This window comes from Rhyacophila brunnea, unplaced genomic scaffold (assembly GCF_057557595.1).
Source record: "Rhyacophila brunnea isolate RB1 unplaced genomic scaffold, BYU_Rbru_1.0 scaffold_1, whole genome shotgun sequence".
NCBI classification, from domain to species: domain Eukaryota; kingdom Metazoa; phylum Arthropoda; class Insecta; order Trichoptera; family Rhyacophilidae; genus Rhyacophila; species Rhyacophila brunnea.
In genome coordinates, this window is record NW_028232751.1 from 59,738,120 (window position 1) to 59,882,298 (window position 144,179).

Here is a 144,179-nt window from a genome sequence, read left to right on the forward strand (position 1 = left end):
AAATATTGCAAAAAAAAACTTATAAAAGACTTACAACAATTTGTTGGTGGTTAAAAACTAAATACTCTTTAATGTTGGATTTCGTATACTAACAATGTTTATTTGAATAATGATTTTAAAAATTCTTTTTTTTTTAAATTTTGCACCGTCGGCGTAATGCAGCATTGTTGTTTCATGTTTAATTCACAGCCGAGTATTGTTATATATATATAACAAATAATATTGTTATATTATAGGTATATGAGATTATATTATTATACCTGCTAAAAAGATACTATCTACTATATAGATACGATCTAAATCTAGAATACTATTAATTTCTATCTTATTATACCTACGTATTTTTAAAAAGATTTTTCTAGTAGTTATTTATATTATATACCTATTTGTACGGTGTTTTCAAAATTTAAATGTTCTATAAAGAAAGTTAAATTCAAATATTGTGAATAAAAAAATAGTTTATTAAATTATTAACACGTGCAAGTACGTTATAATTAAAATTTGGAGATATCCTGACACAGTTTAGTAATTAACTCATTTAGTGCTAACACCCATTTACTATAGTACTTGGCCATTAGATTTAATTTACGTGTTATTCAAATGTGGTAATTAAAAGGTCAGCAATGATTGTGTTAAGGTAATCGATACTTTTAATTTGAAATATAAAATCCATCTGCCAAAATTAACGTAATTTGTGAAACGCTTCTAAAATATAAATACTAGTAAGTAGTTATTTTTGTCATCTCTGAAGCGTTTTACAAATTGGGCTACTATTGGCGATCGGCTTTTGTATTTTAAATCAAAGTACGTATTACTTTAATTACTAGTCGACGTCACGAATCACTCAAAGATTTTTTGTTGTAACTTACCTGAACTTGATAATAATTTTTAATCAACTATTTTGTTAATTCACATGATTTAAGAATATAACATTCTAATTATTGAACATACATAATTTAATATATAAATATCGGTAACCGGACAAAACAAAACATGACAAAACAGAAAATGACAAAACAGAACATGACAAAACATAACAGCGACAAAACGGAACAGCCAGAGGAAAAATTAAACATTAATCTTTGTGGAATCTATTTAGTTTAAGTTAGGTTAGGTTAGGTCATTATTTCGTTGTACCTAGTCACCCAATCATTTTGAACATATTATATTGATTAAGATGAGATATCCTAAGCTTGCCGGCAATACCGAGTTAAATCCCGTTTATTTGAGGCTTTCTAGCGATTAGGAATGCAGGAATTAGGTATATAATTTTATGTATTATGGCGTATTGAAAATCTGTGCTATTAAAAATCTATATAGAGATAGGACAATTCCAATATTAAATTTATAATTTTCCTGAAAGGTCATAGTTATATTTATCGTTGTTCTGTTTTTTCACTGTTCTGTTTTGTCATGGAACCACAAATATTATATCGTGTAAAGTTAGTGATCAAATTAATTTTATTTTCATTTAAAATTTATCATCTTCACCATAAATTTACTTGGGTTCGTTATCCCATCAGTGCCGCGTTTTATTTTCACTAAAATTTGTTGATGGAAAGCCATTATAGTAAGTACTGTAAAAAACAGAATAAAACAGAAATCGTACAATTTCTATTTATTTTCATTGTGGCTTTCGCGTGGATAGGCATCAAACAACCCAAACGTTTTTTGAAATTGTAGAAATGCCATAGTGTATTTATTTTTCATTAGTTTTATTACAGAAGAGAGCACTTATATTAAATGTACCCTTTATAATATAAATTTATATGTTAAATGAAAGCTTAGGTACTAGCTAGGCAATAAGTCATAAAGAAGTATTAACCTATACTGACGCAGAAGTATCTCTGGTAACATTTATACCACTAAAAGTCTATAATTAAACAAGTGCCGTTCAACCAATTGAAATTCCGAAATCTCAAGCCGGAATAACTTGAAAAACAAAACTTGGGCCGTTTGAAAATTTCGAGTACCATTAGGAACGCGATACTGCTCGAGGTCAACTGCTTTGAGACATAAAAGAATATTCATTGAAATTAAAGTAAACATACCATACAGTTCCATCAAGTTATATTATCATAAGACTAATGCTAAAATGAATACGCTTTTTCATTAAAATAATATTAAAATATAACGGAAATTATCAAATTCACGGAAAATTTACCGCACCAATAATAAATAATTATACTTTAATATCAGGTTATTTTAAGATATTATTTGTTTACTATATTTCTACTGTATTATTTCGTAATGGATAAAAAGAAATATCCACTGTTACAACTCATTTGATTGGCTATAAACTCAAATTATTTAAAATTACATTTTTAAAGGTGACACACTAATCTATGTCGACTGTTGAAGGGCAAATTCGCACCAATATAAAATGTCGGGTATTTTTTTTAGTGGTCTTCTTCATTTTTTCTTGCATGATATGTTTTCAAATTATGTATGTTCAATATAATATAGAATTTCACATTCAAGTATTGTGAATTATTCGTTGAATAAAATAAATAATTTATCAGAGTGTAATTAATATCGTTTGCTTGTACACTTTCATCAGGAAATGCAATACCGAATGAAAATAGCAATTCCGGTATATATGGAAACCACAGAAGTAACTAGAAATAAATAATATGTATATTAAATTATATTTTTCCATCTTGTATAAACTACTCTTAAGTAGACAATCATTAAAAATAATTACAAGATAAAAATAACTTTTTATATACCACGCTTTTAAATTTTCTGTTGAATCATATTATTTAATAATTTAGGACATTTTTTTGCAACAAACAAACAAATATAGAATACTGAAATATCATTTTGATTTCCATAGTAACGCACGTACCTATATATTAATAATTAAGTTGTTAGGACCACCCCATTGGCAACCAATAATAGTGGATTGGATTACGGATTTCTTCTGAAATAACTTTTCATACAAAACAGAATTAACTGAAAATGAATTCAATTCTACTTAAAGATGGCTAAAAGTATTAAAAAAATGCATTGGTATCGTGTCATGATATATTCTAAAAGTTTCAAATGTCTAGCTAGTTGGGAAGTTAGTTAAAAATCGATTTCAAGATTTGTACTGAATAAACAACCACCGGACAAAGAAGAATACGAGCTAAGAAAAACGTGGTTATAAGCATAAACATGTCCATTGTAGTGTATAATTATTATTTCATCATGAAATATTGGCCACCTGAGCCACATTAGCTGAGGTTACTAGAGATTATACAAACAAACAGTATTTAACCGCGATTACAGATACACCTTAAAGTTAACACCTGACAACTTCTTAAATCTGCGGACGACTGGCGAATATATTTGGATAAATTTTAAATTGTAAGTACCTACATAGGTATATTGCGTATTTTGCAAATCTGCACATATCATTGCTGGTCTCTAAAGACTTCGTCGGATAATGGAAGTAAACTAGACATCGCGTTACCCAACAAAAAAATATAGTCCTGTTCGTTTTCTTTTATATTATAAATTCGTTTCCACTTTCTATATTGAATAAATCGGTGTTGACAGATTTTTAAAACCGATATTTCGGTATCGATAATTGAAGCGCCTAGTTTCAAAAGCCCCTAAAAAGGTCTTTGAAAATTTTTGAGTTAGATATGTATTTAGATGGATATTTTTGTTACCTATATGATGGCCAAAGATTGAACTTTAAAAAACATCACAAACAAAAAAATAGGGGAAATTTCAAAACCCGCAATATAGTTGGGTGTGGTTTTCAATTACCCCTGAAATGAAAAGCCAAAATACTCTTTAGAACGTAACAAATTAAAAAATAAATACATAAAGTTCACAGATTTAATAGATATGATTTTTTCTAATTTTTTTCAAAACTACCTAAAATCATTTTTCTCATTTTTCTAAGAACTACTTAAAACCATTTTAGGGGCTTTTGAAACTAGGCGCTTCAATTACTATGATACCTGTTTTTACATACCGGTATTGCAATCCCTAACCTTCACATTACGACGTTCTATTAGTTTGTTGACTCTTTCGGTCGGGTAAACCAGCACATTGAAAAATAACTTCTTTTATTTATTTTTCATATCTTAATCTTAATCAATTTATTAGACGATTTTGTATTGAGAATTTATTATTCTTGCTCTACTAGAAAGTGAGCATAAGTCACTTGTGTAGTTTTGCCTTTTGGCAGAAAAATCAAGATGTCAAACACGATTATTATTTGTTCTGCCATGGTAAGTATTAATTTTCTTTAACATCACCCTATGTAATAGAAAAAAATATAATAACCATGTGAATCTATCCGCATGGCTCATTTTACGGCTAAGTTACATTGCAAATGTTGACGGCGTGTAACGTAATCGATATTTAAATAAGTAGTATAATAAATTGGTACACAAATTTTATGTGTGTTAAAAATAGTATAAACTACCATATCTATCTTTAGGCTGTGTACAACATTAACGTCAGGCATATCATCATCATCGATGACGGTCAATACCGCCGACATGAGATGACTGTTTTTGTGTGCTCTCCTCTTATCTTTAAAATTGACTGAATTTAATTCATTTAAATTTGGAAATGTCGACTATAAACCAAGCAGTTTAGTGTAATGGTGAAGATCTCGTATCTGCTGCACCAAATCGTGTTTTAGTGATTGTGGAATTATTACTAAACAAGGTTGAAAAATTAGAAAAACGTTAAATAAAACATGTACTTATCAGTTGGTGTGCCCCCCTCCGGCCCCGCGCGATGTACCACCCGCCGCTTTACCGAGCAAGCCGAAATCCAATAAATCGGTAATTAGCGGTAATGCACTAATTAAGTAATGGAGTGTCAATGTAAACAAACAGAAATTAACAACAACTGCGACTCTATCTAGTACGACAACGTCCCGAATAACCAGGTCGCAAAAGGTTTTAGATAATATCAACAAAAAGTTTACGACCAAGATCTCGGAAATGCAGAAAAGTACTTCTGATCCAGAGCGTGACGTTATAGACATTTCGGCTGTCGGACGATCTACTGAAGGCGGAAAATGGTCTACAGTAGTGAAGAAGAAGCAACCAGCGGCTGTCCGTGGCATCTTAGGCGGAGGAGTGAAGGGGAGCGAGGTAGTTAAAAACAACCACTTCTACCCCTTTCACCCAGAGACGTCTGCTGCGGATATCTCTGATTATTTAAAAATAACTTGCGAATTGTAGCGCCGAATTTACAATTGCAAGGCTAAAGTCAAAAGGGGACTACGCATCTTTTAAGATAGGCATTCCTGTTAAACTGAGTACGTTGATTCTTAAGCCTGATAATTGGCCACGTTACTCATTCATTAAAGAATGGGTGTCAAAAATTGAAACACCACGGCTGCCAACCAGCTGACTTAACATCAATGAAAATAATAATTTCCCAAGGCAATCTACACGTCTTGCAGATATGATTTTAACGTTAGATTTTTTTATCATATCTATGTTATTTTAAAACTACTTAGAAGAAAATAGATATTTCAATTAATTCATCCTCATTTCTAATACATTCTTAAAACCATAAAAATCGACGTAAAATTCTGTAAATCGTTCAATAAATGTTTGTGTGATTTTAGGATGTTTTGAAATGTAAATGAAATCGTACATCAATATTAAGTATTTTTGTAAGATTTTGACAACGTGTGGACTTAATTCTGTCTGCCAAGTTACCTCATTGCTTTAGCTTCAAGGATGCTTGTCTCTTTTTACATTCTAACCACGGGAGTCTAATTTCCTCAACCTGCCTTTTTACTTTCTGGTATATGGTATATTTAAAAGGAAACTCTTTTGTTGTTGGTGTTTTTCATCCTTATGATATGACCTGTCCAACGGAGAAATCTCACTTATTGTGAGACGATAGCACGATTAAAGTAAAACATATATGGTGCTTGGATTTATCTTCTTCACCATGATTCCGAAAACCTCAGTTTTTCCCCCTTCAATGGTTATCTGTTTCATTGTAACTTTTTTTATAAGGTGAAGACGTGTATTAATTAGGACGCTAAGTACCAAAATACTTACGCCCACGGTGGCCGCGCGGCATAAGCGTTGGACTATCATGCCGTGGGTCCCAGGTTCGAATCCTGGGTCTGGCAAGTACACATATTGTTTTTCAATATGTGTGTAAGTCAGGGTATGGACCTAATAGGTTGAACAAGTGGCTGACATCCATTTTTCGTAAAAAAAAATCTGTTTATACAAACCTCTACTCTATGGAGGTCCATATGATCCTATTAGGATCGGACATGGTCGAAAAAAAAAGGACCAAAATAATAAAAACTGACATTTTTATAGAAAAATGTTCTACATACCAACGCCAATATAGTCTAAGTGTCTAAGTGCCTCAAGCAAGTCAAAAAAATACAGCAAAATAATTAAACCTGTTTAAGTTGTAAGTCCGTTGGCGTGTTTTATTAATAATGGTGTAAGTAGCACTGCAGTGGTCAACGGAATTCAATATAAAATAGCTGACGATGGTGTGTTGACATTTGCGAGTTCTTAATATCTAAAATTATAGAAGCTGCCGTGATTGCTTCACACTGTAAAACTACATTTTTCAAAAGGTCTGCTTCATGAAATTTTACTACAATGACTCGGTATTTTGTAACTACAGGCAATAATACTTTTTGGTACTTATTTAATACACGTATTCAGGTTACATTTCGACCCATGAATCGATTTCAGCCTGATGAGAGTTTTTTATAACTTTATTTTAATTTTCTTTCATATGAGTCCATAGTAGGATTTATTTTTAATTATCTTACTTCTTACTTCTTGGTAATTTTTTAAAGATAGTGCTTAACCATAAATATATGAATTAGTTGACCTTGGCACTCGTGGCCATTGACCGTGGATGGTGAGTGGTGGCTTTATGGGGCTTCACTCGTTGACATGTATTTTATTTTTGAATCATTGACCTGGAACCCCATTTTCTTGACAGTTCTTTCTAGTACGATGGATGTCTCTTTTAGGGCAAGTACTGATCTTGCCACATGTAAACACCCTTGTCAGATAATATTTGTATAGAATACAACAATCAAATCGGAAATCAATCGTTTTCACTAATAGACTATAACTGTCAAATAGTAAATCTATACGGAGTCGAGTCGTGGACCCTGAAGGCAAGGGAATGGAAAGCAATTGATCCGTTTGAGATGTGGTGTTGGCGCCGAATGCTTCGTATTTCTTGGAAGGAGCACAGGACGAACCAGTTAATCATCCAGAGACTGAAGATAAAGGAACGGCTCTCAAAAACATGTATGAGAAAAATTCTGCAGTTTTTTAGACATATTGTCAGGCGCGGACCGGACAACCTTGAAAGATTGGTAGTGTGGGTGGCCTCCAGGGAAGGCGAAGCAAAGGAAGAGCGTCTGCACGCTAGAGCGACCAAGTGAAAGATCTGACTGGGGACACCATCCATTCTGCCCTGAGAGAAGCGGAAGATCGAGAAGATGGAAAATCTTGGTCGCTCAAAGGATGGAGAAATACAAATGTGGTCACGATCCTCAGCCATGAGTGTACAACCAAGAAAAGATACTACAAAAAGAAAAAAATTCTCAAGTGGTAACAGATTATTGTGACTAATTACGTGTAGCACTGATAAAAGAACACTATTATAATAAATAATGAATTCTACACTTTCAAGCCGTTAAATTAATTAAACTAAATAATATTTTGACTGGAGAATAATTATATTTGCATATAATAATATATACCCAGGTTAAATGTTATAATTGTTTAATAAATTAAAAATAATAATATTATTTAGAATTATATATATTATTAATAACATTATATGAGTCGCCTAGATTCATAACTCACATTTTGCAATTTTGTCATTTTTTAGTTAAATATACCAAATTGATTTTATAGGCATTAATATAATATATAAAGAAATATAGTTGGCTATCAAAAGTCACTTTAAACCATGTAAAAATCGTTGATAAAGTTGACTGTTGGTGTCATAACTGACATTTTTCATTGAATAATGTGAGTTCTGTCATCAAGGCCTTTCTAACCAACCAATGAGCTTTATTTCATAGTATGCTGTGTCTGCAGCCTTAGGAGTATTATATATATTTCAGGCAACTCATTAATATGTATACATATTATTTCGAATACGTACCTACATATTAAATAATTATTGAGGCGTTTCATTAATCATCATAAAATTATGAATTTGGTTGTACTTCCATGTGACCAAGAACTTTTTATTTTGTCTTATAAAATTAATTGTTATTCCTGTTTCAATGTGTGGATATATTTTTTTAACCGGGAATATTTTACCAATATAACTAGTTATCCAAATAAAGTTAACTCTGTGATTATTTAAAAAAAATTGTTTTTATTTATTACGGTATTATTACAACGTTTTTATTAGGTCGTATTCTTGTTTGTCCGGTGGATGTTTATCCAGTACAAATCTTGCAATCGATTAACTAACTTTCCGACTAGTTAGACATTTGAAACTTTTAGAATATATCAGAACACGATGTCAATGCATTCTTTTAATACTTTTAGCCATCTTTAAGTAGAATTGAATTCATTTTCAGTTAATTCTGTTTTGTATGAAAAGTTATTTCAGAAGACATCCGTAAAAAGATAAACACTATTATTGGTAACTAGGGGGTCTGGGGTCATAGCAACTAAATTATTAATGCGCGTTACTATGGAAATCAATATGAAATGTCAAAATGACATTTCAATATTCTATATTTATTCAGTATTTCTATTAAGTACAATTTTTTTTGATCGTTTCAGCTAGTCAAGTCAAGTTTATATGATTCAACAGAAAATTTAAAAACGTTGTAAGTATATAAAAAGTTCTTTTTATCTTGTAATTATTTAAATTAGGTGTGTGAAAACAGTTTTCTAATTGTTTGAATATTTTTATTGCTACCTATTAATTTCAACTTATGTAGATTGCGAATAATTTCCTCTCCTCAATTAAATGACTTTCCGCCAAAGATGAATTGTAAAAGAATTATTATAATAATATACTAATTACACGCTTTCCATTATATTATAAATTGGATAACGATTTCAGTAAGCTATTGCATACACATCATATACTTACCGTATATAACATAGATACTAAAAATGGTATCGTTTCAACCCTGGTTTGTGGAGTGTAGAATTTTCACAAGCGAGGTTGCGGAGGTAAAATTTGTAAACAAAATCTGTTTTAATTGCTCGCCAGTGTAGTTTGCCTCGCCATAATGGCTTTTTAGCATACTTCAATGCACTCTGCTTACCTAAGCAAGACAATATTTTTAAACTATTTTCTATGCGCATAAATTAACTTTACTTTTTGTTCTATTTCCAAATAATTAATTTTCAGGATTAATTATGTAACTTATATTAATTAAAATTAAGTTATAAAAGTGAAAAAGGATTTAAATGAATAACCATTTTGTATTAATTAAACATTGTATTACACTCCATAAACTCTTCGTATACAATTTTGTTAATATATTTGTACCTCTTCAAACAAAAATATCGGTTTAAAATCAACATCTTTTTTTTAAATAATAAATAATTACAAGATAAAAAGAACTTTTTATATACAATGTTTTTAAATTTTCTGTTGAATTATTATGATCAATTTATGCGCAAACTTGTACTTGATATGAAGTAAATAAAAAACAAACAAACAAATCGACGTGCCCTAGAAAAACCATTATAAGTCTGAAAATAGTGTATTAAGTTTTATTAGCTTTTTATAATATCATATTTTTTGTGCATGTCCTGTAAAAATTTCAGGTCTCTAGCATAAAAATTGACAAAGTTAGGTTTTCGACGATTGTGCAATATATCAACATATTGCGTCGACTAAATTTGTGTTCACAGAAATTTCCGAAAAGTATAGTCATATCTAAATAAGCAACGTGTCGTGCGCTCTTTCTTTCGAATAAGAGGCTCATAATACTTGCTATTACGCTCTTTCACGGATATCTGAATAGACACCATGTTTTATATTGATGTATCACATAAGACTCGTAATTTGTTTTGGTATATCTTCGAAAAAGATTGATATTTTCAGAATTTATACGCATTAATAATTAAAAACTGGTCAGTAGTATTATATCCGAATGTGAAAATATTATATTACTTAATATAAAATAAATTCCTCGTAGAAAACAAATTAATTTGCATTAAAATTTGTGAAACTATATTATTTCATCACCTGTTTCTATTCACTGTGGTAAAGGCCTCCTCACGCTTTCTCCATTCTTTTTGGTTAATTATTTTTCACGGGCACGTGATTTCATCGAACTTAAATATCTTGTCAATATAGCATTATTATTATAATTCTAATTATCTTACGTTCCTCTAAAACTACTGGATTATTGCATTCATTCAGCGGTCGTTTCATCTGCAATATATTATGTCCGGCCCATCTCAATTTAAGGGTTGGACATACCTAAATACGCCGCAGACTCTTGATTGCTCATTTATTCATTCGATCCTTTTTCTGTATTTGTGTGTGTTCGTCAAAATATACGTCATTATTGCTACAGATTGTAAGAATCTTAATTTTTCGGATTTTCTATTAATTAACAAGACATAAAAATTTGAATGCTTACATTGGAGACTGAAACACACGTTGACTAAACACCCTGCTATTTAAACTCAACACAAGGTTCAGTTCAAACGTTTTATGCACTCTGCCGATAATTTCGATACGTATTATACCACCATGTATCCTAGTAGGAAAACATAATATACACTAATAAAATAAATTGCTCTTGAAATTATTACAAATTCCTACAAAAATAGTCGGTAATGTTATTTCTAATTTTGACAATTTTCATTATTTAATAGAAAACAAATACCTAGTGAAGATACTTAATTTTATTATTTGTGTAATGGAATACATAGTAATTTTGGACTGATATTTATGACACAAACAAGTTAAATAGGTAATCCTTTTTATGACACTTCGAAATAGTGAGTTTTTACAAAAGATCGATAAAATTTTGTGGGAATATTACCTTTTTATAATAATATTATGACTTCGGCTAAGATCAAAATAAATTCAAACATTAAATTATTGAATGTGGGCCTAAGTACAGCACATGTACATAATATTTTTGCAAATATGACAATGTAGCCAGTATTGTTATTATATTATCACTTTAAATATGTCTCGTAGACAAAATCATTAAATTTACTCACTTCTAAGTATCCTGGGAAAATAATTTTATTTGGCGGGATGTCCTAAAAGGATTAGGCGGGCTTTCACAGAGACGCATTTATTGGCCGCAATAAAACATTAACAAAAATATACAAAATGCAGTCAAAGAAGCATTTATTCGTTTCTACATAAATATTGAAGAATTTCTTTTAATTTTAAATTTTTGGGCTTGGTGCCTTATATTATACCTATATATTATTATAATAGAAATTTAGGAAAAGATGAAACAAATAAAACGTCGTGTAGATGGTGAAATGTACACAGAATAATTTCTTCGTTTAACTTTCCCATTGATTAGCGACTGAGAATTTTTATCATTAATTACAAATAAGTATTAAGTACCTACCTATGCAATCTTTGTGTTTATGACTAGTGACCTAATTGGTATTATTTATATGATGTTATGATCAACGGTTTATAATTATCGTTATTTTCTTTAAAATTTAATTAGTACTTATACCATATCTGATCGCGCAAAACATATATTGCATTTAGCATCGGGTGGACTTCAAAATAAATTATCAATTAATTTTGAAAAATCTAGTAGTGGTGAGAGTGGTAAGTACATACATTTACATACTTTTTACTTATTGATTATGATTGTTTTATTATTATGAAAGTTATTAGCTATTTAATCCTAGTAAAATTGGACAGAGTTTACATTTTGTATAATTACCTAAATAAAAAAGAATTAGATATGAATAAAAATTGATATTAAACCCTGTTTCTTTGAAACTTCATAATGAAACGCTTGGATAATGATATCCACTATTTAAAGAAAATACTATTTGATAACCAATTAGCTTATGTTAATATTAAGTTGATTAATTTATAAATTTAATGCATAACGCAATGATTGCTGGTTTGCGCCAACCCTCTAAAATAATTTTATTTTGTACATTTCTTCATTGTAATTCATACTTATCTGTATTTTTATATATTTAACTACTTTACTATTTAAATGAGATATTTTATGAATATCTACCAAATCATGGTATCTAATGTGCTTGTGTATTGATTTAAAGATTATATTTGTATATTGGATGAAGCAAGTGGCGTATTCTGCAATGTGAAAAACATGGTGAATGAAGAATCCCTTGACAACGATGAAGTCATAGGTAAGCATAATATGATATAACCACTATAACAACGTAAGACTATTAAAATATTATTCGATTCTTGGTGAAGAGACTGTGTGTATATTAACCACTTATTAAAATATAATACAATTTATGTAATATTATTTGACATAATTTCACAACAAACCGTTTTTTTATGCTTCAATAGAAGATTTTATTTTTTTAAAGATTTTGTGTTGGTTTATAAGTTTTATAACACTATCCAATCAAAGTAGAAGAAACTAACCCTCATAGGTAGTAAATTATGGGGAATAAGTATTTGAATTATATTGCGTTTTATATTGATAAAACCTATTTTTTTGTTATATATGTAGCAGACGATCTATGTATTTTCTGAATACCACGAAATATTGAGATGTTAGAAAACATTTAAGTTTTAATATTTCTGAAAAATAAGCAATTCTATAAGTTTAGGTACTGTAAACTCATCTTTAGGAATGTTTTTTACTGGTATCACTCTGTTATCTACTTTTTTAATCATAGGGTATATACATTGGAGTATTAAATTTTAATTTTATATTTTGTTTTTACAGATTCTAACGATACGACAGATAAGGATTACAATTCTAGCTATTCAGAATACTGTCCCAGTATAATTTCGTTTACATCAAGTGCTCCAGATATTGACGAATATTTTAAATGCGCATCTCCTGAAGTTTTGGATTACTTAATGGATGAAATATCGAAACCACAAACTGATTCAATACAAACATACCGCAATGATTATCAAGATATTGCGATTCCGTCCACTTCAGTGCATTGTAATGACATAATCGCCATTCCATAAATCATAATGGACAATGATACCTTGACAAATGAAAAATCAAATAATCCCAATTCGACTACACATGATGAAAATGATGTACGATCAACGTATTCTCCATCTAAAGGTGCAGAGAGAAGACGACAAGAAATTAATTGGAAAAAAAATATTTTGAAAACATCAATCAATACTGGCTCCACATATATTTCGAAGGCAGGAAAAATAGTCGATTGGTGTATAAACTATCCAATAAAAGTAATAAAATGTGAGATATTTGTATTAGCATAAAATAATTAATAACATTATGATTGTTCTTTCCATATTTTTAATTTAAATTGTGTTATCAATTATAATCCAATAAAATTAATTAAATGTGATTTATTTGTATTAACATAAAATAATTATGAACAATATGATTGTTCTTTCCATATTTTTAATATAAATTGTGTTATCAATAATCCAATAAAATGTATAAAATGTGATTTATTTGTATTAATATAAAATAATTATTAACATTACGATTGTTCTTTCCATATTTTTAATGTAAATTGTGTTATCAATAATCCAATAAAATGTGATTTATTTGTATTAGCATAAAATAATTATTGACATTATGATTGTTCTTTCCATATTTTTAATATAAATTGTGTTATCAATAATCCAATAAAATGAATAAAATGTGATTTATTTGTATTAACATAAAATATTTATTAAAATAATGATTGTTCTTTCCATATTTTTAATGTAAATTGTGTTATTATGTATAATAAACATTTTTTCTTTCTCGTAGTTACTTGCGTTATATTTTAATTTCTTACATAACTTTTTTTATCCTTCCATAATTACCATTTTCCTGAATAATTTATATTACTTATTGTACATATTAACAATATTTATATAAATAACTAAAATAATTTACATTTTTTTTTTGATTTTTTAAAAATTATCATACTTAGATACTTTTCTGTAATAAAAACTTCGTACAAAAAAACTGTATGTCAATATGTCTCCTTACTCTTTGTCATTATTTTGTATTCACGCTGTCCTATTTCGAGCTAAATAATGCGCTATAATGGTTGTTCCGTACAAGAGCACGATAACTATGGTTGTGTTTAATAAAATCGTATAGAGTAAGAAAAACGCGACGTAAAAAACCGTTCTATGCCAGAATATAAGTCTGCTGTGCGGAGTCAGTGATCTATTTTGTCCGCGCAAAAGCATGTTGAACCGAGTCAAAACATCAAGCGCGTAATATTATTTCAAATAAAAACGATTTTTGGTCATTATCTTAGCTGTTAATCAATTAATCACCATTAAATTTTGATAGAAATATAGACCATAAAATGGTCTATCTGATTTACTTAAATAAGATTAGAAAAAACTCACTCATTTTATATGATGAATTTAATAGCGTAAATATTTTAGTTTTTTCGCTCTCCTGAACATTTGTGATTTTAGACTTACACCGGTTTTTCCTGGGGCCGTCGAAATATAGAATACTGAAATGTCATTTTGACATTTTATATTGATTTCCATAATAACGCACGTATAAATTAATAATTTAGTTGCTAGAACCACCCCCTTAGCAACCAATAATTATAGTAGATTGGATTACGGATTTCTTCCGAAATAACTTTTCATACAAAACAGAATTGACTGAAAATGAATTCAATTCTACTTAAAGATGGCTAAAAGTATTAAAAGATTGCATTGACATCGTGTTCTGATATATTCTAAAAGTTTCAAATGTCTAGCTAGTCGGGAAATTAGTTAAAATCGATTGCAAGATTTGTACTGGACAAACAACCACCGGACAAAGAAGAATACGACCTAATAAAAACATTTTAAAAAAGATCACGATCTCATTTATCAAATTTATCGATTGAAGTATTTTTTTGAAAAAAAAAAAATAAGATTTTTATAATCCCAAAAATTGAACGGGTGGAACTCGAACTCACATCTTTCATTGTCCGGGTTGTTATTTATTGAGCTATATATTCTTACATCTATTCATGTGAATTATCATTAATATTATAATTACAATCACTGATTAAGGTACAATATGATATTACGAATTTAATTATTATATCTGAAGTCTGCTATTAACCAAATTATATTATCGACGTTATTGTGTGTATGTGACGAATATGTCCTTTTTATTCAATATATTATACTTACTGAATATATGGAAGATTGAATGAAGCATAAATTCTTTTTTCGGTATGGTCGCAATAATGAAGCTCAATTTGATATAAATAAAATGAATTTCAAATAAAGTATACTATCGAACAAGAACTTCTTGTCCACTTGTTAAAATGTAAACTAATATTCTCTTCCAGTGCAGGTAATCGCTCTTGAGAAACTCCCCTAAATTTATCAATTCATTTTACGCTCCCGTGATGTACGGAGTAGTGAATTTACGTAATTTGAAGCTTTTTAAAATACAGACATATCTTAAGCGGTCAAGAGTGACGTCAGAATTATTATTAGTAAACGTTTGGTTTATTGCGAAGAAGAAAAAGAGTCGCATCTAAAAGGAGAGCCGATACATTATGTAAGCACGCCTCTAGCACACGTTGCCACCATGACAGGTACGTCGCTGAGTCTTTCTTCTACATGCGACTACAGCGACTTCCTGTTGGTGCCGATTTCTTGTTGTCAGATAATAAGTATATATTACACAAGAACATGACATAACAATAAATATTTTTTTTTACTTTGACTTTTTCCAAATAAAAAAATAAGAAAGTACCTAAATTTTGATTAAGTAATTAAAATGATCAATAAATTGCCTCAAATTATAAACTTCCTATTTTCCCGCTAAGGCCTCTAGTAGTAATGCCGAATATTCTAATCAATAAAAATTAAAACACAAATAATTTGTATTGTTTCATTATTTGGGTAGGTATGCTTAAAACCTTATTTATTGGAGACAGCTAAAAAAACCTCCAAAAGTTAAACTTAGAACTCACAATATTAGTTACATTCCTCGTAAAGTATCTAGCTATACAAATCGTAGAACTACACCAGTTTAGAGAGACAGAAGATAATCATTGAATAATAATTATTAGATATTGTAAGCAATTTTCAATTTTCTGAAACATTAAAGTTCAACCCCTTCAACAAATACCTAATTTTAAATTTACTCGGTACCTAAACTATCTCTCAAAAAATAACCTAATATATTTTAAAAAATGTCCTATGGATTTCAAGGACCTATAAAATATTGAATTTTTAAAAGGCAAAAAATAACGGTCCGAATTTTTTTGAGAATAGAAAATATATTACCCAATAATAATATCGAGGTAGTTAGGTATAAACTTCCTAAAGTAAAGCGAAAGGGGAGAAAAACATCACGTAATGTCCTGGCCTAGAATGAAAACAATACAAAAGGAAAACTTTTTCAGTTATTTTACATGCTTCCGCGTCCTAACTGAAGAAAATGGAAGAAAAAACACTCGCAATTCAAAGGAAACTGTTTATAAATTACTTATTCATTTGAGTAAAACGATTCACTTCGCTCGGAATGTATGTAACGTCATGTTATATCAAACACATTTTGAAAGGTTTATGTTAAATAAAAGACCGAACATCTTTCGGCACACAAAACACCCTTCGGAGGTCTTTCGAGTGGGCATGGGATCGTGTCCGAAATCGGGGGAACTTTTTTTTTCCCGAATTGCCAACTGAAGTGAATAATTTTATAACTACAACTAAACTGCGAGATATCGTATTTTTCCATTTGGTATTCCGATATTAAATGATAGAAAAATATTTCGAAGAAAAATCCATCGTTCAAGTACTCATCTAATAATCAAATACATGAATCAGCTGTTATACAATACTTTTTAAATCACTCATATTTATAATTAACTATTTCTTTTATTCAACAAATAATTCACAAGATTTTAGAATGTACCATTCTGATTATTGAACATACATAATTTTGAAAAACACTTTATATATGTATAAAAAACTCCGTTAATTATAAATTATTAGCAAGTTCAAGTAAGTTACATCATAACAAATATTGGAGAAATCCACGACGTCGGTTAGTAATTGAAGTAATAGGTACTCGTATATACTTTGATTTAATAAAACAAAAACCGATTGTCAAAGTAGCTTGATTTAGAAGAACGCTGATGAGTAGGTATTAAAAAGGCCAATAGTTAAAATTTGTCGCAATTAGTACGTTTCCTTGTAGCATAGAAGTAATTGCAACGGACGAGGCGTAAACCCAGGAGTTGCAGGGTTCGATTCCCTGCCGGAGTGGCTTACTTTTTTCATAATAATTTTTTCTATTGATTGTAATATACGAGGGTGGGTCAATAAGTCCTTAGAAAAGCCGACAGGTGGCGCGACTAGTACTGCAAGCGGTTTGTTTTCATGCAGCGGCACTACCGATTCAGTATGCTGCGAAGTTTCAATCAGATTGGTCGGGTTGTTGTGTGTTTCTCGTACATTTAAAAAAAAAAATTGCTTGTGGAAAATGGAAAAATGGAAAATGGAAAAATGGAAAATGGAGAAAATTGAGCTTAGAGTTGTTATTAAACATTTCAATATAAAAGGGTTAACACCAAAGGAAATAAAAAATGAGTTGGATTTAGTTTACGGCATATCTGCTCCTTCACTTGCAACTATTTATAACTGGTTAAATGAATTTAAACGTGGTCGTACATCAACAAAGGATGAACCACGCTCAGGACGTCCTGTAGAGGTGACTACACCAGAAATGATCAATAAAATCCACGATATGGTGTTAAGTGACCGAAGATTAAAGTTGAGTGAGATAATTGAGGTTACAGGGATCTCAAAATGTAGCGTCATTTCTATTTTACATGACAAATTGGGCATGAAAAATATTTCTGCAAGATGGGTGCCACGTTTGCTCACAGTCGACAATAAACGCAGTAGGGTGGTGGCCTCTAAAGCCCTGTTGTCGCTCATGCAACGCAATCCGGATGAATTTTTTCGTCGCTTTGTGACTGTAGATGAAACATGGATACACCACTATACTCCCGAGACGAAAGAACAGTCAAAGCAGTGGATTGCGAAGGCAAACCATGTCCAAAGAAGGCGAAAACCGTAAAATCAGCTGGTAAGGTTATGGCTGCTGTATTTTGGGATGCACGTGAAATTATTTTCGTTGACTATTTGGAAAAAGGAAAAACAATAACAGGGGATTATTATGCATCTTTATTGGACCAGCTAAAAAACAAAATTGAAGAAAAACGGCCTCATTTAAACAGGAAAAAAATCCTCTTTCATCAGGACAATGCCCGTGTTCACACATGTTTACGATCAATGGCTGAAATTGAAGAATTTAAGTTCGAATTGGTCGACCACCCACCGTATTCGCCAGATTTAGCCCCCAGTGACTTTTTCCTTTTCCCAAACTTAAAAAAATGGCTAAGTGGACAACGTTTTTTTTAAATGAAGAAGTCATCGATCGGACAAATGCTTATTTTGAGGACCTTCCGAAAACTTATTTTTCTGACGGTTTAAAAAAAATTGAGAAACGTCTTACCAAGTGTATTGAGCTCCAAGGAAATTATGTTGAGAAATAAAAAAAAAATACAAAAATAAAACCTGTTTTAATGCTTTTTTCTAAGGAATTATTGACCCACCCTCGTATTTTCTCACAAAGTGTTTTTAAAAATTATGTATGTTCACTCATATTTAATTTAAAGTCTCAAAGAAAGGTCCAGGTATACTTACATCCTATGTCGTAGGTATATTATTTACTTATGTATAGATTCCGATATCTGGCTAATAGTAATTCTGTGGTTGCAGGGTAAAAGTTTCTTAAGTGGCTGGCGTCTTTGCGAAATTAAGATTTTAATTTCAATGTGTGTGAAGAAGTGTGCTGTTTTGATATTATCATAGATTTTGTCACATGTACGCAAAATAAATAGAATATTTAGAAATAAAAAAGATACAGCAATTAATACATTGGACGCTAAAGTCGCGCCGAGCGCGTAACGATTAAGGTGGTCATTCGATATAATTAGCATGATATTTAAATTAATGTGGTAATTAAAAAATATTTGTCTAGTCAGCAGTGTTAAGCAAACTTTCTAAGCAAGAGTATTTTGAAAACTGTGATTTATTTCATAACCAATTATCTCAGCTGCAACCAAACTGACTTAAACACTTTTACCCTAAAACACAGAATTAATATAATTATATTTAGATACCTACGTAACACCAAACATAGTGTTATCGAATAGCTTCACAATGATACCCAACAATCCTACATTGTCATAAAAACGCTACCGGAAAGAAACAATGAAATAAAATGAATAAATCCATTTTATACAATAATTATGACGAGATGAGAGTATTACCAATCGGTTGTTGAAAGTAAACTTAGATAATTAACTACTGTGATTTTTTATATGTATAAATGTAATACTAATCTAAAAGAATATCCTACTTTTTATTTCCACGTTTTTATTAGCTCGTATTCTTGTTTGTCCGGTACAGATATTTTCTTGTGTATCCAGTACATTTTTTTTCTTGTTTGTCCAAGATTTTTAACTAACTTCCCGACTAGCTCTAGACATTTGAAGCTTTTAGAATATATCAGAACATGACGACAATGCATTCTTTTAATACTTTTAGCTATTTTTAAGCAGAATAAGGGGGTCCTAGCAACTAAATTATTAATATATACGTGGGTTACTGTGGAAATCAATGTGAAATGTCAAAATGACATTTCAATATTCTATAATATTTATTCAGTATTTCCATCAAGTACAATAAAAAGTTTTTATTAATTAATACATAGAATAATTCTATGTATTAAATATTAAAAACTTTTTATTGTACCTACTTGATGGAAATACCGAATAAATATTTTAGAATATTGAGAATTGACAATCATTATCAAGTTTATATTATTATAATAATTATGATTCAACAGAAAATTTGAAAACTTGGTACATAAAAAGGTCTTTTTATCTCGTAATTATTTAATTCTTAAAACTGCTTTGTTACTTCAAATCATCAATGGAATAACTGACTGATTATCAATTATTATATTTATAGAAACACTATAATATTTTGATAATCACAGCATTAATATTATTATTAAATAAGGCAATGGCTAGTTTTCTCGATAAACAATGATTTTATTAACGTGAAAAATGCTTCAGACGGGCAAATCAACAGGCGACGATCCTCATTTTTAAGATTCGGATGAAGTAAATACACTTGTATTTTTAATATAAAATTTAATATTTCGTTCTTGAGACCAAAAAAATAATTGTGTTAATTCTGTATAACAATTAAGAATAATAATTCCAATTAGAGGACGTCGCCGCTGTTACACTTTTTCGGTGTACATAATAGAATAAAATTCACCCTACCGGTTATTTTATTAATTCATACATAAAACTTTACTTTAAATTGAGTGAGTATGGCTAGTCTTTTTATACATAAATTAATTAACACGGAAACATTAAACAAAATACCTACATTATCTCGGTTAGACTCAAAGCATCAATATTTTTATCTCTAGTAGATCACTCATTGAGCTATATAATAGGCTCAGACGGACAAAAATATTTCGTTACTATCATTTAAGATATTAATGTTAAAGATAAAGCCATCGATTTCTTTAGACTTTATAAGTGTCACTTTCAACACGCAAACTCTTTATAAATTATTTTTTTAATACATGTAGAATCATCACAATAAAAACCATAATAAAAATACTACCCTACACATCACCCCCACATCTTGAAGCGGGCCGCCAAACCAGATGCACCACTAGGGTTAAAAGCAGTGGGATTCTCTATATTCTATAGTCTATAGAATCATTTTCTAAATGTCGTTTCAGGTAAAATTAAGGGTATGCGTTGTATTTTTAGCAATTTTTCTGTATTTTTGAATACATCTATTTGAATTATGGATTTGTCGACACACAATAATCAAAAATCGTACTAGATATTTTAAAATGCTAATACTCTTCAAGTTAAATAATAGCTCCCATTATAGCAAATTTCTGATGTGTGTTTATCTCACTTATCAGGTCGACCCACCACGCCAGGCGCCCTAGAGTTCGGCCCTCCAAACTAGAGCCCTGTGAGCCCCTCCCTTGCGGAGGCCATGACCTTACCCATTGTATTTCAACTTTATTGTAAACAATATACTTTTTTTTTGTCCAGTTTGAGATCTCAACCCAAATTCACTCTTTCATAGACGTTCTCTCTAACAACTTAGCTACCGTAAATAAAAATAATAAATGCATAATAATATATAAGTGAAATCAATATAAAATAATATCCAATTTGTTTTTGCTTAACAAGGTTGGTTACACTGGTTAAATTTCACGGCCCCTCTAATTTACTTTTATTGGTGCGTTTTTTCCGCTTAAGTGGCAAAGCTTCCCGCCGCTGGTTGGTCCGTTCTATTTCTTTATTGTTTTCTATTTAATCTGGCCACACTAAATATCGGAAGATTACCAGCGATTTTCAAGAAACCTGCAATACCGTAGTGCTCCACAGCATGCCAATTTAAAGTTTCCTTAGAAATTTTGCGATTGAACTATCGTATATTAAAAATTAAATTCACCTAGTGAAATTTCAATTATATTTTTTATTCGTAAATAATATTTAATTTTCAGATTATATACTACATATTGAAACTAGATATGATTAAATATCACGTATTAATTAATGTACTTATGCAGTTTGTCGTATCATAGTTCTCGGTGAGCCATTGTACCGGAAATAGATGGCCTCCGATGAGGGTTTCTGATGCAGCGGTTCTCAGTAAACTGTGATATGAAAAATTTCATACGTGCAAATTTTTGCACGCGGTAATTAAGTAGATACTTACAGTAAAAAATAATCACATCCTCCTACCTAATGAGGATTTTTTAAACTAGTAGGTCTTACATGAAATTCTTATCAAATTGCGTTATTTTTTGACTATCGGTTTTTTTGTTTTAATGCAAGGAATATTAATTACCTTAATTACTAACCGACGCCAGGCTCTCGCCAAATATTTGGTTACAACGTCTACATGAACTTGTTAACAATTTTTAATAAACTATTTCTTTTATTCAACGAATAATTCACAATATTTGAGAATACACCATTCCATATATTGAACATACATTACTTGATAATACCTTAGATATATATCTACTAGAAAAAATCAGATTTGAAAAATATACAACGTCTGATGGGATTTGAAAACATATATCCACTGGTATCGCACCAATATGCTTTAACCAATTAACCTACTTACAGGCGTCGTAAATTTGTCAAATGTGATTTTTAGTAAGTACAGATAATATTATATGGGATGTTTTCAAGTTATGTATGATCAATAATATAAATAAATCGACAACCTATCGTACCAAAATGAAAAAATAGAAGTTCATCAATGAATAACTCTTTGTAACAATCTTTTTCAGATGTTTTTCTAAAGAATTATAATGCTATAAATAACTTATTTTCGACAAAATGTGATATAATAATATGGCCTATTGGCTTAAAAAGATCAATAAAATAGTACGAGTATGCATATTATGTATTTCAATGGTATATAATAATACCAAATCAGTAATAATTATTGTCAATAATGTATTTTTTTTGTTCTCAGGAAAGAGTTCATCCGCGAAACAACATGGGCATCAGCCTTTTGCAATGCTAACGTTGCGAGGGTTCTTGGCGCCTGTTCTGATGAACCAGCTTGCTCCATCATCACGCACTCCGAACTGGGTGACCTCCCAGCATTTCTCAGGAGGCAGACTGACAATAAACAGGCATCTACTCTCAGGTAAATATTAGACATTAAGTTACATAATAAATAAGGTTAATAAATAGGTACATATAATATAATTTATTTATGTCAACTACCTATATAATAAACAAAATATAAATTACACACATACATAAACCTATAATACGTAGGTACTTACATATATAGCGATAAGAATATAGTAACATAATATTAATAGTGAAGATTAACCGATGTCTCGGTAGTATTTGTATCAAAAATTTCTGTAATTATTACCGAAATTGTTTGATATACCTACATATATAAGTATATAACAGTTTTATTTTTTTGCAAAGAATGAGTTGTTTCCCATTTTACTGACCCTTTGGATTCTTAATCTAAATTAAGCAGACATTTATAAAAACAAAATGTGATTTTCGTCAAACACAAAATAATTTATCCACATAAAGAGATATTAAGAGTACATAACTGCAATATAATGTGGAATATATTCCTATTATTTAGCTACGACCACTAGGGTCAAGTATAATTTTATAAAAAATATGTTTAATCCATTCGAAATTAATGACACTTGAACATTTTTATGTAATCGATAAAATATACAGTTTATATGATCACTTACTTACCCACTTACTCACCTACTTGCTTATTAACTAAATAGGTATACTAATATCATTCATTTACATAAATAAATTTTAAAGTTTTAAGTATGCAAGCATAAGAGCTCTACTAACTGGCCTAATTAATAAATTATTATTATGCTCATATTATAAAGAAAAACAACTACCCTAAGTAAAATAACTTAATAATAATATATAACAGTTTTCATTATATGCTGCCATATTTGGATATTGAAACTGTTATAATAATATAATAGTACGTAAACATTTTTCCACATACTCGTGCATTAATCAAAATATTAGATTTACACTTAATCTTTTCAGCTAGAACTAATAAATATACAGACTAATACTGCAAGTTACTCTCAAATTGTAGGAAACCATTTCATATATAAGTTAATAAGTAGCAATAATAACATAATATAGTATGTATATATTATAATAATAATAAATTTAAAATCATATAGTAATATAATCATAATATAGTAGTATATTATAATCATCAAATAGTAACAAATATTATACTATCACAATACTCATATCGAATAGTAAGTTCGCATCTCAAATAGATTTGCGTATACTAAAAATATACAGTGATATATTTTGTGAATTAATCAATTTATTATATTAGTTACATGTAGCAGATATCGACAAATAGATGGCAATAACAAATTGGAAACATGCATTATTAATAAATTTTAAACATTTTTAAATACTTATGTAACTCTTAACAATGTAGGTATGTAAATATAATAAATGACTGAAATCATATTTAACACAAAAATAAATACAATTAGATTATCCTTGCTCAGATGTGCATTTTGAGATACGTATAATAGTGTTTATTATATAATAGATTTCAATTGTACATATTTTAATGTGCTAGCGCAGCCACTCACGTTTTACACTACGCTAGTCTAAATTCACTGACATGAAAATTACTCATCCACATAACATACACACATTATGCTTAAATTATGTAGAATTCTCCATTCTTGGTTCGCTTGGAAACTGTATGTATTCTTCGCAAAGTATACCCTTGTACTGACCCAATTCATCATTCAAGTAAGAAATCTTATACTCTAAGTATCAATTTCCTAAAACCCGGAGGCTTTATAATATGATGCGGTCTTAATCACTGACCGTAATAGTATGTCTTGTATGTTCGTTTTTTTCTAAGGATCAATATTTTTAATTCAAAAAATGGAAATGATATATATGTTATTGGGAACATCAAATCAGGAGTTGTCAATAATTTCTAATAAATCGTAAAGTCAAATAAGTGTGCTTGAGTAATTATTGATATATTATAGTATTTTATTACGTTTTTATTAGCTCGTATTCTTGTTTGTCCGGTACAAATTTTTTCTTGTTTGTCCAATACAAATCTTGTTAAACTGACTTCCCGATTAACTAGACATTTGAAACTTTTAGAATATATCAGAACACGATGACAATGCATTTTTTTAATACTTTTAGCCATCTTTAAGCAGAATTGAAGTCATTTTCAGTTAATTATGTTTTCTATGGACAGTTATTTCGGAAAAAAATCGTAAAAAGTAAAACGCTATTATTGGTTGCAAGGGGTCATAGCAACTAAATTATTAATATATACGTGCGTTACTATGGAAATCAATATGAAATATCTAAATGACATTTCAGCATTCTATATTTATTCAGTATTTCTATCAAATACAAAAAAAAGTATTTATTAATACATAGAATTGTCAAATTTATATGATTCAACAGAAAATTTAAAAACGTGGTATTTAAAAAGTTCTTTTATCTTGTAATTATTCTATTTAAGTGATCTAATTTTTAATAATATAATATACTACTTTATTCGATATTTCAGCTTAATTTACAAAGATATTCACATAATATACTTACACAAAACATGAAAATATAATATATTTCTAAAACATATACATATTAACAAATACAGATACCTTCGAATTATTATAAAATATTGTTTTATATGACAACTATATCGGCACTTTTATAAATAACTCTGATTTGGTAATTATTGGCAAAATAAAATTTAAGCTTTACTTGATTAATATAAATCTAGGCTATAATTATTGTTTAAAATAAAAATGAAAATTAAATAATCTTCAATTGTATGAAAAAATATTGTAGATACCTTTATTATTTTATATATTTAATGCATTTATGATTTTAAAGTTATCTAATATTTTCAAACAAAAAATAATACATTTTCCATTAACTTTTGACTTACATAGTTTTATCATTTTGTAGAGAAAGTAATGTAGAATCATATTCAATAGCTATCTCAAGTGAAAATCAAGTTATCTAGTTGTAGAATTAACCACATAATATCATAACCAAGTCATATAAAACGATATCAATATCTACCTACAATAAAATACTCTCTTTATTAATTTTATATACATTTGTATTTTATCCACTATCGTTTTTTTAAATAACGCATTTATATACGTATGTACAGTGTACATACATTATATCAACTAAGTATTAAATAAATATTTTTGTTTCAGTTACGGGTGTCTCATATACATCGCCACCCAGATAGCATCGGGAATGAAATATCTGGAATCACTGAATTTAGTACATCGGGACCTGGCTGCAAGGTAATTAGCGAAATATATTTAATTCAGATTCTAACTATTGTGTAGATATAGCAATTAGACACAATCGCTTTAACATAACTGACAGTTGGTTAATAAACTGAATAGTTGTATAAATAGCTTTTCATAATTAATTTAAATATTATTACTACGCGACATCTCTTTGAAGCGGAAGTATTTTATAATTTGAAATATTATCTACTGCTTTATTGCAATTTTTGCTATTTGATTTAATATTAGCTAAAAAGATTTTTTTATGAGAATTAGGTACTCACTTATTCGTCGTTTTATTCAATTAATAATTATTCTCAAATTTAGATTTAATATATAGATACTTAGCTTTGTAATACTTACTTATTGTGGTGTAAAAAACGCATTCAACCATACGTCGTATTGTCTTAGACGGCTCTCACATCTAAACTCGCTTCGTGTGCCGCACAGCCATAAATCAAACCTTCCGAAAACAGCGATCCAGTGTTGTTTGTGAAAAACTCGCACATCTACCCGGCAACAATCGCACGTACCCTTCGAAACGTATAGATATTTGAACGTGGCAATCGACGAGCCGGTATAGGAATGACCAATTTGTAGGTATTTGTATGCGTCTTCGACTCGGAACCCGAGAAGCATGCAACTTGTCGATTGTAACAGCAGATGCTTTTTTCAAACGAAACAGTCGCATTCGACCAATCTGCGGAGCTCCATTTGGCAACGTGTGTTTTGTGAATAATGAAAATTCACATCGATGTATTCGACACGTTGTAGGCAAGACGAGTTTTGATGTGAGAGCCGGTTATGATATATAATAACGTCGCTGTAGGATTGGTTTGTCGAATAGACCAAATGTCAAATGTTCAGGAGACGAAAAACAAATTTCATTAACCTATATATAAATACATGGAGGTATTTCAATTATTTACAGCATGCTGTATTCATTACAAAGCAATTTAGAGAAAAGGATGGTTCTGGTCCATTTACGTAGATACAAAAAATCATACTGCATTAAAAGGTCGATTTTGACAACAACGGATATTCGACAAACCAATCATAATCATAACTGAGTTTAGTAAGTATCAAATACTTATAGTTATATTCTCATAAAGCAGTATATATAAAATGAAATGTGTACAAAATATGTTTGAATTAAATGTGATATAATACAAATGTAAATATACATAGGTACATTAATAACAATTTAATAATAATTATGATATTATTGCTAACTTTGCTACGGTATTATGAGCATTCTCCAGGGACTATATCACACGTTCTACCATAAACAAAAATATAACTACATAATATCTAGGTGCATATAGTATACCTAGTATATTTGTTATTAGTCATATTAAGTTTACTGACAACTCTATGTCTAGCTAACAAATAATAAATAAAATAATGACATAATCCCACAAAGGCGCATGAGTCGCGGCCTGGAATAAAGGTAAGCTGGCTTAAAGTAATTAATGATTTTACTTTGGAATAAAATAAAGGTAGGGCTTAAATGAAAAGTATGTTTACGGTTTGTTTAAGTAGGAAAAATTAAAATGTTTCCTGTGTACTCGGGATGGTAAAACATGTTTCTAAATAATGACACACTGAATTAAATATTTTTGGAACATTTTCGAAAATAATCCAGCTTATAAAATGTTTAGAGAGTTTAAAATACCTCAGTGAATAATTTTACGGCAGTCCTACCACCATGACATTATTATGTGTAAATAATTTTATAGAAGTTACAAATGCATCGTTCAACTATAGAAAATAGTACCTTCTTACTATGTATTTATATTGTGCACATAATGTTATTGTCTTACATTGCATACTATAATAAATATACTATAAAATACGCGCGGCTTAAGCGACGGTCTAGCGTGGGTCCCAGGTTCGAATCCTGAGTCTGACAAGTATATATATTGTTTTTCAAATTATGTATGAGTCAGAGTATGGACCTAATATGTTAAGCAAGTGGCTGACAACCATTTCTCGTAAAAATAAAATCTGTTAATACAAACCTCCACTTCGTGGAGGGCCATTAATACGATCTTATTAGGATCGGACATAGGCGATAAGAAAAATTTTGGCTAATATTGTGTATTTATTTCCTTAAATATTTACATATAAATATTGTATATACCTACCTAAATAATAGTATAAATTACTCTTTATTATTTTCATTGGGTAAGTTAAATAATTATAATTAATTAAAACTGTATAATATATTGATTTGACGGATATTTCCATTTTTGCATCATTATCAATACAATTTTTTGGAGAGCCAAAAAAACATAGAGTTTTGGTCAACTTTATATTATGGAAACTTCAATTTCTATCTAAAATCAATTCAATATAGTCTATTTAGCTCATCCCTTATGATAAAGTTATTATTAGCTTATTTACCTGACCATTTTGTTTCAGTTGTTTAGACCGTTCGTTTACAAAAAACAGTGTGTAACTTAATTAATAATTACAAAACTGTAGAATAATTATCAATCATTATAAGTAATCAATAAACTATTTAATCATATAATGCTACCACGCCAATACTAACTGCTTTAATATTATTGATGAAACATTGATAATTCTATACTTATATATGACATACTAGCTATTAAGTATATTATTATTAATATCAGATATTATGTAGGTATACAATTAATTGAAATTATGCATACCTAAAAGAAAGCTAAATATTTTTTTTAAGTATGATAAATATAGAAACGTATTTATTAGGTATTTTTCAAACATTTTCCTTTTATTTATCCCCAAGCCATTATTTAAACTGCATTTTGGATCGAGCATTATTTATTTCTTTGTATTGTTAGATCAAAAGAAGTATTTTCTCAAAAATGTACGTTGTTCGTTCTTTGTGTAATGTTAAAATTGGATTTTTTTGTCTTAGAAAGCAAAGACAATCCTAGACAAGTCTTGATAAGATTTACCTTTTATTGTCTTTGAATGAGTTTTGACTACTTTTTGAACATCGTTCGTCCAAAGCGATTACTATGGAAATACAAAATTTATTTAGTCTGAACACAAACATTAGGTCCATTTACAATTCAATTAACATTCCGAGGCTCGGTGTTAAAAATTTCATCTCTGTTATTTGCACATAATAGATGTTATAAAAAGTGCTCATTTATGTCGTGTAGTTTTAAAACTTATCATACAACACTTGTAAGTTTTTTTTAAATTATTCTGTAGCTTTTTGTAGGTAATGTATTTATATTTTATTTATATAATAGCTAACTCTAATTGAAATACACGTTTTACTATTATGGATATCTTTACATATGTTTTGTTTAAGGAAATAATGCGAACAATTAATTTGCATTTATATAACATAAACATATACTAATTATTTACCATTAATTGTTAACTTATATTCCTCTTTTTGAAACAGACTATTTAAGTTTTAGATATTATAATATTCAGTGCTCGAAATGGAAAATCGTACCGAAAATATTAAGATAGGTAGTTGTTTATCAATGTGTAAGTATACTTATTTTATAAAAATAAGTATGTTCGATTTTTTGTTATATTATGACCTGATGGTCAAATTATTTTTTTCCACGAGTTTTTGGGGTTTCATGAACCGGAGCGGCGCTCCGGTGCGCTCTGATCCATTTCGAGCCCTAATATTATTATTGTTTAGTTGAATGAATGGTTTTGAATGTAATAACTTTGTATAAGTAAATATTTTGGATAGGTACCCGTAGCGAAGGGTGGAGGTAGGCTGTTAAGATCCAACATAAATAGTGCAAATTATACTTTGTCAGTCATACTTATATGTTTTCATTGAACTAAGAATACAAATTACAGATATTATTAGTTAGTTTTTGAATTTAATTAAACCCTACGTAAATCAAGCCATAATAGATATAGATCAAAGAGGTTTGTTCAAAAATCGATGACCCTGGAGAAGTAAGGCGCCCTGAATGATGAATCTCGGTTGTAAAATTTGCATCTCATCACTCGTGATATACTCAATATTATAGAGCTTCTAGTTGCTTAACAAATAAATCGTAGGCTTTAACTGAATAATATATTATGAAATCCTTCGTGTGTTATATCATGTATTTGCTAGAGGAGTTTCCACTATCCAGTAAGCTGATGATAAAAATTCACTGTCATATATTGAGGCTCTACCCACTGCCTCTTTATTGCATTTATACATCATTTGATGTTGTGCTAGTTACATCATCGGGTCCAGCTGGATCCTAGCCATCTAAAGTTTTCTCCAGTCCGGTATATCTTCCGCTCATCCATTCATCATGGGTCACGCCATCAATCCACTGCAATTTCCCAACACTTCCTTACTCAGACGGCTTTGCATCAATAATTTTCTGAAGTGAACTAAAATATGGGTGGTTCACAATAATTATTGATCAAGTTCATTAAAATGGATCCCAAGATATTTGGACCTAAAGTTAAAACTCCTTTTGTAAAATTTTTGAATGTTTTCATTATATATACTTACCATATTTTGATAGTACATGGATCAATTTAAATAAATAGTCGAAACATAAAATATATTCAGGCTTAGCAAATTAATGTTAGCAAATACCTCTTTATACTGCTGAAGGAACTGTCAAAATGGACATAATTCACATTCATTTTGATGTCTTATCAATACTAGTATTGTCATTTATGCAAAAAATTGTGAAGCTACGATTGTGATATTAATACACAATATAGAAATTTGTTTTATCTAGCCACTGAAATAAAATAATTACAAGATAAAAATTACTTTTTATATACCATGTTTTTAAATTGTCTGTTGAATCATATAAACTTGACAATTCTATATATTAATAAATATAGAATACTGAAATGCCATTTTGACATTTCATATTGATTTCTATAGTAACGCACGTATATATTAACAATTAAGTGGCTAGGATCCACTTAGCAACCAATAATAGTGAGTAGTAAATATTACTTTTAACGGTTTTTTTTCCAAAACATACAAAATAGAATTAACTGAAAATTAATTCAATTCTGCTTAAAGATGACCAAAAGTATTAAAAGAATGCATTGTCGTCGTGTTCTGGGTTCTGGGCAGACAAAAAAAAAGAAACATTCTGTACGGGACAGAAAAGAATACGAGCTAATAAAAACATGGTAAAAAATTTAATTTTATGAAAATTGGAATTGATCTATAATTATTTTGAGCCACCTATATATCTCTATCAGGATATTTCATTAGAAAATCAAAAATACAGTTTTAAAGTTGTTGCTTATGACTCAATATTCTAAGGGAATCAGTATTTTGTAAGGATTTGTATCAGGATTTCTGTGTTCCGAGATGGCGCTTTGGATTTCAGATATTTACCATAATGACTATCTTTAGTCGAGTAGGATACAAAACGCATTCTCTGAATCTATGGAAAAGTTCAGTTCAACCAGCTGTTAGGCCTATGGGACCATCCAACTTGGTCACACAAAGGCCAATTTTGTTACATTTAGAAAATTTGCGGCGTTATACTCCCAACTAGAAGATCTCTTCACTTAGGTTCTTCGACAGTTTTGTGATAGTTTTTATTACTAATTCTAATTTTTAATTATACCTATACGTGTTCCTCTTTTACATAGGTTCTCTTAACTTAAAGTAATGTAAACTCAGTTAATGCACAGTTGAGTGCATGGCAACCTCAGTACTTGGATAATTGCTCCTGAGACATTTTCAATCATAAAAAATACTAGTGCTTCACAGCAAACGTAGAATATTGTGATTCGCCTGATTAAGAGTGGATGTGGTACAAGATGGGTGTGGCTTAATTTGGCCATTATCTTCAATATAGTTGTCTTCTGATTTCAGTTTCCATATCGTTGGTAGCGGTTATAATAAAATCCAGATAAGTAAAGTAGTCAGATTTCTTGAATGGTTAGATCCAACCTTCATTATCAGCATACGGCTGTATTGGGATATAGCTTGAAAGATATAATGTATTTTATCTGGTTACCTACTGTCATTAATTAATTTGTGTTTATGTTTTCTAATTAAGTCCTAAGTCGAATAAATAAGGGAATGTAAAAAAATATGCTATTTATTTGTGAGTAGTATTGAATCTAGATGACTCATTAATTCTGATGTAAATAGAGAAGTGCGGCATTTTTTCGGAGGTCATTTTAGAGTAGAACTAAAAATAATTTTGCCACGCCAGGGCCGGGGTCAGGCGGGCGGCCGGGAATGTCGAGGGAATGTTTGCATAATAATTGGGTACATGCCGAAATTAATCCGGGGTATTATTTTAATCAAATGAAAGCGTGACCGGTCGAGATAAATAAACAGGGGCGAATTTCGGAATTTGACGACGGAAAGGGCCATTATTTGGGGCCAACCGCGAAGACCCAGCGGTTATTTAACGCACAAACTTTACCTTTGTAGTACTGCTGCACAGGTTTTTTTTTTCTTTGTTACCTCGCGGCGATTTTTTTCGCCTCGGAAAAATACGGCCGCTTCAATTATTTCGGAGCAAGACTAGTGAAAAAAAAAATCGCCGTATTTAAAAAAAATCGTCTTTTTTGAGCAAATAATAAAGCGTAGGCATAAAAGTTTCGCAGGTGGACGCGCGTTACGCTGAACTCGGTCGGGGACATTTTTTAGTAAAATCTGTTTAAAATTTAATGATTAAATATAAAATAATTTCGCTGTTTCTCTATGTCAATCATTTGTGACAAGGCTGCTTTTTATTGTTGTACTTTCCCGTATAAATATTTAAATTTCAAAATGGATACGGAAAGAGAAGACTTTTTAAATAAAAAAAATCTCTCACAAATTTAACCATTTATTAATTTTTAATATATAATTTCACTCCAACGTACGTAAAATATAAATAAATCTACCAACCTGAGTATTCATATTTATCCTTTTTACAGCCGTTGGAGTTTGTCATAATATAACGACGTCTGTTGGGAGTCAGGTTATATGTATCTGATAGTTGAGGTCACGTATATTCGTTTTGTAGTTACAACCCTCGACGTCAATAGCTTTAGTTATGTAACGTGGATGTTAGCGCGAGCGGCTTAATTTTTACCACGTTTTTCTTAGCTCGTAATCTTGTTTGTCCGGTGGTTGTTTATCCAGTATAAATCTTGCAATCGATATTTAACTAACTTCCCGACTAGCTAGACATTTGAAACTTTTAGAATATATCAGAACACGATGCCAATGCATTCTTTTAATACTTTTAGCCATCTTTAAGTCTAATTGAATACATTTTCAGTAAATTCTGTTTTGTATGAAAAGTTATTTTGGAAGAAATCCGTAAAAAGTAAAACTATTATTGGTTGCCAAAGGGGTGGTCCTAGCAGCTAAATTGTTAATATATACGTGCGTTACTATTGAAATCAAAATGACACTTCAGTATTCTATATTTGTTTGTTTGTTTTCTTTTACTTCATATCAAGTACAAGTTTGAGCATATTGAGCATAATAATTCAACAGAAAATTTAAAAACGTTGTATATAAAAATTTCTTTTTATCTTGTAATTATTTCATTCTTTTTTTCTAAAATCTAAAACGCTTTGCAGAAGTTAGCGACACCTTTTTTATATTCCTTCATCATCATCATCAGGGGCGTGACAACCCGGTGTGGGTTCTGGCCTCCTCCAACAGCTCCTTCCACCTGTCCCTATTCAGTGTGACCGCTTTCCAATTTGGTACACCCAGAATACGACAGTCACTGGCAGCTCCATCTAACCAGCGAATCTTTGGCCTCCCTCTTCTTCTACGTCCTATTGGATTGCTGGACATCACTCTCTTTGCCGGTTCATTGTCATTCATACGGTGCACATGACCTAGCCATCGCAGTCTCCCAATCTTAATTGATTGAACTGCGCTGCAATCTTCGTACAGCCCGTAGAGCTCAGCATTATATTCCTTGCAGTGTGTTATTTATTCACACTTCGGTTAACTATTTTCCATATAACTTTCAATTTTCTTTCGATACCTCACTTGTTATGCTGTAAGGCATGGTACGGGTGCTATGCGCGGTGGTTGTAAGGCGATCGACAACATTCGTGTCCTCAATTGCATAAAATACCCTCCCCTCTTCATTGTATCATTGCCGGAGACGTGTGCATTAGCACGTGATTCTTGTAGTTATTATATTGTAAACTTCTTTTTTTTTTTGACCATGTCCGATCGTAATAGGATCATATGGCACTTCTGTGAGGGTTATATTAACAGATTATTTGTTTTTACGAGAAATAGATGTTAGCCATTTGCTCAACCTATAAGGTCTATACTCTGACTCCAAAAACAAATTTAAAAACAATAAGACTATTTGCTTGACCCAGGATTCGAACCTGGGATCCACGACATTATAAGCCGATGCTTAAGCCACCCGGCAATCGTAGAACACTCATTGCAATATTTTTAATAATAATTTTTAAATTTATTATAAGCGATTAATGCAGCTTTGTCTGTCATTGCACTCTATATATATCACAAAATGATGTAGTTATCCTTCAAAAAGGTGAAAATCTACTTTCGTTCCTTAATGGACCAGTTGCCGAAATAAAGTTACCTTAAAATATGTGATTGCGAGCTATTTACTTAATATATTAATGGATCTGTTCGCTGAATCAAACAGACATCGACAACAGCTAGTAAATTTTCCAAATGCCTGAATCCACGATGCACGATATCGAATACAAGCACTCAGCCAATACCCCACCATCGTCACTGTATGTGTAAAATGTAACTATTTATTAAATATAAATATTGTATTTGAATAAATTTATTATTGAAACAATGGTAGATTATAATAATTTAAGTACGAATATATTATATTCACCGGTGACTAAGTTGAGAAAATTCTTCATTGATGTTTTCAAATTTTTGTAAATGAAGTCTCATTTTCAAAGATACGGTTCTTATTTGTTATAATGATGAAATATAATATATAGCTGATACTTTTGTATATTTTATATTTTTTTTAGTATTTGAAGGAGGATAAATCAACTCATAACATCTAAATTATATACGGTTCCTATGATATGGAAATAATAACAACATTTTATACAGGTACTACGTCCATTGGAATAACATGCTTATAATTTTTCATATAAAGTTTGAATCCTGCTTCATGCATAAGCAGTTAAATTAAATTAATTGTAATTTTATTATATACTCAAATAATAATTTAATGATAAATTAATTACTTTTGGCAATTAATAGGTGGGTGGTTAATAATATTGATAATAATTAATACATACGTTATATTTATAAATTACCTAGATCTTTTAAGATAATATTAAAATCTTTTCACTACAGCTAAAAAGATTACGTAAGGCTTAGAAACATTTTGTATGGGATCTGCGATATTCTACGTTTCAATATGAAAATTTATTAAAGTATGTATATATTCACATCTATTTTCAAAAACTTCTAAATCTGCAATTCAATATTTGTGGTAAATGTTTTTTTCTTGTTTCAAGTGTAAGGACTTGATTTTAACAGTGGTTTGTTTTTTCTATTGTATATTATTTTATATAAGAACATATTAATTAATTTTAAATTTTATATTGCATTAAACATAGCCAACATAAATTTTAATGTGCCTGCATTTATTTTTAGTATTTTTTTAATTGATCTATTAATAACATAATGTTTGGAAACTATTTTTTAAAATGCTATCGGCGCGTTTTAGAGATTATTAATATTTTATTTTATGAAATTATACGGAGAATAAAATAAATTCGGTTGTCTGGTTTTGGTCATATATCGATTTTTGGAAATAAACACGTCGTATGTGCATTCTGGTTGATTTGACATAGGTAATCATTTTGTTTTTCAATTTACTACACTTATCTCCCTTTTTCTTTCGCACACAGTTTTAATCAACTTAAAAACGAGGTGTCAGATTCACTCCAAGTTAAATGATTTAAGTGTAGGTAGGCATTCTGTTTGCATAGCCATTTTCTGCGGTAATAATAATTCCAAAACAGACGTTTATCACATCTTTGTTTTAGCCCGTACGTAAGTCAGTTTCTCAGAAAATTTCCCAAAGTTATGATAAACCTTTAACCCAAATATGGTATTAAGGTTCTTCAGTGAAGTATTTAAACCCTTCTGCGTTGATGGAAGTTACTAAGACGTAATGCCCTACAAGAGGTAGGTATTTTTGGTTATTAATTATTACTGTGATGTACTTTATAAAGAATTTATTCAAAATTATCGTAACAATGAATCTAATTAATTATAAATATATATATTAATAATTTTCTATAGGAACGTCAGAAGCTTTATCCCAACTTTTCTTAAATATACCTACCAGAATAAATCTTTCAAAAAAATAATGAGTCGATACGTATCAATATTGCCAACTCTCGTATGTTGCTGTAAAATTCTACATGAGTGCAATTAAATTTAATATTATTTGAAGTGTCGTTTATGTGATAGAACTAGATGAAGGCAATTAATAAAAATGAAAATTATTTTATGTTATGTATACAATTACCATTATGTACTATTCATTCAACCGATCACTACATTTTTTCTCCATACATTCTGTTGAAATTTGACCAAGATGATAATAATGCTGTTAATTTTAATTTCAAAATTAATTTATTATTGAATTATCTCAGTAGTATATAAATATAGTAAAATGAAATAAAGTAGAATATACAAAAAAATGCAAAATGTCATAATTACCTTTATTCATATATTTTTAATGCAAAGAAGATTACATACTTATCTTGGTCATTAATGATTAATAAACAAATAATTATTATTGGTAGGCGTTTTATAATAAATTAAATATCAAATTGAAGAGATCGACCAACCAAAACAATCAATTAAAATAGTTGACTTAAGTATTTCGCAATCATATTACGACATCATATCTACCAGTAGTAAAGGATGGAGGTAGGCGGTTAAGATTTGTCAAAAATAGTGCACATTAAACTTTGTTAGTCAGACGTATTAGTTTTTATTGAACTACGACTACAATTTACAGATGGTGTTGGTCAGTTTTGAAAAATCAATTAAACCCTGCCTTAACCAAACCACAATAGTTTTGGTATACTTTGTGTAATATGAAAATAACGTAGACAATTTTTCATAAATATTTATTTATTTATTCATAACACATATTGTTGGATATTATTCTATCTTTAAAATATACAAAGTTATATATGGTTTAATTGCATAATTTTAGATATTTTATTGATAGACGAGTATTTTTTGACTAATATCTATTATGGCTTATTTTTCTCAGGGTTTAATTGAATTTTAAAAATTTACCAACATATCTGTAAACTGTTATTCTCTTATTTCAATGAAAACAAGTAAGTATGACAGACAAAGTTTAGCGTGCACTATTTATGGCTGACATTAACAGCCTACCTCCACTCTTCGCCAGTGGTACCTTCATTTTTACATAGGTACTAATATTATTAATATTATTAACAACATACTTTAATGGCACATTTAGAAAAAAGTAGAATTCTTCGTTTGATTTAATAGTTAATATTTTTTTTAAATATGGCGACATTTAGATAATTCAAGTAGCTATTGCAATTATTTATAAAATAAGGAAGATATTTCATTTGGAAGCGGTGCAAACATTTTTAATTCACCTCGAATCAAAGCGGTCTTTGGCTTTATAGGGAAACAAACACAGAATTACGAACTGTGCACGATTGGCTTAAAACACACGAACCATTAAAGCCAAAGTCACTTAGCTTGTCCAGTTGGCGCAATGTGAGAGCTCGCCGTTTTGCTGCCCGCGTCATAGGTGTGTCGACTGTTTATTTTCGTGGAAATATTTGCTCTACTAATGCCACAGTATAGGGTGTTTACGTCAACAAAGTCATTATTTTCAACCTCTCAATAGTTATGTATTTGAAATTGATACCCATACATGATTATATTACATACCAAATTATAATTAATAGATAATATGGATTAACGAAATATAATGATGAATTATAACAATAATCGAGTTGCCTATCGTCATAACTCACATATTCCAAAAATTTAATCTTGAGATAATCGGAAAAAGCGACATGAGAACTGTTTTTGTAATTAGAAGAAAGGTATTGAACTCCTTTGAATGAATAGTGAATGAGTGAGTGAGTTGATTTACATTATTTAAAAAATCTATAATATATCATAATCTTAAGGCTGCAGACACATAGCACACTATGAGTAATAGACCTCCCTAATTGGTTAGAAAAGCCTTAGTGCCGGAACTCACACTACTCATTGAAAAAAAAATGTGAGTTTTATAACACCAACGGCTAACTTTGTCAACGATTTTTACATGGTGTAAAGTGACTTTTGATAGTCAATCTTTTTATATAAATAATTAATGCCTTTACTATCACTTGCAGATTCAATATGAACATTAATTCAATTTCCATCGCTGATTTTGACAAAATTCATTAATTCAAGAATGAAAACTTAACTTAACCTAACCTAATAAATAATCCAGTATATCGGCTATTTTCAAAATTTCTTTGCTGCTGACTTCTTGTAAAGTTTAAGCCGACAAGAACCGTGTTTTATTTAGACATGCAATTTATTTCAGTACTATACCATACGACCCAAAGAGGTTGGACGGTTTTTAATATACGGCTATATATTTCCCATATAACATTTCACGGTGAAGTGTGATACGACGAGCTGCATACGTATAAGTTTCCGGACACGACATAATGCAATGTTGAAACCAGAATTATTGTGCTACTGTTCAGAAACATGGACAACGGACATTAATACTATGGATGCTGAAGACGCACCTGGCGCCTAATGACCAGGCGGCCGATCGATGTAATTAACGTGCATTTTAAAGGTGGTAATTAAAAAATCATTATCTAGTCAGTAGTGAATATTGGTGATACATAGATTAGACAATATATTTTTGAGACCATCTACGATAATGGCATCTGAAGACGTGAATGCAATAATTAGCTCTACAACCCCTTTGATGAACCTATCATCGTTAGATTTATCAAAACTAAACTCTCTGGAATGAATTGGCTGCGGAGCACGTATCATTAAACACACCTCGATTAAGCGCCATAGGTTTATTCGACCAGAAGAGAAACGGAGTGTGGAAAGACCATTAAGTCCTGTAACCTGATAAACAGAGTCTTTCAAGCACCAGAAGTGATTGAATAGAGAAAGAGAGCAGAGGTCCTGACAGAATAGATATGTCTGCTTGAGTCAACCATGGTTTTATCACTTGACTTGGACAAGTAGTATATCAATAGATATTAATCATGTAATCAGTACGTTGTATTGCAATACCAATGGCCACTTTCATCAATCCATTCATATGTTTGTTAAATCACGTATGCATAGTTAACAGGCATATTCGGCTTTAACTCTAATAACATATAGTATCTATATGATTCATTTAGAAATTATGTAAATTATTTATAATATATATTATGTACTATAATCGACTGATAAAAATATGTATTTCAAGTAAGTTTATTCCACTCATTCATTATTCGTATTGCAGTGAAACTTTTTGAGATTTACTTGACTAGCATAAAGTAATATTTTATGTAAAAACAAATTTAGTTTATAATAATTTTAACCAAATGTTGTAAAATTGTCAAATAATTCAAGTTTATTTGTTGCTTTAAATAACAACATAATCCCTTAATTAACACGTTATTAATATTTTTGGAATAAACACCCATTTTTGAATACGTTAAATTTATAATACAATGTGAGCAACTAAATTATTCAACCGCTCGGTCTATTCAATTCAATTTATTTATTTTTTAACATATTGTGGATGCGCGATGTTAGAAGTTTGGCTCATGTACCATTGCAATTTTTAATCATTAAGTGCCATCTTCTGTCGAATGTCGAATGAAATCTCTTTGTCGTATGCTGTTGGCATCAAATGAGGGTAATAGTTTCAAACTCATCGCAATACATTTTTATTACGATAATATTCATGAACTGAAGCGCCTAATTTCAAAAGCCCCTAAAACGGTTTTTGAAAATTTTTAAGTGAGATATGTATTTAGATGGATTTTTTTAAACTATATTATGATGGCCAAAGATTGAACTTTAAAAAACGCCAAAAACTGTTAATACGTATGATCAAAAATTACGGTAAATTTCAAAACGCGCTAAAATGATTGGGTGTGCTTTTCAAATACCCCTAAAATGGAAAGCGAAAATACTCTTTAGAATGTAACGAATTAAAAAAATAAATACATAGAGTTCACAGATTTAATAGATATGAGTTTTTCTCAAAACTACCTAAAATCGTTTTTTTCTCATTTTTCTCAGAACAACCTAATCATCGATTCATCAGGTAGATGATTCTAACATCACATAAGATGACGTAATTAACATTATCTAGTAAATTAGAATCAAATTAATAACGCACTAAGTTGATTGTGTACCATTGGATCAAAATCAAAAATAACTTCGAACATATTAATATATTATTATGTCGTAAAGATTCCACTCTAAACCTTATTAATTACATACGTACATTGCTAATTTTGCGGCACATACTAATGTGTCAACGTCTCGTCTAGTAAATACAGATTATACGGGGTGATTAGTTCATTCATTACAACATATCAAAGTCGGTTTATAAAGATCCCCACCCACATTTTATATGTTATTAATAATTAATAGTTGGTATTACAATATATTATATTGTATTAATAATTAAGTAAACGTCCATTATTGATTGGCGAATATTCATTTTATTGAAAAACCATTATTAGGTGCCTATCTATATAAGATTCTCACACAAATATGTATTATAAATAATATTAACAAAATTGAGTGGGTGTGTTTAATATTTGAGATCAGGTTGGACTAAATTTTCACAATTACATATTTGGAAATCTGTTAAAATCAAGGCTTGAACAAAAACGAACCATAAGTGCGAGTGAGGATGCATTCGGCACGCTTATATATCCGCAATATGCGTTAGAGTAAAATAGAATTTCTACGGCTGAATTAAGTATTTTTTGTACACGTTGCCGGTAAATATTGATTCGAATAACTACATTCATTTAAAAACTGCGAGCACATGTTGCTGAAATTTATTATTTTTGTGTCAAATATAAAGTCAGTACTAATTATTTTTAATTAATTTAGTAGAAAATATGGTTAACTACGATGTGTTTAAATTTGATAGCTGTACTGAAAAGCAAGATGATGTTATAACGTTTCATAGTTAAGTTAATAAAATAAAATTGAGATTTTACTATGTGCTATATGCAAGAAACACGGCTTCATTTTGTCTAACAATAGCCACTCTCTTTATATTATTACTCTGAGGTTAGAATTTAATTTTAAAAGAGATCCATGACTTTTAAAAACATGTTATTAATGTTGATCATTATCGCGAAAATTAATATTAGGTACCTCAATATTATTATCCGCGAACTGGACAAGTAATTTTAGTTCGATTATCAGATTTTATTCTATGCAGTCTATTCTAAAACTGTACGTATATAGACAGCGTTCCATGCAAAATTCGAGATTAAGAATTTCGATTGGGCATATTAAATTAATTATTACACTCAACTATAACAAACAAAATAATGCTTCAAAACAGTAATAAATCATATTACAGCTTGTTAGCTTTTGTGTTAAAAGTTTGGAAAATAACAGTTTCGTAACAGTATTTACTTTTATAGCAATTGGTGTTAAAAATTGTCAATATGAGACATAAAGAGAAGCTGAAAGCTCTAAACAACTTTTTTATGGGAAATAAAAAGCACAAGTTCGTTTTCCAAAATTCTTTTTTAATATGTTGTTATTAAAATTAAAAAAAACAGTGCTAAATTTTATAATTACTTTATATTACTTTAAATTTTAAGGATTTTAAAATGGATTTAAAGTTATTGATTTTTTTCCTATTAGTCGTCATTCGTTATCGAGGTATATAATATAATATATAAAATGACGTTTCATAAAGGTATGCAAGTCGTGCATTGGTTAGATGGAACGCATTACAAATGGTGTTAAAAAAAGACACCAATTAGAATATTATAATGGTGAAAAATAAGTTTATTTGTTAATTGAGCTTGCATTGAATTGGTGGAATTCCGTTGTACAAAATGAAAGCAGTTATGTATGTATAAATTTTAATATATTTTATAAATCAGTACATTACAGGCCACAGCACGAAAGTGCGAGTTCCGATTAATGTGCCTGCTGGATATTTTATGGGTATTATTTATTGCTTGTACCAATTTCGAATGCCATGCAATATTATTATTTTTTTACGTATATTATTGCGTGTTTACTAAATAATGTAAAGCATATAAGTATTTTTTAAGTAACTTTAAATGAATTCAATATTACTAGAGCTATTTAAACAGAATACTTACTTTATATTAATCGTGTGAAAGAGATATGTACAAAGTTATATAAAAGAATCACAGTATACAAAATAATAGTAGGTACATTTACCTAAAAATTTTAACGTTATAACGATGAGAAAAAAAATAATTAAGGTTTTTAAAATGTTATCGTGATTTTTTTGATGAAAAAATAATTTGAAATGAATTGGTACTCGATGAAAACCATATTATATTTTAGTAGATATTAATTGAAGGCTGTAACTATAATAGTACTTTTAAGTTTAGAAGAATCATTATTTTCTAGTTCGGTAGTCTATCAACTAGATAAATTTTATGCATTTGTACACGTTGATGACAATTAATTTAATGATGTCACGATCTTCATCTCACGCTTGCGATATTTTCATTAAACAAAGATATTTAATTCACTATAAAGTTTTTTATTTTTTAAAAAACATCGTAATAAGAATCTATGTTAATAGTTGTTCCTTTCATAAAATAAATATCATTAACTCACTTTATTGTCAAACTGAGTTTAATATTAATAAGTATGTTTTTACAATATCACAAATTCACGTAAACATATTTCCACGCCTTTAGAAAATTGCATACTTACATAGCTGTAGCCAATATGCCTTAACGTAAAATTAGTCAGTACATTTCATTAGTAAAGACGTATATCAATTAAATTCTATTTGCATTGTGCTTAAATTTCATTAGGTAGGTACATAATATAACTTTTAATTACTATCCTTATCATGGCTTTACTTAATTGATGTTTTCGCAGAAATATGAACATATTATGTATGTCTAAAATACTAGAAATCCATTTATTCCCCAATTAGGTACCTTACTTACTCCAGTAAGGATTATTTAATTAATGAGGCCACAGGTTGTTCGATCTACAAATGTATTTACGACATCTAAATATCTCTGATACTCTTATTATAAAAATCTAATATTTTTTCTTAACTTTTCTTAAAATTTATATTATTTAAATTTCTAAACCCTCTGTAGAAATGACCATCGCATCTAACCTACTAGCAACAAATCCGGTAGAGTTGAACGCGCGGTGGTACTAGACGTAATAATAATTATTATTCCGGAAAGAATTAGCTAGGCAAATATTTGGACAAGAATATTCCATATTCCGTAAGTTCTGATAGGTAGGGTCGAATATTTTAAATGGCCATAATAACATTAGTTTTATACACTATTATAATACATGATATTAATTTTAATAATGCACTATTAACTTAATACTTAGGTAAATGTTATTATGTTTTCCATAATAATGAAATAATAATACACTTTTAGTTTAGTGTCTAGTTTAGGCATTATTTTATTTTGTATTGTGCTACATGTTGTAATTATACAAATAAGATGATAATGTTTTATCAACTTTTGTCGGAAGAATATGAATATTACCTATGTAAAATTTAGGGAGTTATGTAGTAATCAGTACATAATAGATGACACTTTCTATTGCACTAATCATTTATTACAACTGATCACTTTTTAGTACCTAGTAATCAGTACATAATAGAGGACACTTTCTATTGCACTAATTATTACTAATACAACCATAAATAATAATAATTATTACTATTAAAACTTTTTTTATTTAATTAATACTTAATATTAATACAACTGATAACTTTTTACCAATGCATATCTACAAATAATATTTACATCAATATGATCGAGTCTCTATAATTAACTGAGCTAGTATTAACTTCAAAGAAGGGTAATTTAAAATATTTTTAATTCAATATATTAGTTTATCATTCTATAGATAATATATGTCAGATATTACAAATTAATAAATAATACTACATATACCTATTAACTATCTTGGTAATAATATTTTAGCTTGGATAGTAGTGCCACTGTACTTATAAATATAAATATTAATAAATTTCTTAAAATTTTAGAAAACATTCCGCTACTATTTTTCTTATAATACTTCAGATACGATTATATCATAATATGCATTAGGAGTAGTTTTATATACTATTATAGAGTAATAAGCATACCTAAAGCTTACCTTAACCTCACATAACCTCTGCATAGATGGTAGTCATAAATGGAGAAGGATACAAATGTAACTTCACCTGTAATATGAGTATAGCCACGTTATATTCACGGCCATTAGGGATTGTAATACCGGTATTTCAAAACCGGTATTATAGTATTTATCAATACCGAAATACCGGTTTTAAAAATCCAAAATACCGGAATTTTCGGTATTAAGAAAGCGTCGACGAAAATCCACGACGTCGGTTAGTAATCAAAAGTAATAGTAATATATACCTACTTTGATTTAAGAAACAAAAATCGATTGCCAAAGTAGCTGATTTGGAAGGAACGCTGATGGGTAGGTATAGTAATTGACCAATAGTTAAAATTTGTTCGCTATTAGTATGTCACGCCGTAGCATAATGGTAATGCGACGGATGAGGCGCATACTCGGGAGATACAGGGTTCGATTCCCCGTCGGGGTGACTTACTTTTTTCAAAAAAGATTTTTTCTATTGGTTATTATATACTATATCAGAAAGTGTTTTATTCAAAATAATATATGATTAAGAAAGCACACTCGTTTACGTTTTTGAAAATGAATTATAAGTTATGTGCTGCTAAAATGCAAATTTATTGAGTAAATCCAACAAATATGAAAAAATAAAAAACAAATTTCATCAAATATATTTATATAAGTAGGTAATTGTCGCGATGAATTATCATAATATTATTTCGAAATAGAAAACATCCGTGATAAAAATGTTCAATTATTCTATAATAATTATTGATGACTTGTACAAGCGTTGAATTTAATTTTCCTGGAGCCGGACTTACTTGCACTTGATGAACTTTTGAGCGCTGTAGTTAAAATTATTTTGTAAAAAATCACTACCTAGTTCTACAATAATTATGATCAATACTTTTTAAATGTCAACATCATAAATGTATGTATGTAGATTTTTGCTATGAAATAATATTTTAAAGAGATTTAAATAGATATTTATTGATAAGCATCAACTTCTGTTTGTTTTAATGTTTAAGAAATACCGGTATTAATTCCGTTATTCAAAAAAAATACCGAAAAACCGGTTTTGACATTTTCATTCGGTATTGCAATCCCTAACGGCCATACTCCATGGTATAATTAAACTGAAGGATGAGCTAGTTTAAAGTTGTTTAGTATCTTTATACTATATTGTGAATCTATGATGCAATGGTTCCATTCAAGGCTAAAGTTAGACGGACTAAGCTTTTTCGTTATGATACGTTTATTTAATAAACGTATCATAACGAAAAAGCTTAGTCCGTCTAACTTTAGCCTTGAATGGAACCATTGCATCATAGATTCACAATATAGTATAAAGATACTAAACAACTTTAAACTAGCTCATCCTTCAGTTTAAATGTTTTATATTATTTTGCATCTGGTGTCGTCTGAATCCATCCGTACACTGACATTTTACTTTGACAGAGTTGTTAAGAATAGAGGGGATGAGACCATTTTAAACATATAGATGTTTTTTATGATGGTAGATTGGTTAATGCACAGATATTGTAGGTCCAGTTTTAACTGTTATGAGAAAATGGAATTTTAAAGATTCGTAAATTATTAGGTATATATGTATTTACACGAGACAATATTTTCTCAATAACTCCATTATTTTTATATACCTACGCTATTTTTAAAGAATACTACCCCGTTTACACGTGCATGGCTTTACTGTTAGTTGAATCGCGGCCATAACAATAAAATGTATGGATAAACATGTACATATTATCCTGCAGTTGCAAACTTGCATGCATAAATTAAAAAGTTTGAAAGCTTTATAATTTACATGCGACAGTAGATTTTTTTCTATCTGCGCCTGCGCAGTAGAACGATAGTGGCGAACTTTCCAGCAAAAAAACGAACTACAAACGAGTTTTCAGGTTGACCGAATTTCACTACCTGTGAAATATTACGAAATAGTACCATAACATGACAACATCGAGTCTTGCTCACTCTTAAAGAATGATATTGGTGAGATAGTCAGCACTTTTACGTTTCAATAGTTATTGTCACGATAGTTTAAAATACGCATTATTGCTATCAGTAAATCCATGCACGTGTACATGCGCTATAAAGGTAAGATGCAGATGGGTTTTTGTTTTTTGGATTACTAAAAACTGGAGCTCTAACACATATACACTAACCCATCAATGCGTTGTGTTTTAATGTTACAGTGGATAGAGTATTAATATTATGTATTTTCTTTTATTTCACAGAAACTGTATATTGGGCAAAGATTTCACAGTTCGTGTATCAGACCATGCTATGTACTGCGACCATTATGACCAAGACTACTATACTAGCGATACAAAAGCTCGCCTGCCTATTCGCTGGATGGCTTGGGAGAGCTTACTTTTGGTAAGTAACTAACGTGAATGCAATATATAGTAAATAATAATTTACCTACGTATATGTATTTGTTTTATTGAAGGCTTTTTACTGTATTTTATTCTTTTATAAAAATGTATTATACGGTGGGAATTTCGGTTAATGGGAAACCTATAAACAATATACGAAATGCCGATGACACTGTGCTGATTTCTAATGGTTTAAAGAGTTTGCATTAAATGGTAGAAAGGGTTAATGAGGTAATTTTATGGTATAAAAATGAACCTCAAGAAAACAAAACTATTACTAGTATCAAAAATTGTGACACCAAACACCAACGCTAGTTTTGTCATTAACAACTAACCAATTGAACGTGTGACCCATTATACATATTTAGGCAGATGGGGCAATGAGAAATGGGACCAGTCTCAGGAAATAAAAACTAGAATTGAGATCGTAAGGAGTGCCTACCACTTAGTAATAAGAAAATAAATTTACCTTAATCATTAAATAAACATTTAAATATCTTTTAAATTATTATTTGACTTATTATTCAATTGAAATTAAATTTCAAAATATTTGTCCCTACGTAGCCAAAGAAGTAATTTAATACTTTACAATAAATAAAGACAGGTTTTAATATTTTAATATTTTTAATAATTTTATAATTAGATATTAATAGTTTTTTCCCTTTTGATTTTACTTAAGTTTTAATTTTGTTCCAAATATTTACTATTTATCCAATTAATAATTCTAGTAGATACTTATCCATATTATTATTTATACTGCTTACCCATTAAAACATCGCAAAGAAATTAAAATTAAAATAAAATAAGATATTAATATCATCCTTAGAATAGATTTATAATTATTTTTTACTTTTCTTAGTATTTTTTTTTAGATAAGAGAATAATGATACGTTTACATTTCCGTTTATAACCATAAACAATTCCGTTTTGTATGGTGATTTCTTTGTATTTAATACACTGATTTTTTAATTATCTATATATGAAATCTTTAAAAATAACCCTTGTTGCTTTCTGTAAACCATCTTAAACACGCTTAGTAAATAAGCTTTAGTGTTGTTTAAGTTTTCCGAGAACGTGATCAAAAATCAACAAATGGAAAAGCATTTTGCGAGTGCTTAATCCAAATGAGATCTTAAACCTAAAGAAAACAAGAGGACGGCAATCATATGAATTTTCATTCTCAGGAACTAGCATAATAAATGTCTCTGGATCAATTCGACATGTAAAATGTATGTTTCAGTGATCACTTTGACAGATTTTCTCATTAATGTTCAGTGCCAGCTTAATGCATGATGTCGGATAATAACATTAGATCCGAATATACTCTTGCTAGAGTCGGGTAAATTAAAAACACACTGACTGCAACAGATTAACATTAATTCAAAATTACACTAGAAATTATTTAATTATTATCTATGTAAAGAGCTCGTATTATAAATAATTTTCATATTACGTGAACGTTGCATGTGAAAAATAAAAAATACGCCCGTAAACGACACCCTTCATGGACATCTGGTTCTGTCAGGGTCCGCAATTACAGAAATCACAATTTTTAATAGCTAAATACAGAAAAACGAGATTGAAAAATGAACTCTACCTACATTGCATTGATTATTGTCATAATATACTGCTAATACGTATATAATTGTCTGCCAGAATGTTTTTGTAAGAATACACAATATAGCACATAATAATATGTACATCATTATGCAATAAAAAATAAACTGTATCTACTAAATAATGGCTAAAATTCCATAATATTATTTATTTATTTAGAAAAAGAGTATTACGGCATTACAGCGATTGGCCAATGTATAATAAATACAAAATTATAAAAATGTATTAATTACAAATAACAACTAATATAACAAGAAAGTAGAAAAGACAGCATGTGTTTATGTAAATATTAAAGAAACATGATAATATATACAATTATAAATTTAATTTAACGTCCACAAATATTATATAGTTAATAAAAAATAAATCAACTTTTATGGTGCCATCAAATAGTTAATCGCACGATACACAGCATCATGAAACATAATGCGACGACGTATCATGAAGACCATAGAGTTACGAGTGATAATGATAATAGACAATGTATTTAGCAGTTACTAATTAATGATAGAACATTACAACAATGCAGCCATATGCTGATAGATTAGTAAAGGCTGGATATCTAACACGTTATTCAAAATAACTCATTCAAGAAAACCGACAACTTTACTTATCTGGGTTTTATTGTTACCGCTACCAACGATATGGATACTGAAATCCTAAAACAACTACCATCAAACCACACCCGTCCTGCACCACACCCGATCTTAATCGAGCGTACCATGTGGCTCTACGTGTGAATGTGAAGTATCAGATTTTGTATGACTGGAAATATCTCAGAAACAGTTACACAAGACTGAGGTCATTTAAATATGATTTGACTGAATTTACATAACTTTGAGTTGAGTTGAGAGTAGCTATTGAAGAGAGGAACACGTAGAGGCAAAATTAAAAATTGCAGTAAGTAACAAAAGTTAAAAAAAACTGCCGAAAAATATAAGTGAATAGATTTTCACGTTGGCAATATGCGCCGCAAATTTTCTAAATGCAACAAAATTCGCCTTTATGGCAATCAAGTTAGACAATCCTATGGGCTTAACCGGTGGCGCACCCGGGGGGCGGGGGGGGCAAGGGGCCCTGGCACCCCCCAAAAATGAAAATTATCAGAATGATTTTAAACATTGAAATTGAAAGCCAATAAACTATACATTTGGGCTTAGACAAGTAAAGACACGGCAAAAAAATGATTTGTAATAATTCTCCAGCACCCTTTTTAGAAAAATTTCTTAGGTTTTAATTTCTAACACAAAAATTTCGAAACACTAATGTCAGTTTTTTTTAGAAACACGATCCATAATGGAACTGTCAAAAAATTCTCGGTGTCCACCCGAATTCCGGAGTGGTGTAGGTCATGGCTGGGGAGGGCTGACAGAGCTCTCTAGCCTAAGGGCCCGGGCTGTGGGGGGCCTGGCGTGTCGGGTTGACCAGATAAGTGAGATAAACACACATCATAAATTAACTTTAAGGGGGGACATGCTCGTCGAAGGTCAAAATTGAGTTTTTATTGTATTTTCAAACCATGATCCTGGACACTCCTTAAACGTTGTAGATAATCTATTTATATAATTTTGAAGCCTTATTATCCTTTATAGTTATTTTAAACATTTTAGGACTGCATAAAGTATTTTTGTTACATAAAATAGTATTCTTTTAAACCTCTCGCTCTAATGTTTCAGAATATAGTCATATTTCGGTACATAACTGTGCAGTGGTGTTAAAATTTTTTACATTTATTAATTTTTAAACGCATTTATAAAACCATTAGTATAATTTATTACGAGATAATTTTTGTAAAATATTCACGATAAAAAATTATATTGATAATCTCTGTGATCCCAAATTTGACAAGAATTAGGCATTTTATTATTCAAAAAATCGGCAATATTAACACATTTGAAGATAATTCTAAAGATATTTATTATAAGCTATGTTTTTGAACATTCAAGTGTGATAAACATTTTATGAATAATGATTGCTTTATAATAATTATTGACCTAAGAATAAGGTAGTGTTTTTTTCAAATAAGCCATTTCTTTTGTCATTCCCCAGTGGTAAAGCTACAACATACGGCCGTAGCCATAAATTGACAAACTATAATTAAAATAGGGAGTAAAATTATTTTAACGCGCGTGTTTGAACATGTACCTAACCGATTTAAAAAAAAAAAAAAAAAAAAAACGGTACATGTTCAAACACGCGCGTCAATATCATTTTACTCCATACTTCAATTATAGTTTGTCAATTTATGGCTACGGCCGTATGTTGTAGCTTAACTACTGGGGAATGACAAAAGAAATGGCGTATTTAAAAAAAACACTACCTTATTCTTAGGTCAATAATTATTATAAAGCAATCATTATTCATAAGATGTTTATCACACTTGAATGATAAAAGACATAGCTTATAATAAGTATCTTTAGAATCATCTTTAAATGTGTTAATCTTGCCGATTTTTTGAATAATAAAATGCCTAATTCTTGTCAAATTTGGGATCACAGAGATTATCAATATAATTTTTTATCGTAAATATTTTACAAAAAATATCTCGTAATAAATTATACTAATGGTTTTATAAATGCGTTTAAAAATTAATAAATGTAAAAAATCTTAACACCACTGCACAGTTATGTACCGAAATATGACTATATTCTGAAACATTAGAGCGAGAGGTTTAAAAGAATACTATTTTATGTAATAAAAATACTTTATGCAGTCATCAAATGTTTAAAATAACTATAAAGGATAATGAGGCTTCAAAATTATATAAATAGATTGTCTACAACGTTTAAGGAGTGTCCAGGATCATGGTTTGAAAATACAATAAAAACTCAATTTTGACCTTCGACGAGCATGTCCCCCCTTGTCACCTGCGCTATTATACTTCATGGCCATGAACATTTTCAATTACTTTTATAATTGTGCAATTTATTGTTTGATTATTATCTGTCGATACTCGACAGCTCCATTATTAAAGTAGATGTATTAAAAATCGCCAATAATTCACTGTATAAGTACCCTTAATTTGAACTGAAACACAATTTGAAGAACGTTAATGTAGTGTTTCACACTACCTTTAATCTAAGCGGTAGGTAGGGGGCCCGTTTCAGGATTTGGGGACCATGGTGTAGGTACACCGAGTGCAATAGACAAAAGACCGATAAACGAGAAATTAGGCTGTGAAGAAGAAAAAGATCCTATGGGACTAATTTACATTCTCCTCCTTAGGCCCCGCCCCCAATATTAAATCCTGGGTGCGCCACTGGGCCCAACAGTTGGTTGAACCGACTTGAGCAGCTCTTCCCTTTCCATACACAATTTAGGACATTCTCAGAGAATGTGGTTTACACGTATAATTACGTACAGTGATATCTATATATCCCAATTGGACCGGTAAATTATTGAAACTCATTTGACAACTTAAACATACCTACATAGGAAACGGTTGCACTGGCAATCCAGGGGAGCGGTAGTAGCCTCGGATCCATTGGGTGGAGTTGAATATAAATAAGTAGAAGATGGGAAATAAAGTAAAATATATTTTTTTTTAAATGTTAAAAATACTAACCTATGTGTTTCACGTGTTGTGTAAAATACGATTAAATTCGTAGTGATTTCTATATTTTTTCCAAATAAACTTAAAAATGAAAAATAATATTAACCCAATATTATTTTACATTGTATATATATAGCTACCTAATATATATATTTACTTGAAAGGCACTCAAAATTATTCATTTACCTACGTAATACTGTTTTCAAAATTGAGGCAAAGGCCAAGTTATTTTCGTGCTAATAATAATAGTTGATATTGTGTTTCAAGTCCAAAGTTTGTTTGTAGTGTATTGAAACTGAATGCCTTGTTTGCTAATTTATGGCAAATCTACTGATGTTTGCATAAGCTTTCCGTATGAGCTGGAACTAGCTTGGAGCAACAGGTCTAGATTATAAGAGATAGTTGGCACTTAATCATACTTATTCGTGTATGCTAGAATCGTATTGCACTTACTCGAGAATAGTTTCTACTCTACTGTTAATTTAGATATGCATATTATTACTTATCATATACGCATATATTATTCAATTGATACAATATAGGTAACTAAATATAAATTATAACATCAATATAAGTTACTTTGACTATTCCCATTCCCAACAGTTCCTTCGTGCTATTTATTCATTTAAATTAACAATGGTAGCCGAGCGGTTTACGAGTCGGCTTATAGTGTTGTGGGTCCCAGGATTTCAGGAATCCTGGATCTGACAAATACACAATATTATTATTTTTCAATTTGTGTTTGGAGTTAGAGTATGGACCTAATAGGTCAGCTTCCATTTCTCGTAAAAACTCAAATCTCTATCAATACAAACATCCACTCTGAGGAGGCTTATAAATGCTCTTAACCCAATGCTTACGGGCCCTTTTAATTAATTTTGTAATTAACGTGTTAATTTGCATCTGAAAAGCAATTAGCAAAAACACAATTTTATGCGGCCCGTAAACATTGGGTTAAGATTGGACATGGTCAAAAAAGATATTATCATGTCGATATTATCGGTCACACCCCCATGATCGATTACCTCATTTTTTTAGAATTATAAAGTCGCCGGCTTCTTTTCACTTTCACATTTTCAACCTTTTCGAAATTAATATAAAAAAAAACATATACAATAACATACTATATTATTAATTAGATACTTACTACGTTTATTGGTTATTTGATAATTTGCAGTAATACATTGACGTAAGTATGTAATATGTATCTAAAAACTCATCAATCACCTAGAATGGTATTGTTTAAATTATAAAAAATCTAATTTATGTAAAATAAATAATGTAATATTCCAAAATATTGCTTTTCAAATATTCTTGAACTTGATATAATACCTAAATATATTGTAGAAAACCTTCTTCAATATGGTTGAATCATAATTATCATTTTCATTGATAAGTCAAAAACTAACCTCTGGTAGGGACCACTAATTTTCATGCAAAGTTCAAATTGGAGAAGTTCTCATATATTGTTTCCATACACGTTAACCTAGAAGGTGCTAACATCAAATAGAAGGCTTCATTTAAGAGAAGATGTAACATTTCTTTTATTTTGTTAACTGTCAATTCATGGTGGAACTGCATTTTATTGTTGTTTTTATTTAATAAAACGATTTTTTTTGTAGTACTTATTCCACTTTTAATCAATAGATTAGGACCGGTTTCGTCCGCCTCAGAGTTCAGTTTAAAATGTCCCTTTGAGGCGGACGAAACCGGTCCTAATCTATTGATTAAAAGTGGAATAAGTACTACAAAAAATGCGTTTTATTAAATAAAAACAACAATAAGATGTAACATCTTCGATTCTACCGTAGTTTTAAAATAAATTGATTATTAATATTCTCATTCCAAATAATTATTTATTAATGGTTACTATAATACATTTATTTTTTGCTGTCATGAATAGAATCATGCCATGAGTTGCGTACCGTAGGGATTTATACGTCCATACTCGTACATACTCGTATGTAAGTAAGTATGTTTCTTTTCTATCTAATTAAATTTAAACATAATGTAAGTGCTGTCTACAATCTATTTTTTATTATATCATATAAGCGACAAATGTTATTTAATAATATGCACCTGATACACTGTATCTATTTATAATTATGAGCTATGCTAAATGACAAAGGCTATTAACATAACACGCTGATGAGAAATATTTGGTCACTCTCTATGGCCAAACAGATTTCCCATGCTGCGAATTATCCAGTCTAGTAGACACGTCAGTGTATTATGATTCGCGTATATAACCAGTGGTCACAATTTAAAAGAAATGGAAAATGATTAAAACGAATAACATACATATTATTATTATGATACAACTTTTAATACTATTTATAATGAAGTTATGTATTCTCTTTCATCTGATTCACGTTTCTTTATAAGCATTATAATCATCATCATAAGTTACCGAACAACCCAGTACGGGCCATAGCCTTTCTCCATCTCCCCCTACCCTGGAATAGTGTCCTCCAGGTGTCTGCGCTGACAATTTTAGCATCTCCGTTGACACTCTGGTCTGGGTATACTAATCTTTCGACTTCCAACCGTCCCGTCTGGTGTTCAGAATTCCCTTCGGCGATTGAACACTGACCATTCTTACTGCATCACCCACCCATCGAAGCCTACCAAATCTAATGAATACGGAGATACAGTTTTCTTGTAGAGCTCCAGGTTATATCGTCCATACTTTTCCTTCTAATAATACGGCCCCATATATTTACCATCATGTTTGTGACGAAAGAAAATTATGTTTAACTGCTTTTGGGCCAAAAAGAGATCGTCATCAATAGCATTCATCTCCAACAAGTGTCTATATATGGATGTATATTTGATGAAATTGTTCGCAGAATAAAGTTGGGCTGGAGTGCTTTTGGCCGCCTGAACAATGCCTTCAAAAATGACCTCCCACTGTGCTTAAACAGCTGAGTGTTCAACCAGTATAGGCTTCCTGTAATCACATAATGTGTTTTAAACATGGACCCTAAGTAAATAAAATAGAGATACCGAAACTCGCTGGGCACAACGCGAAAGAACAAAAAGCGGAATTATTGGGTAAAAAACAGACAAAGGTTTGCGATGTAATAGAGTTCGCAAAAAACCTCAAATGTAAATGGGCTGGACACATAGGTCAAAGAAGGTACAATCATTAGACAGATCTAGTCATCCAGTGGTACCTAAAAGGTACAAAACGTCCGTAATATAGACCTAAAGGCTGCTGGATCTATGAAATTGTTAAGTTATGCGGAAGTACGTGGCAACGCAATGCACAGAACGATAAAAGCAGAATCGGTTTGGAGAGGCCTTCATCCAGTTGTGGATAGATTCAGGCTGATCATAATGATGATAATATTTTACGTAGCACCTTCATATTGAATAAAATATATAAAACGTACGCTTATCAACCTTAACGAAAGTGCAACACCCTGATGCGTAGGTCCGTGTTTATCGGATAAGTGTCTTGTACATATACTTAGTTTTTTTTCAACGGGAGAAAATTTGATTTTGCAAACTAAAGTAGCTCCCGTTTGCTGCAATATAATATATGACTCTCCGTTTTATTTCCTCACTTATAAAATTCTTGTTAAATTAAATACGTAAGAACACTGGCAGCCTACGTGTTCGTGGCCTAATAATGGTGTATGATTTATTGGTTATATAACGAATTCTAAACATTTGGCTAAAAGTTCCAAATTCAATATTACGTAACTACATAATATACGCCATATACGTTTATATAAAAAAATACTTACAATAAAAGAAAGTGAAAATCTTATTACATGGGTACTAAGTAAACGATCGAGTACCTACATGCAAACAAAATTTAAATATTTGACGTGTTTGTAAAAACTCGTAGTAGATACATTAGATACCCACTTTTAATACATTCAGTAAACAGTCCCACGATGGCCGCGCGGCTTAAGCGTCAACCTATAGTGTCCTGGGTCCCAGGTATGAATACTGGGTCTGGCAAGACACATATTGTTTTTGAATTTGTGTATGAGTCAGAGTATGGACCTAATAATAGGTAGAGCAGTTGGCTGACACCCATTTCTCGTAAAAAAACAAAATCTGAAACCACCACTCCGTGGATATTATTAGGATTGTCTATGTATGAAATATCATTGTTCTATAGAGTGCTCATTCTGACGTCTGTCATGTTCACACAGGGAATGGTTTGATTCGAATATATAAGTTACAAAGTTAAATAATAAATAATACAATAGCATTAACACACCTTCAACAAATGTAATGCATAGATCAATGTTACATATTTTTTTTGAAATCGATATTACCACCGGTTTTTGTGTGAAGGACTAGTCTGACTTTGACAGCTGATGAATAACAGGAATGTATATTATTTATAAATAACACTGATAGTTAATATATTTGATTTGAGATTTTTTTTATAATTCAATTTGAAACGAGAAAGGGTGAATCAATATGTCAAGCAATCAGGGATCTGATTTTGACAGCTGAAAAGTGGACCACTCGTTGCTTGTGCAAAAAGTTATGTTCAGGCTTTATTAATCTAAAGATGGCAGTGATTTAATAATTAGCTATCTACCTAATGAGAAATGTCATTAAATATAATTTTCTTATTGAGAATAATTATCTAATAATTGGTAGAGAAGAAACTATGTATTTTATAGCTACTACTTAATTTAACCATATTAAAATCATTCTAGGAATTTTGTTAACTATTTAATTAAAGAAATGATTCTTTCTACAATCTAAATTCCTTGAATATAATGAATTTTACTTGCTCTGATTGAACTTTGAATTTTGAAGACCGGTTGCGTGTACCTGAGATTGTTTGATGAAGTTATCCACATATCGCAGAATTCAATCTACTGGCCTGAGTGCATTTCTCGCTTTCGATCGCTCAAGGCAATGCCACGAATAATTATTATTTGGACGTACAGATCCGAATAATTAATTGAATTGAATATTTGAGCCGGCCCAGTGTACAATAATTCCGCCAATAATAACAATATATGGGTTGATTGGTTAAATTCATTCAACTCTTGTACTGGTATTATAGTTTACGTGTCATAAAAAAACGCAATATCTAGGTTTACTAAGCCAAAAAGTGATACTGGGGAATACCAAATGAAACTGTCAATACCGGTTTTTCACAATTTCTCACTGAATTAATACCGTAAAGTAAAAATAACTATTAAAATCTCTGTTTATACCAAAAACCTACCTACCTACATTTATTATGTTGACATTTAAAAATATGTATTGTTCATAATATTGTAGAACTGGTGATTTTTAAAAATAATTTGAATATATTGATAATTTTAACTAAAGCCCTCAAAAAGGCTTGTTCATCAAGTGCATTAATTAATGAAGTCTTGCAACTTGAATGACACTACTTGTTTACTCTTGCATTTTTTGTTTGCATTCGCAAGCCTACATTACACTTCATCATAACACATATCTCTTGATAATGGCCTTTGCAACGAGCCTGAAACGTCTAGGAAAGAAGTACACTCGGTAAAAACCCAAGAATCTATTACGATAAAAAAACTACCGTGAAAGTCTTAAAAGTTTTAAAAATATTAATACTAACTATTAGGTATCTTAAATACTGTTATAACATGGCGACATTGAATTATTATAGTCTGATTTGATTATATCCAACTGTTTATAGCAAATTCAAATAACTTTCGTAGCATATTATATTCTCTCATTATTTAGGTAACTTTTTCTAAAATCAATAATTCACTACGATGACGTTACGGCAAGTTAATCATAAAGAATATATAAATCCAATGCAGTAAACAACTTCAATGTATTGAGAAATTTTATTTATATCACGAGCATTGTGTAATATTTTCTATAATAGTATTCTTAAAGTTAACTAAATATCATTATTTTGCCTGTTGTGTTTAAGATAATATGGTTAAATTTAAAATGATTATTTATTCATGTCACTAATTATACTTGTTTTTCTTATCAATCTGTTTAGGGAAAACATACACCAATGAGTGATGTATGGTCCTTCGGGGTAGCTTTATGGGAACTCCTTATGCTGTGCACTCAGCAGCCATTCGCTGAGCTGACCGCAGAGCAGGTGGTAGAAAATGCCTCTCGGTGGCATGCTGGCGCCCAAGCCAGGCGCGCACCTCCCAGGCCCCCAGCTTGTCCCCGCGAGCTACATGACCTGATGCACCAGTGCTGGCAGCGACGAGCCGCAGACAGACCGAGGTTCCAAGAGATTCACGTCTTCCTGCAGAGAAAAAATACGGGATACGTACCCGGGAACTTGTGATACCCGCCAGTGGCGCTGCTAGCTGAAATGAGGGCAGGACTCAAGCGGCCTAATAATAATGCCCAACAGTGAGTACAGTTAGCCGCCATTCCTTTTTGCTAGTCGCAAATAATTAAAACACTTAACATTAGTAAAACTGAAAAACAGTACTATTTAACTTAACTAAGTGATATTTTTTTTATTTTTTTCTGTTCAGTACTTATATTATTGACTAATTTATTTTCATTTACATCAATCCTTTACACTAATAACATATAATTATTTATTATCAGTTAAAAAGAATGATACTGTTGATTTCACGCTTTCACAATGATTAAGTACTGTTTGTTTGATTAGCAAACAAATGGACAAATATGAATATTATAACATATTGATTAATTTATAATTAAATACTAAATACCCACCTATTATTGGCATATGAACTTGATAATTTATTAGCCATTAATTAACTTTTTTTATATTTATAAAATGTTGATTTAAATAATTGTATTGAGTTTTAATAATCAACCGGTTGTGATTACTTCATTTAATTGTGTATTTATATTTTACATTCCATTCATACCTAATATAAATACTTAGGTAATTGTAAGAATACTTTTTATTTTATATGTTTTATTTATTTTTAAGAACCAAAACTTTACAATTTTAATTTGATAAAATATGTGATAGGTTAAAATAATTGTTGACATTTTAAAATAACAGAATCGGAATTATGAACAATAAAAATAATATAATTAAAAACAGTGATGCTACAGGTGATTAATAATAATAATGACTATTCGTATGTGAGATATAAATAATGATCCTTTCAGATATTATCTAACATAAGTCAATTATTGACTTAAGTCATTTAGTCTCTGAATTGTTCAAAAATAATAACATAAAACAATAAGTACATAGACTAAAAAATAAAAACGTGCTTATAGTAAAGAATAGGACGATTTTATATACATAGTATGACTTCAAATATCTACAGATGGCCGACTTGCTTATTAATAAAATGATGTAAATTATCATTCATTTATCACGGATCATTCATTTTCTTTATGATAATTGTAAAAAGAACTGTTATTTATTTTTATTTTCTATATGTCGACATAGTTTTGTATTATAATTCATTCCGGATTCAAAAATATATGCAAGCCATATGAATTGAATATTGATAAATAATATGATATACATCATTTATTTATTTCCACTTTTTTTTAATTCTAACTACTTAACATACTCTTAAGACTGTTAACTTGAAATCATTTCATTTTTATATTGTTTATTATTTTAAGTAAGTAGATATTTTTATTGTGTATTTTGTAATATTATGTATATCTGCATTCCATGAATCATATTGAGTAAGTACCTATATATTATTTAAAAATTAGTAATATTTTTTATTAAATGTCATATCATTCGTGTAGGTTTATAAAAAATTGTGTAACTACAATCATTGGTATATAAGATTTAACGTTATCCTATTAGACCCTCACACTATTGTTGGCCTAATAAAATAGTGGGTACTTATGTAGGAATAAGCAACCTATCTCAATAACAAATAATCACTTAAAAACTTTTTAAAGATTAGATACACAACTATATACTTGATTACAATAATATACTTACTTATTTAACCTATTTCTATATCGGGTGTAATAAAATAATACTTATAATATTATATCAGAAGTATACAATAATACTGTATAAAATAAAACGTGGAAAGATATCCATTTTGAGAGGTATTTGGAACCAATTGAATTTTGCAGTAGAGACTGTAATATTTTTTTTAATGCCCTATAATATTATATTTCCAACAGGAAAATTTTATTTTACTATGCATACTAACTGTACATGTCAAAGTATATATCTATAATATCACATTGGTTGTCAAATTATTGGTAATCAATGTTTTTTGATAGTATGTAGAATATTTTCAAACCAAGCAAAAAATAGTGTATTTTCACACCTATTATAATTTCATTTCCTTTTTAGAAGAAAAAAATGTTTAATCTATCAGAATGAAATTATATTAAAAGAGAGTTTTTTATTATTAAGTCAATCACAATAGTATGTCACTAGTAATTATACATATTATAATATTTTTTCTGTTGGCTCTATCAATATAAGAGGTTACATAAAAAAATAGTACCTACTTTGTAAATATGTAAAGTAAATTATATACCTTCATATTATTATGTCCTATCATGCGGTATAATGTGTGAAAAATGTTTTGTCATTGTTATATTAAGTGTTTTCAAAAAAAAACTGATGGATAGAGTAATAATTGACTTGTTAGTTTTTAGTCTGCTCTACTGGCTATAATAATAGTATATCTATACCATCAGCGAGTAAATTTAATGTTGAGAAAAATCTATTCAATTAATGTCAAAAAATGATACTTAATTATATTATTTCGTAAGAATTGGACTCGTCCTTATAGACGTGGTATTCAAATTATGTACTGACCAATACTGTGTCTTTGAATTAAAAAAAATAATTTTATCTGAGCAGAAATTTGAAGACGCGTTGGTAATGAAAATTAATTCTAGGGTAAGCTTCCAAATAATGATGCCAAATATATACTATCAAAAGACACACTCAAGATTTTGTAAATAGTAATAATAATATAATTACAAATAATTGTCAGTTACAAGTATAACTCGCTAAATTCATCAAAAAATTATCATTAAAATGATACATATTCGTGTATAAACATATACATTGACACCGTACTGACGTTATAATAATATGCATAAATCGAATCATATTGTAATAACAGATAGTTAGTTTTTTGTTGAAATTGTTTTTATTGAGTTTTACCTGTTAACTGACTAAATAGTATTGCTATAAGCATTTCATTTCAACCGAATAGATATCAATCTCAAACGATGCTGTTATTAGAGGTTAATTAATATCGTGAACATTTCATTGGTATATTTTTATTGATACGATTGTAATCACTGCGTTAAGTATGCATAGGTCTGAGGAATTGATTAAACCTGATATAGGTAGATAGTTTGAGAAGCATAGGCAAATAATTTTTAGACATCCAAAACATATTAATTGATTGATTGCGCTTTTCACGACACTTAATGAATAGTACCGAAAAATTGAAATCTTCACCTTTAAAACCTGTATATGCTAATCAGACTGTCAAAAAACTCTTTAAGGTGCAGGTCCACCCTATGTACCAGTAGTTGTAAGTATTCACTTATAGTAGCACGACATGAAATTACATTAACCTAAATGTCTTATATCAAAATATATACAAACATCTGTTTGTTCGACAGCACGACGAAAATTATATATAATAATTATTATTAATGACTATTATATAACTTATCACGACCTCAAAACATATTTACATACTAACGGAAAGCTTTTTTTTTCCATATTTTCCAATTATTTTAATATAAGTATTACGTATAGTAGGTATATAGGTAAAGTTAGGAATTTAAAAGAATTGAAGTATTCAATATTGAATAAGGATTGTGCACTACTTATGTTTTATAATCTCTTTAATGTATTGTATCTATACTAATTATCTACTTGTATGCGTTTGAAGATGAAAAAAATAATTTTTACAGTAAAATCTAATGTCAACATTTATGTTTAGTTCACGCCATTGATTCGCAAGTATTATTTTTAATATACGAGGGTACTATAATTTAAAAAAAAAAAATATATACATACATTGTTAATAAATATCTGTTACTGTTGTGTATGTTTTTAATGTTCAATTACATGTACAAAAGTATCAAATAGTATATATAACTAAAATCACACTCTAATAGTACACACATAATAAATGTCATAAATAATAATATATAAACGATGGTCAATCAATGTTGTATTACTCGATAAATGTTCACATACATACTGATAATAATATAATGAATTACTCTAGGTAATATTATAAATGTCTAAAAGTAAGAAACTAAACCCCCCTCCTTGTGTTGTAAGATACAACTATTCAATGTTCTAAAATTATTGAAAGAAAATCGAATAATAATATGTTAGAATTTAACTAATGGAATATCGTTATCCGGAATGATTGTGATTATTAATTATTAATGGCCTGCGTTAATCGTATACGAAAATAAGAATCTTATATTACCTAATTTGAATATTATTTATAATTACTACGCTGACAGAATATCTTTCAATTTCACGTTGGAGGCTTCACAGTCGACTATTTCTTACAATAATTAATAAATTAACATATTATCACTCAGCAACCTTTCTAAACTGTTGAAAATTATTATTAATCGGTTACGAACGTTCTATTTAAACGACGGAATATTTTTATCAGTAGAATACTACACAACTTTGAAATAAATTCGAATTACTTCACTACTCTTTCCATTCAAGCCTATAATATTATTTTAAAACTCTTATAAAAACATATTAAAAATTATTACATTGTATTGAAACATAATGTGTCTATATCAATTATTATGTATTAAAAATTATATTACCGTAATATAAATTTGGCAGGTAATTGATTGTGTGTGAATCTGTTGAAAGAATATTTTCTCATATACCTATCATGAATATTCACTAGGTACTTAGTGAATATTCATTATATTTTCACGTAGGTACTGAACTACTATGAAGAAACCAAACATTCAGCTACCATTTATATTGTAACAAATTATGTTTGTACCCTCGTATATGATATTAAAATATTGTTAAATAATATACAGAATGTAGAAATATCTACATGTGGGCGTATCCCCGCCGTATTAATTATCATATAAGGCGCTGGACAATCATGCGCGCGGCCCGCCGCCAATTTAAATACATAGGTTCACTCTGTTTTAATCAGATGATTGATGTTTTTTTCTATCTGATTTAAATAACACATAAGGAATCGTAGAGACTTTCAATTATTATATATTATAAATCAAATTCAATATCTCAGAAACCTCTCTAAAAATGCTCAAAATAATAAAATCAATTATTAATTAATTGTTTAAAATTAAATATTAACCAATCGAAGTCTCTCAAAACTACAATACTAATGAAATAGGCTTTAAACTGATCAATAATATTTGTTGAAAAACTATGAAAAGCTACAACGATCCACGAATCTGTGAATAACGTTCATATTACATAATAATATTTTCTTAAATTTCAATCAAAAAAGGAGAGAAAAGTAAATTGAAAGTCTCAATATAATATAACCTAAATACAATATTAATGTCTACGTGTCATCGTCTAACAATACTTTAACTGACATGTACCTACCAATAATACTCACAATATTTATGTAAACACTTCATTTTATATAATATTGTAATTATTATCATCTTTTTTTGATATTGTTTTCTATGAATATAAATAATTTAAACCATATATTTTAACTTTGCATTTTTGTAAATATTTTCATTTATGAACACTTGTTTCAATTTCAATTAATCAACATTGTATAAGTTGATATAATGTACGCATTTATTGTTAAATGAAGTCAATTAATTATGTAACGAATATTTTTTGTAGCTAACATGCATCTTCTAATTTTTAATAACTAACCTGTGTCCACTTTAAAACTTATTTAATTATATCAACTGTATTTTTTATTACCATCAAATACCTTATAAGAATATTTTACTTAACATCTATTATATGCGTAAAAATTAAAAAGTTATGACGTATTCAGTAGGTATCTGAAAATTATATATTAAAATTAATGAAATATTTTGCTTGATAGCTACTTCATAGTAAATATACTTACTTACTCGTTTTTCATATAGATCGTTATGTTTTTAACGTTTCATGTGCAAACAGTGAATAATAGTATTTTTGTAAAATTCACATAAAAATGATATCATTTTTTTTCAACGTTTTCAATTTAAAATATTTTTAATATTAACACTATCGTCCGAAGATACTTGATGGAATCTGAATTTAAATTCTTATGGATTTAAGTTTCGTACTATTCCATTTCAGTCGTTTTTTGCGACCCGGGTTAGTGCCTGAAGATGTCGAAAGACGAAACCCGGGTAGCAAAAAAACGACTCAAATCGAATAGTAATAAACTTTAATCCATTAGAATTTAAAATATGTAATTTAATTCCTACTGTAAGTAGTCGTCCATGACCATGATCTATTATGTAAATCTCCACTAACACCAATTTAAATATGTAATCAAAAATTTAAAATACTGTTCAATTATTTATACGTATTGTTAAATCCAATATATTACAATCTTAACGCCTTGTTTACAATGATTGAGGTGCTATTGACATTAATGCGATAGTGAAATGATCATTCATATGCATGATCAACTGATGAATGAACTGGTTATAGCTGATATTTCATTGATGATTCACAACGTTTAAAATTTATTGCTTTCCCACTGATCGATTCTGTAGACTAAATTCGACGTGGGAATAAAACGAATGTGGAACGTTCGCCTATGCCACCGCGAACATTGCGGACATCTCGTGAAGATGTGCAAAAAGTTTTACATTCCACTGCAGTTTCAACGTAAATCCGCCTCACATCGAATTTATAAAAGGAAATAGCCTAAAACACCTGTTCTGAAACTTTTAGTCAGCTGGTGCCACCGAAACTAAAAGCCACATTTATCTTTTAAGCAAATAGTAAGAGTAATTAAATTACCGTCACATACATTATTATGCTTCTAATAAAATATCCATATTATTTTATATCAGTAAAGAAATACGAAATATTGATGTATTTTTACCATCGATGTGCCTGTCTATAATATCATTTTGATAACGACTAATGATAAAGTTTGGGAGATATTTTTTTGGTAAATCTTAAAGATTTTCACCTATGGCAACGAGAAATTTCTTATAACTGAAATTTTAAAATTAATTATTACTTAAGTACTTTTGGGAGGTATTTTTACGCTTTAGATATTTTACACAAATTATGCAAACGCCATCATTCATATAAATCATAAACAGACCCCCAGGGTGAGCAAACCAGTTATTAAATAGTTAGTATAAAACATTAAAATTCTACTAAATTTTGATTCAAAATATTTTCCTCGGTGAATGTTTTTTTATTGGTTATATTTTTGGTTTTATAATAAATCATTAGATAGGTTCTAGGTATCATTGAATATTGTGGTACCCAATCTAATTTAAAAAAAATAGTAAAAAAAATGTGTAAGTATATTCAAAGACACAGGGAATGTCGCGGTTATGTTTTTTGACTATTTTAGTCACTGGCTAGATGGCATTTTAGCCAATAGTGCATCGGTATTCACGCATTATTTGTATTATTCAATTAAGTACCTGCCTACTAAAATATCCATCTTAGAATCAAAAGATTTTTTTTTCTATATTTCGGGTGCTAAGTTCTAAAACGTACTAAATCGAGTTATTGGAATTTTTGAGCCAATAATAGATGAACATAATATATAGAGGCAATAAATCAATAATTCATGATTTCTTTAAACATAATGTGGAAGATTTTCGATGCTAAAATTTGAAAGGAATATTTTATTTTATAATTATCATTTTTTCTAACAAATCACCATAATTAAGTTTTGATTTACTCAGCATCCTATTTATTAGCCATTTATATCATTCAAATTAATATAATTTTTTTTTCAAAACTCTGCAATAGAAAAACACAGCATCAAGATAGTTATTTACTGCGTTCTCGAGCATGGTTATATTTTGAAATAAATTCTGGAATTATTAAAAAAAAATAATCTTTTCCCATATATTTTTTTTAAAGGCAAACCTTACGATATTAAGAAACTGATAATACTGTGTGTAAAAGAAGAAGAGACATTAATATAAAAAATTAACTAAATAATAGTGTTTTTAGTTTTATCTCCTCTTTCCTTTCGCACAAAGATTACGGTTCCATATATTTGTTATTATGTAAGATACTTTTTTAAGGTGCACAGAGCACAAGACACGCCTTCAAGTGTGCCGAACGCTACGGCCATGAACGAGCGCGATCACGTGACAGCACAAAAACCGTCCAGCGACTAGACCACGTGCACGCCTGTAAATTCGCGGAGGAAATTTTCCTTTTGTGGAAATTGGCTCGCAAGCAAGCAACGGCAGATAACATCTCAGAGCGAGGATTACTCTCAACTGATCGCGTGATATGAAATAATTAGCCGCCCTGAATGAACGGACGCCCACCGACGGTGCATGAACTCTTTTTTTTTTACACTGGATAGACATTAAACCACTCAACTTTTAAGCAATTATCTTTAGAAATTAACACGAGTTCTAACGCCTTTTTGTTCATTTATTTATTACGGATGATATCCTGTTAGTATCATATTAGTAGATTTCTCAAATAACAATGGCGATAACCTTATTATATCTTTTTTAATACAAGTTATTTTTACAAAATCGTTCAATGTTAAAGTGGGTGTTGATTAAATACAGAAAATATCCTGAAAAATTTATCGAATTATTTTTGTATTACTATCCTTGTAATTTGTAATTGTAACTAAGGCACCAAAATACAATATAATAATATCACAATTATCATCAGCCCGGATCATTTCACTGTTTAATACAGATCTTTTTATGGCTCCATTTTTCTCGGTTCGAGTTCATTGATTCAGCTTAGGGGTCGTTTAGTATCTAGCATACTACGTATGGGTTTTGGATTTTTTTACATTAAGGATCCATTGTCTACATACGTACATAAGCACAAATAGCACATGCGGGTTAAACACTTTATGTACAATAATGGGAGATCACTTTTGAATCCGTTAAAAAAATCTGCTTTATATGGAAGCAATTGCATTGTGGTATAGGACAATTTTAGTTTGACAGCACATACGAGGGGTCCAAGGCAATTCGGCACCGGGACAACTGGGCGCAATTTCAAAAATAAATAGAGGTTTATGAATTATAGGTTCTTTTAAAATGTATATTTAATACCTATATTATTATTAAATACTTGGTGAGTATTTAAATATGCATAATATATTTAAATTCCAACGAGAAAAGAGTTCTTTTATATTTATATCAAGAGTCAGTCTTGATTCACAATAAAAATATTATATTTTACAATTCGTCGTCTACTGTATGTATCAAATCGTAACGAACGTTTATTTATTTCATATGATAGTGTGACGCACATTTGTCCTGGCGTCCAGTTGTCCCAGTGTCAATACTATGTATAGAGCATAAATGTTTCAAAACTTGAATAAGTATCCGAAAGTTTATGTTGTTATATAAATCCATCTGAAAATATCCCTTATAATTTTACTTATTACAAAGTCCGTACCATATTCATAGTTTCTCGGTTCTTTATATATTTGATAATAATAAAAAATACAGTTTAATTCTATGTGTTTGATTTAAATTATGTGTTTCTTTCATTTAAATAATAAGCATGTGTCTGTAATAATTATTTATTTTATAAACTTATTTGAATGTTTCCATTAAACATATCACGGTTAAAAGCCATCATTCAATTAACTATGATTGTCATCACTATCTTTATTGTAAAACTTTATTAAATTGTAGTAATGCAAGTTTAGCTTTTTTTATCCTTTAAAATTAATGTCGATAATAAATGTGTTGACCTGAAATCTGTGTTTCATTAAATTTCCTGATTCGTCACCGTTCAGGCAAAAGTCACCAACCCTCAAAAAGACAATTTTGATTTGAGTATGTCACCCGAAGCGTAAAATTATGTTCATTAAGATTCAAAAGTTACCACGGTAAATTAGTTGGTAAAATTTTGCTTAAATCAGATTTATTTAATAATTTTTAATAATTTAATTATTTAATAAAATCTTAAATTATTATAGGCGGATATACATTATTGATACTATAATAAATAAATTCTTTGTTGCAAATATAGGAGCAAAAGTTACTCAACTATGTATGGTGACTTATTGATTTTTCATTTGAAAACTTCTAATGCTTGTTTGAAATAGGCAAAAATAACTAAACAGCAATAGTTATCTTGCTTGTCATAAGAAAATTATTTGCAAGCACAACTCACCAAACAACATTTTAGGCACATTTCCTTCTTGAAAGCGAGCATTAATTAGCATCAAAAACATAAAGAATTTATTGAAAAGCCGTGAGATAAAAAAAACTCTTTTTCCTTCATCTTCAAACTTTAAAATGAATTGCGATAACTCGAAATTATGTTTTTTGGGTTTGTGACTTTTGCCTTAACGATGACGAATAATAATAATATGTATATGTTCACTTCAGATGCACCATATGAATTCAATTGAGATAATTCAATGTGCCATTGACGAGGAGCTGTGGGCCAATCTAACGACTCATATAAAATATTGGACCGTGGTTTAAGAAAGAGTTATCACTCATCACATCACAAACAAATACTCTTTAACTATATACATTTTAAAGTGCCTAATCTATTAACATTTCAATTTATGAATGAGTGTTTTATCGATTTTACTAAGCCAACATGCCTTATTAACAAAACAAATCACAGTTTACAATAAGACTGTAATGCTGACGAGTAGGTATATATTATTATTATGTATGAAAATAATAATATCGACAAATTGCAGTAAAATAAATTCATGATAGTAAATTATCTAAAGAAGAATCTTTTATTATTATATACCGAGAGAGAAACACAATATCGATTGAGATCACAGAAGATTTTTAACACATCCCTCCTTACCTTTTAATTACCTTTTAATTGCCACGTTTAAATAACACGTTAATTATATCTAATGGCCAATTACTTCAAACGCGCCAGTCGCGGTGTTCACATTCTCTTCCTTTCATTCATTCAATCTATTTTTTTATCTGTGGTAATTTTAGATATTATGGTAGATAATTTTTTTAATCATCAAGTTTATAAATGATTTTAATACTTTCGTAAGCATATAAGTACTAACTATTTGGTGTGTAGGTACTTGTCATTAATATAAAGTTTTGACCATGTCCGATTCCAATCGGATAATAAATATCATAGAGTAGAGGTTTTTAATAACAGATTGTTTTTATTTGAAATGGATATTAGCCACTTGCTCAACCTATTAGGTATATAATCTGACAATAAACATAAAATGAAAGTTTTTGCCAGATACAGGATTCTAACCTGAGATTCACAAGCCACTAGCCAGGGGGGGGGGGCAAACTTTTTGGATGGAGGACCAAATTCACGAATTCAAAATGAGCGGCGGGCCGCAAGTAAAATACCATTTTTAGATATACACTATTTATTATCACGAAATATAAACATTACAAAAAAATTAATGAGAAGAATGAAACTGTTGTACATTTTTTAATATATTTTTTTTTTAATTCAGGTGTTAATTGTGTACTTGATATTCTCAAAACTGCTTGTAAATGGGCATCGGAGATATTTGATCGTAAAGAATTTTTATTGAGGTTCATGATCAAAAATGTTTGTTCACATATATAGGTTGATCCAAAAATAATTTAATAATAATAACATTTTTCTTGCATAATCTTTAAGTTGGTCGATTTTTTCTGAATTAAGGGCATTGTAAAATTTGGAGATTTCTTCACGAAGATGCAATTCTCTTAAATCAGTGTCACACTGCAGATCAATAATTTCAAGTTGTAGCTCTGTCGGTACACTATCAATATCTATTGAAAATGGATCGCGTACTATTGCTAAACTTGTCTAAATTTTTTGGAAGTCACCAAATCTTTGTGAAAAATTGTCATTCAGAGCTTTAATAATTATACCAAATTCTTCAAATTTATATTCTGGTATATTCAGCAACTTCAAAGTTGGAAAGTGGTCCACGTTGTTATTCGATATTTCTCTAAGGAATAACTTGAGTTTTAATTGAAATCTATTCAAACTTTTTACCATATCATAGGCATATATTTTTTTTCCTTGCAACGCGGAGTTAAAAGTTTTTAAATGTGTCACGATAGAAAATAGTGGTTACATAGTGTGAAACGAGACGCAAGGAAGACGTACTGAGATAATACATTAACGAAACAACAAATTCTTCAAATTTTATTCTATTGTCAATATTTTTTAAAAAATTATAAAAAAATTATTTGTAATTTGAAGTAAGTACAATTAATGATGGCGGGCCGCAGTTTGCCCCCTCCTTTGCACTAGGCCATAGCTATATCTTTACATTATTATCTAAAAATAAGCATTAATTTACATTTAAATAACGTTGGTACATCATACTGGACTTAAAATTAATATATACTACTATTAATTATCCTATTAGAATCGGACATGGTCGGAAATTAATTATATTAAATTTCTTGTGTGTATTATTTTCACTCAAATAAAAAAACATCTCAACGCAAAATATTAACAACATTTAAAAGAACGATGTCCGCTTGTTGGGGATAAAAATACTAATGTGCTGGTAATAAAAATAGCTCATCAAGTTGATATACTCGTATATATATGTGTCTGTGAAAAGGTTCCTAAGCCTTTTACCTGAAATTTGCGCAATTTTCATTTGGTTGAATCTGCCATTGCATGATAAAAAATACAATTAGAATTTATATAGATGACTATCAGTAGCGGGCGCCAAATAAATTAAAAAAATGATAGGCTCAAAAGATATTCGACCAATACTTAAAACCACTGTTTTCAGACAAATTAGTTTTTTTATCAAGTCATGTTTTACAATATTAATATGTTCAGTAAAATGATAAAAATCTTTATCTCACTCAAATTTACTCAATTCAATCGATTTTTTTGAGCTCCTCAAATTTCAATGATATCGACAATATTATTACAAATAATTACAAGGTAATATAACTTTTTATATACGACGTTTTTAAATTGTCTGTTTAATCACATAAACTTGACAATTATATCTATTAATTAATACTTTTTTTGTACTTGATAGAAATACTGAATAAATATAGAATACTGAAATGACATTTTGACATTTCATATTGAATTCTATAGTTACGCACGTATATATTAATAATTTAGTTGCTAGGACTGGACACACAAGAAAAAATGTGTACTGGACAAACAATATTAAGCAGTCAGCTCATCGTTATTCACTACTGGATGAAGTATCAATCATATACTTTACTTGTACTCTATCACATTAATTCAAGTAATTATTTTGAACTTCTTATCAATAACGCCCACGATAGCCGAGCGGTTTACGCGTCGGCTTGTAATGTAATGGGTTTCAAGTTCGAATCCTAGGTTTGGCCAATACATTGTTTTTTAATTTGTGTTTGGAGTCACATTACGGACCTAATAGGTTAAGCAAGTAGCTAACATGAATTTCTCGTAAACACAAAAATCTTTTAATACCAACATCTACGTGAAAGCCCATAATATTATGATCTTATAAGTATCGGATATGGTCAATATATATCTTTTAAATATATTTTCATCTTCAATAATAATATGTCAAATATGTGCCCTGGTATTTTAGTTTATATAAAGTAATTACATGATATATACCTATACATATATATACACACTCATGGTTTCCTAATTACTTAGTAAAGCGACCATATCTGAAGGCATGATAATATACGGATTCAATATCGCAGCTGAATAAATTATGCAATTAAAGATTATGTACATAATATTTTGCACGTCACTGGCTGGTAAATAGGTAACCGTGTTTTACTTCAAATATTTTTTTATAAAAAATAAACATAAAGAGACACGCATTGTTTTCAACCCTCCCCTCCTTTGCATTCACGCAATGGAAAGCATGGTAATTTTTTTTATCTACGTTTTCTATAAATTCTGTTACACGCACAAGACCGAGTAAACAGAATGTGTCGACAGATAAGACTTGCTTTGTGACATTCGACGTAAAGTTTCAATGTTAGTCTTGAACAAAAATATCAATAGAATTGATTTACGGTCAATAAATGACAGGCTAACGTTTTTATGTGTTCTAATTTATATTATTTAATTTTTACTTAGATTCCAATTGTTTCATATAAACAGTTTCTCTTCCCTATCAGTTTCCCACAGTAATGAACCTTTTCACTGCCAGGTAAATCTTACTAGGTGGATACCTCTAGGCCAGCTATCTTTGGAAAAACATATAAATCGCGTAAAAATATGAAATTCGTGTGGTGATAAACAACTCAATCCACGTCAGCATATTTATCGGCGGTATTAAATATCTGACCGAAATTATAAATTCCTTAATACCCATTTCCCGTAGTGTCAAATTATGTCAAACTTAGTAAATAGCTTACTGCAATTATAATTTCCGCAATATCTATTTTTCCATACAGTCCAGCCATATCCAATGACGTAAACTCTATATAGAGTAGCTGACTCAATTATAGTAATAATCATTTCCTAAATATTTTTTTCCAGATATTATTTTGATTGTAAGTAGGTACGTCAATAAATAGCAGATAATGATTCATTAGAGAGGTCACTCAAATATAAGTTTCTAGTCTGTTAACATCTCAGTCTCTGTATCGCTCCGCACAACATCTTATTCTACCGAGACGCGGACCTTGTAACAGTATCATAAGTATTGTAACATAACTACTGCCACATACTCTTGTACCGACTGTTTACGCTGAAAATGAAGCTCGCTCTTCCGTCCATCGGAGCAACCACCAAATCTCGACTTCTTCATCCGCTATACATTACTTCCATATACGCAAATAATGATGAAAATTTGTGAAACCTTACAAATTTCTCTATGTTTTGGTCAACATTTTTACAAAAAAATCAATTAATAATATTTTGAAAATATCTATACCCTCATGTACTACTACTAACGTGTACTATGATGTCAACTCGCGAGTTAATTCGCTTATGTCCTGATAGTACATAAAAACATTGGCGAATAAACTCGCTCTTCGTGGCATTTTAAGGATTAATATGTTATTATATGAAATACAATAATTGTAAGAGAATTATGTAAGAGAAATTTTATAAATATTACTCACATAACATGGCATGGAAAGGTGGGTGTTGAGAACAACGCGAAAAGACCTCAAAAGAAACTAATGAATAAGAAATCAAATAAATTAACCCGATGTAATAGATGTCGTCTTACTGTTAAAATAGCAGTGGGCCAACATTTCGCTCAGCAACAACTGCCGGAGTTATGCAAAAGGCACTAAACGAACATAGGACCCTATAAAACCTATAAGACTAATGAACTCGTCAATTTAGCGGATGTAGGTACGTGGGAGTATCGAACTAGGGAACAAGAATAATAGAAGCAATAGAGAAGGAATTCATCCTGAAGTAGATCGACCTTAAAATGGATGATTATATATAATTCACTCTACTTTTTATTTTACAACATAAAATAGTCACTTCAGGAACATACCTTAATACTCAAAAAATATCATGCATAAAATTATATTGATACTTATATTTCTTAAAAATATTGAGTTATCTTGAAATTTTGTATTTAAGTATATTTTAAGTAAATTAGACTTATTTAAACATTACCCACGATGGCCGCGCGACTTAAGCGTTAGCCTTTGGCGTCGTGGGTCCCAGGTTCAAATCCTGGGTCTGGCAAGTACACATATTGTTTTTCAATTTGAAACGAGCAGCCGTTTTTATTACTATGAAAATTCCGCTTAGAAAATTATTCTTGATATATCTTCAAATTATACATTCATTCATTCTTTATTACCGTAACAATTATATTAATTCTTAAGTGCCTATATGCTTAGTGCCAATATGTAATAAATAAGGAAACCGCCAATCAAATAACAATCCTAACTATATACTTACCTAATTAAATGTGTTGCATTTTTTGCTTTAGATAAATACGTTGACTCTTGTAGATAAATGTCAACTTCTTGAAGTACGTATATCCACGGGAGAAAGCACTATCCACAGGTTAACCCTATGATAGACATCATGCCACACTATTTTATCCTGCGACGAGTTATTTTGAAGACAACAGAGCCCCTAGGAATAGTATTGGACATATAAAACTATATTATTACTTAATGCTAAGTATAAAAGTATTGTGAATGAACATGTAAATAAGTATAAGAAAAAGTTAAAATTAAATATTACTTACACAAAAAACATATTATTGGATTTCAAAATTTAAACAATATAGTTACCATCTTAAGCCAAGCAGATAGACCACAGATAGCAGATAAATATTGTATACAAATGCGAATTGAAAAACTACATGTCTTTTTGTTGAACATACATAATTTGAAAATACTTCTGAGAAATATACTGCGAATAGAAAAAATGTTTTTTTTTATACGACACCCAGCAGGATTAAAACATGCGTCTTTCGAGATACGCGCAAATGTGCATTGACCACCATGCTATAGGAATTTTATCTAATACTAACTCAATTTGGAAAGCGCTACAGAGAGTATTTTGTAAGAACCAACAGTTAAAATTCATCGCAATTAGATAAGATTCCTAAAGCATAGTCGTCAATGCACTTGGGTGTGAATCCCGAGAGACGAAGGTTCGATTCCTGCTTGGTGTCGTATTTTCTATTGGTTATATATGTCTCAGAAGTGTTTTCGCATTATGTATGTTCAATAAATATAATGTTACATTCGTAAATCTTGTGAATTATTCGTTTGAATAAAAAAAATAGTTAATTACAATGTGTATTTTTTACCAGTCAAGGAATCAAACGAGCAATCCACGGCACGGTCGGTGGTTAAAAGAAAAACGTACTTACTTGTAAAATACTTAAACTAAAATTCACATAACTATTATGATATGTGATATTCATCATGTTGCTACCTGTTTGAAATAATATATTTATTTTATTCGTGGTATTTTATAGGTTTTGATTTATGACTGTTTTAATATTATCTTGTGAGGTGCCACCACATATCAACGCCAACGCCCCAGCGATGAAACAGGCGAACGCAATACTGAAAAGAAAGGTATGTTTTTTTTCTTTTTTGCGTATTAAAACAAAAGTGATATTTAAAAAACGAATGCAGAGCATATAAAAACGCTGTAAAACGAGACATCTATGGAGATACATCAGGAATGAATGAATGAAAGGATACGCCACCAAATAATGACTTAATTAGTATACAAATTGTTTCATTGTTTTTTTTTTATATTAACATCAAAATGAAGAAAACTACAAGGCCATTTGAATATTTTTTTATAAACTCATTAGTTCATTATATATTTTCAACCTGTGTATTAACTACATATATTGCAGAAATAGTAACTCTTTCGAAATATGTTATTTACTATAATCTCAAAATGTTTTCTAGTTACATAATCAATCTGTATAGGTTATTCGTCTGTAAGATATTCTGTACCTATTTCTTTATTTTAGGACTATAAATAAAATTAATGTACCTATATTATAGAACATTTATACACGTAAAGTACAAGCGTAATATTTATACATACCTACATATAAATAAGATTTTCTGTTGATACATTTAATAATATTATGTATATTCTTCTACTTCATTGTCATCCTATGTTTTTAGGTAGAACATTATATTATTATGGACACCATGCGGTGCCCTTTAGAAGTCATGTAGCTGGCTAGTAATTTTATAATATATTGTTATACCAGTATCATATTATAACTTAGCCGTGTGCATCGTACGGATGGTAGGTAAAAATAATTACAAGATAAAAAGAACTTTTTATGTACCACGTTTTTAAATTTTCTGTTGAATCATATAAACTTGACAATTCTATGTTTTAATAAATACTTTTTACTGTATTTGATAAAAATACCGAATAAATATAGAATACTGAAATGTCATTTTGACATTTCATATTGATTTTCATAGTAACGCACGTATATATTAATAATTTTGTTGCTAGGACCCCCTTAGCAACCAACAATAATAACTTTCCATACAAAACAGAATTAACTGAAAATGAATTCAATTCTGTTTAACAATGGTTAAAAGTATTAAAAGAATGCATTGTCGTCGTGTTCTGATATATTCTAAAAGTTTCAAATGTCTAGCTAGTCGGGAAGTTAGTTAGTCCAATACAAATCTAGGACATACAAGTAAAAATGTACTGGACAAACAAGAATACGAGCTTATAAAAACGTGGTAATAAGAGGCTAGGCTGGGACTATCTTGAGGCATCCGTCCAACATAGCTAAGCAAGGTAATTGTAACGTACTTGCACTTACTAATAATAATATGAACTATTTTTTTATTCAATGAATATTTATTATTCAGAAGATTTAATTCAAGCTTCAATTCAGTGATTCTAATAATGTAATTCAATGCTACTGAACCATTTGAATATAATAGATCAAATTTGTCATATGTCACGATATAATAATTATTAAATAGTTTAGTTCTTCTTGTGGAGAGATGAAGCCTAAATACATGAATTTGAAGCAGAAAAAGGGAACTTTGGTCCACTGATTAAGTAAGCTACATAACGTAGTAATTCAAGTTCATTTTCAGAGAACTTCACAATGATGCTACGACATTTATTTGCCAATTTACAGGACGTATAAATAAACAATCCATCACGATGAGTAGATAAGCAGTATTACACTTTGATATAATTATATAGTTGAAAAATCCTATAAAATTTGTGTAAAATAGTTTTTAACTAATCACAATTCTACTTCTTCTCTTTTCACCCTGTCACAGGCATAGGGCAAGGACAAGTGTGCGCCACTTCACTCGGTTCATCGTCAACTCTCGCGTCTCCCGCCATGCCAGACGTGCAGCGTGAAGATCGTTTTTGTAGCACCGCTGTAGGATGAGGGAGGGCCGGCCACAGCGATGGATCCCTTGATGCTGCGCCACAAGGGTTAACCTAAAAATAGTAACAATAGTAGTGACAAACCAAATTGGAAGGACAACTTACCGATATTAATAATTATGGAGGCTACCAACTTAACCATACTTTATGTAACATACATAATTTTTAAAACACTTAAAGAAAATATATTATAACCATTAAAAAAAAATTTTTTGAACTAAGTATAATAAGTAAGTAAGACACGCCGCAGGAATCGAAACTGCATCTCTCGAATATCGCGCCCATGCACATAGTCCACTATGCTAAAGGAGTCATACTTAAATACGACAGATTTTAACTATTGACTCTTTAATACTCACTGGAGCGCTTCCCAAACTGAGCTATATATTATACATACTATATTATGCATTTGAAAAATAACGTCAAAATAGAAATAACGTACAAGCTTCTTTCTATTTATAGTCAAAATTTTTTGATTTAAACATTTTTCTTTTTATTAGGTATATTTATTTAGATACATTTTTATTTTATAACAGATATACTAGTAGCAATAAAACCTTCAGACAGTTTTATAGCAATGGCATATCCTGCGTTTCCATAAATCTATCCGCGTTGTAGATAGACTTGTAGAGGGTATATTAGGGGGTATATTAGAGGGGCAAGATAACTATTGAAAAATTTATGACGCGGAAGAAAAATATTTTAATAAACCATGTTTCTTTTAGATCGGGGCATCTTAAAAGAGAAATAGGCGAACGTTTATTTTTAATTTCCATAGGGTGCTCCCACTGTATACGCTTGAGTGATGAATTTGCGACAGAAAATTTTGCATTTCTTAGATATTAAACTATGTTCGTCCATGTAATTCTATAAAGGTGATTAATTTTCAAAAACTCTAATAATATAAGGAGGTTATTAACCAAAAAAATAATACTCATAATCTGTATTAGGACTACGACTTTCCAATGTGGGTCCTGACTCCTTATATTTTTAGAATTAACAGCCCAAGTGAAATGCGAAGATTTAAAACAAAGAAATACCCAAAGGGTGTGGAGAAAAAAGCAACTGATCTCGAGTGTGGAAAAATATGGAATAAACTTAAACACATTTTTGACAACTCTACTGCTCTCGTTTTATGTACTGACGATCATTCAATATTGGTTTATTTGAAGTTTCAACACACACTATTGCACGGCTATAATGTGTGGTTCATTTTTGTAGAACACTCACACATTCAAAACCCTTTGTCAAAATGTAGTGTATTGGGTTATAGCCTATCGGTATCCTATTTATTAATCTTTTATCCGGTTCAAAATGATGAATTGGGGTAAATATGCGAAATATGTCTAGACTTGTAAAGTGTGTCATGATTCCTTATATGTTTCCATCTTGGAAATTAACATTATTATTGACCACATGAAAGTATCCCACCTACGATGGCCGCGTGGCTTATGCATTTGCGTATAACGCTATGGGTCCCAGGTTCGAACCTGGGTCTGGCAAGTAGGTACACGTCATATTGATTTTGATACAGTATATCTATGGGTGTGTGAATTCTTAATTAAATTCTAAGACACGGATGGCATCGTTGATTTTATTTGCCTTTGATATGTCTTTGGGTAATTTAATGTATATTTCTTAAAAATATAAGCTTTAAAGTTTCAACTAGTTCTAGTATGGAATCTTTACCACTGCTACTTACTGCATTTTCAATTGTTATGTTGAAAAAAATCTTCTTTTATTAAATTGCATACAAAATAGGTATATGAAAGTAAAATAAAAATAAATAAACTCCGATCTATTAATTTCTATACAAACAAAGTATGGTATTTGAAGAGTTTGTATGGTTGTTGCATATGAAAATAGCGCTAATGACAAACAAGAGCTTATTGAGACTATACTACATAAGAGCTCATTTGGAATAAGAAATATTATATGTATTTGATAATAACCACATACATAGCATATAATAATAATTGTTGAACAAACATAGGTTCACACTGCTATGAATATCCAGTACAATCAATAATACCCTATTATAATTCACAGTAAATTGAATAACATAAAAAAGGCGGCGCGTACGTACTTATATACAAAAATACATTGAATTTTTCACAATTCAAAATAAATAAGATGATTTGAATGAGTCGCTTCTCAGCTGTGTCCCTCATTTTTTATCTTTCATGCAAAAAAGTAAGCTTGGCCGACATAAAATACAATAATAAAAAATGTTTTGTATTATATAAGTTAGATATGTATGTACCCTAGACATTTTGCATTAAGCATATTCTTCTATATAAACTGTTTAGGACGAGCAGCGAGGGTGAGTAAAATACAACGACATCGACGGTGCAATACCTCATATCATAAAAACACATACTTTAGGAAACATAATATAATATACAGTCTCATTTTATCAATAATATTACAATTTATTTTTCTTAAAATAGTTGAATCCCTATTTAATTTTTTTAATGCAGTATTCAACAATTTATTATTTATACACTGCTGTTTTAAGACAATGTATCTTTTTCAGTTATGAGGTATTGCACGGGTAACAAACACGAGATGTTTTTGCTTGCATGTTGGTGCAGCTGCTACCCTTAAAAGTAATAAAATTCCTGAAATTTGAGCTGTGCTGTTTTTTTTAAATGTGTCTATAATATTAACTACAATATTATTTTGATTTCATAATCTGCAACGTTACCGTTGCTCTATAGTAGCAATAATTGGCGATTAAATCAATAGTAATTTATTAATAAACTATTTTTTTATTTTATTCAACGAATAATTCATGAGATGGGAGAATATTACATAATTTATATTGAAGATACATAATTTGAAAATTCCTCAGATATTATAATTTACCTACTGCAAAAATCTTTTTTTTTTGTGCCCGTCGTGCCCATTGTCAGTAAAATGACCACAATTATTTGATAAGCATTTCATATAAAACTAGGTTTCCTTAATTTCGTCGTAATTACATATGACTTCCGTAGTTTTATTGGCAAAACACATTAGAGGAATACAATGGTTGCAATTTCATGTTCTGTCGAGAATAGTATTATTTCTTGTAGATTTTTTCAAATTATTTATGTTCAATAGTTTTTAATGACATTATAAAAAATATTACTTTGATAGCTGCATTATAAACAGTATTAACATAAATAATTTACTCTGCCAACCATTGAGCAAAAAGGCGTTTGATACTTTTTGGTGCATTGTGTATTAAGAATACCTACCAAAAGTGCGCCATTAAGAGATAGTATAATATGATGAAATTATAACTACCTATACATATACTTATATTTTGACTAAACGATTTGGCTAATCAAAAAATACAAGAATTATCAGTTTTAGCTATACAGTTATATGAACATAACAATATTCTTAAATAAATATTATCATGTATTTATACCTAATACAGAATCATCGCCTTCTACTAAATATCAATGAACAAAACAATTATATTAAAATACAGTAGGTTGAAATGGCAAATTAAGATCTATAACTTTACCGATCATGTTTTCATGGTGAACTAACTATCTATATACATAGTACATAGAGAAACAACATCAATAATCTTATTTTTATCAATGTAACAATAATTAATAAATGCATTTGACTGTTTTTAATTTAAACAATGAATAAGTTACGCACACCAATCCAATCTGAATTTTATATGAGCCAATACACAACTATTATTTCGCCAGTATAACGTGGCTACGCGATACTCTACGCTGTAGACCGTACCCTCTACGGTGCTACGCCATACGTTGTCAGTCTACAATACGAAACTCAGTTACGGTAACTTCGCAGCAATACGGAATTATAGTTTGCGTATAGTAACTGTATATTATTATATTGGTTTGTTGGCAATTGTACTGTAAAGTCAATGTATAATGACGTGACTTCTTCTTTATGTGTTATATCTGTTATCGCGCGTCGGTGATTATTTTGGCTATATTTGCTTCATTCCAAAAGAGTGTGGAGTACTAAGCTCAGAGCTTACTTATTATAGTTTTATTATTGCTTTCACATTTTTCTTTCTCTACATCCCTTCGATATTCGTAACTTTATTATCCCAGCTATATCTGTACACCCAGAATTCAAAAGCTTTTAATTCATATTATACCAGCTTATTTTCTAAGTACATAGTGGCTTCAACTGGAGAGCATCGTATCTATAACTTGTTGTTGTTTTACCTGTCATTAGGTTTTTTATATGTTTTTACATCAACAAGTCCGACCGAAAAAGTAAAATTATTTAATATGCTATACTCGAAGTTTAATAATAAAATAGCAATAAATTTAAATACTTTACTATATGCCTAAAACCGAATCAACTGTCATATAATTTATATTAATAATTATTTATTGGCTATATATTCTGTTAAGTACACACCTAAAATTCAATGCAATAATTTCAACAAATTGTATATAAAATGTAATATGTTTTATATAAAGATTAATAAACAAAATGCGTAATTAACCAGTTTTTAACAGACAATTTATTATAGCTATAACAAATTATTAATTATTATAAAAGTCGAAATTGCCTTCATGATGCTTAATAATTGTACTGACTATAATAATATAGAATATAAATGAATCCATTAAAGCATATGCTATTTCATTTAAACATCTAACATTTACTATGTTATCATTATAAAAATATCACATAAATAATATTTTAATTATCACATAGACATGTAATAAAATATCAACGAAAAGATCATGTTCAATTTTTATTTTCATAAATGGTTTATCCTAAAATAACCCATACTTCACAGAACTGAAAAAAATATTACACTTTCATAATATTATTATATCGAGATATTTTTATATTATTCCTTTTCAATATTATAAGTGAGACATCGCTTACCTTGGTAGATTGGGCCACAAAAAGGTTTCAAAATTGTGAATAGCAATCATTTTGCAGGAAAAAGGTTCTACTTTCACAAAAAATGCCATTTAACTTAAATGCTTAAAAGAAGTCTCTGTATATTATCATTTTGAAATATACTTTTTAATAAGGGTAGATTTCGGTTACATAAAGTTATATGAAGCCAATTTTACTGTCTTATATATTATATGTTCTGCATATATATACATTACCATCCTCCCACATGAAAGATTTTTATTTTTAGTACCTAGGCTCTCTTTACTCTTGTGAAATTATTCTTCACTCATACCTAGCTCTTCAATTGCTTCCACATAGTTTATTTTTCTAATTTAAAACTTAATATGGTTATATAAATTATTTTGAGAGAAATGAGGCCTACAAAAAATTATTCTCGAGGTTAAATATATTTTTTTTTTTTTAATTGGCGTTTACTATTAATTTTTAGCATACTTATTGGACTTAACAAAAATAATTTTGTAGTACTTAATCCACAATCTACATAATAGAAAATAGCCACGACCATAATAGATCGTTTTTTCAAATTATCATTATTTTTTTTATATTCATACTATTATGTTAAGTGAAGTTATGTGTTAATTTGTTTGTTTTTATTTTAATTATGTGAAACGTGAATTTATTTTGAAATTACTACCTACTAAGGTAAGATTTTTATAATTTATTAGAGGGTGGATAATACAATATGATAATATAGGAAGTGTCTAATTAATATTGCCTTATCAATATGTATATTTTTCTGCTTCAACTATCTTCGTTCTATTGCCAACTCTATCTATACACTATTATCCTACTCAAAACGCATTTATTATGTGATTCATTTATCAAATAAGTATACATAACTTGAAAATATAGCATAAATACATCTTCTAAATTATTTTAAATACGACGCCGGGTGGAACTTGAACCTGAATTCATTAGATTGAATTATAATATATCTTCAATGTTGTCTTTTCTATTTCTAAATTATTCTCATTTTTTGCTCTATCTTACATAACTCATAAATGTATTCATTTCAATAATACTTATGACACTTATTATATATATAAATATACGTATTATGGTGTATTAATCGAGCTATCACTGGCAACTGTATTATCGTCCATTTATTATATTTTTTCTTAAATTATGCTACTTTACAAATATCTTAATTTTTGAACATCTCGTAGGTATATTATATATCTATATCTATATTCATAGTTAAACTTTGTTATAAACATATAAAATATATTGATTATACACCTAACGATTCAGGAATATCTCTTTTAAATATATCTCTCAAACAATCATCTGAACTGACAAATTCAGATTATATCTTCGAATGATTCAGCTTTAAATATACATGGAGTGGCTGAGACGTACTTGTATCTGAAATTCATGGAGCTGGGTTACATTTACAAGAATCGCTTTTGAACCTGTAAATCATGTAATCATAACTTTTGTCTTTGATGCATTCATTTTCAGACATGCTTTGAGTTTCACTTCTGAAAGTTCTTGCATTATATCCAGAAATTTAGGTTCCTGGAAATTAAACAAAACCACAAACTAAATATTTATTAAATGAGCATATTCAGAGTTTCTTATTGTTAATAATAATAAATAAAATGTAGGTAAGCATTTAAAGTATTACTTTGGAAAGGACTAATTGAAGTCATTAGCGGCTGACTGGCCACCATAGAAAAATATCAATAATGATGTTAAAAGGCTTTTGCATTATTAACGAAACCTAAAAATGATTTAATAATAATATTTTGCTAACGAGTCCTTAATGACAGTAAAATTGATATGCGATGTGTTTTTTAGTGACATTTTTACACAAACGCTAAAACATAGAGCAATATTCCATGCAATATTATTATTTTTATTCATGTACGGAAGTGGCAAAAATTATATAGGTATTAAACGAGTATTAAAGTCATTCCTTTATAACCGCTTAATAAATTATTTAAAGTTTATGTTTTAGCCAATTTCATGTAATCCCTCTAACATACAATTCCAAATCGTGCGGATTTTTTTATCTCCTGGGCACATTCAATTAAGCGACGTATAAACCATAAAACCAATAACAATCACAATTAAACATTAAATCATAAATTGAATTATAAACTCATCAACAACAAAAATACAAAGTGACCGCGCGCGCCTGTGCAGACAGTGCGTTCCATACTCACGATTGACGTCGTGACATAATTATGATAGCGCATGAGTGGCTGAGAGCTAATAGTGCAAGACTACCTCAGTTTAACATCAACAAGGTTAGTGCCCGGAGTTTTGTAGTTCACCCACCCATCTGAACATTAATTTACTAACGTTAGTTTATAATATTATTAACTATTAATTATTAAGGATTAGGATTTGTGCCCAAATTCTCTAATCACTTCAAAAAGATTCTTTCTGTCTAGTGGCTATTTATGATATTTCCCTGAGGAATTTTAAAATTATGTATGTTGGTCATTGTCATATCATTTATGCATAGCATTCATAAATAGTTAGTTTTACATAGTGTTGGTATTCTATGCATAAGACACATAGAATAATAAAACATATTTTCACCTCACTTGTTATATATAATTACAAGATAAAAAGAACTTTTAATATACCACGTTTTTAAATTTTCTGTTGAATCACATAAACTTGACAATCCTTTGTATTAATAAAAACTTCTTATTGTACTTGATAGAAATACTGAATAAATATAGAATACTGAAATGTCATTTTGACATTTCATATTGATTGCTATAGTAACGCATGTATATATTAATAATTTAGTTGCTAGGACCCCCTTGGCAACAAACAATAATAAATTTCCATACAAAACACAATTAACTGAAAATGAATTGAATTCTGCTTAAAAATGGCTAAAAGTATTAAAAGAATGCATTGTCGCCGTGTTCTGACATATTCTATTAGTTTCAAATGTCTAGCTAGTCGGTAAGTTAGTTAAAAATCTTCAATCGTCCAATACAAATCTTGGACAAACAAGAAAAAATTTACACTGGACACACAGGAAAAAATCTGTACCGTACAAACAAGAATACGAGCTAATAAGAACGTGGTAAAATATTGTAAGCAATATTTTATTGATTATTCGTATTGTCTATTTCTGGTCTATCCTTTATAGTTGTGAACAAAATTGCCGACAGCAAGTAATGGAACGGCGTGAAGTGAAGAGGTCCGGCAAATTGATTGATCGATGACGCTTCAGCGCGGGAACAAATCGCATTTTAATTGGAAGATAAATGACCATTGTCCGTAAAAATAAAAGAATACTGCCATATTAAGGCAAAACATATTGCATCAATCAGTTTCGTGCTTATTTTTAGAGTGTCGTATCTCTAGCAAAAACATATTATTTTCATTTTTCAATTATTTTCATATTTTATATTATAATCTTAGAAAAAAATAAAATTAGAACGTAAAATAATAAATTATCAATTGATGCTTTTGCTCTTTTAATGAGAATACCAATTATTAGCCTATCTTCCCCGTTCTATGCTTATTAGAACTTAGTCTACCTCTCATCTAATTATAAAAAGTGCTGAGTAATTTAAGAAAAGAAATTGCTATTATATAGAAACATGGATGACGTCGATCAACTTTTTAAGATAATAGAATTTGAATACTGTATTATTTTGATGGTTCTTCATACAACGTTGTTATTTTGGTGAATGTTTTTGTTTAATTCTTCAGTTCAAAGCAGGCTTGGGAGTGGGTCTATTGTTTGGGCACCGCATCAGTTGAAGTATGGCCTTATGGTTGAGAGAGTTTAGAAGAAATTCTCGAAACTCCTTTGCATGGGGTTGTATGGATACTATATGTAGCTTTATCCAACTGACTTTCTCTTATGTATGCTTACATACTGCAATCTGCAATTTAGAAGAAATCTTTATTTAGCTACATATTTTTTTTGACTTTTACGAGGTATAAATGAGAACTCTGCCATTCTGGGCAGTGTTAACCTGTATGTCCCTGATAACTATCTTAGAAATAGAGCGTATCAGTTGTTTATTCTCCTAAGGTGCAGAACCAACCTGCCACTGGTAATGCCAATTAGGAGGGCGATAACTATGTTCAACCAAATTGCTTTGAGTGTTGATATATTCCACTTGTTAAGGGAGTTTAGGTGGACGCTATTTTATAAATTCTTAAAATAGGGCCGGGCCTCCTTAGCAAACTCGGTGTACTTATTTGAACTTCTATTATAGATGTAGGTATACTTGTATTTTCACTGATTTTGTGTGTCTATATAATTATTATAGACTTTCTTTTTGTATCTTCATTTTTATCACTTTTATTACTTTTTTTTCTTTATAATAATGTTTCATGTCATGTTATGAACGTCTTAAACTTATAACTTGTAATGTCCACAATATGTTAAAAATAAATAAGTTGAAATTCAAAATAAATTAAGCAATCTGTAACCATCACTATTATTAAATTTTTCATGAACGGGTATATTTTATTATCCGACAGATTTTTTTAGTATTTCTAATTACCGGATTTTAATATTTTGTTATTACTAGAATACATTCACCATGATAGTTGTCATTTCCAATCTCCGCGTTTGCGTTTGTGTTTGTGGTCCATCTTTTGGCTTCGCTACCTATAGATTTCTCTCTTTTTTCCCAGATTATGGCCATACGTAAACATTACCTTACTAATGCAATCTCTTAGTCTTAATATATTGAACTACATTGGATCTTTATAATTTATTCACAGCGATTTACACTTGACTATTCTGTCAGAAACAAAAACAACGCATTGTAGTATGACAGTATTGCTTCAGAGGAGCAAATAAGTGTCAATCCATGTTGTTACTGATTCAGCTAGTACTGCTAATCAAAAGTTTGACGTGTGACATGGAATCTTTGGAATGCCTCGTTTCACTTGTCACATACCTGCTCGTATGTATACAGGTATGCACAATGTTTTTTGTTAAACACTACATATCAGTGGCGAAGAGTGGAGGTAGGTTATTAAGATTCGACATATATAATATATATCGCACTTAAATTTATCAATCATACGTATTTGTTTTCTGTGAACTAAAATTACAATGTGTGGATAGTGTTGGTTAGTTTTTAAAATTTAAATAAACCCAGCCTAATCCAAGCATAGTAGAAAATTGTCAAAAAATATCATTTTATAAAATATCTAAAATTATTCCATTAAATCATACATAAATTAAGATATTTTATATATAGAAGAACATTTTTTTATCGATTATGGTTTGGTTTATGCAGGGCTAAATGAATTTAAAAATAAACTAACCAACACCATCTGAAATAATATGTATTCATAATTCAAGGAAAACAAAGTATGACTGAAAAAAGTACACTATTTTTGGCGGATCGCCAATAGCATGCCAATACTATTATGGTTTGGTTTAGGCAGGGTTTAATGGATTTTTAAAAACTAACCAACAGTGTCTGCACATTGTAGTATTAGTTCAATGAAAACAAATACGTATGATTGAAAAAGTTTAGTGTGCACTAGTTTTGTCAGATGATAACAGCCTACATTCACCCTTCGCCACTGCTATGTGGAAACTAATCGTGGGGTTGATGCCAAAAGTTGGTAAGTCGATAATTCAGGTTTTTAGAGTTAACAACGAATTATGTGTCTATATATAAATGAGTATGTTATAAAATAAATAAAGGCTATCCGATAAATAGGACATGCACATAAAGCACAAAGAAATTAGCATTATGCCTGATTGTAGAGGGTATGTCAAACTTTCAAATTGCAAATAGATGATTTGATCATAAAATGATTTCGAGTTTTACCAACTTTTGGCAGTAATAGTCTATTATAATAGTTTTAAATTAATAAATACATGTAAAAACAATACGATAGCCAATTTGAATCTCATTTATAAAATTTTGTGTGAGATTCAACTTTACTATAATCGCCTTTTTATTACTTTGATAAAATCGATTTTTTTCAAGATTTCAGGTATTCCTATTATATTATTAATAATATTATTACCTTTAGAGCAAAAACAAATTAAATGAGCATAATGTCCGGCTACATGCGAGCGTTTTCACAGCGTATTAAAACGACTAAATTACAACGAACATGACGCACAGTACAACCTCAATTATTATCCTGACTAATTGGTATGAAACTACTCCAGGCAATGATAAATTCATAGAGTCAAATAAACATAAATAAACCTTTTTTTATTCCGGAATTATCTCTTTCATTATTTTTTGAATTTTATATTTTTATTTGTTATTAATTATGTAAGTATATGATTATAAATCTGAAACCGATTATCATAGTGCAAAGTAGATAAATGTTAATAAGTATAAGTATAAGTACCTATAAGTATAAGTATTGATAATAAGTAGTTAATTACTATTGACTACTTAAGTACCTATGCTTATAAATCTTTCATAAAATAAAAATTAACAATAATTATTTTATTAAACATACATAATTTGAAAACACTCCAGTTATATACATATTAGATAAAATCTTTCAAAAAATACGACACCCGACGTCGATTATGAAAAGGCATTTGATTTTATCAAAACATCCTCAATTATAGACGCCTTGTACAACCATAGAATCTCTAGGCACTACATAAACATTCTTAATAACACATTCCAGCCCAGCTTTGGGTAAGAGTGCTTTTAGTCACCTGAATGATGTCTTCAAAAGTGACCTCCCACTTTGCCTAAGGCGCAAAGTATTCAACCAGTGTGTGCTTCTCATAATCACATTTATGCGTGTGAAATATGGACTCTAAGTAAAAACGAGATCCAGAAACTTAAAAATAGTAGCACCACGTGGTATGGAGAGGTGCATGCTGGACATAACGCGAAAGGACAAAAATAGGAATGAGTGGATAAGGAAACAGACAAATGTTTTCGATGTAATAGAGTTCGCTAAAAACCTCAAATAGAAACGGGCTGGACACATAGCTCGAAGAAGGGACAATCGTTGGACAAATCTAGTCATTGAGTGGTACCCAATAAGTACAAAACGTCCTCAAGGTAGACCTAGAGGCCACTGTATTGATGAAATGATAAAGCTCTGCGGAAGTACGTGGCAACCCATCGCACAGGACCGAGAGAAGTGGAATCAGCTTGGAGATACCTTCATCCAGCAGTGGATAGATTGAGGCTGATGACGATGATGAACATATTATATAGTGATGCAACAACTAACGTAAAGCTTCATAAGCCGTCTTTTATTTGGTTTCCTATTACCAAGGGTGTCCGACAAGGCGACACGATCTCATCGAAATTATTCACCACTACTCTGGAAGATCTATTCATGCGACTTGACTAGGAGAACAGGGGAATCGCCATTAATGATGAATACACCTCAGTCACCTTCGCTTTGGAAAATGACACAGTTGTCTTTGCGTTTATCTTGTAGTTATGTAGTGGTGGTGGATCGACCCCGGCTGATGATGATGATGCTATATTAGATTGTATACGTATATGTATTTATTTGTGAGATATTTTCAAATTATATATATTCAATAAAAATAATATTGCCTACACTATCAAAGCTTGTAAATTATACGAAGAATAAACGAATAATTCCAAAATAAAAATAACTTTTTATATACCACGTTTTTAAATTTTCTGTTGAATCATATAAACTTGACAATTCTATGTATTAATAATTAGGACAAATAAGGCAATTCTCAACAAATAATTTTTTTGCTATTTTACAATAAACAAACAAACAAAATATAGAATACTGAAATGTCATTTTGATTTCCATAGTAACGCACGTATATATTAATAATTTAGTTGCTAGGACCACCCCCTTAGCAACCAATAATAGTGGATTGGATAACGGATTTCTTCCGAAATAACTTATCATACAAAACAGAATTAACTGAAAATGAATTCAACTCTACTTAAAGATGGCTAAAAGTATTAAAAGGATGCATTGGCATCATGTTCTAATATATTCTAAAAGTTTCAAATGTCTAGCTTGTCGGGAAGTTAGTTAAAATCAACTGCAAGATTTGTACTGGATAAACAACCACCGGACAAACAAGAATACGAGCTAAGAAAAACGTAAAAAAATACAATTGAACAAAATACACCCCACGATTTTGACTAATCAGCGATAAGCCAAACACCGTTAAATCATCTTCATGGTAGTAAATTCTATACTAACCTTCTATTTTTTTCCATCTCACTCTAATGCATATCATCTTTGTCACTAGGCGCTTCCGAAATCTTTCTCTGTCGCACTTACCTAACGGTTTTCTTCAGACCTTGATATTGTCAGTGTTGACAACAAAAAATATCGAAAAAAATATGCTACCCAGTGATGTACAAACTAAAGTTGCTCGGCGTTATGAGCGTGACATTTTCGTGAGGAGCGTTGAAAAATGTCGCGAACCTTTTGAAAGGCTGTCAAATTTAGTGACGGCGAACACTCGCGCCGCGAATAAAAATGCCGAACATTCCGATCAGCGGGCGCCACAAATCGACCAAAATGAAATACATTTATGGATTTTCATCCCGACTGACAATCCAATCGCTTTCAGCAAAAACAGCCTTAGTCCAAAAGCACATATTAATTAGATTACTTTTTTAATTCTTTTTGAAGTTATACTTTTTTTATCGCGTTTGGGAAATCAGATCAGGTATTTTTTCACACAAAAAACGCACTCGATTGGATTCGAACCAACGATTGTTCGATTATCAGCCTAATGCACAAATTACGCCATAGAATGATACTGCAATCGTGACGATTATGCAGTATAATATTATAGTTTAGAATTGTTCCCTTGCTAGGTAGCGAATTTATTATTGTCGGCCATTTGTAATTCCTTGCGTAAACAAACTATTAAACGTCATATTGGCAGTTGTTACTTTAAAAATAAAAACAACAATAAATAATTAATATAAGTTAAGAGTGTATAATTTAACAAGATAATTAACCGGTTAGATGCCACGACTGTATATATACGGTCTACAATTCCGTGAGCGCAGTGCCGACCATAGCAAATGACCGTATATATACGGTCCACTTTGACACCTATTTTTACTATCCAATGACAATTATTTTAATAATTCAAACATATGGTATACACAGCAACATGTCTTGGAATCATGGTGTAATGTTTTCGTTTTTTCACAACTTTTTTTTTGTTTTAAAATCAGTGTTTTAAAATAGCTTCATCTCGTTACCGATATGTGTCGCTCAACAGGGTTGACAATTAATATCAGTCAGTTGTCTCGTGATATTTGCATTGCTAACCAAACTTTGTTTCACGGGTGGAATACTGGAATATTGTGATTTTATAGTTTATTTCTTTTATGATAGTTTTATAATCGTGTGTAAGTTTTGTGACAACCCTGACGTTTTGTAAAATATTTGGTTTTGATTTTTTTAATAAATGGCGAAGCAGATGACAAATAGTGCATTTATTTGGTAAATCTATATGATATACTATTATTTTTCGCCAAAAAATATATATTTATTAGGTTTTATTTTTTAAAAGAAAATCGCGGCCCTTCATGCACGGCCATACTAAAACTCCCGGCATATAACCGGTTAAGAGCTAGTCGAATAAGTCTAGTCTAGTCTAGTCTAGTTTTGTTTTTGCTTTGTTACGCCAAAAAAGTATAAGGTATAGCTTCTAACGCGCGATTTTTTTTATTAAAAAGGTCAGTACATAACGTTTTCAGATTTATGAAAATTCAACTCCTGCAATGAGCCGACTAAGTGACACAAATATCTCTTCAAGCCCAGGCAAAGCATTTCACATTTAGTGTACTGGACGGAAAACGGAATGCAGGAATATCCCAGATTTTTGGTAGCTTGATAGGCTGGAGAGAAATTCGTATACTTTGGAAATTATCGATTGGTAATTAATTGCACGTCCATAATGGCCACGCGGTTGCTGCGTCGGCTTACAATGTCAAGTCTATCAGGTTCGAATCCCGAAACTAGAATAAAATAACTAGAGTATGGACCTAACAGGTTCAAAAAGTGGCTTACATATACGAGGCAATATTTCAAAACAAAAAAATCTGCTAATACAACCTCCTCTCTGTGGAGTTCCATACTATGATCATATAAAAGATGATATATTATTAATAATACCTGAAAAACAGAAGAAAAATAAAACAACCCAACAAAAAATTGCTGTTTTTTGCGATTATATTATATAGTTTAAACGAGTGGTTTCCAAATTTTTTGTTATCGGCGCCTAGAAAAAATATATTTTCTTAATTGACAATTATTTTTTTTCCTTCAGGTGGAGATTTTATACGTTGTTTTAACTTTTCTGAAAATTATCGTTTATTTTGACTATACGGAAGAAATATCCGACGGCTTCAACTCGACATAATAAATATTTGGTTGAAAATAGCAGTTTTGGTATCACCTGAAGAAAATAGACACAGAAACAGAATATTTGTGCTTATGCACCAGCGCATTGGATTAATAATGTCGAGATAATTCATTTTTAAAAGACTGCGGTACTTCTAATAATTATAATTACATTTAATACTACTGATTTAAATAAATCATTGATTATCAATTTCATTATAAAAATATCATTGTCCAGACAAAGATTATTCTTCGTTCGTTGCAATAGTACTAGCTTATTATAGTACAGGTAACGGCTTTTTATTCAACACTTTCATACCATATAAAATTCAACGGGATATTTAAATCTTTCTCATATTTTAACGTGGAATGATTATTTACCATTTTACCAATCCATTTGGCCAAAGCATTTTAACAAGCACACATTGATAAAAAAAATCCAGCGATTCATACCGGCGATCCATTATCAATTGCTACAGATGGATGCTCTGCTACTACTTTGTTTTGGTTAATATATTAGGAAAGGAATAAAATTTTACAAGGTCCGTTAAATTTTTCCTATAAATGGCGTTATGCCGTTACTACGACCAGCCACTGAATTATGTTACGGCATAGTGAAGTCAGTGAGATTGGCATGTGACAGACGACGTACCTATACCCTTTTAATAACGACTCTAATAGATGGAAGATAACTCCTTGCTATTTCGGAAAGGAAACATTTTTTTTCTAGTAAATCCTCAGAAATAAGTAGGCATTTAAAAAGGTAAAACATATTTTTTGCGATATATAAAAAACAAACATACTATTTTTCAAAAAATATTGTTAATCACATTATTATTTTCTAATAAATTGTATCTTAAAAGATGAAATTTTATGATTTATAAATGTTATTAGGTAATATAAATCAGTCACTCAATAACGCTATATGCACGTTTTTAAACGACCGGTAGAAGGTGATTAAACTGAATAGAAAGAAACATCGCGGAGTTTTTCAGCAAAATGAGAAAAGTGGGGCTGGGGTACCTATTTATTTTTTGGAAGCATTCAGCACCCGTATTGAGTTGTAAATAAAAAAATATATGCATAGTTACTAAGTAGGTACAAATAGGGATTGCAATACCGAATGAAAATGTCAATACCGGTTTTCGGTATTTTAATATTGAATACCGGTATTAATACCAGTATTCGTTAAAATATTAAAAAAGAAAGTACTTAATATCAGTACATATAACTATTAAAATATCTTTAAAACACTATTTTATAGCGAAAACCTACCTACTTACATATTATATTATGTTAAAATTTAAAAAAATGTATTGGTCATAAAATGTATTGTAGATCTGGTGATTTTTAAAAATAATTACAATATATTGATAATTTTAACTAAAGTCTTCAATTTTTTTCAAAATGCAAATAAGTCATGAATAATTTTATTATATAACAATTTAACATTTGTCATGGATATTTTCTATTTCTATTTCTAATATTATGAAAATTATTTATATTTTATATAGGTACCTAAACTATTGCAATTATAATAAATAGTAAATTTACAACTCATAAAACCTTGTTCCAAGATAATGGCATTTGAATTTTTTGCAGTAATTCTCATTTTAATTTTAAAGCCTTGATTTCGTTGAAATTGTATGTTTTTTATATTTAACTAGCTGAAGTACCCGGCTTCGCACAGGGTCGCTTCGTGGTTATATTTATCTTAGATATTTAAAAAATAATAAGAGGTAATTATTTTTTTAATATTAAAATAATTCTAATAGGAGTAAGGGTCAAACAAAAGAACACTAAATTAAAATCGAATCCAAAATACGCAAACGTTATTAATGTTATTAATATGCACTAACAAACCAAAATTGGATTAAACGAACTTTGTATTTTATATAATACTAATTTAGAAACCTTTGCAGGTGTGCGCACAACAACTTACAAAAATTTCATCGCAATCAGATGAATGGTATAAGAACGCATACGAATAGAAGAAGATAGAATAGATGAAAAAGAAGAAGAAATGGTTGCCTCAATTCAGAAACCTTGGCGGGCGTGAGCACAATACTTGACCAAAATATCATTGCAATCGGATGAATGGTATAGGAACGCATACGAATAGAAGAAGAAGAAGATGGTTGTACTAATTCAAAAACCTTTGCGGGCGTGCGCACAACAACTGGTCAAAATGTCATCGCAATCGGATGAATAGTATAAGAACGCACATGAATAGAAGAAGATAGAATTGAAGAAAAAGATGAAGAAAATAGTTTTATCAATTCATTAACTTTTGCGGGCGTGAGCACAACACTTGATCAAAATTTCATTGCAATCAGATGAATGGTATAGGAACGCATACGAATAGAAGAAGATAGAATATAAGAAGAAGATGGTTGTACTAATTCAGAAACCTTCGCGGGTGTTGGCACAATTACTGACGAAAGTTTCATCGCAATCGGATGAATGATATAGGGACCATACGAATAAAAGAAGAAATAATGAAGAAGAAGAAGTAGAAGAAGAAGATGGTTGTACTAATTCAGAAACCTTTACGGGTGTTACCACAAAAACTGATAAAGGTTTCATCGCAATCGGATGAATGGAATAGGAACTCATACAAATAGAAGAATATAGAATAGAAGAAGAAGATGTTCGTACTAATTCAGAAACCTTTGCGGGTGTTATCACAACAACTGACGAAGGTTTCATCGCAATCGGATGAATGGTATAGGAACCATACGAATAAAAGAAGATATAATGAAGAAGACGAAGAAATTGTTTGTACAAATTCATAAACCTTTGCGGGTGTTGGCACAACCACTGACGAAAGTTTCATCGCAATCGGATGAATGATATAGGGACCATACGAATAAAAGAAGAAATAATGAAGAAGAAGAAGAAGAAGAAGATGGTTGTACAAATTCAGAAACCTTCGCGGGTGTTGGCACAACCACTGGCGATCGGAATCGGATGAATGATATAGGGACCATACGAATAAAAGAAGATATAATGAAGAAGAAGAAGAAGAAGATGGTTGTACTAATTCAGAAACCTTTACGGGTGTTACCACAACAACTTATGAAGGTTTCATAGCAATCGGATGAATGATATAGGAACCATACGAATAAAAGAAGATAGAATGAAGAAAAAGAAGATGGTTGTACTAATTCAGAAACCTTTACGGGTGTTACCACAACAACCGATGAAAGTTTCATCGCAATCGAATGAATGGTATAGGAACAATACGAATAAAAGAAGATAGAATGAAGAAGAAGAAGAAAATAATGATTTTTCTAATTTAGAAACCTTTATGGGTGTGCATACAACCACTTACCAAAATTTCATCGCAATCGGATGAATGGTATAGGAACCATACGAATAAAAGAAAATAGAATGAAGAAGAAGAAGAAGATGATGATTTTTCTAATTCAGAAACCTTCATGGGTATGCATACAACCACTTATTAAAATTTCATCGCAATCGGATGAATGGTATAGGAACGCATATGGGACAGACACACAGACAGACAGACATACAGACAGACAGACATTCATTTTTATATATTAATATAGCCTATACTCTTCGCGAAAGTGCAAGCAATAAGTTGACAAAGTTTTATCGCAATCGGATGAACGGTATGGCAGTGCATTCAAAACGAACAAACAAACAAACAAACCCACAAACAAATATTATTTTTTATATATTAGATTTAGTGGAATTCATCAATACACAATGAAATTGTACATTTTAATAAGGAATTAACCAATAAATTTGATTATATAACGTAATTACTAATTAATCTCAGAAAGGGTTATTCGATTTTATGACACATTGAAGACATTTTTGACTATTTTTTTTACTGAATTATAAAAAGAAGACTTTTCTACATCGAATGGCATTGTTAACTCAAAAAATTTAAATTTTGAGTTGTTCCCTTATTGAACTGTGGTATCGATTTGATCAATTGTGTTTTGTTATTATTTCACCTCTATAATATTCAGTCAACATATTTGCACTTTAGCAGCACATAACTTATAATTCACTTTCAACAACGTAAACGAGTGTGCTTTCTTAATACCGAAAATTCCGGTATTCTGGATTTTTAAAACCGTTATATATTTAAATACTGGAATAGCGGTTTTAAAATACCGGTATTGCAATCCCTAGGTACAAATGAGATTTTCTATCATTTCCTGTAAAATTGGTACCTAATAGAAAACATCCTACAATAATTATTATTAATAACAATGATAACTATGTTTACTTCAATAAAATTAAATATAATACTATTATGTCATACTTATTCTATTTATTTATACTATTATTCGACCATGTCCGATACTAATAAGATCATATGGGCCTCCACAGAGTAGTGGTTTGTATTAACAGATTTTGTTTTTATGAGTAATAGATGTCAGCCACTTGCTCACCTATTAGATCCATACTCTGACTCACTCATACTCATATACAAATTGATAAACAATTTGTGTACTTGCCAGGCCCAGAATTCAAATCTGGGATCTACAACGCTATAGGCTGACGCTTAAGCCTCGCGGCCATCGTGGGAGTTTAATAATAATCATAATCCGTTTCATCTTCTTTAAAGAGACAACAATACAAACAACAAATTAGAATAAGTACAACGTCATGGACTAAGCATTATATTGATGGTAAAAAAACGAATATCTGCGTTTTGAAAGAAATGAATGTGAAACAGCGTCTCTCTAAAATATATTTCTAAAGAATTCACCTATAAGAAGAAGGTTTGATTCCCGGTGAGGAGACAATATATTTATGTGATTTTCTTAAAGCCAGGGTATTTGTGATTGTTTCATTTATATTACTAAATACACTAATGTTAAACTATACCTGTGCCACCCTGTAGGCCTGTTGTAATTATAAAAATAATTAAAATTAAAAAAATTACGAGTAGTGCAACATGGCATGGAATCGTGCATGCTGGGCATAACGCGAAAAGATCGCAAAAGAAACCGATGGATACAGAAGCAGACAATAGTACGCGATGTGACAGAGGTCGCTAAGCAGGTGAAATGGTAATGAGTCGGACATGTCGCTCGGCGAGTGGACAACCGCTGGATAAGTTCGCGCCCTAAAACTCATAAAGTTCGGTCTACAACACAAAAATATTTTCGAGTAATCCGTGACGTCGGCTAGTAATTAAAGTAATACCTACTTTGATTTAAAATACAAAAGTCGATTGCCAATCGTAGCTCAATTTGGGAAGCGCTTCGGAGAGTATTTATTATAAGAGCCAATAGTTAAAATTTGTCTTCATTAGTATTACAGTTATAGCATAGTCTCTATGCTCTCTATCGACAAATATAATACATTTGTTTAACATACATAATTTTGAAAACACTTCTGAGAAAATATATTATAACCAATAGAAAAAATGTTTTTCAAAAACGTAAGACACCCCGCAGGAATCAAACCTACATCTCTCGGGTATCGCACACACGCACATGGAACACTATGCCAAAGGAGTCATATGAGTAATTGCGACAAATTTTAACTAATGGCATTTTAACACTCACTGAAGCGTTTTCCAAATTGAGCTACGACTACATTAGTTAAAAATTGTCGCGATTACGTATGACTCCTTTAGTATTGTGGTCTACGTGCGTGGGCGCGATATCCGAGTGATGCAGGTTCGATTCCTGCGGAGTGTCTTACTTTTGTCTATTGGTTAGAATATATTTTGTCAGAAGTATTTTCAAAATTATGTATGTTCATTATTTTATTGTTGTTAATCTGTAAAGTCTCTACACAATTTTAATACATCTGTTTAATTTGAAAAATGGCAATGTGAGAGTATTGTAGATCACTGCCAGTTTTGATACTGGATACCGATTTAGTAAAGAACTCTACTGGCGTGTCAATATCTACAGTTATACGTATGGCAGAGTACTGTGATTGTTGGTGGTATATTCAGACATTTGAATAGGATCACGATCCTCAACAGTGAAGTATACGAAAACGAAGATATTTTAATCACTTTTGTGTTAATAATAATAATGATAATAAACTCCAACACAAAGCCATTCTTGTTTTCATTTTCTCGAATAGTTCAAAAAACCGGCCAATAAAAGAGGCGCATAGAAAGAGGGGAAACTTTGACGTCGGTTAGTAACGTCAAAACAAAATTTCGTCGTCCTTTATAGTTTTTCCGGCGCATGGTGTGGCAACACTTACGCACCCCTCCTCTTCATCTAACACTCCCTCCTCCCCCGTCACAAGCTTTAAAACTTTCTTTAGGGGAATTCTTGACGACCGCTCGCTGGAAACCCAGAACCCAGATGACAGTCAACAAATTCAACCAAAGTAAGTGACATAAAAACTTTTGCACTCCGTCTTTCCGTTTTACACACATCTAGATAGATAGATATATATTATATATTTATATATATATAATATATATAAACGAATTTATAGAATAATAAAGTGGTCACCTTAAAAATTATTAATGTTACCAAAACAGAGTAATGTATATGTGGTCTTTGGTCAATTTATGGTAAGTGTAAAACTAGTATTTTCAGTAACAAAGTTTCCAAGGATATATCAACGATGACGTCGCATTTCGTTGCTTAATAAGAGTGCAGGTCCACCAAACTTTCTGGGTTGCAGACGATAGAGCAAAGATCACCCTAATAGGGAATGACACGTGAAGAAGAAGAATGAATGAAATGTTTGAAGTATTAATTTATGTCAATAAACGGAACTGCAAATCTTTTTTGGCAAAAGCGAATTCAAAGTTTTCAAGTTTGAAAAAATTATACCGATATAATATTATTAAGTATGGTCAACAATTCGTTTATTATATAATTTGAATAATTTAAATTCAAGTTTATTAATTTTAAATAAAGTGTACATTAGATTACAAATTTAATTCAAAATATGGCATTAAAATCTAAAAAAATAATTGATTTCAATATCAAACAGCTTTGAGTTAACTATACATTTTTTATAACTCTTCAATCCTTTATTCAACAGTACTACTTTCGTCTCGGTATTCAATTTTGTTTTGGAGTTATTCATAAAAATACGATCATATTGCTAACTATACGTATGACGTGCACAGTCGTGACTGTGACATTTAAATAGTACAATAAAGTTTATCCTCGGCTTAAAACTTATTATTTTTAACATTGATAAAGTTTAATTAATAAATATAATAAATAACTTTTATACGTCCGAGAAAATGTCAGACAGTTCAATCAGTGTGGTTTCTGGGCTCATTGTTTTAATTTACTAAAAGTTTTCTACTTTATCAAAATATGAAATAGAACATAATATTATTATTATGCTCTATTCATTGTTTCGTGGCTTCGTTTAGTGAGGCTAAAATCAATTATACCAGAACGATGATTTTCCACATACTAAAACTAAAGTCTACTTCCAGGACGGCGAATTGTTGTTTTTTAGTTCATAATCACCATAATTATGTCAATAGTTTGAATTGATTGAACAAAAAACAATACTTGCATAATATGTGTGTACATATAATACGTAATATACAATTTTCTTAGTTTCTGTTCGTCTTTCTGTTAACCAAGATTAAAAATTTTATAAATATAAAATTAAGTAGGTCCATATATATTCAAATGATGATAATGTATGAGAAATTTAAAATGTTTATATGTCGTGAATTAAACCTCAAATTCGTCTCATTACCACGTTTTTATTAGCTGGTATTCTTGTTTGTCCAGTACATTTTTTTCTTGTGTCTTCAGTACAAATTTCTTCTTGTTTTCGTAATCGTAATCGTCAAGATTTGTATTGGACGATTGAAGACTTTTAACTAACTTCCCGACTAGCTAGACATTTCAAACTTTTAGAATATATCAGAACACGACGACAATGCATTCTTTTACTACTTTTAGCCATTTTCAGTTAATTCTGTTTTGTATGGAAAATTATTATTGTCGGCTGCTAAGGGGATCCTAGCAACTAAATTATTAATATATACGTGCGTTACTATGGAAATCAATATGAAATGTCAAAATAACATTTCACTATTCTATATTTATTCAGTATTTCTATCAAGTACAATAAAAAAATTTTATTAATACATAGAATTGTCAAGTATATATGATTCAACAGAAAATTTAAAAACGTGGTATATAAAAAGTTCTTTTTATCTTGTAATTATTTTTCTTGCGTTGTTCCTAATTTTGCCAATGAATGAATCTTCAGTAAAAATTTTAGCGCTTTAAAGCCTTTTTTAAAAAGTTTCGAATCCCAGATATATTAATATAATATTTTATATCGTCTGTGTTCTGGCAGAACACACTAACTGGAGAATACTAGTTTTGATTAATTTGACTTTGAAGTTCTTAAAATGTTTGAAATGGTCTATCATGTAAGTTTATTAAATAATCGTAAAAAGGATGACTTTAAAATAAGGACTGTTTATTTATTAAGAAGGTTTCCAGACTCTAAAGTTTGAAATAAGGAACATTTTGGTATAACTAACTCAATATGTCAATTTTTTCGAATTTGTGTCTTCTGCCAGAACAGTGACGATATTACAGATATGTGACGGCCTCTAGATAAATTGTGTATTTAGGAACTATGCCATATCAATTATTATAACCTTTTCATTACTGTATATTATAGTACGTAACTATAAATTTAACATTACACATCCAGATGTTTTGGAGCACACTCCAAATGACACTTATGACTATAATCATTATTATGGCTGATATTTGCAATTAGTTTGAAATACAGCTATTTTCCGTGTGACCAAGACAGGACAATGTGAAAATTGCCAGAAAACTCCTGGTCGCTCTAGTGTGTTGACGCTCTTTCTTTGATTCACCTTTTCTGAAAACTATCTAGAATCACCATATGCAACATAACTTACTATTTTATAACCTTTTTTTATATTCATATAAATGAATTAAGAATCTTTCAGACTGCCCACAATTACTATGAAGCTTAATGTACTCAGACTCAATACGCATTCTTACATATTTTAACTTTTACATATTCAAACATAATATAAAACCAATCTAGGTTACTATTGTCCAATGGCATGACTCTGTTCAACTCATGTTGAACAATAAATCATCAGTGATCAAGTGAATCTCTTTTGTTCTCTTGTCTCTTTAAAATTAAATTGCTCCAAAATATAATACTCATTATAACTGGATGACTATAATTATTTTTGTTTTTTATACTGCCACCTATCTTCTCTTCATGTATAATCTTTTATGTTTTTTTTTAAATATATTTTATTTATTATAGTAGGTAAATTCTCTTTTTATATACTATTTATATGTTGTTCTCCCATAATCATTTTTAATAGCTTTTTCTTATGTATTTTTCATAACGGTATTTAATATTTGATTTAATTTAATTTACTTATGCTGTTTGTGTCCGCCTGTTATTGAAACTAACACTTATTCTTTTATTTTATATCTCATATTGTACTTATTCTTCTGTGATTGATCATGTTGTTTGATCAAAGAAAATAACATTAAATAAAATTTAAGATTGTTTTCAATTAAAAAAATTAATTACAAAACAATGTTTCAAGTTCATAATAAAAACTTTCACCGTGGAAAGAGCAGTTCCATTAAAATATAAAGCTATAAATCTATTTGTATAAAGTTAATTTATCAATGTATCATTATTCATTTGTTTCATTGTTTTCCGATAAAATGTGTCCTGTAAAAAAACGTATTTACTACACAGCCCTAGAACAAATAAATAAATAGGTATCCAAAAATCGGCAATCGATTCGCGAAAAAACAAGACCATATTTTTTTATTCGCCACTTGTGTATTACTTATTGATGAGAAACACTTTGCTTTTTGCCCGTACTAATTCACGCCGTTTTATCTCTTTTTACCTTTTCTCGAATTTCCCCGACAGCAAAAAAACTTTGCAAAGGGAGTGTTAAATATTCACGAGTGTTTGTGTTGCCTTTCCAAGTTACTTATACCAAATGGAGCGCGCGATGCATGCGCTTTTCTTTACAGGTAAGTAAATCGGAATTATTATTTACGCAGCGGCAAGCGGGTGGAAAATTTCCTATCGCATTCGCTTTGTAAGTAATTTTCTTTGATTCCGAATCATTTTCAGCGAAAACACGTTGATATTAAATTTGCCTACACTCCAACATTGCGTATCCATATTGAATTTATATTTAATTACAAACATTAATGACAGTTAATAAAAATTACAATAAAATTATTTCTCCTAAGCAAACATGTCATATCAATACCCAACTTATATAGGGAAACAACTCAAAATTTTAAGGTTTTGAGTTAATAATTCGATGTAGAAAGACAATTTTTGTAATTTAACGAAAAAAAATAATAAAAAATTTCTTCAACCATAAAATTGAATAAACTTTTCTGGGATTTATCATTTATTCAACTATAAACCTCAATTGATTACTCTATTGATTATTTGTTAAACTGTAAAATTTCATTCTACATTGATCAATTCATTTGAACTAAATTAAAAAATAAACACATGTACCTAAAAAATCAAGCTGTTGATTATAAAATGTGATTTGTGAAAATTTTTCAAATGCCATTATCATAGAACAAGATATTTCGAGGTGTTTCCGTATAGAAGTTGTATATAAGCTGTCGATAGATAAACCGCGGCGTTCTTGATATGGTCCGACCATCTGAAGGAAACTCTTTCTCTTTCTTCCGATCTTTGACCTGACCAACTACCGTAAGCATTGAGGTTGTGATCCTCCCTTGTAGACTATATTATTACCTAACACATTGATCGCCAACTAGTTTTACATAAAAAGGTTAAAAAATGATTTTTTGTTTCTAAGGTATTATTTGATAGGTTAATAATATAATGTTTTTTTTTCATTTTGATGATTTTTTTACGTAAATATTGGTTTTTATGATATGCCGGCCTCATGTGTCCGTCGCGGCGCCAACAAGTTAATTTATTATATTGCGCCGGGCCGGCCATTTCGCCGGTCAACTGTCCATGTGTGTTGACGAGAGCATGGTGCCATTTCGAGGTCGAATTATATTTAGATAGTATAATAAACAGAAAAAGCACAAATACGGAATACACGTTTTCAAATTGGGTAGTATAATACCTGGATACACATAAACTGGAAATATACGTATACATACATTATAATCGTTTTTGTAATTCTATTTTTTTATTATTTACATAATTTTTAGAACTTACATTTTTATAATCTATTTAATTTTTATCATCTATTTAAAAACACATTTACAATTTATTTCTTCATTATGTACATTCTTCACATTAATGAGCCTATCTTTCGTTACTTTGATGGAATATTCTCAGGCCAAGTGGCAGTAATATACAGAAGGGCCATGCCGGTCACCACATATCGAAAAATTCACTGCGCGCTATAGAACAACTCTAAGGTAGGTCTTCTTTGCCGATCACCGGTGACCCCCATGGCCTGCTTAAAGTAATCCAATGCCGGTCACCGGTGACCTCCATGGCGATCAACGTGCTAAGTCGTGTCATAGAAACTACAAAGAGTCTTCTTAAATCTAGATTTTGTCGATAATTTACTCATTCATTCCGTTGTTAATATACGATACTAGTAACATCTGACTCCATCACTACCCTTAAATACGTCCAACGTCTACGTCTACGTCTATGTCTAGGTCTACGTCTAAGTCTACGTCTAAGTCTACGTCTAAGTCTACGTCTACGTCTAAGTCTAAGTCTACGTCTAAGTCTACGTCTAGGTCTACGTCTACGTCTACGTCTACGTCTACGTCTAAGTCTAAGTCTACGTCTAGGTCTACGTCTAAGTCTACGTCTAAGTCTACGTCTAAGTCTACGTCTAAGTCTACGTCTAAGTCTACGTCTAAGTCTACGTCTAAGTCTACGTCTAAGTCTACGTCTAAGTCTACGTCTAAGTCTACGTCTACGCTGATGTCTACGCCTACGTTTAAGCTTCAGCCTAAGTCTACGCCTACGTAATGCCTCACCTTACGTTTTCTTCACTTTTGTGTCCTACGCAGTTCTCACGAAAACATGCATTTTAATGAATTTTATTTTAAGCCAAACACCACAATAATAAAATCTCATTTTTTATCTGTCTGTTTCTTCATTTGAAAGTAAAATATTATGTAAAAATTCTCACTAACATTGCGAAAGAGTAAGTCTCCGTGAAAAGTTGCAAGGGGATTTTGTGGAAATTAGTCATATTTCAAAAAAGCTTACACAAGTGTCGCTGAGCTTGCCCAAGTAAACAATGTAACTACGTACAAGTGCAGACTGGCGCGGAAATTTCGCAAGAAAACCTCGAGCCGAATGAGTTCTGGGCCCGGGTGTAAAGTCTCGCCGCCACTATACAGGGCGAAATAATTGTAAAATTTTATAACTCGTATGTATGGGACGACCGTCGGCGGTGCAGTGGGCTCATAAGTTTTGGTGCACCAAGTCTTCAGCGGCTACATATAAAAATAACTAACAATAAAATAGAGAATGTGTTTTGATTGTTTTTAGTTTAAATTTATTTTTTGATATAAACTTGCTTATGTCTAAAAAGTGAGGCGCTAATTTTTATGATACAATTTAATATTACTTATGATTATAGATTTCTAGTATAGATATAGTTTTTTTGCCAATGTCCGATCCTAATAAGATCATATTATTAATGAATTATTAGTAAGTAATAAAAAAGTAAGAAATAGTTATTATTTTATTAACATTTTTTTTGTTATTACAAGAAATGGATGTTAGCCACTTGCTCATCCTATTGGTCCAAACTCTGACTCAAAACACAAATTGAAAAACAATATGTGTATTTTCCAGACCCAGGATTTAAACCTGGGACCCACGACATTATAAGAAGACGCTTCCGTCGTACAGCCATCGTGGGCATCAAATAGTTACATACTTTTGAAAGTGGTCACTAGTTTTTTTTATAATAAATCAATTTACACCATTTGTGGAATTTGCTTTATATTATATTTTATTAAATTATTTACAAGATAAGTCAAAGAGTTAAAACAGGTCGTTAAAGTCTTTATATATTTTTTTTATGACAGATAGTTACTAAGGGTGAAAAAATATATAGTATCATTGAAAAGCCGATTGTAAAAATGTAATACTTTTGATTATATTTATTTCTTTTAAAATATATGATATTATATCAACAGTCAATAATAGTAAAAAGGACGTAAGTAATATACACAAATCAAATTTTACAAGATGCACAAACACGTTTTTGTGATGGTTTTCGATCAAAGTTAAAATACAAAACAGACAATTACCGTGAAGTGCATGATAATTAATAATTTCGTTTTCAATTTCATAATCCGATATTAATTATTGAGTTAATTAAAAAACAACCGACAAAAATGATGATTCAGTAATTTTTATCACTTCCTTCTTTTTTTTAATTGCCAGTTTTTCAGTTTTGCAATTTCGATATTATTGAAGCTTTTGATATATTCAATAACTCGAAGTAAGGTAAAAAATATCAAGCAAAGCAATCGTTAAGCACGTATGTTATTAAAATATCATATACGTTGTAATATAAGAGATAATAGTCTATATATAAACCTGCAGGTTATCATAAAAATGAAATCGTTAATGAATACACGTTAATTAATCGCAATGCCAACTTTAAAAGTTCCGCGAAGTAAAAGCCGTCCGTTCGCACACTTAAAAAGTGTTTCATCTAAAACGCTTTCAAAGTGTTTCGAGTCCTGCTGGAAATTTATTCTCTTCACGTCCCACATCCTTCCTCCGCTTCGGGCTAATAAGGTATCGACTACTACATTATTACCATTTTTGCTTTAATTAATCCAGCCAGGCTACGTTACATTTTCGCAGACTATTTTGAGAAAATGCAAAGTTGCACAACCCTCCCTCCACGGCGGAGGGTGCAGTATTATTGGACAGAGTAATTATTTTAACGATAATTACTTTACTTAACACTATATCTGATAGTGATTGATTAATGATAATACATTATTTAACCTACTAAAAAAAGGATAGACTAACGATCAAACGAAAATAAATATCTATATATTTTAATTAAAATATTCAGCAATCATACCATTCAGTATGCAATTTCGACCTTTTCCTTTTTTCCGTACCTATATAATCCTCAACTCGTGGATCTTGTGGCCTCAAGTTCTACTTTTTCTACTTTTTAAGGTAGCATTGAATGACTAGATTTTTTTCATTATCAACTATCTCTTCTTTGAGCTTTATGTCTTGCTCATTTCGTTAAGACGTGACATTGCATTGCAACGTAATTTTGTAAAACTTAATTATCTCGTCAATTATATTCACAAGTATTATATTTTATTTTAAAATACTAGTAGATCATTAAATCTGTTCATACGATTGTCTTTTCTTCAAACAGTAGTATGTATATTTAAAGTTTTTACCATACTCCAGTACACACTGAACACTACGTTATAATTTTTATACATATGGCCAATAGTACTTCCGTCTTATTTGAATAATACATGTGGATAATTTCATCAAAGTACATTTGAGTAGGTTAAAATCAAAAGAGCTTCACTCCATTTTTTAAATTCATACTAATAATGTACCTAAAACCCCCTCACAATTTTGTCACAATTGATATGCGCATATTATGTCAATGTGTAAGTGATGGAGAGAGGCAATTCTGCTTTTAACCCACTCATTTATATATTACCACTTATTGGCCCAGTGAGTCTACTCTATACAAAAGGCGGCCATCGATGGTAGTTTATATTATTTATCTATCGTGGTATTATAATTGTTACAATAAGTTAGCCGTCTAAAATATCAAAACTGTCTATCTCGCTCTAAAGTTAACACAGTTAAAACATAGTACTGTTTAACATTTCAGACGGTTAACTGAAAATTAACCACTTCAATACATATATTATATGATAAACTACCGTCGATAACCACCGATAGCCGCCTTGTGTATTGAATATGCCCACTGTTAGATGTTTATATACAACAATTATACTTCTTATTACATTAAGACGCCATTAAACCAAATTTTCGCTTTGTCATTAAAATTAATTTTCCGTTTACTACGTCCCGTTTGAGATTACCCCATTAATATATTGTCATCAAAGAAAATTACCTTTTTGTACAATAATTATTAGGTACTTTTTGAAACATAATTATAACAGTCAGTTATCCCATATTACTATCTGTACCGGGAATAACAATCTGCCGTAGGTACGTATACTTGGATTCAAATCGTGTCCGGAAACTTGTACGCATGCAGTTTGCCGTAACACACTTCACCGTGAAATTTTATATCGGAAATATATGGCCGTAGATTAAAGACCGTCCAACCTCTTTGGGTCGTACAGTACTGACATAAAATTCATGTCTAAATAAAACACGGTGCTTGTCAATTTAGGTTAGGTTAGGATAGATATTATTTTCATTCTTCACTTCATGAATTATGCCACAATCAGCTATGAAAACTGAATTAATGTTCATATTGAATCTAATAAAATTGGATACCGTATAGTTTACGGTCATCTCTTTCCTATAAGAAAGCTTATGGCGAACTGTTTCACGGTGAAATGTTTTACGTACGATTTAAATGTAACCGATTCAAATGTGAATCTCAATTTACACAATATATTTAATGATTCGTTTTCATCATTTTATCTTTCGAAGTCATCAAACTTATTCAATCAACTAATCGCTAATTTCAGTATTCTGTCATTCTGGTGGTAGGGCTATAAAGCGGTATCTCCGTGCGAACAGCAGAATGAGATATTATGAGATTAGCGATTGAACGCAGTCACGATCTTCAACGGGGAAATAAAAGACAAAAAACAAGTAAGAAAGACAGGCGAGAAAGGCGTAAAATCATATAAATACGTGCCTCACTTCTGAGCATAATTATTATAAATGAAAATTATATTTTCCATAATTTATTCTGGATTTCGATTTAATATAATTTTCAATGAAAGACATATAACAAATAATTATTCCACATTTCTCTATATCACAAATTGTAATTTGTGACTGTAACTGTAATTTATTTTTAATTTACTTAAGTACCTATATGGCAGTGGCGAAGGGTAGATTTAGGCTGTTAAGATACGCCATAAATAGTGCACACTAAACTTTGTCAGTCATGCGTATTTGTTTTCATTAAAATAAGACTACAATTTATTTACAGATGATGTTGGTTAGTTTTTAAAATTCAATTAAACCCTGTGAAACCAAGCCATAACAGACAATAGTCAAAAAATACTCGTCTATCTATAAAATATCTAAAATTATGCGATTATATCATACATAACTTCGGATATTTTATAGATAGAATAATATTTTTTTATCTATTATAGTTTGGTTTAGGCAGGGCTTAATGAATTTAAAATAAAACAACAATATGTGGTAAACGTATATTATATTCTTAATCTTACGAAAACAAATAAGTATCGATAAAAAAAGTATACCAAAACGTATATGGCTTGGTTTCGCAGAGTTCAATAATTGAATTTTAAAAACTAACCAATACCATCTGTAAATTGTAGAAAAACAAATACGTATGACTAATAAAGTTTAAGGTTCACTATTTATGGCGGATTGTCACAACCTACCTCCACCCTTCGATACTGCTATATGACAATTTATATGTATAAAACAGCATAAAAATACACACATAACCAAAAATACATCCAGTACATTATAATTATATTTTCATAATATTTATAGTTAAAATAGCATTAAAATATGGTTGAACAATTAATGTTTCATAAACTGCACCCCTCATAGTAAGCTCTTTGGTCAGTGTTGCATGTACCGCCAAAAGCCGTATTTTAGCAGTATTAGCAAAACGTTAAAATAATTGTTGTTCTAGGTATTAATTATATCAAGATAATTTAAATTAGACTACATACTTTGTTATTTATTTTTAGTGATAATCGTATACTCAATATTATATAACTAACTTAGGTATGTAATCTAGTATACGATGTTTCCAAAAAAGTACATTTGGCTGATCGCTCACAATCGTAATGTTAAGTCAGGGGTTCACAAACTTTTTCGTAAAAATTACAATTTTTAAATCAAAAATATTTGGCGGGCCGCCCTTTCTTTTGTAAATACTTTCTGTTTTAAAAAACCATAAGGCAAAAAAATAAATATTTCATTGTGTAAACTTATATTTTTTAACTAAATATACATTATTATTAGTCTTTTTAATATACTAAAAAATAATATTTAAATTTCTTTCACCATGTAAGTGATGCAATTGTTTGAAACTAAATCCTGCAATGTATGCTAAAATTATGTGGTGTGAATACGCAAAACAGATGCAATATGGTTTTCTGTTAATTTTGATCCTAAGTTTGATTTATTATTACTCATTATGGAAAACGTTTTTTTCACAAATATAAGTAGGTACTTCCAAATAAAGAAGCCATTTGATTCTTGCCAGAGGATATATAATTTTAAATGTAGTTTTTTAATATTCGATATGAAGAATAAAAAATAACACAGAATAGCATAAATCTCGCGGGACACACTTTGTGAACCCCTGTGTTAAGGCATCATCATTATTGGACAGGGTCAGTCCGCTGCTGGGTGAAAGCCTACCATGACTCAGGTTTCAAGTTTTTCACGGAGATGTACTTCCACCAAAATTGGTGAGTTCGTCAATTCAACGGGTTTTATCAGCATGGCGATATATACAATGTCGTATACTTTTACCAGGTAATATATTTTTTAAGTTTAGTACTGAATATACCAAGATTAAAGAATGTTTAATTCTAAACTCTAATTAGAAAGGCGGCTCTCATGGTGCAGTGCGTAAGGCGCTTGCCTTCCACCCAAAAGTTCTGGGTTCGATTCCCGGTGAAGACACAATATTTATGTATTTTTCTCAAAGCCTGGGTGTTTGTGATTGTTGAAAATTACTAATAACCACCTTGTACGAAAAAGCAGGGACATGGTTATTAATAATTCTAAAAAACACTCTAGTTAAAATCTAGAGCTCCCCGTAAAATTTATGAAGGAACCTCTGTAAGCACTTGGCCCCTGAGTCGCCCCCGAAAGGCTGAGTATGATCGACTGGGGAGATGACAGGGACTCCTGAAGAATGGTAATACAGTCGGCCATGGACCTGAATAATCTATAGCGTCAGTTTAAGTAAGTAAGTAAGTAAGTAAGATTCTTTATTATAGAAAATACGCCATTCTCCCTATTAACAGAATAAGTCGAAGCTCTTCTTAGCTGACTGGACCTTAAAGTCACATCTTTCACAAGTGAGTGGTCAATCATAAATTATGAATTTTCTGTAATAACATTCTTAATGTTATAATATAATATATATGCTGTATTAACTAAAAAAATATATTTATTTATTCGCAAGTACAATATTATTAAGTTAAATATAAAATTTGGCTAGCACCATACGTCGGTTACATTAAAATTAGTCATTATATTTACATTAATTTATTACAAATCATATCACATTTTAATCGACGGAATTGAAAGCACGTCAGAAAAATAATTGTCATAAATCATAGACCGATCGATATCTCAACGGATTAAGCACTCACCCAGAAAGTGAGTGGTGTGAGTTTGAGTCCCACTCGGTTCAACATATTTCTACAATGACTTTTTTCCAGTGAGGTGTTTCTGAGATTTTTCAAAATTGTGTATCTTCTAACGTAGACAATACAATTGATGCCTTCGAAATAATGTGGTTTAGCTCCGAATGTTTCATACTTCTTGGACAGAATACAAGGGAAACCAGTAAATTATTCAAAGACTTTAGATAAACGAATGTCTGTTGATAATATGTCTAAGACACGTTCTGCAGTGTTTAGACATATTGTTCGGTATGGACCCGATATCCTAGAGAGAGTGGTTTTGGGTATTATCTACGGAAGGCAATGGAGAGGAAGAACGTCAGCACGTTGAAGCAAACAAATGAAGGAGATTACTGCGATGGCAAAAGGTGGAGGTAGACTTCATCTGACATAAATACTACTACTCTACTTCACCATATTCAATCCATACATGGTCCTTACATAAACGATTTTGGTTTTTATGAGAAATGGATGTTAGCCACTTGCTCAACCTCCTAGATCCATAGTCTGACTCCAAACACAAATTGAAAAACAATATGTGTATTTTCCAGACCCAGAATTCAAACCTGGGGACCCACGACATTATGAGTCGACGCTTAAATCGATCGGTCATCGTAGGCAGCTGACATAAATAGTCGTCACTAAACTTTGTCAATCATACGTGCTTGTTTTCAGTGAACTAATACTACAAATTGCAGAGAGTGTTGGTTACTTTTAAAAATTCAATTAAACCCTGCGTAAACCAAGCCATCATATTATATAATAGAAAAAAGATATTCGTCTATCTATAAAATATCTAAAATTATGCCATTAAATTACACATAATTTTAGATATTTTATAGATATAAGAATATTTTTTTATATAATTAATATGGTTAGATTTAGGCAGGGCCTAATTTATTAAAAAAAAAACTAACTAGCACCGTGTCTAATAATATAATTATATTCTTGAGTCAACAAAAATAATTAAATATGACTAAAAAAACTGTGGACTATTTCTATCGGATTGCCCATATAATACCTTCACCATTATGGTTTGGGATAGACAGGGCTCAATAACCAAAACTCAAAACCAGCACCATCTGCAATTATTTGTATTCTTAGTTCAACGAAAAAAAAATTAAGGATGGCTGACAAAGTTTAGTATGCACTATTTATATCGAATCTTAACAGGCTACTTCTACCCCTTGCTACTGGATTACTGGGGGTAGTTTTCACCCTGTGTTGAGAGAATGAGAGAACCGTGAGGATTTTAATTTCCGAGTGTTCATGATGCTCAGTCATGAGAGAACAACCAAGAAATATTGCTAATATCCATCAGTAGCAAAAGGTAGAGGTAGGCTGTTAAGATCCGCCATTAATAGTGCACATTAAACTTTGTTAGTCATAATATTATGTATTTGTTTTTCTTGAACTAAAGATTACAACTTACTGATGGTGTTGGTTAGTTTTTCAAAATCAATTAATCCCTGCCTAAACCAAACCGTAATAGTTTTGGTATACTTTGGGTGATACAATAAAACTGCGCATACTTTTTTATTCATAGTTATTTGTTTTCGTTGGATTGAATTATTACACAATTATATTGTTTGTTCATTTTTCTTTAATTCATTAAGCCCTACTTAAACTAAACTATAGCAGATAAAAAAAATATTCTATCTATAAAATATTCAGAGTTATGTATGACTTAATTATATAATTTTAAATATTTAATAGATATACGAGTATTTTTTTACTATTATTTATTATGGCTTGGTTTCGAAGGTTTTAATTGAATTTAAAAAATTAACCAACACCATCTGTAAATTGAAGTCTTATTTCAATGAAAACAAATATGTATGACTGACAAAGTTTAGTGTGCACTATTTATGGTGGATCTTTACAGCCTACCTCCACCCTTATCGACCCGCGATACTCGTTAGCACTTACCCAATTCTGATAGCAATAAATTAACTACCGTAGTAAAACTTTGACACTTATTCTATGATGAACAAGCCGTTTACCGAAAACGATAATCAGGACTCTCTTTGTAATGGATAGCTGGTGTTAATCAAAGAAAATTGTTCTCGCTTAGCCTCCCCTTAGAAAGCGCTCAGCCGACGATAGAAAGCCGAGTGATTTATGACTACCCGTTCGACGTGTGTCTGTTGTGTGTACATACAATACACCAACATACAATATGCTTTCATTTCGCGACTTACAAATAATGACCGTACAATAGCAGCGTAATTAAGACGGGGTTTCTTGAGACAACCCTACCAGCGAACAGAGCTTTCACTAACCCATTCAGTTGGGTGAACCATTTACTATTCCCAGTCAAGTGTATGTACTCCTTCTTAGTCTCGATAAAAAAATAAGGCAGTAATCTAATTTTACCACATAGGCTTACTATCGATATTATAATAATTAGTTCTTGAATGATTCCTCAGTATTTTTCGACTTCTTTCCGGCGTTGAAATCTTTCTGCAGAGGCAATGAGCCCGAAACGTGGAATAAATAAAGTTTAACACACAATGACATCCCAAACATTATTTTTGATGCAATCGATTTGTTAGAATATTCAAAAGAGGGCCTCAAAATAATCTATTCTGTTGATACATTGGTAGTTGCAATTTATGGTTTTATTTTATTTTTTATCGTGGTGGGGCTCAAAATCAGTTAGAGCCTCGAGCCTCCAAGTATATCTAACCTATCGTAAAAACGTTTAGACCGATGTGAAAATCATTGAATGCCTTTCGTTTATTTAGTTTTCAATACAATATACGTACATGCATTGACTTACCAATGAAGAATGCCTGAGTTAGAATATCGCATTTTTAAATTGGACACGTTAGCAGAATAGTTCAAAGATATATGCACCTTTTTTTCAAATGTGGGTAGAAATAATTATTTTTTGTAATATAGTGGCATTAGGCGAACACGTACAAATGCTTTAGCAGAATACGATAATCATTCTGTGAAGATGTGACACTTATTACAATGTAAATGGATATCACTTTTTACAATATTTATTTATTTGTTTTACATAGATATGTACCTTTTAGCATACCTTAATATCGCTATATCACTCGGTTAGACTATCATTTACCAACTCTCTTTTTCATTGGGTGCTACATTTACTTAATATGGCAATAGCTAAAGGTTTATAGGTCTAAGCACACATAATATGTTAATATATTATTACATAATATAACATAGTTAAGAGGAAGCCATCCTACTCCGAAACAGCCCATCTGAGAAAATCGTGTTTGAAAGTTGAAGGCAGTAAAAAAAATATTAGAATTCAATTTTTAAATGTTTTTTTTTATATTTTTTTGCAATAGAAATTGTTAAAAAATTCTGCTTAATCTGGCATTATAAATAATTTCAAAGTCTTTTCAATAAAGTTACAATATGGAAAGTGTCGGGTTGGATGGGTTTTGCAAAAATTAAATTGTTGTTTTTGTGTTGTTTTGTCTGTGTCCATAATAGATTATGACTAACGCAATACACAATAATATTATTGTATTATTGGTATTATCTAGAAAGATAATAATACATTAGTATATGCTCATTAACTGTTTACTTAAGTAATACATACAGAAAGGACAACATAAAAAAACAATCTCTATTCACCATAATATTACGATTTATTCAAACGTACACAACATAATAACATACACATTTTGGACATAAGACAAACAAAATTGAAGGCTTCAACTTTTTCAACAAAACATAATGCGTAAAGACATTCTACCCACATGAATTTATTCTACAAATTTATTTGTATGGTAATTAATTATTCAATGTAAAAAAATAACTTGAATAGCCTAAACTACTTGTATGGTTTAAGCGTGTTTTCTTTTAACAATTAGGTTATATAGTTTTGGATTAGAAAAAACGACTAAGTATAATATTTTTGAAGCTATACTTCTTTAGGCGCGTTTGGAAAATCAGATCAGAGTGTATTTTTGGCACATAATTTATTTTTTAAATAAAAACATACTCGATTGGATTCGAACCAACGATTGTTCGGCTATCAGCCGAACGCACAACCGTTACGCCACATAATGATACTGTAATCGTGACGATTATACAGTATACTATTATAGTTTAGAAATGTTCCGTTGCTAGACAGCGAATTTATTATTGTCGGCCATTTGCAATTCCTTACGTAAACAAACTATCAAACGTCATAGTGGCAGTTGTTACTTTGAAAATAAAAACAACGATAAATAATTATATAATTTAGTAATATAAGTAAAAGTGTATAGAAATAAACCAACCGCGTTCTAATAAGCGGTCCTTTTTCTTGAGTGTGTAATTTAACAAAATAATTAAGAGCTAGTCCAAGAATCTAGTTTATCACAAGTTTTGTTTTTGTTTTGTTACGCCAAAGAAGTATAACTTCTAACGCGCGTACATAAGTACACACACCGATTTTTTTTAACATCGTTTGGGTTGCATGTTTTTAGGTAATTAAAATGTCAGTGTTACCATCTTGAATATGTGAATATCGCAATTTTGCAAAAAATTAGGGTTAATGGATTCTGCTTAACTGCGTTATATTTTTAGAAACATTATTTACTCAGATTGCAACCAAATACAATAATTACGTATTTCAGATACTTTACACGTATTGATTGTTTCTAGTATTATTTTCAATAAGTAATATTAATGTGATGTGTGCATAATATTTTTTATTTCTTTGTTTAATAAAATATTTTAAATGTACTATGTTACTTAACCGATTTTGTATTTAAATACATCTGAACCCCAAAGTGTGAAAATTAAAATGGATATCTGGCAGTAAATAATGTTGAAGTGAGGCAGGACTAGAGAGCGGATGAGCAACGAACGAACATGCTTCTCGTTGACTCAAAAACTGGCTTAGCTCAAAAAGCTTGACTTCTTCGACTTAACTTTAACTCAAACATTTACTAACTAGGTCATTCCCAGTTTTCTCGCGCATTCTATTTAAGACGAAAGCAACAATTTAGTTTACGATTTTACAGATATACTTTTATCTATATAGTAACCTAACTATGCTTACATTTAAAATCTAAAATAGAAAGATATCCTACATTTTTTTCAACCACGCCGTAATAGTATATTTACATTACTTCAAATTGATTTATCCAATATCTAGTGAAAAAACTGAAATAATCTGGGAGGAAGAAATAAAAACAAATTCAATTATTTACTAGCCAATTAATTTAGCAAACTTTAACAATAATACGAATGTAGTTGGTAAAACAACATTTAATTTGCTTCTTAGTGCACTTTAATATCTAAGATAAAACAGCTATAACTAACCAACGGTGACCGACAGATATATTAATAATTTATTATAATTTATACCACATTATTACCACATCTCTTCTTTTCTTGGTCGTGCACTCATGGCTGAGTATCGTGACCACATTTAAATTTCGCCATCCTTTGAGCGACCAAGACTTTCCATCCTTCTTGATCTTCCGCTTCTCTCAGGGCAGAATGGATGGTGCCCCCAGTCAGCTCTTTCACTTGGTCGCTCCATCGCGCAGACGCTCTTCCTCTGCTTTGCCTTCCCTGGAGGCTACCCAAAACTACCAGTCTCTCCAGGTTGTCCGGTCCGCGCCTGACAATATGTCCAAAAAACTGCAGAATTCTTCTCAGACATATCGTCGAGAGCCGTTTCTTTATCTTCAGTCCCTGGATGATTGACTGGTTCGTCCTGTGCTCCGTCCAAGAAATGCGAAGCATTCGGCGCCAGCACCACATCTCAAAGGCATCAATTGCCTTCCGTTCTCTTGCCTTCAGGGTCCACGACTCGACTCCGTATAGGAATATCGAGAACACTAATGTTTGCACAAGCATCATTTTTGTGGCAATCGAAATTCCCCGATCCTTCCATATAGTGGTAAGGCGTGTCATCGCACTTTTTGCAATTTGTGTGCGCCTTCTTATTTCCGCTTCGCATCCGCCCTTTCCACTGATGGTCGATCCAAGATATACAAACTCGTCGATTGTTTCGAGGTTTTGGAGTGTACTTGGTGTTGGTAGAGGGTTGGCCCGATCAACAACCATTAACTTGGTTTTATCCCTATTACCACATAGTTCACTATAAATTGAAGAGCCATTCAAAACTCTGTCCGCGATTCAGTTGGGCCAATCAGCATTTGGGAGGTAGACCAAAGTGCTAAAAAAGTCAAACTGAGAATAATTTTGCACACTGGCCATTCACAACCATACTATTAAAATATTCTTCGTAGGATGACTTCGGCATTATTTTGAAGGTAGCATTTATTTGCGCTACGATATACTTCAGAGCCATTATTGTACTTCTCAGTTCTTAGCCAAACACGATGGTTTTGCCTCCAAGCTCTGTCAGCTTGGCCTAATAGAATCTTTCTTATGTGGCGAATTGCACGATGCCGATCACATCCTCTGGGAGTGTCCTTATATGTCGGTTAAAAGTGGAGAGCTTCTCAAGTCAGTCCGACCCTTAGTTGGACTGGTTGGCCATTGTGACGTAGCATCTACGAGGTAAAAGTTCTTAACTTTCAAAAAGTTTGCGCCATTTTAGGGCGAACGAGTAGGTCTTTTCTCATCGAGAATTGACCGTAATACTTTAAATCGAAGTAGGATCACGCACACTCTAGTGCACGTCAAATAAGGTCTTAGGAAGTTGCTCCTGAGACACTTTTGGCACAACTTTGAAAAGCGCATGACGTTCGTTATGCCATGTTACGAGCGGCGGGTGATGGAGCGAAAGTCTATTCGTTAGGCATTGCCAGACCACACCTGGTTTTAATCGGGCATAGCTCGTAACCCGACATTTGGTGTGAAGCATCAGCAATTATTTATGACTAGGGATGTATCAGGAGCAGTTACCTAATACTGAGCCAACCAGGTACTCAAGTGTGCTTTAACTGAGTTTAAAAATGCTTTGCACTAAGTGTGCTTATGTGAAAGATTAAAGCGCAGAACAGGCAAAAATGAGATAATAAAATATAAAACAAAAGCTTAAATAAAACTGCTGAACAAACTTAGTGAAGAAATTTGCACGTTCGCAGTATGACACTGGAGATTTTATAAATGCAACAAAATTGGCCCTTTGTAACGACCAGATTAGACGGCCCGGCCCGATGGGGAAAAAAATATGTAACATTTATAAATAGCACAACGTTGCATCGAATGGTATATGTTGGGTATATGTTGGGTATAACATGGAAAGACCACAAAGTAAATCAATGGACGGTGACCAATCGACGAGTGAATAAACACCAGATAAATTAATGACGATATACGGTGGTACCTTCTGAGTAATGATAAATAGAGAGCACCTATTTTTCAACATAATGAAACCGTGTTTCTTGCATATAACGTACAGTAGAACCTCGATTTTATTACTATCAACTTAACTACGAAACGTTATACCATCGTTTAACTTCTCAGTATGGCTAAAAAAATTAAATACAACATAATTAACCATAATATTATGTTCTACTAAAATAACTAAAAATAATTACCACTTACTTTACATTTAACACAAAAACAATAAATTTCAGCAACACGTGCTCGCAGTTTTTAAATGAATGTAATCCAGTCAAATTCATTTTTACCGGCGACATTTACAAAAAATATTTAATTCAGCCGTAGAAATTCTATCTTACTCTAACGCATATTGCAGAGATATAAGCGTGCCGAATGCTTTCTCACTCGCACTTGTGGTTCGTTTTTGTTCAGGCCTTGGTGGTACCCAAGAGGCACAAAACTACCACAGGGACTTCAAAATTTCGCTGGATGGACATCTACATGGCAACGAAAAACTAGTGACCGAGAATGTGGAAGAATTTATGGGAGGCTTTCATCTAACGTTAGATCAACCCAGTTAATAATGATGATATTGTAAGGTTTTTTATACATATTATTTTGCTTAAAAAAATAAACGGATTTATAAAGATTGTTAAATTTAGTATTACGTGAAATACTGTATAATGTTTAATAGTATTTTAAAAGAATAATATTAATGTTGGAATTGGTTTATTTTATACACGTGTTTCGTAATGACATTTTATTCGTACCGTGTAAAGAAAACTCCGATATATAATGAAATATAATTTAAAGGGAATATCGTATTACACAATACCCTTATATCTTTCAATCCAATATTGATATCACACCCAACGAAAACAACATTTTATTCCACACATACATTTACTTAAATTATATACGAATACGTGTTTTTTCGTCTTCATCGGAGTTTTTGTTCACTCTGCTAAAAGTGTGATCTCAGCTTACTAGAATATTTCGATTATATATATTAAATACCTAGGTATTTAAAATATTTCATTACCCATAGTAGAGTAGTAGTAGTTCTCAATTTTTTTGACATGTATAATATGTCTTACTGCTGGCCGTGATATTAAAATTGTGTGCACAAAATCCAGCGTTACGCAGAATGTTACCAGCCGAGTGGTCGAACGCTCTCTTCCGATCACCGAAGTTAAGCAACATCAGGCGCAGATAGTATTGGATGGATGACCGTTTTTTTTCACACGAAAAAATAACGCACTCGAGTGGATTCGAACCACCGATTCTTCGGTTATCAACCGAACATGCTACCTTTGTGCCACGGGATGGGCCTGCAATAGTGACGATCTTACTGTATAAATAATTACTGTGAATTTCACAACTGGGAATAAGTTGTGAAATTATTAAAGAATTTTTCAAGCGCAATAATAATTACATTATTCTTTCTTTGGTAGATTTTCAGTTTGATGAAAGTTCAGAATTTTAGTGTGTAAAATTTGGTGGTTTCAAAGCTTAATTTAAGCTTAAGCAAAATTTAATTGAGACCTATGGTTTCTTTCAGTACCTATTAGACTTTTAATATTTTTTTTAAATAACTAGCAGAACGTGGTTTCGATCCACGGACCTCTGGGTTATGGGCCCAGCACGCTTCCGCTACGCCACTCTGCTGCGTACCACGAGTGACAAAATTAACGTATATAAATTTAGACGACTATCTCTAGGCGACTGATGCATTTTTTTTGTAGTTTATTTTAGATACAATATTTTTTTCTGAAGGATGTACATAACATGATAAATTAATAATAAAATTCATTAAATTAGATGAAATGCCAGGAATATTGTATTGAAAAAGTTTCTTCTATGATTTGCTTTGAATAAGTAATATAAATATTTAGAAGAAACAATTGCTCTCAGACATATTATACATCTTTATGTAGCATATCTGTTATTGGATGTCGGGAATTATTATTGGCTATATTTCCTTCACTTCAAAAGAGTGTGGAGTACTGAGCTTAAAGCTTACTTATTATAGTTTTCATTTTCTTATATAAGTTCATATTTTTCTTTCCCTGCTACCCCCAATATTCGTAACTTTATTATCCCAGCTATATCTGTACACCCAAAATTCAAAAGCTTTTTAACTAACTTTTTATTTGCAATAGTACAATAATTGAACAAACATATCTTGAAAACACCTCAAACTATATACCCACTAGAAAAAATCACAATTGAGAAAGATACAACCCTTATATCCACTGGTATCGCGCCAATATACTTTTACCATTTAAGCTACGGACATCCTACTTAATTACAATTTTAACTAGTAGGCCATACATGAATAAATTATCAAATCGGGTTATTTTTTGCAATCGGTTTTTGTGTTTTAAATTCATCATTAATTGCCCTAATTACTGTATGGTTTTTTCGAGTGTGTATATATCTAAGGTATTTTGAAGTTATGTATGTTTAACACATAGAATAAAGTATATATTAATAATTATATTTAGATTATATATAATATATTAAAATGCGATTGATTAAACGCAATATATATATATATATTTTTTTTTAATTATCTAATTATTAATTATTTTGGAAAAAGTGCAGTCATGACAACAATATTATGCATAAAGGTTTTAGGCTGTGCGATAGGAGCCTACTATAATATTTCATCCATTTCGCTAGACTGACTGAGGTTACGTGACGTCCATACAAAAAAATATTGCAATTCCTTAACAAATAATCCGACATTTATTTACGGCACGACAGATGGCACGCTGTTGTATATTGTATTAAACCTTTGCAGATTGTTTTGTAATCTGTATAATACATTCCTACATTATACGACATCTGTCGTTGGCAAATTAAATTATTTTTATGGCATATGAAATAATCAATTCTTAAGAAAGTATGCTTTAAATAATCGCCTAGTATGGAGTTTTCGTCACTGGAATCAAGAGATACGACAAGCCGGTTAATATATAATGACTTTCTCACGTAAAATAGAAATCGTTAATGTCTGGTAAATATCAATGAAACCATATTATTATATAGTAGCAACTGACCAATTTTCACAACTCAATTGTGCAGTTGATCAAAATACATCCCGCGATCGAAGCATTAGACATTCCTGCTCATCTATTCTATATACAAGACTGCTATCGGCCGTTAGTTGTAATTTTTCTAATACGTACTATGTTTAAACAACACCTATGTTAATTTTTAGAGCGAGGTAGACAGTTTTGACTGTTTAGACGGCTAACTTATTGTAACAAGAATTATTATAATACCTCAATACAAAAATATTCAATTTATTCAATTTATCGCTGATCTAGATTAATAGAATACATATGATATTTCCCACATTTACTTTCACATATAAATTCTAACTCAATTATTAAGTTTGCAGGCAATTAGGTACTAATATTTTGCTATGTTAAATATTATACGCTCGCTTTAACACTCCCATTTTATTAATTTATTTTATTTCAACAAATGCTAGTTATCATTAATGTTAATGAACGTAGATCTGAGACTCCATAAATATAATTGCATAAATATTAAAGTAGTATCTACCGTAATAACCCGAGCACTAAGCTATTACAAACTCCGTTGCCGTATGACGTCAAAATATTCAACTGAACAAAACCGGATCCGACGATATTATTAGATACTATCATTATTTAATAAACTATTTTTTTTATGAATGTTATATATGTTATATAACTTTCATAAAAAAGTTAGAATGTAACATTCTATAATATTGAATATACATAATTTGAAAACATTTCATGCATTTATTATACCCACTAGAAAAAAATCCATTTTAGAAAAAATCCGTTCAAAAATATTTGTCTCAAACTAAACGCACGTATACTCGTGCAAACATAACTATTAAATTAAATGAAGTTTTGGTAGTTGATTTTGTACAAATTTACTTGTTTTGTCACAAGACGACACGTCGCTATTTCCGATGAATCAATAAATAGGTATATAAAGCCAAATATGAATACACTTGGTTGTATTTCGGTACATTTTCATATGTTTATGTCGATCCGGACTTAACTCATTAATCTAGCAACTAATTGATACCAAATCTATATTTTAGCGTGAAATGTGAAAATAAATTGACACTGGTTTGTATTTAACATTACGATGTAAGCTATCGATCTATAATACTTATTCAAATCACATTGCTCTCACTTTCGTCATCTATGGAAAAAAAGGACATGATGTACATATAACAGCATGTCTTTCTTTTTTTAAATCATAAAATACCATTAAACTTTCTTTACTTCCTCATGCAAGTATTTCCATCAATGTATATAACCCACCAAAAAATATATCAACATACCTTACGTCAAGAGTCCGTATAGGATCCATTACACATAGACACCTATCGCAATCGTATCATATTAATGCTAGAAGACACGTAATACATATAAAAATAATGTTTCATCCTCCAAAATATTAATTTCTTCAATATCTGTATATATTATATTAACTCTTATATTTTGTATCGTTCTCAACATCTTGATCTATACCATCATCATATACATCATATATAAGGACTTATTTGTGTAATATGTCCGTCAGACGAGACGGCATTGTCAGAACTTTCGGCCCCCATACATATTTAACTTATTTATTAAAACTTCCTCAGAAGTCCTTCTTCATAGTCTTTCATTAATATCTGTGTTTAAAGGGGTGCCGTGCAACTAAGCAACCCTTCCTTTCGCACTCGGGGTTGGGGATGGGAGTGGGGTAGAAGTAATATTGCGGAGAAGTGCCGAATCAAATGATATGCCCGAATAACAATTCCATTTGCTTGGCTGCTTTTCTGCAGGGATGGCTTACCCAGGTTAACTGGGCTGCTAATAAGTCAATATGCTACATTTTTACTATATTATATTTTGTTAAATTCCTCAAATTTAGTTTTCTTACTTTTACAACTAGGGATGTTAAAATGTACCGATACTTCCGAGTATCGATACTTTCTTTGGAAACATTATCGATAACAGATACTTACAACTGAAAAATCTATTGGCAAAACATAATATTTTTTTGGAACGTACATAATTATTACTAATATTATATTATTGTATGAAGCTATCGAATATTATCATAATATCAGATCACCAATGCTTTGATCGTTGAACCATTTTAGAATATAGCGTATCCAGAAGATTCTTCTATGCATATGCTGCCCTTCAGTTTTCCCTGCATTATTATGTAGAGCAAATCCTGCTTTACGTAAAAACTAACAGAATTCCTATATAAAATAACGTTTTTATTTCTATGTATTACTATATTATAATTTGTTATATTATAGCATAATATTATAATAGTTCAATATGTGCTTGGACCTAGAGTATGAACCTAATAGGTTGAGTAAGTGAGTAGTTGCGCCAATAGTATGGTAGCTCTCATCCTAATACTTCCTTCCTACCTATAATCCAAATTATTGTCGCAACTCCAGGCTCTCAACGCAATCACGGGTCATCAGTCGACCGTGATTGATAAAGTTACTTATTCATGTCAACTTCCTACAGTGTGACCGTCGTCCAAGCAATAATTCAATTCGAGTCAACTAGACTACCTATTAAACCGTTTTACCGGCACAGGTGTATTATACATAACATATCTGTACGACCTGCGAAGCGCTAAATCTGATATGGTCTGAGCGAACGCTGCGTCTCATCATTCATACAAACTTGTCATCATCATTCATAATATCCATTAGAGTAACAATGAGAGTGATAGTCAAAACCATCCACCTACTAGGACGTGAGTACATGAACCTGGGACCTACTCCAGTCAGACAGCCGAACAACTTCAAGGCAAATTCCTGGATCGACTCCCATTTAAAACGCCCTCCCCCAGCATCGCCATCCACAATCATCCCTAATTACAGTCCACTATAAAAAGCGCCGCCGGTGGCTAACATCAATTTCTCGTATATCCTCCACTCCATGGAGGCTCATAAGAATATTATGATCTTCTTAAGTTCCAACATGGTAAAGAAAGATAAACATTAATATTAGAAATGAAGTACTCACAACAACACTGTGTTTAAAAAAAAACTATATTTATTTAGACCATGTCAGGAAAATCAAGGTCAGAGTATCCGAATAAAAAAACCAATACCTTTCATTCGACTACGATAGCAGCTGTAGTTTATAAAGGTAAGTAGGTATTTAATTCGGTTGTGGTTTTTTTTATTATTTTTTTTTAATAATATAGAATAATTATATTATCCGCCGGTTGTTTGATTTTACTCCCTCGTTATACAGGTTTCTCTTATAATAGGTAGGAACGGACGGTTGCTGAGTTGGTAAATATCTTTTGTGACAAACGTCTCCGGTTTACATGACGAGGATCAAGAATGTCCACTCTTTCAGGTGAAGAATGCCTGGCTATCTACGTTATATGATGATAGTGCCAACTACGCTGTTGATTGACAGTATCAGCTGTATGACATACTTCTTTTAATGTGCCATATTTTTTTTGATTTTCGCGATATAGGGGAGCAAGGGGGAATTGGAGCCTACTAAGGAAATTGTTGAAAAAAAGTAACAAAATGTTATAATCGTTTATTATTAAGACTTGAAATGAGTCCTTTGGTTACATAGTAATATTATTACTGCAATCCCACTCAAAAATTCTATAACTAAGGTACAAAAAAAAGGTTTTCCCAAAAAACACATTTGACTCCAATTACCCCACATGTAGGGTAATGAGAGCCAAAAATTTACCAAATATGTAATGGGAGCTTCATATTTTAATATGCTTACAATCACTTATACACATTATAACAGACATAGGTACAATAAAATGTTAAATATTTACTAATGTAATTCAACAAAAATATGCTCTAGTACTAAAAATATCAAAAGAATCAACACGTCATGTTATGAAACTAAGCAAAAATTACAAATATAGACTTTCTGGTTTTGGAGGGCATTTTCCAACGAAATCACCGTCCAACCAGCCTTGAAAGTCGTCAGCTTTATATTTCTGGGCATCTGGAACAACTAAAATCTTTTCTACTAGTAAAAGAGGTGTGAAATTTATATAGGGGTAATGGGAGCCACCTAGGCTCCAATAACCCGAATGTCAACCACGTTGAAGGTTGATAAATAACGCAACCAAACCATTTTAAACCTTGATTCTGAAACTACTAAACAAAAATACATGTATCTGGCTATACAATGGACACAAAATATGATAAAATAAGTAAAATTTTAAGTACTTACGTTGATGTTTATGTATTGTAAATTGATATAAGCACCTAGTCCAAAACACACTTTCACTCGCCACGCGCGTGCACGTGCCACTAAGCAGCCGACAGCGATCGACAGGCTTAGCCGACGATTGACGAAGATGTTTTGGTTATTTCCGAGTCATTTTAGTGCAACTGCAAAACAGGTACCATACCTGTTTTGCAGTCGCTCCCATTACCCGCAAGCTCCCATTACCCCACGCTCCCCTACTGGTCATTTTCCTATACAGTGGCCAACTCGTAGTTATACCTATCTAGTATGGATCAAATAATTTCAACTATAAAATAGAAAAGGCCGTATATGTTATTTCTGTTGTGACATTCAATATTAGTTAGCAAATACAAAGTATGGTTAAGTTGCTAAGTTATACACATTTATTAGCATCGCTCTGGTGCCTCTCCGATTTTCTTTCTCACGCAATGGCTACCATATTTTTATGTTCATTTTCATATTCACACACGCTGGCCGAGTGGCTTAAATGCCGGCCTATAGAGTCGAGGGTCCCAGGTTCGAATCCTGGGTCTGGCAAGTAAACATATTGTTTTTCAATTTGTGTATGAGTCAGAGTATGGACCTAATAGGTTGAGCAAGTGGCTGACATCCATTTCTCGTAAAAACAAAAATCTGTCAATACAAACCTCCACTCTGTGGAGGCCCATATGATCCTATTAGGATCGGACATGGTCGAAAGAATGATTGAGTACAGTCACAAATTTTACAAGATTTTTCAAAGAAATGTAAAGAAACTGTAATTTGAAGGATGCTGGTGGATTACGGATCTAGGTGGTGGGGATTTAACAGGATTCCAGGCACTAACCTGTTGTGTTAAGAGAGCTGGCGCGCGCTTGAGCTGGTTAGGACAGTTCGGAATGTCACTCTCGCGGTTTCACTTGGTTTTTGATGATGAATGATGATAGACGGACGCAACGTTTGCTCAAACCGTACCAGATTTAGCGCAATGAAGGTCGAACAATTGTGTTTTGTTTGAGTCACTCTGTGGTTAACGTCGGTTTATCTGTAACAAGCCTACTATACGCACCCGTGGTTTTGATGTAATTAAACTTAACTTGCAATCACGGTCGACTCCTGGCCCGTAACTGCTGACTTGTAACAATATCTGGAGATTTGAGGTAGGTGGCAAGAAAGGAATGAGTGCCATCATAATTGGCCCAACTATGTAGTATTATTGGTTTCTTATCTAATCATGGTGACGGATTATCTTTGTACACGCTCAGAAAATTAAAAAATTAATATCAAAACACTAGTGTAAAGTTCTTGAATGAATGATGACTGATGAAAAAATGAATGTGCAATGCAAGGTCACTTGTAGCTAACCTAAGCAATTGCTTACATATCCGGACTGCCAACAGACGTAGTTCTACAACAAATTTCAATAATATATTACACCTATCTCCGAGTGCTCAAAGTCACAGCTACAACATTTATTATTGTTCTCCAAAGCCGAGCATAATATTATACAGATCCACCAATGAAGCTTATATTAACAGACTTTTTTTACAAGCGATTTGTTTGAAATTTATCCGATCCGGCCTTTGTTCTATATCAAATACAAAATGAAAAACATGTCTTATAAAAACCAATAAAAATAGTACCGAGTAAATTAAAACCTTTACAATTATGTAAATTAATAAAGATAATAATAATATAATCGTATCCGTAAACTTGTACGTATGCAGTTTGTCATATCACACTTCACCGTGAAATGTTGTATCGAAAATATATGGCCGATTATTAAAGACCGTCCAACGGGTCGTCTAGAGCTGATATAAAATTCATGTCTAAATAAAACACGGTTTTGTCGATTTACACTTTACAGGATGCCAGCAGCAAACAAATTTTGAAAATAGCCGATATACTGGATTACTTGTTAGGATAGGTTAGGTTTTCATTCCTGAATTCATGAATTTTGCCAAAATCAGCTATGAAAATTCAATTAATGTTCATATTGAATCTAGTATACGGCCATCTCTTTCCGATAAGAAAGCTCACGGCGATCTGTGCGACGGTGAAATCGTTTTCGTAAAATTTTCATAACCTAATATAATATGTAACTTACGTGTTCACGTACTTACATTCATTTTTTCTAATCTTTAATAAAAAAGAGGTGATTTTTTTATTATTTTAATAGCCATCCATATAGAGAGAGTTTTTTTCTTGTTCACTTTGACTATCTAATCTGACCAGATATCACGAGTATTCCAGTTTACTTTCCATATCCATTAACAATATTATAATATAATATGTTTAAGTTCACTTAACTCAGACACTTTCTGACTCGTTATATTTTCAAGCTGACGTATTACAGAATATAATATGGCTGCATTATAATTCGAACTATGATACAGATGCTAGAATAAACTTCTTATAAAAACAGAAATTCTAGAATATGCCACGTTGTATCCGTATGTTCCACTTAGTGAATGTACATGACAAACAAAGAAGAAATAATAAAATATGTTTAAGCATACATATTATTCTTAGCGATATTAAAATAATACGAGGAATTCTGTTATCAAAGAGATGAGATCCCCTGCTACTACAGAGTCGGAGTTACCCGTCGCACGTGAATAAATAAATATTTATTTTTCATTAATTATTCAGATTAGGGAGGCGTATTAATTACCTCCGAATGAACAAGAGTAAGGGAGGGGGTGGAGGGTTGTTTGTGTGCTGCTTTCTGCTTTATAATGCGATACGCTGTAATATCTCTCATAATCTTCCGCGTCAGGGGTTTGCACGTAGCGGGTCGCTCGGTACCGTTCCTGAAATGGCTGTATCAACAACGCTAAATACATTATTAGTTTAATGCTAGTTTTTGTTCTTCGCATCGTCTTTTTGAGACATGTGGCCACCATTTTAAGAATGCCAATATGCCCACCATACGATGTGTAAATATTTTATACTACACAATATTTTGTAATGAGATTTAAAAAGAAGCTTCGTGTAGTATTTTTAATGTTTAAAAATCGAGATTACTTGAGATTTACAACATTGTAGATGAGAAATATATTTTTTATCGGTTTCGTCGTATCTTTTTACTAATTATAAGTTAATTATAATTACTAGTTTTATAATATTATCATGAAATACTTTGTGCTGATGCTTTTTTGGGATCCTAAAAGTAATATTCTAAAACAATAGGCACCACAAACTTTTTTAACAAAGGCAAAAAATTTTTTTTTTAATCTATTATATTAATATTGCTATCTGAAAGCAACAGTGAGATAAAAATAAAAAAGTTGATTTTGAGATAAGTATGCCAATCGAAAAATTATCCTGTAACATCAAAGCAACAGTGTGAGAACTGAGATAACCCACTGTTAATAATGTTATAGAAAAAAATCTAATCATTATTATCTATTATAAACAACTCAAAAAAAGTAATTGTACAAACAAAAACATTAAAATTCAATTATATCTTGTATCTTTGACTTATCACACTGTTTCTTTCAGGCAGCGATATCTTCAAAAAAATGCGAGACACACTTTGCAAACCTTTGTTTTAAACAATTTATTACTATAAGTAACTAGGTTTTGTCAAAAATATTATCAGCGGAAAAATTAACTTCTCTCTGGTTTAATTTAAAAAAATAATAATTTGCAGTAGATATTCTACATAGTGATATCATAATGTACCACTTTTGTACTCTTTTACATCATCAAGTGATAGGTAGAAAAGATTCAATATTACAGGTATGTATTTTTAATAACGAATTGTAAAGCATTTTTTTTATTGTAGATACATAGTTTGGACAATGATTAATAATAATATGAATATTCTGTTGAAAAATGAATCAATTAAATTTACTTATCTTTTCATAAAACATTACTTATAACTATTACTTGAACAAAATAATTTCATTGAATCTTTTTTTGTCTACCAACAAGATTCTATCTAAATAATTTAAAATTAAAAAAATATATTTAGTTTGATTTATAAATGATTTGGGATTTTTTATTATGATTTGATATATCTGATTGTGTATTGAGGAATCTTATTATATTAATAAAACATATTCAATAATATAATATATTTAATTGTCACTTTAGTCTACAGTCTACAGTCATGTGCCATCTCCCGCAGAGATTTGTTAACAAGAAACGGTTGTAATTCATTTGTTTAACTTTGGCTCCATCCTCTAGATCCAAAAACAATAATAAATACGACTTCGATAACGAATTGAATAGTATATAATATGCGATTGGTGCTGGTCTTCGATCCGGGAGCTCCGGGCTCGATAAGTGATGAAGACACAATTTATTTATGTGATTTTCTCAAAGCCTGGGTGTTTATGATTGTTCAAATTACTAATAACTAATTTGTACGAAAAGGCAAGGGCATGGTTAATAAAAAATAAATTTAAATAAAATATCTATGGTAAGATTATCAATTTATCTCAATTTTAAAGATCTAAATCGCTACCATAATGCAAATATTTTAGATAAAATCTACCAAGGGATTAAATTCAATGTTAACGTTTCATTTAAAGTTAATAATAATTTAGTAATAAATTTGAAAAACTATAACGATGAAGTGAATAAATTTGATAAAACCGTAATTTTAAATTAACGTGATAGTATTTACCTTTATATAGGTAGAGGACAGAGCGGACGTCCCATAAAAACAAGGTTTTCGAAACATATGGACCTTTTAAAAATGGAAAAAAACCAATTCTCGGTTTGCCAAGCATTTGATTGAAAATTCACTCAACTTGGCGGTTTATCCGTCACAGGAATACCTACACTTTTGTTATAAGGGACGCAAGTTGATTTCATTAGAACAGCTTGAAATTAATAAAGAATAATCCAAAAATAATAAATGAAAACCTTATTATCCATGTTTCCCTGTTATTAAATTTTGTATGAAATTCAATATAAATATTCTTATCAAGTGGATGTCATTTGATAATTTGCCTATACCTTATATGAGCTAATTTTATGATTATTTATAATGTGTTTGTCTTAGGCTTAGACCATGGAAAGGTATTGATTCCCGAAAACACATGTATGAAAATAAATTAAATTGTTTCAAAATATTACGGTGTCCATGTACTTAAGTAGATATTGTTTATTTATTTGTTTATTTAAAAAAAGATACATTGAACACATAATAAATTATTAATTCAAGACGTTCACAACATGTCATTTAGAATAAAAAGAACAAGTAAGTCAACTAGAGAAAAAACAAGATAGAGAAAAAAAACAAGGCAAAAAATTATTTTATATAAAAGAAATAAAATAAAAAAACAACAATAATTTATAAAAAATTAAACATTATAATATATGTTATATTTCTTTTATGTTACTTTTTTTGAATATTATTTAATTATTCATTATTCTTCCTCATTTTTCACATGTAATTTTCTTATGTAATTTCTTTATATTTATGTTATTCTTACTCTCTATCTTGTTAGGCTTAACTGTATTATAATGTATACTTGGAAACTTTGCTGATTGCAATAACTTTTCATTATTATATTTTAAATTTTTGTTATCAATATGTAACTGTTTGTTTCCTTAATAAATAAATAAAAAATAGAATTTTAAAAACAGAATACATAATGCAACGCTAAAAATGTCTCTATTTCTAGCAAGTGCATTGACCAGCCGCACAGCCCTCGCTATTGGTGCATGGTGAGCCTGATATGAGGAAACAACTTTCACCCAAAATAGGTCTCAAAGTATTTTTTTTTAATTTATTTTTTTCAGGAACCTTCGCAAGTGTGCTCACAACAAATCACCAAAGTTTCAACGTAATCGGATGAATGACAAATAATATTAATTTTTTATATAATAAATAGATAACTATGACGATGAATGTGTTTTTCTTGCCTTTTCTTTTCTTGTGAAAGTCCCATGGAACCTGATATATATAGTAGGTATATTATCACTGTATTGTCTTACGGACTTGAAAACTCCTGGCGTGTTTGTGTGAGCTTGATGCGTATGATGGAATAAATAATTAAACTTCGTCAGAATGCGTAATACAATAACAACGTCTACTGAAAGTCCGCCGGGGCTCCGGGTGTTAACATTTATTTTTTCCATTGTTTCAAAGGGGTTTTTTCGTATATTATAATATTTACACAAACAATACTTAGGCGCTTTACCGTAATCACATAGGCACTGTACTTAAGCGAAATTAAACTCAACAAAGGAAAGGTGATAAAATTGAAGTACGTATCTACATATTACAGGTGAGAGTTCAAAACGTATATATCGAGGATATTATAACAAAAAGACGTGAATGACCTTTCGATGAAAATGATTTATTTATCAGGCTAGATATTTTAGAATGTCATCTTCTGCAAGATAAAATAACTTGGCTCAGTAGTCATAAGTAAGGTAACGATTTGAAAATCATGAATTTTTGTTAGAATTTCATGTGATCCAAGGTTTTTCTTAATAAGCATCTTTCTGAAGTTTTTCCAAGCTAACATATTTTTATGACAAACAACATCAATAACGTTAAGTTTACTGAAATGTTTACCTGCGTAAAAAAGTTTATATGACTGTATTTTTCTTATTTTATAAATCATAAGTTGTAATAATTATCGGAAAACTTGAAAACCCCATTCATTTTGCGACCAATTTTTACGATGCAGAAAACCCATGACTTCCTTATCGACACACTAATAGTGTGTTTCGTAACTAACTAATAATAGTCTTTTCAAGATATTCAGTGTTAACTTATTATTACTTCATAATAATTTCTGTACCTGAGTGCAAGACAGTATTATCTCCAAAAAAGACAATTTCAGGAAAACTTAATTTAAAATAGTTCATAGCACTAACGTTAACATAAGTAAGAATTTATTGTTTTAGTTATTTAGATTTATTTATGAATGGATTCAAAGTATAAATTTGGCCTGACAGTTGTAATAATTTGTGTATAAAATTTGTACCCATTTAAGTTATTTTTTTTAGGCTTTCTTGACTCTGAGGTACAATTTTTTTAAATGTATTTGCAATGTACCATACATTACTTTAATTCGAAATTATAAAATATGCTCGCCAATATAGACGAAATTTTATCACACTTCAGTCGCATTTTTGACGTGATTAGGTATGGCACGCTTGGTTTAATTGGTAAAGCATGTTTGCCGGAATTTAATGAATACGGGCTTGAGTTTCATTTCGTGACAATATTTTTGTTTAATAATTAGGTTTTAGGGGTTTCAAATTATGTATATATTATTCAATAACTTATGCTACATTCTTCAATTTTATAACTTAATCATTGGATTAAAAAAATAGTAGCTATACCATTTGTTTTTTATTAGTTTGCGTGGATAAATGGTTTGTTTGACCATATTATTATAATACAAATAATTACAAGATAAAAAGAACTTTTTAAATAGTACCACGTTTTTTAAATTTTCTGTTGAATCATATAAACTTGACAATTCTATATTTTAAAAAATACTTTTTTGTACTTGATAGAAATACTGAATAAATATAGAATACTGAAATGTCATTTTGACATTTCATATTGATTTCCATAGTAACGCACGTATATATATTATTAATTTAGTTGCTAGGACCCCCTTAGCAACCAATAATAGTGTTTTACTTTTAACGATTTTTTTTCGAAACATACAAAACAGAATTAACTGAAAATTAATTCAATTCTGCTTAAAGATGGCCAAAGGTATTAAAATAATGCATTGTCGTCGAGTTCAGATATATTCTAAAAGTTTCAAATGTCTAGCTAGTCTGGAAGTTAGTTAAAAATCTTCAATCATCCAATACAAATCTTGGACAAACAAGAAAAATCTGTAGCGGACAAACAAGAATACTATCTAATAAAAACGTGGTAAAGTATACTATGTAATGGTTATTATTTTTATTATGTTTCTTGATAATTTTTATTTTTAGTAACTATCTAATATTAATACTTAAATTATTTTCAATTAACTATTTTTTTATTCAACGAATAATTAATAAGATTTAAGAATGTAAATTAAGTTAAATAAAAAGAATAAAAAAACAGTTAATAAAAAATTATTAGCAAGTTCAAGTAAGTTACAACAAAAAAATTTGGAGTGACCCGTGACGTCGGTTGGTAATTAAAGTAATACCTACTTTGATTAAATTTTAAAATACAAAAGCCGATTGCCAATGTAGCTCAATTTAGAAAGCGTTTTAGTGATTAAAAGCTATTAGTTAAAATTTAATAGTTAATTTAATAATTAGTTATATTTAATAATTAAATATGACGCCTTTAGCATTGTGGTCAATGTGCGTGGGCGCGATACCCGAGAGATGCAGATTCAATTCCTGCGGGGTGTCTTACTTTTTTCGAAAAGATTTTTTCTATCGATTATAATATATTTTCGGAGAAGTGTTTTTAAAATTATGTATGTTCATTAATAAATTATGTTGTCTTATGCCATTATCAACTGGTGAAATTATTTATACATTGATAATGTCGTAAGATGAAGCCGGTCTTGATATTTTATAATATTTGTGAAAAATAATAGTAGAATTTGATATAAACCGATAAGATTCAATTGGTTTTTCAAAAACGCAAAAAAAGAAGCTTTCAAAGCTGCTTCTAACGAAAAATATATAATAAAGATATATTTTCTTTTTTTGTATGGATTTTTTATTGGCAACCCAGAAGAGCAATAACTTAAGAGGTTTTTTTTTCAGATATTCTGGATTTTTTTTTCGATAATTCCCAAGAAACCAAAAAACTAGTTTTGAATCCTCCAAAACCGAATATTAGTTTATTATCAAATTCTAAGTCGAGAAATCACACCCTCTAGGTCGAGCAGAGCAACAGCTAAATTCACATTTATTATTTTGTTTTCATATATCCCAAAATCCCAATTGCCCAAACAACAATTTATCGGAAAAAATATATATTCTCCGAGTAGAAGATGGCCTAGGTGTCTAAATATAAAATTACCTACCTAATTTCAAACCTATTTATTTTTTACATTTTTTTGAATCATCACTGAGAATCGAATTCTTATAGGTATATAGGTAGAAAGTTTGTCTACTATTTGTTCAAATGAGCATTATGGTTTTGGAGGGTCTAGGACGATTTGGCGCCGGTACAATTGGACGCCACGCAATCGAAAACAAATAGACGTTAGATACTTAAAGGTACTTTAAATAAAATATTTAATATTATTATTTATATTTAAATTAATATATTATGATTTAATAGTTCGCGAGAATTTAAAGATGCACACGTAAATAATGCTTTAATCGTGCATATGTTTAAATTCCAACGAAAAAAATGTTTTATATTTTTATATAAAGTCTTAGGTATGGTAATTCTCAATCCGCAATAAAAAATACATTATGTTAAGAGTAAAATAAATTAAAACTACTAAATAATAGATAGAAACTGATTTTAATTCATCGTTTACGTTCTGTTTACGTGTCTACGACAGTGCGGCGTCCAATTGTCCTGGCGTCCAGTTTTCTCATTCCCGGTTTTGAATTAGCTTGAAATTCTTATCTGACCTATATTTCTTAGTAGGTGTAATTTAGAATCATATCGGGACTTTTTTTCTGGTAGATATTGTGTTCTTGCGGTTTTTCAAAATTATGTATGAATATTTTAATAATCGTTCGACTAAATATCACACAACAAAATACCAGGTAAATATAATATTATTACCTTATATTTTCACACCTTATAAACATTTTTATATTTTCTACGATATTTAAATTACAAAAAAACACTTAATCATTTTTATAATTTAATTCAAGACACGAAAACATCGCATTTTAGTGATATCATGTTGACAGTGACTTTTGAATATTTCAAATAGCGTGACAGGACTGTATCAAAGTTAAGTGAAGAAAATAATGAAATAAATATTTACTGCTAATGGGAGTGCTCGTCAAAGTGACTGCTTAAAATATTATTGTGATTAATTTTTATGTTCGCACTTTTTGTGGTACTAAAGCCAAAAATAAATTTATATTCCCGTATAATATTTCAAATGTCATTATCAAAATTATTTACAATTTTGCTCGCCATTTTTCTAAAAATATTAAAAAATTATTTCTATCAAAATAAAAATAAAATTTTACACGAAGAACATTTTATCAAATTATCTCTGGATAAATTTATTTTATTACCGATATATTTTATATTTTTATATCACTCTGTTTTAACTTGTAGTATGATTATAACAAAATGTTAAGTTATAAGCTAATTTTTACTAAAAATAGCACTATGATGGGTACTTTTTATATGTATTACTTATTGGCATATTTTATTTTTCGTCGGCATAATCAGGGCTTTTTTTTGAAAAATAAAGATGCCGGAACTTACTTATTGCCAAACTTCTTACCTACTAAAGAAAATTATGTTCAAATATCATTTAAAGTAACTTTTCCTATGCCATGAAGCGCACGAAAAATTAAATTAATAATACATCAATACATTAATACAAATAAACAACTAAAGTTGTAAAAAATTAAATTGTAAAAACATCATATATTTGAATAAAAGTATATAGTGATTTCCATGGCCCCCACATCCTAAAACGGTCCCCCAGTCCAGAATCTTTGGCGGGTCCCCTACCTATCACTAAGGTTAAAGGCAGTGTGACGCTATATACTATATAGTAGCGTTTTTCAAATGGTGTTTGAGGTAAAATTAAGGGTATTCAGTGTAAACAACCATTAACCAAAAAATGCAATTACACAACCACATATTTTAAAATGTTAATACGTCTGAGGGAAATTAGCGCCCCATATTTTTTTAATATATATAACGAGTTTGATGAACAAAAGTACCGAAACTGTTTTGGTTTTCAACGATTCACATTCACTTGAAGAAATGGTGATAGAATTCAATGCCTATCAAACGAGTATATGTTTTTTCATATGAAATGATTCAGGAAAATTAACTTGTTCCTACTATATAAGCGCGAATATTGTTTCGTCTAATTGCTTTTGAAACATTAAAAATACCGTGAAAAGTATGTCATACAAGTTTATGTTATGTACTCCGATATATAATACGCAAACTACTGTCACTCCCACCAAATTTGACCATGACTTTTCTGGATACTTATAGAGGCCGAAACCATTTTCGGTTGAACTCATAGTAGTATGCGCAGGCTCGATTACAAACGCATCAATTTTTAGCTCATAAGAACATTTTATAGCCACCCTTTGATCTTCTTTTCTTAACTATCCTTTTTAAGCACTACGGTGCATGGTTGTAGCATCAGGCTCCGTTTCGGGATGGAATGAGCACTTAAAATCACTTCTTTTGGACACGTTTATAGCGTCATGGAAGGCGGCTGTGCATATCCACGGCTGTATATACATGACGGGCGGTGGTGGAAAACAAATCCACCCTTTGACAACTTAATTAATACTTATCATTTTAAATAATAGTCATTCTTACTTAATATTTAAGACTAATAATAATGAGTAAATGTTTCTACGCCGGTCTTAGCGAGGAAATAATATCATTTAGATATGGATAAGGAAGCCTTACTGGCAGATATTTTTAGTTGGTCAATACTCTAATAGGTATTTTTCTAATATTCATATTATAACTGTGACTCTTGATCACACGTGGCAGTCAGATTCTGTTCGATTTTTCGAGAAAGATTTTGTAAAGCGTCTCGTCAGACACCCTCGGCTAACGGTCCATCCGTTGCACATTTATATATATAATTTTATTCAAAATATAATAACCGTAATAATATTTGTATTCAGCAATAAACCTCGCCAATTTCTTCAAACCATCTTCTGAGTTTTTTTTTATCGCTCCCACGACTACTAAGCCACAGACGATGTCTATTAACGCCCAAACAATCGGGAGAAAGTACCTACATATTTCTCCCTATCAAATTCGACCGGAGGAGATAATACACTATAGTCAACGCCAGTGGCGAACCCAAGAGGGAGGGCAAGGGGCCCTGGCATCCCAAACATAAAAAATATCAGAATGTATAATAATTCTCCAGCACCTTTTTTAGAAAAATATCTTAGATTTTAATTTCTAACACAAAATTTTCGAAACACTAATGTCGGGTTTTTTTAGAAACCCAATCCCCAATAGAACTGTCAAAAAATTTTCGGTGTCCATCCGATTTCCGGAGTGGTGTAAGTCATGGCTGGGGAGAACTGACAGGGCTCTAGCCTGGGGATCCGGGTTGTGGAGGGCCCGGCGTGTCGGGTTGACCAGATGAGTGAGATAAACACGCAGCATAAATTAGCTTTAATAGTAAAAAAAAGTCGCTGTCATACTTCATGGCCATGAACATTTTAAATTATATAATTGTGCAATATATTTTCTGATTATTTTGTGTCGATACTTGACAGCTCCATTATTAAAGTAGATGTATTAAAAATCGCTCGTGAATTATCACTGTATAAGAAGTACCCTTAATTTGAATTAAAACACAATTTGAAAAACGTTAATGTAGTATTTAACACTTAAAAAACCAAAAATCGACGATAAACATTCGACGAAAAGAACGACTATGCCCACTACAGTCGGTGGTGGTGTAAATCAAAAGAATTTTTTTACAGTGGAATTCGGCATAAATATTGTAGCTCTCTAGACCAAGCGGGCAGCTCAGCCGATCTTATTTGATTAATGTTTTAGCATACTAGACACACATTTCCAGCATGGTCATTGTTAGTCACTTCCAATCCGCCAATCGCTGATGACACACTCAAAGGTTACCACCACTATGCCTCCAATTTAATAAAAACTAAGAGAAACTGTAAAAATATACCGCCGTGTATTGTGACAATATGTAAAAATAATAATATGAAGAAGAAAAAGAGCCTATGGGACTAATTTACATTGTCCTTCTTGGGCTCCCCCCAATATTAAATCCTGAGTGCGCCACTAGCCAACGCTTGACACAAAACTATACATTTTGACGGTGGCACTAGGCATTGCCCATACTTACCCTACTAAATGATATTTGGTAAACTATTTTGAGAAAATGATGATTTTATATGAATGGTAATATGCAATTAGAAATCTTTATTTATTGAAAACAAGTTATCCTACGGTAATCAATATTTAACTCTGCCATGGTAATAGGTAATTCAGTACAACTGCCTTAATATAGTCGGTCTTTCAATATACCGCAACGCATCGTACACAGAACAGATAATAAATATAATTCCGATTGGCTATATACCAATACCAATACAGTAAATTTTGACGCAAGGTTTTGAATGTGTGAGTGTCCTACAAAAATGAGCCACACATTATTAGAGTGCAATAGTGTATGTAATACCTACACTTGAAGACCACAAGCAAATATCATTCTATGTCACATCTGTATCATTTTGAGTAAATCGATTTTTTAAGTTTCAAACTCTGAACGGTTGTTACAATTAATCTTTCACTATAATTTATAAACGATTTTTATAATTTAACATAAAAATATCATTAATAAACACTACCATTTATGTAAAAAAGGAACTTTATTGACAAAAATACAATACATATTACCCAGTAGTCATGCACATGGAATGATCTTTCCCTGACCACCTTTATTAGAAACACGTTTTTATAGGACACAGATTTATTTATCCGAAAAATGTTTTTACACAGAAAAATACGTTTCTCCACAAATTCTCCACAAGATGGCATTAACAGTTGATTTTATACAACAACATAGGAATTGGAATGATATTTTCTTGTGGTCTTCACTTACATTAAATGAGCGTCAATGCATACACCGAGAGCAGTGGTCAGTAATCGACGTATGACGTATTCTTGACACGTGTTTCAATTTATCCCGAATTCTTTCTTACTCAAGATCGATTGCCTGCTTCTCCTTACCATTCGCACAGATTTAAGACGTGCCAGTCCAACTACGTCAGTTGAAAAGATGACCACTTGATAAAAAAAAAATCTTAAGTGGAAGTCTCGAACAAAATATGTATTGAAATATTCCTTACATGAAAAGATAAAAGAACCAACAAATTTAATTGACTTCGAGTGCCGCAAAACCGGACACAACAAGGAAGAATAGGAGGGTCTTATATTCAGAAGTCTACGTTTACAGGAGAGGCGGTGAAACGAATATGTGTTGCAACTTTCTAGGTATTACTATATATAAATACTTATAATACTATTTAAAATGTCAATTATAGCCGAATTAATTGAACATAGATAAATACACCCACGGTGGCCGCGCGGCTAAAGCGTTGGACTATCACGCCGTGGGTCCCAGGTTCGAATCCTGGGTCTGGCAAGTACACATATTGTTTTTTCAATTTGCGTCTATCAGGGTATGGACCTAATAGGTTGGGCAATTGGCTGACATCCATTTCTCGTAAAAAACAAAAAAAATCTGTTAATACAAACCTCTACTCCATGGAGGCCCATAATGATCCTATTAGGATCGGACATGGTCAAAAGAAGAAATAACTATTTTTTTATTCAACAAATAATTCACAAGATTTAAGAATGTACCTAACATTATTTTTATTGAACATACTTTTGAAAACTTTTGTATATTAAAAATAGATAATTTAACAACATATCTGATAAATATATAACCACGATAAAAAGCCTTCTTTAAAAAATACGACACCCAGCAGGATTCAAACTTGCGACAGTATAAGCCTGAAATATAACCGCTCTGTCACATAATATATTAATAATAATATAAGAAAAACGGTAGGTATGTAATATGATAGAGTTTCAAAAAATATAAAAAAAAACTCTAAATAACTGGAAATGGACAAAACACATATCTGGAAGAAGAACCATGATGAACAATAATGTAAACACCAAGTGACCAAAGTTTCGAAAGCTTTCATATGTAAAGGATTGACGATATAATTATTAATTTCTACTATCATAATAGCAATATATCCTGAAAGGAGTATTAGTGGAAACTGTCAGCCAGTAATAAATATGATTGATCCCGGTGAATATAATAACGAATATAATATCATAATTCATAACCAATTCTGTGTTATTTGTAATAACTATACGTTTACAATAATTATTAAAATAATTAAATCCTATTTTGTTTCGCAACCTTTTACGACCACAACCTTATTGGTTTACTATTTCTGAAGTCTAGCATTTAGACTGTCTAAGATTGCTTCTATATCTAGAGTCTAGACTTAAAGGAGAACATAATAATAATGCCCTCAAGCACTGTGTCGGTTCCACTTCATTTTCAGTAGGTGCCTACTCTAAATATAAAATTTCAAACCTTTACATATTACGCCTCGTGGTTGTCAGTATACATACCTCTCGTATGATAATATATTTACATAATGGATATATGTAAGTGTCAGTGGTATTAAATCAAAGAAGTTTTAAATGTTTCACTTCAAGTCAATTTTAATGTAGATATATTGTATACTATTAGAATGTGTTATGACGTTAATACTATAAAGTAAATTTAGAAAATTATGAGCATCTCTTTATTTTTGTAAGAACAATTTAATATGTTTTACTTACCAATTACTCTAAAAGTTTTTTTCTACATTTAATCATTTTTAATAGCTCTCCCCATCTATTTTTTATAACTGTATTTGGTCGGGCCAATTATGGTCGCTTTTTCCCACCTACCCCAAATCCCCAGATATTGTCGCGAGTCAGGGCAACCAGCAGTTAAGAGTCATCAGTCGACCATGATTAAATAAAGCAGTTAGCTCTAGTTACATTAAGCCGGCGGACGCGCCTAGGATTGTTAAAGCTAAGTGGTCGTTTAATGATTAATTCGGTTATAGGTACAGACTGATTCAGAAGTTATTCATAGACTACGGCCGGGTCAGTTTGATATAGTGTGACCGTCATCCAAACGATACTTCTCAATACCTGACAAACCGTGATACCGGCTCTTGTCATTAATCAACCTCATTTATCATTCATCAAAAGTATACCGTCAAGTGCCGCGCACCAGGTAACCCAACAAACAATACTGCGCGAGAATCAGACCACGGAGCTAGCCTCTACAGAAATAAGGTTAGTGCCTGGCACTCTAATATACCCCCCCCCCCAGCATCCACATCCACATCCACCATCATGATCATTCCGTCACAAAATTACAGTCCATGAAAAGCGCAACCAGTATTTATTATTTTATATTATAACTTATTATTTTTAGTTTATATCTCCTAATATTGTATTCTTCTGTGATTAATCCTATTGGTTAACCAAATTATTTTTTTAAATGATGAAAATACTGTCCTAATTACTCCACAATAACGGAGAAAGATAATCACGATTTCGTGTCATTTTCCTCGATCCACCGCCGTATCCTGCAGCTCTACTGGCTCTCACGGTGCAATGCGTAAGGCGCTGGCCTTTCACAAGGAAGATCCGTATTTGATTCCTGTCGACGACACAGAATATTTATGTGATTATTTCACATCTTATATTACCAAATACACAACTGTTAAATTACATCACGACCATTAGACCTCTTTGAAGTGTTAAAAAAATGAGATAATTTTAAAATATAATTTACTGATTTGCTGACAACAAACAATTCTGATCAATGCCACTTAAATCAACAACTACGTCTATTTTGGACAACAAAATGATGTGAATTCACGTTGGTATATATGACGAGATTACTCATAGAACCAAACCATGAAATGTATTTTAGCTTTTAAATAATATATTCAAAAGTTGTCTTTCATTATATCTTAATCGTAAGGTGTTTGAACAATGTCTGCATCATTGCTCACGTAAGCGTGTGAAACATCCAGGTAACACTGAATTAATGGGAACTGAAATACTTAACGGGTGTGGAGTAACAAGCAACCGATCTCGAGTTTGGAAGAATATGGGATACACTTAAACACGTGTCAACAATACGTCATTCTTAGCTTGTCAATCGTTTTGACAACTGCTCTCGGTTTATGTATTGATGCTCATTCAATATTGATGTATTTTAAGGTGAAATACACATTATTGCGCGTCTATAATCAGTGGTTCATTTTCGTAGGACACTCACACATTCAAAACCCTGCTTCCCCGAGTATTTATAGCCTATCTGAATTATATTTATTAATCTGTTCTGTGGAAACATCAGTCTAAGAAAAGACAGTGAAGTGCATTTTGGGCATAACACGGAAAGACAACAAAAGAAACGAATTGGTAAGTAGGCAGATAAGAGTTCGCAAATGCAATAGAGGTCGCTAAGCTCATTAAATGGTAATGGACTGATAATATAATATATTATATTATATTATGTAATACTGATATGCCCTAAGCGTTAATTTGATAGTGTCATATAAAATAAAACTTGAGATACAACAACTTTGCGAGACTTCATAATGAAGAGCGTGACAGATACTTTGTCTCTCTTTCGATATCATTTATTCATCATGCTTCTCTCTTCACTCGCAGTTTTGTTCATTTATCAAACTACAGAACACAAAGTACAAATAAAATACTGATAAGTATCGGAAACGGAACATTCAAAGTTCTTCAGAAAAACTACCCTTATAATACGACAGGCTAATGAATATATTACGGTGTTATTGTGTTAACTTAAAATACTAAGTAACGCTGTTTATAATATAGAACTTATACTACCTTATTCAATTCTTTTTTTTACATACCATGAACATTACAGATTATAAATTAATGACGCGAATAACAACATATTTAAAAACAAATAAACAGTGTAAAAAAGAAATAGATATAAATGTAGTATCACAAAAACAGTATGAAAAATAAAGTAAAAGGTACAAAAATTGTAAAAAAAAAATATTAATTATAATGCATGGAAGCACACCAAATGAGCTAAATGGACTCTATTTCAAGAAATCTTAAAATAACGTCCACCTATAATACTCATCCTCACGTAGGTGGAATATATCAACATCCGAAGCGGTTTGGTTGAACAGAGTTATTGCCCTCCCAATTGACATCACCAATGGCAGGTTAGTTCTGCTCACCAGGAGGATGCTCCCGATTTCTAAGATAGTTATCAGGGACACACAAGTCAATACTACCAAGAATTCAGAAGGCAGAATTCTCATTTACACCACGTATAAGTCGAAAAAAATACGTGGCCAAATATTGATATCTTCTAGCATTTAAACTACAGTATGTAAGCATACCTAAGAGAAACCCATGGATAGTATCCATACAACCTCAATCAAAGGAGTCTCAAAATTTTATTTTGAACTCACTCCACCATAAGATCATATTTCAACTGATGTGGGGCCCAAACATTCGACCCACTCTCAAGCCGGCTTCTTACTAAAGAATTATAATCTAAATATAAATAATAAAGGATTTTTAATCTAGTAACATCCGAAAGGACCCGGAAAGTACATAAGACGAATTTAAACATTATAATATATTTATTAAAAACATGACGTGTTGACGTTTGTTCTTATAATTATAGTATGTAGTCTAACCCAACCAGTGTGTCAGAAGAGGTTTCGGATGCAATAATGATCAGTTGATTATGGTTAAAAGTATAAAAAATTCAAAAGAGCATTTAAACCATGTATTTGTTATAAATTACGGTTGTAAAGCAGTTAACGTGTCATGTTGAAATAATATTAAAAATAATTAAATAAATAAACACTGTTTTTTCAATTTTAATGGTGGTCTTATAAAATTTTCATCAATCCAAGCTATGTTTTTGGTTATTATTAAAAGTCCCTATTGATGTGAAAACTATACAGATTACTGTAATATTTATATAGCATGTAATTGTATATTTTTACTAAAAACCTTTATTACTATAAACTCAAAAGTTAAAAATATTTTTAATCGTATTACAGTAGTAAAACCAAATCTTAGTATGCAAATAAAACTCTTATAGGTTGAGCAAGTGGCTGACATCCATTTCTCGTATAAAGAAAATCCGTTAATACGAACCTCCACTCTGTGGAGGCCCATATTATGATCTTATTAGGATCGGACATG

General features: G+C 30.6%; 1 non-coding gene across 1 annotated transcript; it reads right to left on the reverse strand.

Annotated features, from left to right (window-relative positions):
* Positions 1-119,594: 119,594 nt before the first annotated feature.
* TRNAM-CAU (transfer RNA methionine (anticodon CAU)) lies at positions 119,595-119,666 on the reverse strand. The gene has a single exon. It is a non-coding gene; the product is annotated as a tRNA-Met (tRNA).
* Between the last annotated feature and the right edge of the window lie 24,513 nt (positions 119,667-144,179).